We start from the raw sequence: 144,179 nt of genomic DNA, 5'->3' as shown, positions 1-144,179 counted from the left end.
CCCATACTTCTAAGCCTGGGGTCTTGATATTTTCTTTGCCTTTTCCTACATCATGAAAACCTACTCTCAGGGGGCTTATCTGGGAAAAAAAGTGCTAATCACTAAATTTTGATACTTGTGTTTGCTACAGTAAATATTTAATCTGAGTGTTTAATCTGTATGTGGCTCTGTGCCTAGTACTAGGGTATTAGTTTTAGAGATAAATTATAGAACCAATTTTCAAAGATTATGCACTCCAGTGGGAGAAATAATACACACACATAATTGTTTTCATCTCTGTGCAAAAAAATCATTGAATTGAGTGCCAAGCACTACCCTCATGGAGCAGACATTTGAGCCTTACTGCATTCCAATGAGCTTTTTGCTATCCTACAACATGGAGGAAAGAAAAATCACATCCCTTGAGTGATAGGAAATCTGGGAAGCATTTGAAATGGAAAGCTTGTGAAAGATGATAGTCTCAACTGGATAAACAATGCTAATAATGATAACGCATATCTCAAGTCTTGCATAAGCCTCGTCCTGTGCTGAGAAGTCACTCTCCTTTCCCCCCAGGTCTACCTAAAATATGCCAATTCACCAAATACTGGGTCAAATCACATTCCCTCCATGACACTATTCCTAATACTAAGGCATTCCACACAAATCACTCCTGGTGTCCGCCTTCTTATAGCAGGAATGGGGAATTGACCGTAAGAGCCGGGAGCCAAGTTTGTACTCACTTGTGTTTTTTCCTAATTGTTTTATGTGGAAATGTTTCGTCTTCATGACAGCAGAACACATTCCTTGAGGAAAAAGCAATATGTTTTCTCTTTATTTTGTCCCCTAATGATGGTTAATATATGTAGGCAAGGCTCAGAAATAAATGTTCATACAATACACAATGCCATAGCTTATGCTAGGCTCTGCAGGCAGGAGATGAATGGAACACTATTCCCACCCTCAAAAGGCTGCCATTCTTCTGAGAAACATATGTATAAAGAGATGAAGAGTCTTGTTAGAGAATAAAATTTTGCCACCCCACACCACCTGACCCCCAAGTCAAAGAAAGCACCAAAGAATAACAGACTTGCTGAAGTCTGAGGTAAAGGATAGAGATGGTCAGAGGTAAAGACAGATGGGAGGAGACAGCAGGGCACCCTGAGTCCACTGCACGTGGTTTCTTATTTCAAACACAGTCTCTAGTAGCTGTCCTCCAAAGATTATCAGACCCTTTGTGTATTGTGGTCCCAAAGATAACTAAAGCCCAATGAGCCCGAGAAGAGGACCCAGGGGAAAGGAGAACTATCCCCCTAGGGTTTTTGACTGGACTTCAAGCCCATCCTGATCTGGAGCCAACCCAGGACTGACTTCTTCCTCAGAATGTGCTTGCATAGGTGGATCGAAGGACATTGTTTCCAAGCCCATGGCAAGATCAGGAAAGGATGGCCCAGCTTCTGCCTCTGTGTCCCTGCCCTGCTGGGAAGGAGAAGGCATCTCGTTAGCTTCTACTTCCCTATGCGGGAGGATAACATATATCAGTGTCCCCCGACTCCTCGGATACAACTCACCTAAGCTGTCTTCCATCACTGCCAGAGCCTTTTCCCATGAGCAAAAAAGAGAGGCAGAGCCAACCTGGACTTGCTCTGAGATGCTCTGTCATTAAGAATGCCATGATTGTCACCACCACAGATGAGCCAGCTGAAGGATATTACAAATAGGATCAGGGGAAGGTTTGAGCGTCTACAGAGGCTGATGACAAACCAAGAGGCATTAGATATGCCCCTACCCAATCCCCAATTATCGGGATTCCCAAAGAATGGGAAGAATACTTGGTTATGGAATAGTAGAGAGAATTTTTAAATCAAATTTCTTTAAGTGGACTTTAGGTAAAATAAATGAATGCCCCCGATTTAAGTGAGCTATAGGAAATATTTTGCCGTATGTATACACTCACACACCAATACCCCATTCAAGACATGGAAACTTCCCATCACCCCAAAATGTTCTTTCCTGCCCCTTCCCAGTCAATTCCCCTTGCTTTTCAGCCTAGACAATCCCTGATCTGATTCCTATCATGGTTAGTATCCAAATGACTTGGTCCTGTCCTTCAGATGGAAAACCAGTAAGTCTAAATAGCATAATCTATGTCATACTGGGAAAAGCGTAGCAGAAATGTGGAAGTACATAGGCAATTCTTTCTTAAAATGACATTTAAAGATGATGAGGAATTATCCAAGTAAGAATGTGCTGAAGGCTGGGTAGAGGGAACTGCATGTACAATGAAGCAGTGACAAAGGGGGCTTGACCTATCAAAACACTATAAGAAGTTCAGTGTGGTGTCTTATGGGGAAGATGGGATAAACCATGAGAGAATAAAATAGGAGCCTTGAAGGCTTGATAATAAGGCTTTCTCAGATCCCCATTTACTTGTTTTTTTTTTTTAAGATTTTATTTATTTATTCATTCATGAGAGAGAGAGAGAGAGAGAGAGGCAGGCAGAGACACAGGCAGAGGGAGAAGCAGGCTCCATGCAGAGACACAGGCAGAGGGAGAAGCAGGCTCCATGCAGGGAGAACGATGTGGGACTCGATCCTGGGACTCCAGGATCACGCCTTGGGCTAAAGGCGGCGCTAAACCGCTGAGCCACCTGGGCTGCCCACTTGGTGTTGTGTTTATAGTAACTGCCTCTATCACCAGAATGTAAGCCTTAGGTCTGCTAGTTCTTTGCTGATTTTGTTAACTATTGTATCCCCAGGACCTACAACCATGCCTTACTTGCAGCAGGAACTCAATAAATATTTGTTGACTGAATGAAATAATTCATGAATCCCCAGATTTGTCACTATTAAATATATATGCTATAAAGATTAAGAATAAGCTGAATCGAGATGGAAGCCCTGGGAGGTTGGTCAGGCTGCCCACTGACCCTCATGTCCTGATCTATCGAGGTGGGTGGCTCAATCAGTGCAGAGACAGTCACAAAGTCCCCTGTTCTGAGGGTGGCACGCCCAGGCTTCTATATGAGGTATAGAGGAAGGCTTCTGGTCCTAGGTTTCTCATCATATTGAAATGCGCTGATAGAGAAGGAGAAAAGGGGAGAGTATGCAAGTAAAGGAGGAAGTTAGTAAATTTTCCCTGCTCCAGTTCCAAAAGCCATAGAATAAGAGAAAACCCATAGTGGTAAACATTTCCAGCTTTACCCAACTGTGACAATTACAAAGTCATAGAATCTCACCACCACTCAGCAAGATGGTCAAGGCAGTCCTACCCATTTGGCAGGTGAGGAGACTGAGGCTTAGAGAGATGAATCACCTTGCCCAATGTCACACGACCACCCAGATTAAGGAAGAGATGACTTTTAGGACTTCTGATTCAGTAGCCAGCAATTCACAGCTCAAGATTCCCCTTCTTCATGACCTTTCCTCTCTTCCCTCCTAGAACTGTCCATTTCACTCTGTGTCACCTTCCTGTTCATATTTCAACAAGCATTTATAATACTTGTTTATAAGCCTGTCTTCTCAAGGTCAGGGACAGTATTGCTCCTGCTTAGCACAGTATCTGGTCGTCATATATCATGATGGTTAAGGGACACAGGAATCAGAGGAAGCTGGACCTGAATCCCATACACGCTGTTTATTGGCTGTAACGCATTAAGCAGGTTGCTTAACCTCCCTGTGCCTCAATTTCAGCACCTGTTGCATTATGCACATTGAAGTCTAATATATAGGTAGCCTTCAATAATTGCTAGCTGTTATTACTATTAATAATAAATATTCATTTACTATGATCTTCAGGCAAACATGCTAATTCCCCAAAGACACAGCCATTTGGTGATCCTGACTTGCTGGTCCAGAATCCCATCTGGACTCGTGCTGGAATGGAGTTGGAGGAGAAAAGAAATTACTGGGCAATGTGTGCTAACATGTGGGGGGCAGAGATAATTCAGCCTTCTGCAAATGAAAATTAATCATCTTGGCTTTACTCCGCAGGCAGGCAGCAAAAATGCCAGCTTGCCCCCTTCCTAGCCACTGGCAAGATTGCTCAGGAAATGAAGAAAGAAGACAGGATTTGTTGGAGGAGGCGACCCCATGGACCACATTCTCCCCATCAGATAACGGCATTATCAGCTTCCTCTCCTTCCTCTCTCTTGCTGCTGAGCTACCCAGGGTGACAGGCTCCCAGCACAACAGCCTTGTGCTTCCAGCATTGTTACTTCTTGATTAATCTGGCTTCAATATGTTCCAACAATACATACTTTATCTACAAGTGCTAAAAAAAAAAAAAAAGAACCTATCTGTTACAATTGGAAGACAGTCTAAGGCATTAGATGCATATGCTAAAAATGCCACTGCGAGATAAACACACATCATGTATGTCCCCTTAGTTCCTTGGAGAACATTTTCCTGAATGGATGGTAGTCCATTTCCTGAGTCTCCTTCTCAAAATGATTAATAGAATACCGCAGGGCTTCTTCACAGGTAGGCAGAGCTGTTAACTTTTTGTCCGGAGCACTTTGCCATGCACCTTCCCACTGATGCTGCTGTCAATCATGTGACATGAGAGGGGGGGTGTTATCACTGTCTGTTTTCCACAGAAGGAAAAATTAGGACACATAGTTTTTTATCTGGCTTGGCTAAAGTCATAGTTACAGCCAGTGACATGTTTTCCCATCCTCCAGACCCACAATTTTTGCAGCAGTATGGTAGACACCTGTTACTTACCCAACCTCCATTCCTCTTTATTCTCACTAAGAATAACAGCATGCCCTGTTGGCAACCCTCCCTTCTCCATATTTTCCTATAGCTAAGGTGTGACCACATGGGCCTGCACTGACCACATGAGGTGTTTGGGAAACTGCTATAAAGGGCACAGATTCAGGGCATCGCTCCAGCCTTGAAGGCCTTTCTCATCATTTTTGCCTGTAATGTAAATGTAGGAGTCTGGAAGTACAGCAGCCATCTTGGGACCATGAGGTAACAAACGATGGGACAAAATGCTAAGGATGGCAGAGAGGAATGATGAAAAAAGAGTCCAGTATCCTTATGGCATTGGGGAGCCACCACCCCAACACAAGATTGCCCCTGTCTGCCTGCTTCATGTTGCAGCCAGCCATAGTAGTTGCTGACAATGAATCCTAATTGATCTAGAACATATTTCCCTTCTGACTGGAGTGTCCATTATTTCCCTATCAATCAAATCTTCTTTTTAATCTCTGCTCAAGTTTTCCTACATCTGTAAAATCTTCCCTGGACATCCCAGAGTAATTTAGGAGAACCCTTCTGTGGCCTTCCATGGTACCCCTCATACATCTCCTCTTTCACACACATTGTATTGGGTGGCTCTGTGTTTGTACATCTATTCTCCCCCAGTGAACACATTGGGTGCTCAATGACACGTCATATGATTAATTGTTTTACCTGTGTGGTCTTGTCCACATTGCATTTTTGTTACCTTGTTGGAGGTCTCCTGGCTCAGCTTTTAGATATTGATGTTTTCCAGAGCCACAAACTCAGCCCCCTTCTGATTTCTTTCCTTAAATAATCTCATTTAGTCTGAGCCCAGCACGCTACAAGTTGTTGATGCCACCCAGCCCAGCTTTCTGCTGCAGAACTGGGGATCCAGCTGGGGTATAAAGACCTTCTGGCTCATGTTTGTGTGCTCTAGTGATGAGGACCACTGACTCAGAGCCCATTCACCAGGATTCCAGTCCTTGCTCTTTCACTTATCAGATGTGTGACTTTGGGCGGGCTACTTAAACTCTCTGTGCTTCTCTTCCTTTCTCTGAAAATGGGGAGAGTAATCATATCTGTGTATTGTTGTCGTGGGGCTAAAGTCTTCACTATACACATACAGCACTTACAACAGTGCCAGGCTTCTAGTAAGAGCTGGTTGTTGTGACAGTTGTCACTAGACAGGCCCCCCTTGATGCCCCACAAACCCTGCCCCTCAATACATCCATACTCAACCCATCTCTTCCCTCCCAAACGAAGGAGTCTGCTCACATCCCTACATTGCCTATATCACGCCACCATCATCTTTTCAGTTCTCCCCACCCACTCAGCCAGAAACCTAAATTAAACATTGCTGGAAGGTTTAGTCCTTGTCCTGGCAGCTGTTCACTGGGGGAGAATAGATGTACAAACACAGAGCCACCCAATACAATGTGTGTGAAAGAGGAGAGGCCATTTTTTTCACTTTTAGAGCCCCAATACATACCCCAATATCTGAAATAGTTGGCACTTTGTAAATACTTGTAGAATAAATAGCTCTGTATCATAAGTAACACTGATTCAGAGACCACCCAGGCTGGAGTGGATGTTATTATTTCTCATCCTCCCCCTTTTACTTCACATGAAAGTACTCTGAGATTCAGAGAGTAGTGACTTGCCTGAGGTCACACAGTTAGTTAGAGACAAAGGATAAAAAGGTTTCCTGATCCCCAGTCACAAGTCCTTTCTGCTATCCTACCATTTTTACATAGATGATATTTTGGCAAGGATATATTTTGGTAAGGTTTGGGTTCCATTGTATATATCAGAAATCCAAAATAATGAAGACTAAACAAGATAGAATTAATTTTCCTCCCACAGTCTGCCAGTAGCAAGTTCCAGGCTGATATAGGTCCCTAGGTGACAGAGGCCCATGCTCCTTTGGTCCTGTGGTTTCACCATCCCTCAGATGTTATTATCTCAGCCTCCTGGTCACCACACACCTTTGTTCCAGTCAGATGGAAAGAGAAATAGAGAAAGGGGAAATTACATCTTCCCTTTAAAAGTCTGACCATAAATTGCATACAATGCTTCTCCTTACATAGAACTTCCTCATATGGCCACACTTACTGTCAATTCTATGTGTGCCCAGGTGAAATTAATACTGTTTTTATTTGATACTAACAACAAGCCCATTAAAAGGTAATGTTATTTAGTTCTTCCTGTTTCACAGGTCATAAAACTGCAGTCCTGAGACCTAAGCATACCCAGATATTGTGTCAATAGATGTGTGTTTGAACCTGACTGTGCCATTTACTGATTTCTAGATTTGGGGCCAACTGTGTAACTTTTTGAAACTTTAGTTGTCTTACCAGGTGACATTTTTTTTTCTTCATAGGGTACTTGTGAAAGTATTTGACCCTGGTCCCTGTAACAGAGTCATCATTGCTGTTCTTATGGGGCAAGCTCAAGGCCTTACCTGAGAGCAGCAGCCTCCCTTGTCTGGTTCAGCTCCATATTGTGTCCTCACACCTACCACAGTCCCTAATATAGAGTAAACCATGAGTAAATATTTGTTGGAAGAATAAATTAAGTTAATGAGTCAGAACTGGAACCCGATGGCTTAAGCTCCATGCTTCACGCTTGTTTCTATGCCACCAGAATGCTAGTTCTCCCTGTGATTCTTCCCTCTGAAGATAAGCCACAAAATCCACATCGAATCTGTATGGATTCTACCTCAAAACCATGTATCAGTCAGTAGCATCCAGAAGCTGGAACAAATACGAAGGCTCTAACACAAATTCACTCCCTTTCACCTGAGCTCTGCCTGAGGCAAAGAGCCTTTGAGAAATCATATCCTTCGTGTTTCCCAGAGTTGGGTGCCCGACTTACCTCCCGTTATCAGCAAAGGCCACTGCAAGCCCAGGACTGAATCTGGCTGGTTGTCTGCCACAAATCCATTTGCATTTCCTCTTCCAAGCGAGAGGTCACTTCTGTGTTTTCTTTTATAAAGACCCTGCCCCTTCCTTTTCTGAGTCTTCTAATTTGTGCCATTCCTGGGATGGACAGGTATGGTCAATCCTTGTTTCCAAAGTAAATCAGCCAGCAACCAATGACAAAATCAAAATGCTAGTTCTGCAATGGGGATGGGAAGAGGAAGAGCAGGATCCGGCAAAAATAAGAAGTGGCAAGAACACTCATTTAGCCTAAGATGCTCTGCATTGAATTTTTCACTACATGCAGTGTGCCTTCTTCCTACCAACTACTTCTCTCTGTATATATGATGACATTGGCTTGAAGTGGATATCATTTTATTCGTATATCTGAAAGGTTGAAAGAGAAATAAAGATTAAGCTGGTTTGGTTAACTTCAGAAATTATACCCATGACCAAGAATAAACTGAAAAAAATGCTTATGGTGGGAAGAGTTGACACCTCAAAGTGCTGCCCTGGAAGGTAATGATCTTCCCATCACTGGAGACCCAGGCACATTAGTGAAGGAGGTCAAAGAATTCATGTTTCCGTTAGAGACTTCCACTCCAACACAGTTAGAGCCCTTTGCATCTCTAGCCTCTTTTCGTGTCTCTAAATGTGACCACCATGCTAGCAAGGATCTGCCCCTTAGTCTGAAATATTGACTTTTACCTCCATCCCACAGATTGACTTGCCAGGTGCTAAACATAAAATAATAAAATTTGTATGATTAAAGAAATTGGAAAGAATAGAAAGTATGAGTAACAGGAGATGGCCAAAAATGATCTGGTGTATTTGCAAGAGAACCAACTGGATTTTGATCTAAATGTGTAGTATTTAAAATAAATACCTCAATGAAAGGATAAAATAGAACTTATGTGGTTAAAAAAATCAGAAAAAATAGCCTTTTCAAATTATAAGCTAGATCTGAAGAAATAGTGTAGAACGTGGCACAGGCATAAATAAATGCAAGTTATAAAGGAAATGTGAAGAGACAGAGGAGAGACATTTTATTTTATTTTATGTTTTTAATGATTGTATTTTATTGTTTTTTTCTAGTTTTATTGAGATATAATTGATATATAACACTGTGTAAGTTTCAGATGTACAACATAATGATTTGTTATATGGGTATATTGCAAAATGATTACCTCACCAAGTTTAGTTAACATCCATCACTTCACATAGTTGGGGTTTTTTTTGTGATGAAAAATTTTAAGATCTTGCTCTCTTAGCAACTTTCAAATATGCTATTGTTAGTGATACTTCACATGCTATACATGGTATCTCTGGAACATATATTCAGAGGGAATGTAAACTGATGCAGCCACTAGGAAAAATAGTATAGAGATTCCTCAAAAAAATTAACACTAGAGGGGCACCTGGGTGGTTAAGTCAGTTAAACATCTGCCTTCTGCTCAGGTTATGATCTTAGAGTCCTGGGATGGAGCCCTCTATCAAGCCCCATACTCAGTGGGGACTCTGCTTGTCCCTCTCCCTCTTCCCCCACTCCACTCATGTTTTTTTTCTCTCTCTCTCAAATAAGTAAATAAAATCCTTAAAAAATATTAAAACTAGAACTACCCTATGACCCAGCAATCACATTCCTGGGAATGTATCTGAAGAAAATGAAAACAGTATCTGCACCCCCATGTTCACTTCAGTGTTATTCACAATAGGCAAGACATGGGAGCCACCTGAGTGTCCATCAACCCATGGATGGATAAAGAAAATCTCACACACACACACAGAGGAATATTTTTCAACTATAGAAAAGAAGGAAATCTTACCATTTGTAACAGCGTGGATGAGACTTGAGGGCATTAGGCTAAGTGAAATAAGTCAGAAAAAGATAGTGTATGATATCACTTATAGAAGGAATTTTAAAAAAACTCATAGAAACAGAAAATAGACTGGTGATTACCAGAGGTGAGGGGTAAGGAGGAGTAAAGTGGTCAAAAGATACAAATTTCCAGTCATAAGAGACATGTTAAATATGTTACCTGCAATGTTGGAGAAGTATTGGAGAGAATGAGGAGGAAGATAATTGGAGAGTTAAAAAACAAGACAGAACTCAAGAATTTGGCAATAATATTGTACACCCAACAGAAGAGTTGGTTAAATTTAAACTTAAGATTAACTTTATTAAGTATACAGTAAAATTAATTAATTAATAGAATTTATTAAGTACAGAGTAAAATTTCTAGGGCAATTCTTAAATAATATAAATAGAATTTATAACATCCAAAAACTACAGGGGGATATTGTATGAGAGGGAAAACAATGCCCCAATATTTCTGTCACCTGAGCTTCAACGTCCTGCTATGATGTGTGACTCATTGCACCACATGTCTCTTCTTCTCTCTTCCCATTCACTCATTTTAGAACTCTCTTCACATATGAGGTCCTTCTACCTGCAATTAGCAAACACAGGGTCTGTTTTTATCTCATAACGAGAAGACTGCAGGTAGGCAAGCCATGACTGGAGCGATGGCTTCATGGTTCCCTCCAGCTTTCTACCTTACCACATTAACATTGCATGTTTCCACCTTTGGATGGCAAGATTACTGCTGAGATTTCAGACCTCACATCCATGTTTAAGACAGGAAGGATAGAGAAACCATGGCACATGTAACATATATCTTCCTTTGCAGGGAAGATAAAAAAAGTTCCCAGGAATCCCAGCTGAATCCAGTCAATGCCTCTTTGTCATCTGCCAAAACTGGCTTGTACCAACTTGCAAGAGTTGCTTGTCAGATTTTTAGGGACTTTATGTGCCAATTGTTAACCATTGGTGGCTTAGTATCAACCATGGTAGAAACATTTGGATCATGGAGATTGGTAAATGCTACTTATTTTATTAGAGTTGTCATTCTTAATTTTAAGAACTGTATCACAGATCAAGCCTGGCTAGGTGGAGACTAGGAACAGGAATTGTTTGCTGAGTGCTTTGCATTACTTAACAAACAGGCATTCTAATTTGCAAGGAAAAAGACAATGGATTTTTAAGTTATATTTTGTTAGGGCTTGCATAGTTTGGAACTCTTCAGTGCACGTGGTTTAATTTTCCCATTTGCCAAGTCATGGATGAGTGAACTGGTGAGGCACAAGTTTAGGTGAGGAGGTTCGATGTCTATGACTGTAATGAACCTGAGCCTCTGATCATCTTTACACTATTTAAGGAAACCACCATCTTTCTGAAGCCTCTCTGTAAACAGTTCAATATCAGGCCAAAGCTAGGGAAGGGTGTAGGGTCCCTTGAACAGTAGTTTTATCCAAGGATGGTTCTCATCAAACATCTAGATCTTAAGTTCCAAAAGAAACTCAAACAACAATTCTACTTTATGAATGCATAGATCCATGGCCAGGGTTTTTGTTTTTGTTTTTAACTGGCAGAAGAAAAGCCAAACAAATTCCTGATTTGACAAAACTAATCTAAACATTTTTTTATACCTGAGGAGCCTCCAGGTGCAGACTCTCATCTGGTGATGGGTTCTTTGCAAAAGTGAATTAATCTCATTTATGCCAATGAATGCCTAACAGTCTAGGAGATTGAGTAGCAGTGAGTCTTTTGACTTAATGGCTATAGATAAAATCACCTCCAAGAATAACAGACTAATTGAGAGGTAGATAGATAGCCTCAAGAAGGTAGACCAAGACCAAGGGATACCTGACCCACTCATATCATGCTCAATTCCACCTGCATTCCAGATTCTCTGAGATTGCCATGTGTCTGTATATCTAGGTGAAGATATCCTGAAGGTGTTTTTTTTTTTTTTCAGTTGCTTTTTGTCTTCTGTTCTGCTTCTCTATGATCAGAATTCTTCCAGAAAAGCCTCCCCCCACCCCATCTGATTTGCTCTCTGATCTGAGCTGTAGGATAGATTTAGTGGGAGCTCAGTAAATGTTCACCGCATGGCATTTCTCTTCTTGTAGAACAAGATGAAGCCAATGAAAAAGTGAACCACTCTTCTCAGCCAGCGTTCTTCGACTGCAGGTGGTAAGTGGAGAAGCTCGGATATGAACCCAGATTTTCTGAAGCCAACACCAATACTCTTTCTCCTATGTAATTGTACCACCCAATTAATAGTACGTTGTAACAGGAACCAATGTAGTGTACTCATGGAGCCCAACTCTATTCCTGGTTACACACAAAACAAAACAGATATCAGTTGCCAAAGTGACCCCATGACCCCCCCAAAAAAATAGAAAAGAAAAAGTTCAACATTGACTCATTTCTCTTATAGTATAAAAGAAAATCTAATTTAGAACACAATAGTTCTTCCTAAAAATTCCCTCTTTAATTTTTCCACATTCTATAATACTTTTAGGCAACACTGTCTGAAAGAACTCTCTGCGGTGCTGGAAATGTTCTACTCCAGCTGTCCAGGACAGTAGCCACTGCCCACATGAGACTGGTAAGCACCTGAGCTGTGGCTAAGGCAACTGAGGATGCAAATTGTTACTGTTATTTATTTTTACTTAATTTAAGTTTAGATTCTATAGTTGGTGGTGTCTAGTGGCTACTATATGGACGGCATATCTGTAGAGTGTCTCACCCTGAATCCTCCACATGCTCACCCACATCCCTGTCTTATTTTTGCCATATTTACCCTCCCTTCCACCATCGCCCTCTCTGGATGTTTCTTACTTCACCCATTGCTCACAGTGAAGCCCAACAGCAAATATCTCCTTTCCTCAATCTTTCCAGTCCCCAATCTCTCCTTTATTAAGACTTTATCAAGACTTGTTTTGTGGCTGCACATCTGACTACCCTGGAGAATTTTCCATGTGTGCTTGAGAAGAATGTGTATTCTGTTGCTTTGGGATGGAATGTTCTGTATATGTCTGTTAAGTTCATCTGGCCTCAAGTGTCATTTAAGGGAGATGTTTCCTAATTGATTTTCTGTCTGGGTGACCTATCCACTGGTGCATGTGGGGCATTCACATCCCCTGCTATTGTATTGCAGGCCATTTCTTTCTTTATGTCTGTCACTATTTCTTTATGTATTTAGGGACTCGTAGGTTGGGTGTATAGATATTTACAAATGTTATATTCTCATGTTCGATTGATCCCTTTAGGAATCTCTGTTCTCAGATTCCTGATTCTGCACAGTATGTTTGGAGACCTCTGAGCAAATGCAGAACTCCTTTAAGGGGAGGGGCAGGAAGGAAAGTTGAGTAAGAAAATTCTCCCAAATGAGGGGCAGGCGTGAGAAGAAGGAATGAAATTCTGGGGATTCTTAGAAATGAATACATCATACCTTGTCACACTGCAATGCTAATAGATTGTACAGCATCTAGTGATTCAATTTTGCCATATATTCACTTTTTGTTTTCACTGGGAAGGAGGTGGTTTCAAAAAACTCAGTGTGGGGGGTTTCAAAAAACCCAGTGTGCCCCCAGTGTGGGGGTGGTTTAAAAAAAAAACTGTCGTAGAGGAGGTAGTTTCAAAAAACCCAGTTTGGGGGCACCTACATGGCTCAGTTGGTAAAGTATCTGCCTTGGCTCAGGTCATGCCTGGGGTCCTGGCATCAAGCCCCAAGTCCAGCTCCTTGCTTAGTGGAGAGTCTGCTTCTCCCTCTACCTCTCCTGCTCACCCTGCTTGTGCTCTCTCTCAGATACATAAAATCCTAAAGAGTGGGAAGAAAGTGTAAGCAGATTGGAGAGGGTGGACATTGGGACAATCCACAGGCAAGCACCCACTTCCAAAGAAGTAAAGGTGGGGCCTGAGTCCAAAGGCTGCTTCAGGGCCCGAGGAAGCACAAAGGTCAGTGAGAGCTGGTTCTGAGGGCATGCATGATTTAAGTCCAGTTGTGATCAGTTCTTTCTTCTAGGGCTTAGTGCCTTTTGGGGTCCTACACTAACCCCTCATTAACCTAAATGCAGTCCCCTTCCGAGCCTGGGATACCTGCTCTGTGTGGAATGCCTCAGGGGGAGTGAATGTTAGGCAGAAACAATGAGGAGAGATGTCCGTGGTCAACTGGAGGTGACAGCACTGTAAGTGTGAATCCACTGCAAGCAGCTCAGAGTGGGAGCTGCAGAGAAGCCATTGCAGGAGCAAAGTGGAAGAGTGGGTCGTCTCGAATGACGATTCAGTCATTGATACTAGGGCACAGGCTATCTTCCTTTTCTCACGTTCTGTTCACCCTAAACCACCTTCTAAAGCCCTTCGTTTCTGAATATCTTGAGGTAAGGGGAATCTACGCTGTTCTGGGTAACAAAAGGAGAAGAATTTGGAGGTTCTGAGTTTATTTTGGAGGGAGGAGCTGAAAGGCAAAGAAAGGAAACAGAATTTTGCAGGTGGGAGGTTAAGCAAGGTGAGGGCATGGAGAGGGGCAGGAAGAAGCGCCGGAAGGTGTTGAGACAATGTTGAATATGAGATTTCTAGTTAATGGCTCTGTGATGCCAAAGTCTCCAGCAAAATCCACTGTACTACACATGTGCTTTTTTAATTTGATCTTATTTGGAGAAGAAAAGAAAATTACAGACAAAGGGTATGTCCCACCTGCAGGTGAATGCTGGGGAGGAAGGTGCATCAAAGAATACTGCAAAATTCCAGGGACTCAGAGAGCCTTGGGAGATGCAGGAAAAGGTAAGTGACGGGGCGGAAGAAGAGATCCTCTAGGTCTCTCATGTAAGGACATGGCTGTGGGGGAGCACAGCCAGGAGGCAAACCCAGGAACCTGTACTTTCGACAGACCCAGACACAGATGTGGGGTTTTCAGCTTGAGAAAGGGAATGAGCAACCACCAGCATGTGAGTTGTGCTGGTCTGCTTGTGCTGGCCACTCGGAGTTGTCACACACAGATGTTCCGACTGTCACTCTGCTGGGGCTTTGCTGTTTATTATTTTTGTGTCTCTAGGCAGCGACGTTCCTGTCAAATGGTGATGGGGTGTCAGGTCAGATTACTCCCAGTATGATGTGAAGAGACAAGCACTGATGGGAGGTGCCACTTCCTTGGTTCAGATGTGCACACCAGTCACCAGCAATTAATGCTGCTCCACCGGGCTTGCCTTCCTATTGCAATAGGCCTAAGTGTGCTAGAAAGGCATCGAAAAAGCAGTTGCCAGGGCCTGAAATTTACAGGCCACACATCTCTGTGTTAGCTGCAGCCATGACCAAGGAGTAGGGTATAGAAGAGTGGGAGGAAGGGATTTATCTTCCTATGAGGGCCCAGCACCATGTGGGTGGTTCACATGTCACATGCTAGTTCAGCATAATGGGCAAGAGGCTGGTCTTTGGCTTGGGAAGACCTGATTCTGAATTCTGAGTCTGCCATTCATAAGCAATAACTTGCCATTAACAAATTATTTAAACCTGTGAAAACAATTTCCTAATCTGTGAAACTGAAGTGGGTATAGCTACCTTATGGTTTTGTGTAGGACTAAATAAAATCCCTCATTTATTATCCCAACAAATATTTAGGGGAATATATATATATATATTTTTTTCTCCTCCTACCTCCATGAACCCTGTATCCTACTGAAAGAAAATAAGAAATAAAACAAATAACCATATGTCTCTAAAGGACTTAGAATTTCTGCCACATAGTAAACACTTTATAAATAGTGTAATTTAATCGCCTTATTTTGCCAATTTCTCTGTGAGATTTGGCTCTAGAACATGTGGGCAGTGAATAGTGACCACCTGGTTAAGCATCTTGTAACCATTTCAATGACTACGGAAGGTTAGTAACTCTTTAAATAAATGCACCTCTTGGCTGTTTGCTCTCCATATCAATAATCCATCCTTGAGCTCAGGTTCAATCCTTTAGAGGAACAGGCACTGAAAGGAATGCTGAGCTTGGGGTTCAGTGTCCCAGCCCTGCTTCTCAAGAGCCGTGTGCCCTTGCCAAGTCACTTCATCTTTGGAAGTTTCAGATTTCTCATTTGTAAAATGCAGACAGATTTTTACTTACACTAAATGAGAATCAAATTCAACAATGTGTCTGCTTTTACTTTGCAGCTTTGAGTTTGAACCTCTAGGGAGGGTCTGCCAAACTTGAGCCACCTACCCTCACATCCAAACCAAACTTTGATCTTTGTTTTATTTCCATAAGAGCTAAATTGTGTGATGATTCCCTGCCCTGTTTCACTCTCCTTTTATTTCTTATTAAATGCAGTGCAAAACATTATCCAAGTACAGCCTGCACGTCAGCAGCCTTCTGCCTGCAGGTCTCGGTTTTCATACCTGAGTATTATAGAAATCAAATGGCTCTAGAAGATTTACTATGACAAACAGTAGTTCCTGCTCCTGCTCCCAACTTCCTCATTCCTATTCCTCAGACATAATCTTTGTTAACTCTTCTCATTGTGTGGGGGGTTTGTTTTGTTCTGTTTACAATTCACCTTCATGTCCCAAAATAATGTCCCTATATTACAAAATCTTACCCTCCCAGTTTTGGTCACTGTATATTGATTTCCCAGTATTAGAAGATAGGAATCCATCCCATGATGACGTTATGTGATTGTGTGAGCACAGTTACAGCTGAACCACGTAGGATATTCTGATTTCTTTTCCTCTCTTGTTCCTGCCCCCACCCCCTACCCTGGAAGTAACCTTTATTTTTCCTTCAGGTCCAGAGTTTCTCATGTCCCCATCATGCATTCCCCAACTCCATCGCATGTGTAAATCTCCTTTCAGTACACTCAGAAGCCTTGGGTTTTACCAGCTTCTTCTCCCTGGAGATGTTTTTGCTGAAGTCGGCCTCAGCCTGTGCCTGCTATCCCACTGGTCCTCAGAACCAGCCTTTCCTATCCTCCCCAGTCCATGCACCTGTTTCTTAGCTCCCACATCTATTATTTCTGGGCTCATTCCCTTATTTCGATGCTGCCTTGTTCCAGCAGCTCCCTAAGGAAAACTGCAGGGGAAGGAAATTTTGAGAAGTTTGCATATCTGATCATCTATGGTACACTCATACCTAATTGATTCTTTTGCCAGAATATGGAACTGGAGGTTTGCTCAGCATTGTCGAACTCCTTCAGAATTATAAAAGGATTCTTACTTTGTCTTTACCTTCTTATGCTGTTGTTGTGCAATCTGATGCCATCTTGATGCTTGGTCTTTTGATTGCCTTTTTTTTTTTTTCCTCTAGAGGCTTGAAGGATCTTCTTTTTTGTCTCCAGAGTTCTGAGATTCCATGACTTTGGTCAGTGGACCTTTTGGTCTAGGAAGTCACGCTGTGTGATTCTGGAAACCTTCCTTTTAGTAATATATTTATTTTTACAAATTATTTCCCTCTTTATTCTGTATTTTCTCTGCTTAAACTGTTGCTAGTGCCCATTTCTTTTTTATCTCTGTTCTGGCATATTTATTCACATTGATCGTTCATACATGCTACTGAGTCTTTTGTTTCTGTCATATCTTTGGTTTTCCAGAGCTCTTTTTGGTTCTCTGAACGTTCCCTTCTATAGCGCCTTGGTTTTGCTACGTGGACACACTATCTTTCCTTATCTGCCTGAGCAGTTAATTTTCTTCCTTGTCTTCTTTGTAAAGAGTCGCTTTTGAAAAGTCACTGTTTTCATCTTACTCTTTTCCTTGTCTCTTCTTTATTTTTCTCTGCCTTTCCAGGCTTTCTTCAAATGTCTGGTGACATTTCTCTATATATTCATACTGAGAGCTTGGTATCGAAACCTGATGGGAAGCCCTGGGGGGAGCAGGGCCGCAAGGCTTATCCAGTGGAGGGCTATGCCCCTGAAGCAATCTGCTAGGCCACCTGGTTAGGAGACCTTCCCAATTAAATGGAGATCAGACCTGAAAACTCCCCAAGCAGACAAAATCATTTAAACTACATAAACAAAACTAAACCTAGCTTATTTCATGCACAGGAGTGAAACATAACCTACATTATTTCTTGTACATGCCTCTGATAATCATAAATGCAACATTGGTTGTCTTCCTAAAATCGTGCAAGATAATCCCTTTTAACCGCTCCCCTGCTTTCTGGAAGCCCCCATTGTAATAGCCGATCACTGTAAAGGTTGAACAATTTCCTCATTTTCCCTGTGTAAGCCAATCTGTAACGTCACCTCTGAGCTTCATACCAGGTTTGGGTGTGAAGTATCTCTGTTCATGAACCGTTTATTTCCCGTGCAATAAATTATTCATATCAAGTAAAGCTCTTTCAGTTTTTCTTTTGACAGTGTCTTTAAATATTTCCCTTGGGTTGCACAGGTTCCTGAGAAGAATCATGGCATCTCCTGCTGAGGCATAGAATAGCCTGGCTTCCAGTTTATAGGTCCCCAAAGTCAGAATGGGGGGAGAGCTCATGATCTAGATTCCCCCTCAAGCCCCAGGTTTTCTGGCAGCACCTGCCATCTGCTGAGCCTCCCATTGCACCAACCAGCTCTCCTTCACCCAAGTGGAAACAGCAGTCTTCTATCAGACCTGGGGAGGGATGGGTGTTGACTCCTCCTTGCACAGACTCAGTGACCCCTCTGTGGGCAACCTCACACTTGGTCCCATATTTGCTCAGACCCCGTCCATGCTCTGAGCCTTTCTGAGGTGATGCACTTGCTTTCAACACTGTTTCCCTGAAACTTTCTTGTATCTATTGGATTCCCAGCTCCCAATGTGCTGTCCTTTTCTACTTTCTCTGCCTTTGTAGGTTTAAGATTTTAAAAGAGCCCCATTGTCAGTTGAATGCAGTGATGGAGGGAGCAAATGCTGACATGCGTGTTCAGTGGCCCTTCATCCCCCAGATGCCCTGTGAAGGTGGGAATCTTCCCCTGGAGACACACGTCACTCCTTATGGGAAAATACATTCAGAATCATCCTTTGTCTTATTTAAATTCCAAAAGACACACATTTCTTCCTAATGTAACAGACAAGCAGGACACACCAGTGAGCATGCTTGCAAACAAAGAGGCATTAAAGGGGAGGTTGCAAATACTACATGCTTTTCTCTCATGTGGCAAAGGGGATGGCACATCTCTGAGATGGGCAACCAGACCCTGGGGTGCCTTTGCTTACAAATAATTGATAATAGCTCCACTCTGTATATCTTGTCAAAAATCCTGGAACAGTAAAAATTACAACCAGATCAGTAAAAGAGTAATTAGTAAGAGTTTATTGTGTACAAAAGAATAATTCTCAAACTGGGAGTCTTTAAGCCCAAACCCAATATGAAGCTCAGAGATGATCTTACAGAATGGCTTCTACAGGAAAAATGAAGAAATTGTTAACCTTTACAGTGATTGGTTTTTACAATGGGGATTTCCAGAAGACAGGGGAGTGGTTATAAGCGATTATCTTGTACCATTTTAGAAAGATGGCGTCAATTTTGTTTATGATTATCAGAGTTACTTGCAAGATACAACCTAGTTGTTAAGTGTCTCTCATATCCTTGAAATAAGCCAGGTTTAGTTTTGCTCAAGAGGCTTACATGGTTTTCTCTGCTTGAGGGAACTTTAAGCCTCCATGTTACTATAACAGTCTCATATGCTTCCTTGGGAGGGAAAAATATTAGCCACAGCTTTAGGTGGTGGGGATGGGGGTGTCTTAGGCTGCACATAGGGACATTTCTGGAGGGTGTTCAGTTACATTTGATCTAAATTTATAGGTTTGGATTTCAAATGTACAATCCACCAATCATACATCTCTCTCTCTCTCTTGCTCTCTTTTAAGATTTTATTTTTTAGAGAAAGAGAGAGAGAGAGGGAATGAGAATGAGCAGTGAGAAGGGCAGAGGGTGAAGGAAAGAGAGAAGCAGACTCCTCACTGAGCAGGAAGCCCAATGTGGGGCTCGATCCCAGGACCAGAGATCATTATCTGAGCCAAAGGCAGATGCTTAACCAACTGAGCACCCAGTTTCCTCCTCTTTAAAATGGAAATAAAAGCACAGATCTGCGTGGTTGTTACATTAGTTAAATGAGTTACATTCTAAGAATCTCAACAACTGTGCATTGACACTGACTCATAAGTTAACTTCCCAGTCCCCTCCTCTGATGGCACAACAGCCCTGACAGGGATGCTCCTCATGCTCACATATGTCTTGTTTTTGCAATAACACTTTACTTATTAAAATGCTTAAGAAAGAAGTAAGATCAATTGTTAATACAACTGAAGTTAAGATTTATTATTATGGGCAGCCCAGGTGGCTCAGCAGTTTAGTGCCACCTTCGGCCCAGGGTATGATCTTGGAGACCCAGGATCGAGTCCCACGTAGGGCTCCCTGCATGGAGCCTGCTTCTCCCTCTGCCTGTGTCTCTGCCTCTCTCTTTGTGTCTCTCATGAATAAATAAATAAAATCTTTAAAAAAAGATTTTTTATTATTATTATTTTGGTTTGACATTTTTCATGGAAATAATTCTTAAAGGGAACAAATACACATTTCCTTGCCTTCTTAAGCGGAGGTTTGGAACACATTTTCATTCTTCCTGGATGTACTTAGGTTCTTTGTTCAATTGCTGTGCATTTTGTTTGATTTTAAAGTGACTTCCTTTGCAAAATGGAAAAAAAAAGTTTTTATTACAAATGTAATCTAGTCCTAGTGAACAGAAATAAAAATTGCCAGTGAGAAAAAAAAAAAAAATCCCACCAGCACAGAAACAATCAGAGCCTTCACAACACACACATAGATCCCAAGAGGCTGAAAGAAAATGACTAATAGATTGACTACATAGAAATTAAGTTTCTCCATGTCAAAATCCACATAAACAAAATAAAAAGCAAATAACAAACTGACACAATATTTGCACTAACATGACAGATCATATGGTTAAAATCTTAAATCTGTAATTACTCCTTGCGTTTCCATCTTGTGTCTGCAACCAAACTTTGAGCTTCCTGAAAGCAAAGAGGATGTCTGGTTTTACAGTGACTCTACTTCCAGGCTACCTTGCCTCTCTTCAAGTTGAACAAGGTTGAGTTGAATAAGGCTATCTTTGAAGTTTGTTTCTAGTTCTGCCTCACAGCATCTCATGCAACATTGATGTTCAATAAATATTTGTTGAATGAATGAGTGTGTAGAGAATAAAAAGACATTTCTTCCCAATGAAGTTCTGTTGCTGTATATTGGGTTTCTGTAGCCAGTAGAGCTATGTGTCCCTCTTGACCTCTATGCCAAGCCATCAGACATTGAATCTCCGTCCGTCACTGTGTCTCCCCTTCTTCTAGGGTACTATTTCCAATCTCGTGGCCACAGGAAATCAGAACATTTATTATGTACCAGGCGATTCGCTCAGTAATAGGCATACAGAAACAAACACAATCCACGGGTCCTTAAATAACTCTCCATCTTGGGAGGGAGGCCAGAATGTAGCTCAGCCAACCATGATTGACTTTGCTAAGCACTAGGCTGGGGGATCTGCAATGTGAGGACTGAGTCAGAAAACTGGGGATGAATCTGGCCTGTGGGCAAGAGCAGAGCTGCATACCTTCCACCAAACACCTGGATTGAAAGCAGTAGGGTTGGAGGGTCAGGACACAGTGAAAGAATTGTGTATTTGAAGCTGACCAGTTTGACTCACAGCAGTGATCTAAGTAACAGACAAAGGGAAAAGAAACATAACTTAGTGATTGCCTCCAGTATCCCCAGCATGCACTTCGCGTGGGTGATTTAATGATTCTTACAAAGGCTCCTTTGACAGAAGAAGAAACTAGGTGTTAAGCAATGTGATCAATGTCCACATTAGCATAAAAAGAGGGTTCAGGATTCAAACTCAGGTCTGTCTGTCCCCAAAGCCCCTATGTGCCATTGCTTTCAGTAGACCCCGGGAGGCCTGTTCTCAGCTCAGATGTGTCTTGCACGGATATAGATATAAGGACAAGGAAGTTAATTCTGATGTCTTTCATTCCAATAAGTGGGCCCTGGAAGAGGTGGATGGAGTGTCAGGCCCTGGGCTGGTTGCACTGTACACTCTTCACCATGACTGTCTCTGCAGCTCCACATTCAGGAAGACGCTCAGGTGGAGCAGGTTCAACTTGGTATTGGAAGCTCTTTTCCTGTAAGTGCTCAGGGAAGCCTGATATTTAATGACTTCTCTGATCCAAAGGTGCTGTTAATCTATTATCACCCTCAACCTGACACTGGGGCTATTTGTTTGTTTTTCAGAAATGGCCACATTGATTTCTGCCCCATGTTAAACGTTGCCCAGCTGTCCGGGAACACCGAGGTGAGAGAAGACAAGGGCTAATCAGAGGCAGAGCAGAATGTTCCTATGTTCCAGTATTTGAGGAAAGGCAAAAAGTCTGCCCCAGGTATTCCTTGTCTCCTCTGGTCCAACACAGGGCCCATCATTCCACTATGAGTGTCAGAGTATTTTTAGAGCCAAAGGACAACATCCAAACACCCACAGCAGTGGCACACGAATCCAGTGAGACCTGCTGGGCAGGGGGGAAGTGGGTTCCTGAGGTCATCCAGGGAAGTATGGGCATCTTTTTCAGCCCTTCAGCCCTAGTCCCAGGCATCTACAGGTCAATCACTAAATATTTCTATATGTGTGGATGGAGTCTTAGATGTGGCACTTTCAAAGGAATAAAATTATAAGGCAGGTAGGAATTCTTAGAGGGGAGATTCCGCTCTGCCTCTGATAGTTTAAGAAAGGTTTTAGAGGCAAGAAAAGGAGGGGTTCAGAAAGAGAGAGTGCTTAGCAGAGCACAGAGTACATGTAGGGTCCTGCTTTTAGGTTTCCAGACCCAATTCCAACATGGGGGTGTGTCCCCCACCACACAAAACCCAGTAATTCTGAGACACTCAAGTCGATTCTGACACTATCTACCCAGAGAAAGCAGCAGATACTGCAGGGGGAGGGCTCAGTCCTACAAGCATGGCCAACCCCCACTTCATACATCAGTCATACCCCCCCACTGGCACCTGTGCTTCTAACCCGCCCACTATAGATTGGGGGTTCCAACCACCTCCTCCTTGGGTTCTTTTAATCTGCTAGGGTAGCTCACAGAACTCAGGGAAATACTTCCTTAGGTTCACTAGTTTCTTAAAGGACATAGTAAAGGATACAAGTCAATAGCCAGATGAAGAGATGCATAGGGCGAGGCCTGAGGAAATGACCCTGAACTTCCATGCCCTCTCCAGGGCACCCGTGTCCCCTCTCCAGAGAGCCCCTGGGCTTAGTCTTTTTGGGTTTATGGAGGCTTCATTGCATAGTCTTGATTGACTAAATCCTTGGCCATTGGCTGATTCAATCTCCAGCCCTTCTTCCCTCCTCAAAGGTCAGGGGGTAGGACAGAAAGTTCCAATTTCTAATCATAAGGTTGGTCCTCCTGGCAACCAGCTTCTGCCCTTGGATGGGGTCCAAACGTCATCTCATTAACATAAAAAATAGATGCCTCTATCACCCTTATCATAGGAAATTCCAAAGGCTTTAAGATCCCTGAGCCCAGAACTCTGGGCAAAGATCAAATACATTCAAGAACTATATTTTGGTCATCTGAATGACAAAATAAGTATTTCTTATAAATCAATGTATTGCAGGACTGATGAGAGGAGAGCCAAAAAGTTAGATTAGGGCCCCATGGTGGACAGCCCTGAGTGGAGTGAGGCATGATACCTCTGACTCTGCCCAGTCATCTGGTAGCCCCCAAAATTTTGCTCAGGATAACATGTATGACTTGACTCCTCTTGACATCGGTCATCTTCCTTGAACACGGTAATGTTTGTTCATCCATTCACTTAACAAATGTTTACTGAGTATCTACTGTCAGGCACTGGACTAAGATCTGGGGATTCAGAGGGATTGAGACAAATAAGGCTCATTACCTCATAAAGATTATATTCCCAAAAAAAAAAAAAAAAAGATTATATTCCCATTAGATATAACACACATAAGTGAACAACAGCATGATTACAGAGTGTGCTCTATGCTCAGAGGAAAAGAAGCAGAACAATGTGGTGGGTACCGAGCTGTGGGAGAAACTTTAGATATGATAGTCAGGGAAGGCTTCTCTGAGAAGATGACATAAAACTGAGATCTGAAAAACGTGCTGTGGAGCCAATGCAGCAATAGGGAAAGTCTGGCTTGGCTGGACAAGACTCCACATATAAAACTCTAGGTATAAAAGAATAAGATAGGGGTGTCTGGGTGGTTCAGTTAGTTAAGTGTCTCCCTTCAGCTGTCATGATCCCGGGGTCCTGGGATTGAACCTCATGTTGGGGGGGGGGGGAGGGTCCCTGCTCAGTGGGGAGTCTGCTTCTCCTTCTCCCTTTGTCCCTTTCCCCATTCATGCTCTCTCAACAAATAAATAATATCTTAAAAAAATAAAAGAATAAAATAACATCACAAATACCCTGGGTAATCTCAAACATGGATAGAAATAAATTGTAGTATCATAAGAAAGGGGTCTTGGGCACTGGGCAAATTAAAAACAAGACTGATCCAAGCTACAGTGTAAGAACAAAATCCTCTAATATCTAGGTAATGCACAACAGTTGTCAGACTTGAATGAATATGAGAATAATTCAGAGAGTTTGTTGCAAAAGCACATTCTGGGGCTTCACCCCAAGAGATTTAGAGAATTTTTCAACAAACACCTGAGTTGGTTTTGATGCAGACCATCCTTAGAATACATTTGGAAAACCACTGAATTAAAGAGACAAGAAAGAGGCCTGCGTTTGGGCAAAGGAGAAGCATAGGCAGTGCAGGGTGCTGGAGGAGACAGTGAATGTGCAGGTACTAGGTGAGGTAGTGAATCAGAGGGAGGATGGAGGCTATATCATCAGCATACCCAATGCCTTGCCATTACCTGCTTGTATCTGGTTCTTTGTGCCCAGATCAGCAAGCTAACTCATAATGACAGCAATGAATACTAAGGAACTTGATTCTGGAAGCCCAGGAATCCCTGAGGATATCCAGATGAAGATTTGGTATGGGATGGAGGGAAATTATTGCTAATGGGACCCCAGTGATAGCACACCCACATTCTCTTTCACCGAGTCCTCTCCAAGATTCAGGTTAGAAGATAATGCATGGGTTTCCCAAAAGGATAAGGAGTTAAACATAACGCATTTACAACAGGCTTGAAGTCCCACTGGACCAGCTGGGTGTCATTGTTAGCATGGCATGGCCTGCTAAGGAGCTCTTGAAAATAGGGCAAAGCCAGTGGTGAAACAATTGGCTGTGTCATTCCAAACCCATTGAAGCAAATTACATGGAAAGCAAGCAAGAGTCATTATGATTTATATAAATATATGTTGCAGATTTCATTAAGATTAGGTCAGCTTTGCAGTTATCACTTGCTGAGTTGTTTGCTTGGTCCTTAATCTTCATTTGCAAATGCCGATTAGCCTCCTAAAGGGCTCATGGCGGCCAGGAGTAAACCCAACCCTCACCTCATTTTTTTGCTTTCTTCTCTCTGGGACTTCAGCCAAAGGATTGCCTACTTGGGGACCCATCCTGGAAAAGACCTCAAAATAGATCTTCTCAAGTTACCCTAAGGCAGACATAATAGCATAAAACCTTCTCAACTGAGTCCTTGCTAGGGCTCCAGGCAGGGCAGAGGACTAGATTGTCTTCTCTCTGCACTCCTGCCTGTAGCTGGGCCCTCAGCCAGATGGACACTGGGAGGAGGTGAACAGGACAATGGTGAGTCTCCATGTTGGCTGGACAGTCATTCAACAATGCATTGAAATTCAGTCATTAAGCCATAGGTGGCAGGCAGTGAGATAGACATCAGGGACATGAAGACAAAAAATTAAAATACCCTGGAAGAATTTGTTCTTAGAGACTGGAACATAAACATGATCACAGGTTAAAATGAGGCAAAGAAATCATCATAATGCTGCACGTGAGGACGGATTTGGGGTTTTGGCAAGCAGCCTGGAGGTTTTCAGATCTTCTAGAAACATCATCTTTTAGTCCTCCAAATGATGTCTTATGCAGAACACCATGCAGTTTCTAGAATGATCTTCCCAAAATGTCAATCTGACCATGTCACTCCTTGGCTTAAGGCAAGCATCTGCAAACTCTTTCTATAAAGGGCCAGAGAGTATATATTCTAGATTTTGAGGCCAGGCAGTCCCTGTTGAAACTACTGAAATCTGTTCTTGCTTAACTAATGAAGCAAACACAAGTAAATGAAAGGCTATGATTGTGTTCAATAAAACTCCACATAGAAAAACAGGTGGTAGGCCAGATTTGGCCTGTGGATTCCACTTTATCCACCTTTGCCTTATAATCACATAGAAGCTCCCATCTCCTTCGTTTGAGACCCAGATCTTTTCATGATCTGAACCCCAGCACCCAATTGGACCTTCTGTGCCTGCCCCCCACTGCATCCTCTGCCCCAATCAAATGGAAATTTAGTGGGGGAGAAAGCAAGGCTATGGATTGCTAAGTGTTACAATAGAATGCAAGAATCAAGGAAGCAGGAGCCTCTCAGCCAAACCTGGGACGGCAGGAAGGTAGAAAGTCAGGTCATTCTTCCTCAATGAAGTGACATCTGAGGCAAAGACTAAAGCAGGCAGACTAAGTGAGAGTTAACGACTGGGCAGGGACAAAGAAAGTACTAGACAAAGAAAGTACTAGACTTTGCCCAGAGTACAAAGACCTCAGGGCAAAAAAAGGCATGAATTCAGGAATGGAGAGTAGTTCCTTTTCAGGGAAGTTTTTACCATGCTCAAAGTTCATGGCAAGCTTGATCAGTGTCAACATCACTCTCCCTAGGGCTGAATCTGGTAAATGTCCCCTCAATTCCCCAAAGCCCTGGGAAGGGGCAGTACTCTGAATCATGCTAATGGAAGCCATGTAATTTCAACCATCCTGGAGGAGAATAGTCTGAGCTACAACCCAGGTCCTCAGCCAAGTTCTAGCACTGAAGGGTCCATCAGAAAGTGAGGCAGAATGAGGAAAATAGAGGAAAGGTAAAACCTCCAGTTGTGGGCCTCAGGGAAGCAAAACACCAATTCTAGGGGCCACCCCTTGGCACATTGCTGTCCATCATTATTCTATTCTGCCCAGCTTGGGTGCCACTGGTTCTTAAAGTCAGTTCTTAAAGTCAGCTTGACATCATCTCCGATGTGTAGTCAACTGACCCTGCAGACTACACACTTACTTGGTCCAGTTGAAGAACTCCAAGCCCTGAAATATTCTAGAGACTAGCCTTCATTAGGGTCCATTTTACCAGTGACAGCATGGGCTGCCATTCTGGCCTTTGAACTGAAAGAAAAGAAAAGAAAGAAAGAAAAGAAAGAAAAGAAAAGAAAAGAAAAGAAAAGAAAAGAAAAGAAAAGAAAAGAAAAGAAAAAAAGAAAAGAAAAGAAAAGGAGAAAAGAAAACCCACCATAATCAAGGCCTTTACACTAAGATTGCTTTTAGCTTTCTTCTTTAACCTTCAATATTTTCTCCATGGACACCTTACAGAGCCTCTTCCTAAGGCTTTTGGGCTCCAGGGTTAGAGTTCAGCCCTTAATTGAGCTTCCCCATACCAAGAAGAGACAATAAAGGCTGTCTGCCAGGGAGGATTTACATATTCAGCAGTCCAGCTTCTCTTTCCTGCTTCCATTCAAGACAAAGGGCTGCAGAAGCCTTGATCTCCAAGTGGTTTGTGGCCAGGAGGTGGAGGAATAAAACTGCTTTGTTGAGGACCCAAGGGAAGACTGAGCTGTGGCTGCTTGAGTCTTATCAAAAGAAAAATGGTTACAGCACTTAAAAAAAATAAGTAATGTCAGACAAAACTTGTAAGTAAGAATATGGAATTAAATGTGCCAGATATGCTGAGAGTCAGAGAAACTTTATCTCCATTGCATCAACACATCAACTTCAGGGGTGCTGGCAATTACTTCGAGGCACAGACTCATTTTGTTCTTGTGTAGACAATGTTGTCTGGCATCAGGAACAGGAAGCCTCAGTGCACATTACAGTCGACAGGATTCCAAATTGGGAAGAAGGATCTCTGGGGGCTTCTCATGGATGCCGCCAACAGGACCAGTCCAACCGTCCCAACTGGTGGGACTTGCCGAGCAGCAGGGGAAATGGTGAGGCAGAGAGAGCATGTGTCCTCATGTGCCCTTAATAGAGTGGCAGTTCTCAAATTTGAGGCTGAATAGTATGTGGAAGAAAACTAAAACATACTAGTGTGGCATATCCATAAAGACCATAAAGCCAGTTGTGGTTTCCCTAAAATGAATGTTAGTTATTTTAGGGAGTAATTTTTACTCACTTGTATTTGTAAGCACATACTTGCTCACTTACCTAAAACTGTAATAATTCCATTTGGAAGAATGAATGCATGGTATAGTCATGGAGGGCTCTGCCAATTTCAGGGAAAATGTGCAATTCTGGTAAGGGAGAGTAATGTGATGTTCAAATAAGTTGCCCTGTTGGGAGAGGAAGGCAAATCAGACCTACTGTCCCTTTTACTATCGTAGTTCATCATGCCTCCATCAGATGCCAGATACTGGGTTTTGGCAGAACCAAAGCCGCCGCCACTCTGCGTGCCAAAGCTATATCTCCAATAGCTGCTTCATTGCAGATGACCACAAATGAGCATTTAAGTACTGTTTTACCACTGGGTACCACAGGCTCCTAGTTTTATATTCTCTGATGGTAACCAGGGCTTTGCTACCTTCAATCCAGCCAGGTGACAAAACCTGTCTTAGATTTTCATCCTTGGGAGCCTAATGCCTACAGCCATTTCTGGTACCAAATATTGTATCCATCAGGGCTTAGATGTAGATAGCAGGACTCCTTTAAGTTTTTTTGAGATTTAATACGGGGAATTATTGGAGGAGCCAGAGGATATGGCTGTAGAATTGACTACCAGAGAAACTACTTCCTCTATCTTAAGGAGAAGGCACTGCAGAGGCTCTTGTGTGCAGGGTCATATAGATACTGCAAGGTTAACACCAACAACACAATGCCATGTATGTTCCAACTGTCCCTGCTTAACCTACGACTGATTCAAGTCTTGCCAGGTGTGCCTGACTGTGAAACCAAAATCACATCCAAAAATCTTAGCTTCAAGAGTACCTAGGAAATTTTTAGTTTTCTAGTCTGGGCAGCACAAAAAAAAGAATACTTGAAAGGGGTGGCCAGAAGACGTGGAGGGATAAATCTGGAGTATTTACCTCCCCACCACCATAAGCTCCATCCAAGTTCTCAAATCACGAATCAACTAGCTACATGTTTGAGGAGATCTCTCTGCACACAAGACACTTTGGAAGGTACAGCGATGCATGAGGTATATCTAAATGAAGACGTTCCCTGATTTCACAAACTACCTAAATTAGTGCACTAGAATGAAAGTTCTCCTTACAGGACCTTACAGGATGCAGTCTTGCCTCAGATTTTTTTCTGGATTTCTGACTAGGAACGGCCTGTACTTCATGAGCACACACTCATGTGCACTTGAAAGCAAGGCTTACAATTTTAAAGTCATACCTGCCAGAGTACTACCTCATGTTTACTATGTGCCAAGCCCTGTGCATATTCTTTGCATACATTATCTTATTTCAGCTGCACAACAAATTCCACTGGAAAGTAGATGTTATTATCATTTCCATTTTACTATAAGAAATAGAGGCTCAAAGTTAAGTGATTGTCCCAAAGTCACGCATTTTTGAAGGGGCAGGGAAGAGATGGGAACTGAAGGCTTCATGGCTTCAAAGAACGTTCTCTAACTGTAACATTGCATTTAACTTCTTAATTAAGAGAGTGGAGCTTTTCTTCTTGCTTCATAGCCCACCAGGTGTGGATCCCAGTGACTTTTGACACTTTCCAAATAGGGCACCTTCTCTTAGTGCACGAAGATGTCTTCGAGTTGGTCTCTTGCTGAAGAAATTCAAGTGAATATGCTCTAAGATTTGCAGCTGTCCTAGGGAGAAGGAGCAGGAATGATCCCAATCATCGCTTTGTTACTCTGGTATACCTCAAGCTTCCCCAGGTGGCTATCAAGATTTATAAGGTGAGGCATGCTTACTTAAAATTTAGATATGTTACTTCATTAGTATATCTTAGTAATATTCAGCCCCTGTTCTCATATTACGTATAATTTGTTCCCTTTATGCTTGCTTCCTTCCTGATGTAATATAATTTTGAGGTTGAATACATGAGATCAGTTTAGTTTAGATTCCTGGCTCAGCTGCTTATTAGTAGTAGAGACCTTGAGCTAATCCTCTTAAATTTCATTTTTCTTATAAGCAAAATGGGCATAATAGTAGAACCTACCACATAAGGTTATTCACAGAGTTGTTGAACAGATTAAATCTGATGATCCATTTAAATATTGGCATGGGATGCCTGGGTGGCTCAGTCGGGTAAACATTTGCTGTCATCTCAGGTCATGATCTCAGAGTTCTGGGATCCAGCCCCGCACCGAGCTCCCAGGTCAGTGAGGAGTCTGCTTCTCCCTCTCCCTCTGCTCCACCCTCCCACATGTGCTCTCCCCCACTCTCTCTCTCTCTCTCAAATAAATAAATAAAACCTTAAAAAAAAACATTGACATACTCTCTGGTAAATAGTAAACACTGAGTAAATGTGAGATATTATTAATTATTAATAATTTATAAAACTCTGTACTAGGTGCTCTGAAAGTACTCACCTTTGCAAATTCAACAAACATTTACTGAGTGTTGGGGATTAAAGAGGAATCCAATATGAGTCTCAGCCCTCTGGTTGCACTGTGTGGTAGAGGACACAGATCTGTAAACAAATCAATAGAGATAAGCCTATAGCATCCGTCATGGAGCATATCTATCCCAGCTACAGTGCCAGCCACAGAGCAAGTGGACAGTGCTATTGGCTAAGATGTCAGCCGACTTCAGAAAAGGTGGTGCTTCAGAAAATTCTCAAAAGATGGCTTCCAGAGGCATCTGGGTGGCTCAGTCGGTTAAGCATCTAACTCAATTTCAGCTCACGTCACAATTTCAGGATCTTGAGATTAAGCCCCACAACAGGCTCTATGCTCAGCAGGAAATCTGCTTGAAGATTCTCTCTTCCTCTGCCCTGCCCCCCCCCAACTGGCTCATGCTCTCTCTCTAAAATAAATAAATAAATCTTTTGAAAGAAGAAAGAAAGAAAGAAAGAAAGAAAGAAAGAAAGAAAGAAAGAAGAAAGAAAGAAAGAAAGAAAGAAAGAAAGAAAGAAAGAAAGAAAGAAAGAAAGAAAGAAAGAAAGCAGGCTTCCAGAGCATGGGAAGAAAAGGAATTTCAGGCAGAAAGAAAAGCAAGAACAAAAGCAAACTGACATGAAGGGAACCATAGGCAATGGGGCAAATCTCAGACCTGGAGTGGGAGGCAGATGGATTTAGAGTCTGGTGGGAATAGTGTCAGCTAACATCATTGCTGTAAACCTTATAATCCCAGTGCTCCACATGGCCCAATCTCTGTATAGTCACATTCAAAGAAAGAGTCTAGGGGCAGCCCGGGTGGCTCAGCGGTTTAGTGCCACTTTCAGCCCAGGTCCTGGTCCTGGAGATCTGGGATCAAGTCCCACCTTGGGCTCCCTGCATGGAGTCGGCTTTTCCCTCTGCCTGTGTCTCTGCTCCCCCTCCCCCCATGTCTCTCTCTGTCATGAATAAATAAAATCTTAAAAAAAAAGAGTCTAGTTACCAAAAGGCAATCAGTGGTAATCAAATTTCCCCCAGTATTCTTACTTAAAAATGCCAAGGGATAAGAACACCATTGATTCCAAGATTTCCTAATATTACTTTTTAGGTTTGTATGCCTCTTCCCAAAGTCTCACACTCAGTGCCTATGAACCATCTCACCCCTTCCACTGTTCTCCAAGTCTTTACACACACTTCCTTCATTGTCATGCTCCTCCTTCCTCCACCCCAGCCACAACTACCCCCTGGCCATCTGCTTTGTTCACATTTGCTGGCCAGTCCAAGAGAGCAAGCATGGGATTCTCAACCTTGGTGTGCTACAGGATAGCACAGAGAAGGCACTCATAGGCTGCTAGCTCACATGGTTTTGAGGAAAAGGAGGCTACCTCTAGTTCAGGGGCTCATAGAAGGCCTCAGGAAGCAGATGGTCCATGACTTGGGATCATGCTATTTGAGAGGATTTGGACAGATGGAAAAGGAGAAAGAGGCCATTTGTGGGGAGAAGGACAGAGAGTAATAGACCCAACATTAATACACCATTGCTGTGCATCGGGGATGGTTGCATTCCCTTTGTTTCCAACATGGCTGTGGTGCAGATATTCTGAGAAATCTTAATGTTTGGGAGGTAGAAGGGACTTCAGCTATTCTATCATCCTGTCCTCTGGATTTAGAGATGAGATTAAGGCCTAGAGAGAGAAAGAATACACAGATTTTTGCTTAAAATTCCAAAACTTACTCTGAGAATCACTTTTTTGACCAGAGTCACAAGCTAGATTTATCACACCTGGGAAACTCCACTATTGCTAGTCATGGGTGTGAATCTATGGGCACAAAAGCATATGCAGTAGGCAGAAGTGCTCTTTTGTGTGTTCTTTTTAAAAGGGATTGGCTGTCTGGGGTATGTGCTTCAGAATCCACTAAGCCAGGGATGGAACTGGGGGAAGGCAGTGTGGAGAGACAGTTTTTAGGATTGAGGCTGATTCTTACCCTACCTGGACTCTGCCACTCACAATATTTTGGGTCAGGTTACCTGGCCTACTGGCCTCAGTTCCCCAGCTTGTAGAATGGAGTGTGAAATCACACCTTCCTCCCCATGTGGTTGTAAGGATCCATTGAGAGGTTGTGCACAAAGCACTTAGAAGAGGGGCTGGCACTGAGTCCCAGCTCAGTCAATGGTAACTAATATTATTAGTTCTATTGAACAAACACATTTTGCAGGCGCCTTGCAGCAAAGACATTCTAATATGCTCAGTGTCCACTTCAATCTTATTTATTGGGCTTATCTTGTCTTATGAGCCATGGTCAGTATTTACAGGCAAGGGGTTGTGTTGGCAGCATTAATATTGATTGTGGGACCACTTGGCGCCTTTAGTCTGTCCCTTCCTCAAGATAGCCATGCCACAGAGCCCTCGGAGGGGGTAGTGGAAAGAGGGGGGACAGCAGAGCCCTGCCAAGTGCTTCTGGCGTGGATTGCGTGGGCAGCAAGGCTGGCATAGCCCCTGTCCTGGCTGGGCAAGGTAAGCTGGCAGATGTTGGCTCCGACACAGACGTTGCCCAGGAGAGAAGCAGCCACTGGTGTCAAGATTCGCTAATTGCGTTGCCTCCTGGCACAGCATTCTCACACAGCCCTGATATCGCTCTTCCAGTTAGAAAAGGACCCTTCCTGCCTTTCATTTTGTGGCAATTTCTTTCCAAGGGACAAAGCCTGGCTCAGTTGTGAAATTTGGTTTTCAGAAAAGACTCTTCTGCTGTGCCCAGTTTTCCAGCTGGGCTGCTCTCTAGACTAGAAAGAAAATTGACTTGGCCAAGTTCACCTGGCAAGCCTATTCGCTCAGTAGGGCTCTTCCCCCCGCCATCTCCCTTTGGACACCAGTTTCTTCCACTAAAACTTTTCTCTTAAAGGCAAGATACACTGATCATTTAGTTCTTTCCCTGCCAGAGAACTCACAAAAACACACATGCATCCTTTCATCTAGCATGTTTACTATTTTTTCCCCTCCATATTTAAGCATAGCTGCATTTCACAGTGAAAAGGACATCCTTTGCTATTAGAAATCTTGATTATGAATATCTTGCCACACCCTAGTTTTGTGACCTTGGACAAGTGATTTAACTTCCTGGGGCTCAGTCGCCTGGTGTACAAAGGGTGGATTATACAGTTTACCCCTTTGTGTCGCGAAGATTAAAGGAGTTATGTAAATTACTTGACACTGTGCCTGGAGCACTGTAAGTTCTCATTAAATGTCCCTGCTACTATTTCATGTAACTAGTTGCAGAACAAATAAAGTCACATCTCTTTTAATGGTACGATTAATTTGTCAAGCTCCCCATATGCCCAGATTACCAAGAAGCCCAGAATTTCCTACTGGGGCTCTTTCGACTGCCCTGAAATGGTCCAAGAATGTTTAATCAGCACAAAGGAGGCAGCTCTGCTGCAAATGCTTCATCTAGACCTGGAGAATCCAGTCAGCAGGTGGACCCCCATTTCTTGCTCTTGCTTCCTACAGACTCGATGTTAAATCCTGGCCCCGCACATCCAGTGAGCCAGTAGATTGCTGCTGGATGTCAGTGCTGGTCCAGCAGTGGTTTTTCCAGAATGCAGAGGTGGAGGGCAAGGCAGTCTCCTTCCCCAGTGGGATGCAGGTCAGTGGCCAGTATTCTACCATGGGCTATTCTAATGATACAGCCACACTTGAACTGCATGTACTTGTGCTGCTGATCTCTGTGTGGGCTATAACTGGTTAGTTCAGACTTGCTGGTGCCTGAGGGACACTGTGATGGGGGAGTGTACAGACTCAGAAACCAGGTGGTCAATGTGAGTGTGCCCTGTGCACCCTTAGGCAATTTATTTGACCTGTCTGTTCTCCATCCCCATATCTGAAAACTGGGAGTCTTAATAGTTAACTCATAGGGAAGTAGGGAGGATTAAATGATCTGATACACACAAGGCACTGAGAACACTGCTCAGCATATACCAAGTACACCGGACATGTGAGTTACATACATAGATATGAGTCCTAGATCTATCACTATTGACCTATGTGACCATGGGCAACTCATTAGTCTCCAACTTTGACTTCTTCATATATAAAATGCAACAGATGGAAATACAACCATATCTGAGTCAAGAGATCTGGCTTCTAGTCCCAGTCTGCCCTTAATTAGCTCTGGATATTGGCAAGTAATTCTGTTTCATAGTACTTTAGTATCCTCAGCTATAAAACAAGAGAGCAGGATTAAATCATCTCTAAAATCCTATTAGTCTAAAGATAGATATTTCTATTATCTTAGTAGATTGCTATGTATTGCTCAATATCAGTGATCATTTAAATTCATAATGCAGTTTTTATTGTTGATATATAATTATGACTACTTCTTGGGGTTGGATCAATTGGGAAAATAAAATCTCATTTTCTATTTACAACAACCCTATGAGAGAATAATATTGATTAGAACTGCTCATGGGGCTTTCGTGTTTACCATGTGCCCAGTTTCTTCTGAAATATGGGTTCTACTTCACTTCCTCTCCATAGTAGCCCTCTGAGTGAGGGAGTATCCTAATTCCCACTGTTCAGATAAGGAAACCAAGGCTCAGAGGTTTAAGTAACATGCTCAGGGCTGTACAATTGGCAGGTGGTGGAGCTGGGGTTCAAGGATGGGCCTGTCAGACCCATAAGAATATGACTATTCTGCAGACAGTTATTAATGAACCTGCCTCATAGAGAAGACTCTCAGACTCATTCAGCAAATAATGTGCCCAAGTTCACTTATAAGTTAGAGGCACAGCCGAGACCTGAATTCTGGCTTTCTCCCACCTCATCTGGAGTGTGCTACACCCTGCAGCCTCCCAAACACGCTTGCTTGTGGAATCAATGAATACAAATGAGGGCTGATTTGTATTCTTTTGCAGCTAACCAGCAGATTTATACTCTCTGCTGCACACCTCCAAGAAACACATCCTCATGCATATACCATCATGGCTTTAGGGATCTGCTCTCTTTCTCACAGACTCACTCACAGGCCCTGGGAAAGATCACAGCCCTATCTGTGAGCATATCAGAACCAGACTCCAACAAGGGCTACAGTCAACACCAGAGGCACAGCACTAAATGCTATTGCTTTACCTGGTAGAAAAACCAGAGACAGGGGTCTGTAAGTGCAGATGGCACAGTCACTCAAGACAAAACAAACCATCATCAATCCTAGCATTGGTGGAAGTTGTGAGAATTCGAAGGCTGGCATGTTAGCTAACTTAAAAAGCATTGTGCCATGTCAGAAGACACCCATTCTTAAACTCTTGAGTGGTGGAAATTGAGCCAATGGACAGATGACAGAAGGATCCCAAGAGGTTGCACCTGCCTGTCAACAGCCACTCCAACATCCATTCTACTTGTGTCAATAAGGACAACTTTGACTTCAACAAAGGGAAATACTCAAGAAGAATTGAATAATGAGGTTACTGGGAGCTACTGGTGGGAGGGGTTCAGTCATAGAAATATTAGAAGCTCAACAGTAGTATTGATAACCAGATCCTTTCATCTACATTCTGCTGCTTTGTCTGAAGTCTGACCACTTACTGTTATTGTCACAAAGTGGTTGCTGGTGGCAATCAGAACTAAACACTTTCCTCTTCATCTCCATGAAAGAGAGAAGAAAACCTCTTCTCCAGCACAGAATATAATCTTTGCATCTTTCATCTCTATTTGATTGGTTCAAGTTAGGTTATGGCCTACCCCCAGGCCAATAGCAGTCACCAGGGGGTTTATGTACTATTATGTTAGGCTAATCAGAGATTAACCATCGAATTTATGTATGGATAGAGTGGCTTCCTCTGAGTCACTTGGACTTCATGGCCAGTGAGTTGATCCATGAATAAAATCTGGTTCCTGTTGGAAGGGTGGAAGGATTGCAGGGTCGCCAATGTTGTACATTACAATTGCCTTCCCAGATCATGCCATTCCTGGAATCCTTGACTGACACTCCATCAGTCACCATGTTTCATTATCCTGGACCCACAAGTTAATCAGGTTTCAGTCCTGTCTCATCAGTAAGCCTCACGACTTTTGCTTTATTGGTTGGAATAAAAGCTCTTTCTTTCTTCCTCTGTATCATGGTAGTATGTGGCTAGAAGGTCCTAGATGTGCTCTTACTATTTTTTTCCCATCACAAAGTAAAAGTATCCCAGGGAGGATTTCAGGGCGCAGAGATTGCCCACAAAATGGGTCAGAACTCTGAGGACACTATGGATCTCTGACTCAAACTATACCTGGAACTCACCTGAGCACTGAACTTCGCAATTATTGAGTCAATCAATTCTCACTATTTTAAAATCCAACCTCAGTTTTTCTTTCTGCTTTTTGCAACATGAAGAATCCTTACTGACATAGCAGAATCCAGTTCTTTTCATTGAAAATGTTTCCAATCACCAGATCTGCTTCCAAAATAAAGCAGGCCACCTCCTGTTCTCTTCTGTCTTCCGTCACTGGAGGTGTTCATGCAGAGACTGGCCAACCATCTGTCCAAGATGCTATAAAAAAGATTTCTACATTGGTGGGAGGCTGAAAAACCACCTTCTAAGAACCCTTTCAATTCCTTTCCAATTCCAATATGCTAATACCCCTATTAAGCCAAGAAGAAAGTGGAAGGTGTGCTGAAACATATATAGGAGAAAATAAATCAAAGTCACTTGGATGAAAGATGAGAGTCTTTCTCTCTAAAGTAGGACTAGAGACAAAGCATGATTCAATTATTTGTCCTTTGATTAGTTTTATTCAGATATACATTGACCTCCAAATATGTGCTATGCACTAAAAATGTAGAAATAAACAAAAACCAAGAACCCATTTTCACAGTGCTGACTTTCTAGTAGTCATGCTATAGGGGAAAGATGTGGATTTTGGATTCGGGAACACCTGAATGACGGTTATCGCCTTTACTAGACAGAGAACCTTGGGCTGGCTTCCCTGATCTTCAATTTCTTAATTGGTTAAATAGGTGCTATAACATCTACTTTGTACAGTAGCATGATTGTTATATGAGATAATGCATACATGTAAAATACCTAATGAAGGCCAGGAACAAAGCAGGTAATCAACAAATGGTATTTCCTTTCCATAGCTAGAGCACTAATGGCTATGTGTTCAGGGGAGAATTCCAACATTTCATCTTCAGCATGACCTCCAAGAAGCTCAGATATAGCAGAGAATGGAAGGCCATGCAGAGAGAACTCTGGAAGAAGCGATTTTAAATGAACTAGATCACCAAAATTTGAGTGAGAGAATGAGAAGTATCCAAGTTTACTCATTCATTCAACAAAAATGCATTGAGTATTCCCAATGATTTAACAACTATTTTAGGTGCTTGGGACCTGGCACTGACCCAAACAGAAATGTTGCTTCCCTCATGGGGCTTATACTCTACTGGGAGTAGAAATACAAGAAATAAAATATGGGGGAAATTGTCATAATGCTGCAGGGCACTGAATGCCAAATAGATCATGCTAATAACTGGTGCTAAGGCAAAGAGGAAGAATTAAGGGATTCAAGAGTTTGGGTAGCCAGAGAAGCCTTGATGGGGAGGGAATTTGGGGAAGCTGGAGCACAGGAAGGTATCCCTAAGACACTGTGGTACCACAGTGAGAGGGAAATTGTGATGATGATGATGATGATGATGATGATGATGATGATGTGGGAGTGTGGCACCTGTATCTAAGAATTCCGCAAAGAGATTGCAGGCCAGCGGGATGCCAACGAACCAAGGCAGGAAAGTATGGGGAGTAGGATCATTTTATATTTCAACATAAGGCCTCAGCTGAGTTCAAATCCTGGCTTTACTACTTAGTAGGCCACTTCGAGCAATTTGTAACCTAGGTCATGGAGTTGAGCTGAGAGTTAATTGAGAAAAGTCCTATAAAGTGCTCAACAGGTAGCAGGCTTGCAATAAATTACTATTTCTGTTGTTTTTGTTGTTGTTACCATGATATCAAGGCACATTAACCAAGTGTGTTCATTTTCTATGAAGTCTATAACAAATGACAAAAAAATGCAACAACTGAAAACAATGTTCAGATGTTAACTCAAAGTTTTGTGGTTCAGAAATCAGATGCGTTTAACTGGATCTCTGCTTAGGGTATCACACGGCCAAAACCATGATGTCAACTGGGTCGGGCCATTATCTGGAGACACTATGGCAGAATCCACTTCCAAGCTCATCTAGATTAATAGAAGGATTCAGTTCCTCTGGTTGCAGGACTGGGGCTCCCATGTCTCACTGCCAGGGTCACTCTCTGCTCCTGGAGCCTGCCCACATCCCTTCTCCATCTCCAAACCAGCCACATTGCATCAAGTCCTTCTCACACTTCAAGTCCCTCTGGCTTCCTCTTATGCCACCAGCCAGAGAAAGCTCTGCTTTTAAAGAGCTTATGTGATTATGTTAGGCCCACCTGAACAACCTATATCAAAGACAACTGATTAGTAACCGTAATTACATCTGCAAAATGCCTTTTGTCTTATAACCTAACATAGGGTGATATCTCATCGTATTCACAGGGGAGGGAATTGTACATGGGGAGAAATCACTGGAGATGATCTTAGATGTTTTTTGTTTTTTTTTTTAATTTTTATTTATTTATGATAGTCACACAGAGAGAGAGAGAGAGAGGCAGAGACATAGGCAGAGGGAGAAGCAGGCTCCATGCACCGGGAGCCCATCGTGGGATGCGATCCTGACTCTCCAGGATCGCGCCCTGGGCCAAAGGCAGGCGCTAAACCACTGCGCCACCCAGGGATCCCGATCTTAGATATCTGACTACCACACTAAATAAAGATCTCTTGAGCAACTAATGTGTGTGACACAGAATGTGGTGGGGAAAAGAAACAAGCTGGAAGATAGGACAGCTAAGATTGCAGCAGCCATGCTGTAGTCACAATCGATTAGCACTTAGCCTTTCTCAAACATATTTCTGGTCCTGATCCAGTACTTGAGCTGCCTATGATATTCCAAGTCAGTTATATGGGTCCACTGATCAATCTGCTGAGAATGATTTGAGTTCCTATTACCTCACCCTATGTGTACTTATGTTTCCAATGTTAATTTCAGACACAATGAATGTACCTTCCTCAGCCTCATCCAAGTCATAAGGGAAAAAATTAAATAGGGCACAAAGACAGAGGGAGATGGTCATCTAGCCCCTGTTGACTTCCTCCTGGTTCACAGGAACTGTTAAGTGGCATCCTTTGGTTATAGTTAAACAACTTCATTATTATTTTCCTAATTTTATTAGCATCAGAACCTGTGTTTTGTCTTTGCAACTTGGATATCCTTAGGGATCCAATCAATTCCTTGATTAAGCCTAGTTATCCTCTTTCCACTGCAGGTGCCTCATCTCTTTCCCCCCAGACCTGCTCTATTTCCCTGAATATGAGGCATGAGCAGCCTAGGCTGAATATTGGAAAGTTTCAGCATAATTGATGGTGTCTTGGTGGAGCATAATCAAGATTATTGGAGCAGGACAGGAGGTAAGTTCTAAGTTGCCATCTGGGTGATGAGAGGACTAATCATAGAGCATACCACATAGGCTGTGGATTCCACTGGCTTATTTGTAAAGAATGTGAAGAGTACTGTGGTTCTGACATTATAATTGAGGATAAAGCCAAAAAAAAAATAGTGTGTTCTGTCTTTGTTATTGGGAGTCTATTTTGAATCATGGTTGGGTTGCCCAAGCCTGAGAAATTCTGGAGATGTGACACACAGGAATAATAACACATGTCCCACGAATGAATTATTTGAGGATTAATGAGATCATGGATTTTAAGTTCAGACACAATTCCTGGATCATGGAAGATACCAGTAACTTGCTTAGTAGGCCAGGAGACTTGTGCTCATTTAAAAAAGATACATGAAAATTTTTATTCTTTTTAAAATAACTTTTACCCATTTTTAGCTTCCACTACCCTGTTGACTAATATTTGACCTTTCTTTTTTAATGAGGTATTTTCCTGAAAGAAAAGAGAAAAAGGAAAAAATAAAGAGTATGATTTTTTCATCATAACATCAAATTTTTACAGTTGACCCCAAATAGCCTGTCTCTTCCTTGTATATCTTCTTATTCCATGCATATCTAAAGTAGTCCTTTTTGACTAGAATAGATAGGAATAGGTAAGAATAGACAGACAGGAATAGATAGATCAATGAAACAAAATAGATAGTCTATAAATAGATTCCAGTATGTATGAGAATTTAATATATGATAAAGGAGACATCACACATAAGTAAGAAAAAGAAGGATTATTTAGCAAATGTGGCTAGGACCTCTGGGTAGCAATTTAGAGGGGGGAATCAATTTTAGGCTCTTACTTCACATCTTGCAGAGAAATCAATTCCAGATGGGTTAAATAATTAAATATAAAAATATCAAATCTTAGAAAAACCAGAGAAAAAAGAGAGTGAATAAGAATTAAATCCCCAGAGGAGGAAGAACTTTTCAAGCTTAGAGCAATAGAATAAAGCATGAAGATTAACAGATTCAACCACTTACAATTTAATTTTTAAAATCCTGATACACAGACATACAACAGCTAAGACAAGACTTTATATAATAGTTGCAGTGAGTAATAACAAAGTGTTAATTTTTTCTAATAATGGCTCATATCAATCAATATAAAAGAATACCAATACATAGATCAATAAATGGGAAAGATACAGAAAATTCAAATATGAAGAAGCTATATCTGTTAATGTGAGAAAAGATATAAGCTCAATAGCAATTAAGATAATGGAAAATTTTAAAATAAAATATGAATTTTTAAAATAAAAATATTTGATATTGGTATAAAGAAGTTATCACACTTATCCACTGCATGGAGTAGCAGGAATTTGTGTAATGCTTTTATAAAACATTTTCATAATTCATACTAAGACACTTGAAAAGACTTCAGATAATTTTAAGGGGCATTCTCAATTTTCAGAATCTAAACTAAAAATATTTTTAAATATTAGAGTGAGAAGAGACATAGAAGGAGACACATTAGCAAGAGGCTCTCTGTAGCATAATTCAAAATAATCATTATAAGTATAATAATAATAGTTATTATTAGCTCAAAATAATAGTTATTAATAGTTCAAAATAATAATTATAAGTATAATAATCATTATAAGACGAGAAAATGGTGTCAATTATAACATATTCATCTATGCTTTATATGATGTTACTAAGTATATCAGTCAGGGTTCTGGAAGGAAATAGGTGATGAGGTCACATTAGATTGATTTGAGACAGGTTTAGGAAAGAAATTATTTACAAAGTTTTGGGCAGAGTATAGGAAAACTTATGACATGTAGCTAATAAAAGAGCTCCTGCAACCTCTAAGTCTAATGAGGTGTGGGAAAGGAGCAAGGAGAGTTGTGTGGTGAGGTGCACCTTGATAGGACTTATGACTTCTTTAAGTCAAGGGACACAGCCATCCTGAAGCCAGTCTCCATGGAGTGATACAGGAGAATATTTTATTATCATTCCCCTTCTTCTCCCTATCAACCTTAAAAATAAACATAGTTAATTAGTTTACCAAGAAAATGAGTTTATTCAGGAATGGCAGGGGATTTACAACTCAGGACATGCAAACCATAGCCAACCAAAGGCAAGTCTTCAGAACAAGAAGAGGGGCTCACCTTTATAGAGAAGAAGGAGGAAGGTGGGAGGGACCGCTTGAAATGAAAGTCCGTTAGAGAAGAGTGAGAGTTTAGGGAGGTGGCAACTTCTCATTGGCTGAGTTGTGGTGGTTCTCATTGGCTACGTTATTGCTGGGCAAAGAGGAAATCTTTCCTCCTCCTGAGACTTGTAAAGCTTATTTTCTGTTGAGGTATTAAAGGTAAGCTATGACAAATGGAAGATGCATGAGAACACTTCAGGACTTTTGATAAGGTTATTCTTTGTTCATTTTCATATCCTCAATAACTTTCCAAGATCCCCCTTTGGCTAAGACCAGTGAGAAGCTAGAGAGTAAGTGGATTTTTTTATATCATCTACTCACATCAACCGTTCAAGGAACAGAACAGGGGGAAAGGAGACATAAAGAGATCAGGGGAGATACAATGAAAAGACTCAGTACAATGGAGAAAAGCAGTGTTTAAGTTTATCCTTATGGTGTGAACCAAGGGAAAAGAAGAAATAAAAGAAATACACTAAAATAGTACGTTTTGTGTTGAGGTCTTAATGTTTTTAGTAAATTTTCCTTTTCTTCATATTTTCCAAATTTGAGGTTGTTGAACTGGGGCAGGAACTATTCTCTTTAACCTTTGCATCTCCAGCACAGAGCATGGTATTTGGCATATCACAGGCATTTAATAAAATTTAAAATACCACTTGTACTTTTGTCATATGCTTCACAAGTTTTTATCTCCAGCCCAGGAGATGCACAGACCTCATTTCTTATTGTATCATTGCATAGTTGTGTTAACTCACTTTCACTAATATTTAAAATGTTACATAACAGTATCCTTATATTAAGGTATCTGGGAGCAGGGAGGAGGTAAAAAAAAATGTACCATTAACTTAAAATATATCTCATTCCTTGCCTCTGCACTAGCCACCTTCTTCCACTACTTTTTTTACTTCTCTGACATTCTACCAGTATGCTCAGGAAGATGGGGATCTTAAGGAAGCTTTCATTTCCATAGGATCTGAGTCTTGAGAGGTTGGAAGTTTTTCACTGACCAAGTACTAAGGGGCACCTCAGCAAATCCTCCCTAAGCTAAGCATGGCCTTATTTTGTAGCAGAAATATAATTTCCAATGGTCCCATGACAATTGGGGGCAGTCATGCAGTCCAATATGGGGATCCTTCCTCTTCCTATTGATTTGTTCACAGGAAGACCCCAAAAAGGCCAGACCTTAGCTTACAAATCACTGGAACCATGATAGTGGAAATACTACTCCTTGGGTAGTACTACCTACAAAGCCACCAAGCCCTAGATTGCTGGGACAAGAACCAAAAAGTCTTCAAATGAGTTTGTTCCTACATCCACATGAACCAGTGCATTCTGGCTTTGTGGTTTATCTACTGGTTTATAGTATTTCTTACATTCTGTAGGTTAGGACCCCATGCACCTATAGTAGGCTCCCACATGGTGCCATTCTGAGACCTTCATAACCATTCCCTCATTCTGTCAAGCTGGTTGCTTCTGAATAGTGGAGAGATGGTTGGATCAGTGAAGACAATGGATATGATTCCATGACTACACTTTCTTTGCTATAAAGTGAGTTTCTTGGTCAACAGAGATAGTGTTTCAGATAGTGTTTCATAATGTATTTTGAACTAAGAACACTGGTACTAAAAGAGCAATTTGAGCTGGGAAGACTAATCCACACTCAAAATTTGTGCCTATCCCTGTAGAACAAAGAGTTTTCCTATTTGTGAGAGGAGGGGTACAATGATATGTTATTTTAACAGATACCTAACCACTTCCCTCTGGAATGGTGCCATATCTGAAACTTGGAATTGGCCTCCGGTCTTGCCAAGTTAAGCACTCAGCATGGTGCAGCCAGGCCAGGATGAGGGGGAGTGCATGATGCTGAGACCATGCATAGCCTCCATCTCGGCTGTCATGCCCACATGGGCCCACTGAGCAAGCCCTAAGGTGTGTAGGGACTGACATCCACAAGACATTCTTTCTTGTCTACCTGATTGATAAGAGCTTCCTTTGCAATGGATGTCCTCAGATAGGAATCAATGTAGGAGATAAATGACTTCACTCTCTTTACCTATTCTAGGTGCCAGTTTATCTCTTCCTTACAGATCTTTTTGTCCCCAATTTTCTAATCTTGTTCTTTACCCTAAACAGTCAGCCAACCCAATAGCCACTACTTTTGTGTCTGTAGTGTACATCTACAATTCAGATCATTTTTCCTTTCCCCATGAATTGGACAACCAGATGTAGTGCCTAAAGTTCTTCCTATTGGATTAGTCTCCTTCATTTCTTTCTTTTTTTTAAGATTTTATTTATTTATTTGACAGAAAGAGAGAGAGAGAGAGAGAAAGAGCACAAGCAGGTGGAAGAGCAGAGTGACAAGCAAACTCCCTGCTGAGCAGGGAGCCCAATGTGGAACTTGATCCCAAGACCCTGAGATCATGACCCAAGCCAAAGTCAGATGCTTAACTGACTAAGCCACCCAGCAGCCCCTCATTTCTTTCTTTCAGAGACATCTCAGAGTGGGGTAAGTGCAGCAGTCATCCACTTCCAGCATATGCTCTCATACTTTGCAGACCCATCATTAAACCAGGCCCATACTTTTTCTTCCTCCATTAACTGATCACCAGGGAACCTTTCATGAAGCCAGAGGTGTGAGTTGAGGGAGAGGCAGCAAAGCAGTAGATGAGGCTCTAGGGGAGTCTTACCATCTGTAAGTGCAGTTTATTTGTATCTCTTAGACAATTGAGGCCTGGTTCCATATGTCCCATTTATACTTTGTAATGCAATGCTACTGTATGTGCCAATTTTATGCTTCAGTGTATCAAATAACATCAAGGTCATGATGAGCAACTCAGGTCTCATAGTCACTTGGTGTCTCATGGCTAGACATTCAGTTTCTACCAGGGTCCAGTAAATGCTTTTCAAATAGAGAATAATTGTCACAGAATAAGTCCTCATTACAAACACTAGGAGTCAAGCACCTTTTGGGGCTTGCCAGAGGCTTCATATAGTATCGCTGTTTGCTATAGATGTTTTCAATACCATTGGGCCTACAGCATCAAAAAGCTTTGAAATGCTTTACACTACAGACTGAACTTGTTACAGAGCATTATTATGCTCTAAGCCCCATTCAAAGCTGTCATCATTATGAGTTACTCAATAAACAGGTCAGAGGAGCATGACCAAATACGATGTATGTTGTCTGCAACACACAAAAAGGCCCACAAGTGCTGTGCTTCTTTCTTCATGGTGCATGATGAAAGGTACAGCAAGCAGGCTCTAATTGCAGTGGCATAATGCTGATAAGCATAGGGCTATTGGACCCCAGAAACCTCATCAATATGCTAGGTATCTGAAATTTAACAGGATTTATCCCCTATCTTCTAACATGGATATATCTTATTAAGACATTTGGGGTTCCTGTTAACTGTAACCAATTCGCATAATGTCATCAATGTAACAAACTAGGGTGATATTTGGTAGGTTATGAGAATTAGTCACAGTCCCTCTAGATTACAGTGACAAAGACCAAGAAAGCAGACACAGCCCTGGGTCAAAACAGTAAAGATATATTGCTTTATTATACACACAGGATGATTTTGATTTTGCTTACTAATTGGTTGGGACAAAAAAACATTTGCTAGTTGTGGCTACATGTGGCAGGAACTGTGTTGGGTTGATTCAGTAAAGATGGTAGCTACTTCCAGAACTATGGCTGGGAGTAGCAGCACCATTTGGTTAAATTTGTGATAACCAACTGTCATACTCTGTGATCTAAATGCCTTTTGTAGCAGCCAAACAGATGAGTTAAATGGAAATTGTGTAGGAACCATGATTCCTGCAATCTCTCAAATCCCTGCTGGAAGCACTGATTTCTGATTTATGTGTCTTATTCTGGGGATAGTTGTCAGTTCACATTAGTTACAAGGCCTTTCACTTGGTCTTGGCCCTCTCAACTATCATAGCCCTTACTGTGACAATTCTGTAAATATATTCCTACTATATATTCCAGGATTGGGGAGAAATGACAGGTGGGTGTTTGGGCCACTGGATCCATATAAGACATTCTAGATCCAAGATCCCATCTATTACCTAGTCTCTATGAGGCCCTACACTGAAAAGTGAACCATGGCAATATTTCAGGCCTCTGTATGTTAGAATCAGTTAGGAGCCAGTATTTAATGACCATGGAAGACATAGCTACTATCCTTTTTTTCAGTGCATAACACCCTAATAAATGACTGCAGATCCCTTTGGAGAAGTCTTTGAGGAAGATTTACATTTATACAAGTGGAGAAACACAACAGGATCCTTTTTTCAAGGAGGGCCAGTCTCACCCATGGCTGAGAGGTTGTGGATATGTGAATTGGTTTTGGTCTAGGGATTAAGAAAAAGCTGAAAATCCCCACTGCAGATCTCAAGTCATAATCCTACCCAATAGTCTTAGAATTCTCCCTGTATATATAAAGCAGCACCTTAGTAGATTATTTTGTGTGTAGTGATACTGATCAATTAATCACCTCCACAGATACCTGAGAGGTAAAACGTTTTTGTGACCACTCCATCCTTGTGTCTATCCTGTTCGTTACCTGTCTCTAATGGTGAAGAGCTGCCATATAGCTTATGCTGTGTGGAATCCCATTAACTCCACCAAGATCAGGATATCCAGTTCCCAAATCTCCAGCCCACAGGAACTAGCCAACACAAAGTGCTGTAAGGATGCTTCGGCTTCTTTCATTAGTGAATGTGTTAATGGCTTGGAGAAGGGCTTGTCTCCAAGCTCTCCTGTGAGGATATGGTTAGGGGCAAGCTAAAGAGATGGCATGTAGTAGATCCATTCTTACATACCCATTTCCTTGAGCCTTCAGACTCCCTTCTCTGAAACATTATCAAGGAAGTTCCAGTATTTAAACCTCATTAACTTAAACTCTTTGAGTCCAAGCTTCAGTGATCCAACTTAGTAGATCATGAATATCCAGGGTACATGGCTTAACCAACACATTCAATCCCAAATCCTAGAAAGATGGTCCCAAGTTCACAAATTAGGCCCATCAGAACTTAATATTCTCTCCACCTTATACTAATATCCTTATAATTCAGTCCCATGCCTGCTGTTCAGGCCTTGAAATTCTTATGGTGAATAATTTCTTTCTTGTAGGAACAATCTTCTGTTTCTCAATCCTTGCTCTGCTGGGTCCGGTAACAAGCCTAGAGACAAGGCAATGTGCTGATAGTGAGTTCTGGGATAATCAACTTCAGCTTCCAATGCAACTGCCCCTCAGATGGCAGGGTGGCTGATGGTGACTGCCCGGTGGGACTCAAAGGGGGTGCATAGGTAGAATTGTGTCATAAACAACGGAGGCTCAGAGGAATTTGAGAAATTCAGGATTTAAACTTGTAGTCTCAGCCTCATCCATACCCACTGAAATGTCATCATCCCACATCTCAGGGTCACATACTTTTTCCCCACCAGTCTTTTGTCTATGGTGTAGTGTTACACCAAATGTGCAATGATTAGTGCTACAAAGACATGTGGCTTGGTCCTCAGCATAGCTGCCTTATGACCGCTACCAAGGGGCTTCTTCAAACACAGCATGCAAGCTCCTAAGTGTCCACCATGTTCTCAGTTCAATGTTTACAGCTTGCAAATTCTCCTTTCCCCAAAGAATACTTCCTAGGGCCAAGAGGAGAGGCCATGTGAATTCACAATATTTATGACATTTATCACCACAGCAACAAAGTATCATAGGCACTGCATTTGCCCCCACTTACATGTCATCCATGCTACTGCTAATGAAAAATTAAATAATCATGATGCATGTCACCACTTACCATGGATAACCCATATCCTATCTCCCCCTTAGCAAGGAGGTTATCCCTACATTAGTCAAATATGAGCAACTCAATCTCAGAATCCAATATTGAAGGTCTCTGTTCTGGGACTTCATACAATACCATTTATTGTTTTAATCAGGATCCCAACAGGAGATAAATGGCAAGCTATAGCTAGACTAATTTGATACAAGCTTAATAAATGGACTACTTTACAAAGATGAGAGAAGAGTGCAGTACGGCCACATAGTATATTACCCCAGGTGGTGGCAACCCCTAAGTCTGGAGGGTGGATGGAAGGAAAAATTTCCTGGCACCTGGAAGGAGAAAGTCACATGGACAGGAGTTCCTTGACAGGAGCTTTGATCTTCAACTGAAGAATGAAGTCTGCCTGCAGTGAACCTGTAGGAAGGGAGCAAGGAGAAAAATTAACCCAATATTATTCTATTCCCTCCTTCTGAACCCTGCTGGGATTTCCATTAGCCAAATGCCAAGTGGGAATGAGAGGGAAGAGAACACGTTAATGTGTCCATACCCATCAAAATCCCAGAAGACAGAGTAAAGCTAAGGGGAATTGATGTAAAAAGACAAAGCAAAGGTATCTAACAGAGTAGGGGAAAAGCATTGTGTAAGTTTGCTCTAGTAGTATGATTCAGATAAGTAATAGATGCTTGGGATGGAGTGGGAAACTAAAATAAAATAAAAAATGTTTTTTATTAGATTACCGTTAGATTACAGATGGTTTTATTACCTTCATAAATCTATTTTTCAAATTGCAATGGGGTCTAAGCTCTTTAAGAACAGCCACCAAGACGGGCAGCCTGGGTCGCTCAGCGGTTTAGCACCGCCTTCGGCCCAAGGCGATCCTGGAGACCTGGGATCGAGTCCCACGTCGGGCTTCCTGCATGGAGCCTGCTTCTCCCTCTGCCTGTGTCTCTGCCTCTCTCTTTCTCTGTGTCTCTTAAGAATGAATGGATAAATAAAATCTTTTAAAAAAAGAATAGGCACCAAGTCTTTTAATAAAGCTCTTTCCCGGGATCCCTGGGTGGCGCAGCGGTTTGGCGCCTGCCTTTGGCCCAGGGCGTGATCCTGGAGACCCGGGATCGAATCCCACATCGGGCTCCCGGTGCATGGAGCCTGCTTCTGTCTCTGCCTCTCTCTCTCTCTCATTCTGTGACTATCATAAATAAATAAAAAAATTAAAAAATATATTAAAAAATAAAAAATAAATGAAAAAAAATAAAGCTCTTTCCTGGCAGCACCTACTATGATAATTTGGAAATAACAGGTACTTATTTAATTTTAGAAATAACAAAACATACAAAACATGCATTTAGAAACTGCAAAATATCTACTTTTTCAAGGGCATACAGGAAAAAAAAAAACTTACTAAAATTGACAATATGCCGGGCCATGAAGCAAGCCTGACATCGTGTGATTAGCTGCCACTTCTTCCTCCCACGTTTCCTCTATTCTTTCCACTGCTAAGGAGCCTTCTCCCATTCTGATCATCATTGTGGGATACTTTCCCTTTAGTGAGACTTTGAAAAGAAGAAATAGCATATCTTTTTTTTTGTACATTTTTAAAATTATAATTCGATTTGCCAACATATAGTATAACACTCAGTGCGCATCCCCTCAAGTGCCCCCCTCAGTGCCCGGCACAGTCACCCCAACCCCCACCCACCTCCCCTTCCACTACCTCTTGTTCATTTCTCAGAATTAGGAGTCTATCTTTAATGCCAAAGCCTTTGTGCACTAAAAAATAGTTGAAATTATATTTTTTTTCTTATCACTTTCAACAATGAAACCATGATTACTCCCCTATATAATGAAGACAGGAGCAAACATCTCTCTCCATGAATGTTTCTCTGCCAACTTTCTTGTATGGCTTATAGAATTTGCTTATAAAATAGTCCTGGAGTATTATTATTAAATATTTCATTTATTTTTAAACTCTCTTTATATTTACATTTTGTGAATACATTTGAGCTCTCTTTTGTGACTGTATATATATATTAAAGATGTTATTAATTTTTAATTAATATAATTTGTATTAATATATAATATGAATATTAATATAGCAATAATTGATGTTAATTTATATATTAATATATTAATGAATTTATTTATTCATGAGAGACATAGAGAGAGAGGCAGAGACATAGGCAGAGGAAGAAGCAGGCTCCCTGCAGGGAGCCCAATGAGGGACTCTATCCCAGGACCCCAGGTCAGGGCCTGAGCCAAAGGCAGATACTCAAACACTGAGCCACACAGGTGCCCGACTTTTGTGAGTATATTAACTAAAGTCACTAAGAGTCATTTTGATTTGTAAATAGTTTTAATCTCACAGAACCTTGTCAGGAGAGAGGCTGAACCTGATAGTTGATGAAAATCCTGTAGAACCACTGTCTGGTTGATGGGGATGAGAAGAAAGAAAAGCAAAGTTTCTACACATGTCCAGTCAGAATGGTACCCTGCCCTTAAGTATATCTTCTATTTTTTTCCACATCAGGCAACAAAACTACCAACAGTGAGGTGATATGATAAGGGGCATGAGCTTTGGAATCAGACCCTCCTGGATCCAAATCCAGCTGTAATATGACTAGCTATGTGAATCACTTAAACAATATCCTCAAGCTTCAATTTCTCCATCTATAAAATGGTGACATTTTATACCTGCCTCAGAGGGTGCTTGTGAAGATAAAGTAGATAATGCACAGAAAACACTTCTTGCAATGCTTACCACATAATAAATCTTTAATAAATGTTTTTCTTCTCATTAATTGTGGTTGTGCACTAGGTACAACAACCCTCTGCTCATTAGAATAAGAACCTACAGGGGTGCTTGGGTGGCTCAGTCAGTTGAGCATCTGCCTTTGGCTCACATAATAATCTCAGGGTCCTGGGGTCAAGCCCCATGTCCAGCTCCCTGCTCAGCAGGGAGCCTGCTTCTCCTCCTGCCTCTTCCCATGCCTCCTGCTGGTGCTCTCTCTATCTCAGATAAATAAATAAAATCTTTAAAAACAGGAAAAGAACCTACCCAGAAGATCTGAGTAATACAGTGATAATGGAGAGAATGTAAGGCCCAGAAGGGCAGGTGCTTGTCTTTCTGATTTGCTGAAATTTCCTAAGCCTGTAGAATGGTGTCTGGCATATGGTTAGTACTGAGTAACTATCTATGGGGTAAATAAAAAGAACTCCTTTAGGATACAAACTCCTTTAGGATACAAACTCCTAACTCCTTTAGGATTAGATACAACTCTGCTTGAATCCTGGCTCAACCATTTCTTTGCTTGTAACTTTGGGCAAGTCATGTAACTTCTCTATCCCTTAGTTTTTTCAGCTATAAATACGAGAAAAATATAATCATTTCTAATTAGCAGAACTGGTCACACACAATAACACATGTTAAAATCCTTCATAAATTCTATATCAAGATTTGAATGTTCATGTGACTGTTGTTGTGGTCACACAGAAATATCAAAAGTTCTTCAAAAAAAGTGATTATTCTCCTTGCTTTTGGCCCAACTCTCTCATCCTCTGCATGAGCAGTCTGGCACCAAAATGCTGAGAACACTCAGAATCCCATCCTGATCTCCTGCATCCCACCCCATCTAAACTAGTCTGTCAACTCTTGGCTTCGAGACACTATCCTGATCTCCGATTCTGGAATGCTGGATTTGGGGGTTTGAATTAGTGTGCCTGATGTTTTTAATTTATGATGCCCCAGAAAGACTGATTTTGTATGACTCTCTGGTTCTCAGTACCATTGGTTGAGTCAATTAGGAACTTCTCACTCTTATTTCTGGCCTGTGAAACCAGTACCCATTTCTAACCTCCTGAGCCCACCACAACCCATCACTCCCACATCCATGAGTGAGAGTAGATCAAAAGAGTGGGGCCAGTTAGCTCATGTTCCTAAAATGCAGACTTATGTGAAACTAAAAGTTTTCTATTTGGATAAAAAGGATTTGGGGCAAAGGAAGAATATGAGAACCTCTAGGAATTTATTTTAAAGTGAATAATTACTCAATACAGCAGACAACAAAATAGGACACAGACAAGTGGTTGGTAGAATGTGCTGGAAGGAAAAACGCTAACTCTCTGTGCATGTTGTAATGGGCAGAATTAGTGGCTGGCTCCCAAAGGAGAGTCAGGTCATCCCAGAACATTCAACAGAGATGTCTGCACCAATGAAGACATCTGCTCAAAGGCACCACAGTGGGAGTGTGAAAGAAGAGAAGGTTAGAACGAATTAAAATTGAAAGTCCTGAGAAAAATTAGTACATTATTGAATATCTTATTAAATGCTGTTGGAACGCCTACTCCCATAGGCTGCATGCAGGTGTTGCATATCTTGTACTCAGCTCAAGGCACAACCTAACAGTAAAGATCCAGCAGAGCTCATTCTGTCCACAAATGCTATTGTGTCCTCAGTGTGTACCCAGCTCTGTACTAAGTCCGCTAACCATCTTCTGGTAATGATTTCTGTCCTAAAATCAAAACAATATGGAAAATGATAGGAATAAAATGTAGAGATGATCACAAGAGACATGGTACATAGCAAATGTGTGATCAAAACTGCCATAGTACTTAGTGCATTGAATCTTTAACAAATATTTCCTTAGCACCTGTTGTGTGCACTGAAGACACAGAGGTGAAAAAGATACCCAACCACCTTTATGGAGCTGATATTCAAGGGTACTGAGGTAGATAATACACAGGTAATGGTAAGTACAGGATGAGAGAAGGGAGAGTATAGGAGCTCACTAGAGGTAGCCAGGGGAGACATCTGCCAAGGTCTTATTTGAGCAGAAACCTACATGAAGTGACTGAGCCATGTAACAGTCTGAAAGAAGAGTGTCTCTAATAGAGGGAATACAGAAGCACAGACTAAAAGCCAGCTAAGCATGGCGTGTATAACCCACAGTGTGGAGCAAGTATAGCTAGAGCAGAATATGCTAGGGAAGTGAGGTGGATGATGAGTTCAGGGAGGAAGCCAGGGACCTAACTGTAGAGTCTGAATAAGTTATGGTAAGAAACTTGGGGATTAAAAAAAAAGAAAGAAAGAAAGAAAGAAACTTGGGGATTTGGAGAAAAGGACTCAGATGAGCATGTTTGCTTATGACTGGATATTACTTGGCAGTTTCTCTGTGGTCTCCGTATTTGACTAAAGGCCAATAGTTAAAAACAATAGGATCAAAGTGTGTTCACCTTCTAGAAGCTGCCACATTTCCCCTCAGGGGTATTATTAAAAGATAGAAGACCTGATCCTTCAACTCCTACCTCCATTGTCCCAACCAACCCATGGAAGAGAAAATTAACATTTGAAGAAATTGTTGGCCTCATCAAGAGCGCAGTTGCATTTTTCCTGTCCTCAGTGTGAGATAGGACCACTCCTATTCGAAGGACAGTGAGAGGATTTCTAAAGAAAACCCCATTGTAATGCAGGTTTTCTCCCAGGAAGGAAATTGATATCTAACTCTCCAGCTGGAACATTATTTGAGCTGCAGGTATCATATCCTCATCTCAATCTGCCACTAGAACATAGACGGAGGAAAATTCTGGAGGAGACAAGAGACTCCAGAATTTCTATATATGGAGAGTAACCAATTCTCACCAGAAGATTTCCAAAAGGGAAGTGGTGACTTGATTAGTAGTGAAAGATGAGTGGGAGAGTCAGGGAGTGAAAGAGACTCAAAAGATGTGTGTCTGCCATTGCGGATATTCTCACTAACTCATCCCTATGAGAACTGTTAGTTGTCACAGACACCTGTGAGCAACCCCATTTAGTGATGAAAAGGCAGAAAACTTGGACATCTTCTATAAGAGTGGAAACCTTCATGCAGTTTCTTCATATTGAGAAGGAACATATTGTTTCCTGGGTAGGGTGGAAGAGAATAGAACTTGTTTGAAATTTTCCTACAGAACAAGTTGTTAGGCTCTCCCACCCCCCTCATATTTGTGAGGTTTATCAAGTATCCTTTAGGAGTCAACCTTCAGGATGACTGGTGTGCACTATAGGGCTGTCAAAACCACAGAACAAAGAATAACAATCAGAGGACTCACATTACTCGACTTCAAGACTTACTATAAAACTATAGTAATCAAGATAGTGTGGTATTGGGAAAAGAATAGACCAATGAAACAGAATAAAGAATCCAGAAATAGACCCATACAATTAGAGTCAACTGATTTTTGACAAAGGAGCAAAGGCAATACAATGGAGAAAGGGTAGTCTTTTCAACAAATGGTACTGGAACAATTGGACATCCACATTAAAAAAAAAAAAAGATCTAGACACAGACTTTCATAAAAATTCACCAAAACGATTACAGACCTAAATGTAAAATGTGAAACCATAAAATTCTAGAAGGTAACATAAAAGAAAATCCAGGGGATTTGATTTGGTAATGAGTTTCTAGCTACAACACCAAAAGCAAATCCATGAAAGAAAAACTCGACAAGCTGGCCTAATAAAAATTAGAAGCTTCTGAGATATACTGTTAAGAGACTGCAAAGGCAAGACATAGACTAAGAAAAAACATTTACAAAATACATATCTGAGACAGGATTTGTATCAAAAATTACAAAAAACTCAACAATAGAAAACAAGCAACCAGATTAAAAAATGGGCAAAAGATCTGAACAGATATCTCATTAAAGAGATATATAAATGGCAACTGAGCATATGAAAAGATGCTCAATGTCATGAATCATTAGAAAATTGAAAATTAAAACCACAGTGAGATACCTCTGACATACCTATTAGAATGGCTAAAATTCAAAACACTAACAACACCAAACGCTAACAAGGATATAGAACAACAGAAACTCACATTCATTACTAGTGGGAATGCAAAATGGAAGAGCTACTTTGGAAGATAGTTTGGTGGTTTCTTACAAAGTTAAACATAGACAATTCACCAATTGTATTCCTAGGTATTTAGCCAAAGGAGTTGAAAACTTATGTCCACATAGAAACCTGCATACAAACGTTTCTATCAGCTTTATTCGTAATTGTCAAAAACTAGAAACAACCACAATGTTCTTTAGTAGATGAATGGCCATACAAACCACATTCTATCTATACAATGTTATATTATTCAGCAATAAAAAGAAATGAGCTATCAAGTCACAAAACTATAGGAAGGAGCCTTAAGTGCACACTGCTAAATGAAAGAAGCCAATCTAAAAAGGCTATGTACAGTATTATCTCACTTGTATGGCATTCTGAAAAAAGAAAAACTATAGCAACAGGAAAAAGATCACTGGTTGCCAGGGATTTGGGGGAGGAGAGGAGACATGAGTAAGTAGAACATTGGAATGTTTGGGGGCAGCAGAACTATTCTGCAGTGGATGCATGACATTTTACCTCTGTCAAACCCATAGACTAATTCAACACAAAGAGTTAACCTTAATGCAGATTATGGACTTTAGTTAATAACAATATATCCATATTATTTTATTAATTTTAACAAAATTTTCCCACGAATGATAGGGGAGACTGCGTGGAGTGAGGGTATATATAGGAACCCCTAGTATCATATGCTCAGTTTTCCTGCAAACCTAAAGCTCTTGTAGAAAATAAAGTGTATTGATAAAAGTGCATTCCCCCCACCCCCAGAGCCCTGAGCTGTAAGCACAGTGAACAGGCCAGAACAGTGGATGGATTATTGAGATATACAGGACTGTGGTCAGAAATTCATCAGCATGTATGGGGGGATTGCATGGGTCCCAATAAGAAGCTGGCTTCAAAAGTGCATCTGGCTGATTGTGAGAAGTGGATTAGAGATGGGCCAGAGATGATGGGGAGAGATCATGAGGGGTTTCAAGAGAGACATGGTGATTCTCAGGCTAGCATGATGGCAATGGATATAGAGGAGAATGGAAAGAATAAAGATCTTTGGGATCCCTGGGTGGCGCAGTGGTTTGGCGCCTGCCTTTGGCCCAGGGCACGATCCTGGAGACCCGGGATCAAATCCCACGTCAGGCTCCCGGTGCATGGAGGCTGCTTCTCCCTCTGCCTGTGTCTCTGCCTCTCTCTCTCTCTCTCTCTGTGTGTGTGTGTGTGTGTGTGACTATCATAAATAAATAAAAATTAAAAAAAAAAAGATTTTTAGGAGGTGGAATTAATGGGATTAGTGATGGTACAGCAGGAGAGAGGGGGAAGATCTGGGATTGTTTTTGGCCTTTTTGACTGAGCAACTGGATGGGGATCTATGCTGTTAACTGAGATAGGGGAGCCTGGGGATAAGCTGGTTTGAGAGGAAGACCATTAGAGCCCTTGGGATCAGTTGAGACCAATGTGCTTATAAGGCTTCCAGAAAGAGATATTGGATGGGTAGATAGGTAGGTCAGAAGCCCAGCTAAGGAACTGGGCTGAGATACAAATGCCCTGAGGACTTTAACATATGAGCACATCTTGGAAACACAGGCTTCTAGGTCCTAAGCTCATGCTAATGGCAGCTAACCTTTCTGAGCTCTTAGTATATACCAAACATTACGAAGAACGGTCTAGACTAATTGCCTTATTCAATCTTTAATCCAATCCTAAGAGGTAGATGTTATTAGTATCACCACTAAAAAGAATTTTAAGGGATCCCTGGGTGGCGCAGCGGTTTGGCGCCTGCCTTTGGCCCAGGGCGCGATCCTGGAGACCCGGGATCGAATCCCACGTTGGGCTCCCTGCATGGAGCCTGCTTCTCCCTCTGCCTGTGTCTCTGCCTCTCTCTCTCTCTCTGTGTGACTATCATAAATAAATAAATAAATAAATAATAAATAAAAATTTAAAAAAAATAAAAAAAATAAAAAGAATTTAAAAAAACCCAAAAACCTCAAGCTCTAAAAAAACCAAAAGATCCTGCAAGAAAACCCCAAGAAACAAAAAGACTAAAGCTCCAAAAGTTTAAATGACATGTCCTATATCACACTCCTGGTAAGTGGCAAAAACAACTCAAAACCTAGTCCAAGAGCTCCAATCTTCATTCATTCATTCATTCATTCATTCATTCTTAAGATTCTATTTATTTGAGAGAGAGAGTGTGTGTGTGTGCACAAGATGGGGGAGGGGCAGAGAGAGAAGCAGACTCCCTGCTGATTAGGGAGCCAGATGTGGAGCTTCATCCCAGGACCCTAGGATCAGGACCTGAGACAAAGGCAGATGCTTAACTGACTGAGCCACCCAGGTGCCCAGTCTTCATACTTTTAAACCCAATATTTTCAAGTGATGATATTTTGAATATTCAAATATGTCTTTAAGTTTAACTCAACCAGCTTCACTGGGTTCATATACCGTCTAACCTTCCAGAGGTCTCAGCCTCTGTTAAGATCTTCCTCAGGGAGAAGATAAAGGAACTGATACTCCTTTATTACTCCAATCTCTGCATGTTTCTTTAATTTCTGTATTGTGGTACAAACTGGGAAATGGGATCACATAATTTCCAAGTTTCATTAGTCAAATTAATATTTGTACTGCAAGCAACCTGAAATTTTGGCAGCTCCAATTAAAAAAAGTTTAGAGAAATTAGGGACAAAGATTGCTGTTGGAGAAGAAAGTAAACAGACTGCTTCATTTGGAAAAAGAAAAACAACTTTCAATTTACAAAATAATATGTTTTGGACTTTTTTTAAAGGTTTTCCTGGAATGGGATGAAAATCAGCCCAGAGATAATAAGTGAAAATCCAGAGACTCGGAGGCCCTAGACCTATTGGCGAGTCACTTCTCTGCTCTAGAACTCAGTTTCCCCATGTGTCAGGAATTACAAGAGCTATTGCCCTGGTTATGTCAGAGTTGTGACAAGCTGCAGGTGAGGTGATGGATGTGGAGGCTCTATGAAGTGTAAAAAGTGCTAGACAAATACAAAAGTTAATTTGAATAATGATTATGCTTCATATAGAGGCAAGCCACAATTATTCAAGACTGCATATCCCAGCCCAGGAGTGAAGGGGAAATGGATATTAGTGATTGCCAGGATGGAGATCCTCACTTGACAGGTAAGGAAAGTGGGGCAAGACAGGGTAGAGGGCTCACCCAAGGTCAGTGACAGAGCTGAGATTAACATTGACATTTCTCCCTCTGGTCTGTTGATTTCTCTCTTTTTCCTTTAGCAAAGAGACCTCTGGACCATTTTTTGGGTCATTGCTATCTCTCGCCAGAAAAGGATCCAGAACAATCAAAAGAGAATAGTCTGACTGTCAGTTTGGGTCTCAGTAAGATAAATGGCTTTGCCCAGGAAGAAAAATATGCTAACCTGAAGCTTAAAGAGGATTAGTGGTTCCACGTTTCTGAGAGTACAGGCAAAACCACCAAAGCAGCTCCTATTCGCCAGCTGCTCAATACACATCTGGACCTGGGCTACTCACACAGTAACTCTGAAGGGCAATCTTTACTGCCTCTCTGTTGTCTTGTCTCTGAACTTTGCTCCCAATGTTTCCCCTGTCCCAATGATCCCCTGCCTGTTCAAATTGCACTCTTTTGGTAAGGATCCCATGAGATTTCCCCTCTGGCAGGTCTTCCTGGCCACTTAGTCCACACTGGATTCTCTTCCCCCTTTGAGTCCCTCTGGCACTTATTTCTATACCATCCATGTGGCTCCAACAGGGCTCAGCCTTTTGGTGTCTCTTGTTTTTTTCATTTGCTGTGCAAATCTTTAGGAATGTTTATCCTATCTTGTCAGCCACATCAGAAGCTCCTCAAGGGCAATGTCAATGGCTATTTCTCTTGGATCCTCCACAGTGTCTAATGCATGGCCAATGAATCACCAAAAGTTACATTTTGACATGGATTTTTTTTAAATGAATAAAATAAGAACCAGAGGAGGAAGCTACTAAAGGGTAACCTTCAGTTAAATGGAAGGATAACTTCCTGCACTGACAGATTTTATTTTTTAATAATGGAAAGAACACCCTTGAGATGTAAGTGTTTAGCCATCATTGGAGGTGCTTGAACCTAGAATGGCTCAGAAATATTTTAGGTGGAATTCCAGCTTCAGGGAGGTGGTGGAATGAGGAAGTGGTGGAGTGAATCTTCAAGGCCCCTTCTAGCTCAAAGAGTCTATGATCCTGTACCTGAATGCATGAGGGAGCGAATGAATGAATTTGCAGATGTCAATCATTTACACCTAGGCTCTCCCCCAGAGTGATGGAGACATGGTGTTCTGCATAACTTGGTCTTTTATCTGAAAAACACTGAAGTGAAGTAAGTGGAGAGCAGATCTTATTTCCTCTATTTTCCAGATGAGGAAACAGACTTATCGAAGTAAAAAAAATTTGCCTGAAGTCAGAAGTTGGTTGCACACCAGAGCCAGCATTCACGTTCCCATGCCAGTTCAATTTTTGCTTCAAAGGCTCAGACAGCTCACCACAGCCCCCACATCTGCTCTCCTCCTTTGAAACATAGAGGGGAAGCTGGAAGAAATCCTAGAGAAATCTCAGCTTCTCCTTGTTTTGCACCCTCAGCCACAAAGCCATTTGGGTTGTGCCTTGAGTATTTCTCAGCTTGGTCCCCTTCCCTCCATAAATACTGTACCACCTTCACGTTCTTCTATGTGAAGGAAGGCTGTGGAATTGGGTAGGCTGGATTCACTTCCTTTGGCCATGTCACTTAACCCCTCTCACTGGCAAGATGAGAGCCATAATTAGAGCCCATCTCATAAGGCTGCGGTAGGGATGAAATGAACAAATAGTGGGTAGAAAGAGCCTAGAGCAATGCCTGGCACATAATACACATTCAATGCATGTCCAATTGTGCCAATGTATTAGTGGCTGGGGATGCTTTTTCCTGACCTTGGGTAAGTTGTGTAACAACCCGGAGGCTCCATTTCTACATCTGTAAAACAGGGGCAATGCTAATAGTGGCCCCCACCTTCCAAAGACTTTTGTGAGAAATAGACATGTTAATGTGTATGCAGAGCATTTTGAAATTGTTTGGCAAGTAGCAGGTACTCTGAAATTGTCACTGTCATTGCCTTTTCTGGCGAGTGATGACTCTGCACACAGAGCCTCTTCTGTATGCTTCATGGTATGTGTTCTGCCCTTGGGAATTACCTTTACCTTTACAGACAAATCACCCCATGTAGACCTCAACATCTATCATTTCCTGACCACAATTTTTCTTCCATAATAACAGCCCCTTTCGTGCTAGAAATTTCCATACTCTCTGCTCTTTCCTTTACCAGACATGATGGTGTTAATCATGTTTGTACGACACCTCAAGATAATGCATGAACACTCCAAACATGTCAGAACTACTAATGAACAAGTAGAATCTGACCAAAAGTGATTCACCTGGGAGGAAGCAACAGAGTGCTGGTCTCTGTCAGAAATAGAGATGTGGGAGTATGTGGGAAAGCCAGAGGTTAGGGAGCAGATGGCTCCATGTTGTGATGGCCTTGGGGATTTTTTACCAAGGGATACCAGCCACTGCATCTTTGTACCCTATTGTGCAGCTTGGCACCGGCCTCACCGGAAAAGTGCTCACCGAAAGTTGGTCTATTACACACCTAGAGGAAAGCTTCTCCATCTGCAGATCTGGCCAGAAGCTGTAACACAGAAAGAATAAGTTACATGTTACAGATGATGTCCCAAGAGTTGTTCAGTCCCTTTCCATTCTTCAAGGGCCAATTCAAAGGCTAGCCCTTCCACAAAGACTTCTTGATTTACCCCAAACTGAAATACAAATTAATTGAGTTGAATGCAAGACATCACTAAATTAAGTCTCCATACAACTATCATGTCATTCCTGCAGAACTTCAAGAATCCTTGAGGGCAGGGTCCATGTCTGCACTCAGGAAGTATGAGGGCAAACCCTTTACATGAATAAGTAGATGAGAAGTGGCATGATGAGAACCAGAACCCGAGGTCCCGTCTCTTTCTAGGACACCATGCTGCCTCCCACTGAAATGAACTCTCCTGATCACCCCCTTAAAGCCCAGGGCTGGGTGGAACTGCTTCCTGAGGGTGTGTGTCTGAAAAAGCCATCTATGCTAATATGCTCTTTAGCTAATGGGTTACTCCAGACAGGTGATAATGCTTCTGTGACAACCAAAAGTAGAGGAAATTTTGGGGGAGGGAATGGGAAGAAGGGCCCTGACCCCATAATTCAGTGGGCCTTTCCCATGGCTCAGCTTTAACACAGGCAGAATTTAGATGTATGGTAAGTACCTAAGGAGAATGGAGAGGCGTAGCTATAATGGGATAAATTAACGGGTCCCTGCAAGAGAAAATGCCCATCGTAATGACCTTGGCCAGCTCTCAGCTAGGAAGATCCTGAATGCAAATGCACTAAAAATAAGGAAATGGGCCTCCTCCTCTGTGCATTTTACATAAACTTCCAACAGCTACTCTGCCTATGCACCAGTACTTCCATCTTCCACGTTCTTCCTCCTCCTTATCATCTTCCCCTCCACAGATCTCCAAAGACAGGATGAAGTGCAGGTCCTAATTTCAGGCCCTAAACTCTTTCATGGCCCACCCTGAAGCACTCCAGTCCCAAGCTAGTGTCACTTGACCCACACCTGCAGACTGAGTTGTTTTTGTGCCTGCACAGGCCATCACTGACCCACTCCCTAGGAAGGAGAGGTGTGGTTGCAGGAATCTCTAGTTTAATCACAACCTAAGCTGCCTTGTTGCTTTTCTTGCTAACCTGTATCCCAGTCCTGGAAACCAAGTCCCTGCTTGCTTCCTGGGTCCCAAGACCCACCTAGTGCCTGTTACCTGGGGACTGAGCTTTGTCTGGATGAATGTCATGTTCCAGCCCTCCTTCTTCTTCTTCTTCTTCTTCTTCTTCTTCTTCTTCTTCTTCTTCTTCTTCTTCTTCTTCTTCTTCTTCTTCTTCTTCTTCTTCTTCCTCTTCTTCCTCTTCATCTATCTTCTTCTTCTTCTTGTAAGATTTATTTATTCATTGAAGGGGTGTTTTTGGAAGAGGGAGAGAGAGAGAATTTCAAGCAACTCCTAGCTGAGCACAGAGCCCGATGTGGGGCTTGGTCCCATGACCTGTACTGAAGCCAACAATAGGACGCTTAACCAACTGAACCACCCTGGTACCCCTGTTCCAGCTCTTCTAAGACATCCTGATTGTAGACTGCCATTGGACTTAAAGCACTATCTCCACCCCTCCCCTTGCTTGAAACCTATCAGTAGGCGTCCTACTTGTCTTGGACACTAAAATACTACACAAGAAGTTCAAGGTCCTGCAAGAACTGGCCCCTCTCACCACATCTTATACCACATCCTTCAGTGTCCAGCTGCTCTAATCTTCTTTCAGTTACTGTAGAGCATGCCCATCATAGGGCTTTTGTATGTCATCATCCCTCTGATGGAGCCTTACCTTGGAAATACCAACCTGGTAGGGTGGGGAGATGTTTTAAAGTCTAAGAACGTAAGACCAAGAGCTTACAAAAGGTGACTTATTTTATGTACTTTCTGCCCAGTACCAACATGTATCTGGGGTGTGGAGGGTGTAGAAGGAACAGTTTAGGAAATAGGGGCAGAGTAATGGACCCTATTAGACCCCTGAGAAGACACCTGGGATAGGAGATGGAGAGGTCCCTGGGATCTGATTGTCCTACTGAAGTCCTACCATCGACCCACCTCTGTTTGGGGGTGAGGTGATATACAAGGAGTGCCCTCCTTTTGGCTTTTGATATATGGGAGCCTAAGGGTAGTTGATTCCAGACACAGCAAGTGGAGGCGCAAGCTGCCCTCTCTGCCCTGTCTTGCAATTACTTTAGTCAAGCTCTTGGCTTATGGGAGATTTATGAAGCTTTCTTTCTGTCTATCCCATTTTAAAGGTACTATGAAGAGAAGAGAAAGCTTTGAGCTGTAATGGAATGAGATTTGTTTTTTGAGGTTTGTTTGTTTTTTTTTTCTCCCCTTTCTATCTGACCTAATGGAATTTAGAAGGAAGTTATTGCTTGGTAAAGCAGAAGATGAAAAGTATGAGATGTCCTTACTAGAAGGATCCATCAAGCCCCTTGTACAGAAGCCCATAGAAGGAAAGTTGCCTGCCCAGCAACAGCATGTTGGTGGCAGGACCAGATCTAGAATCAGGCTAGATATTCTTTTTTTTAAGATTTTATTTATTTATTCATGAGAGACACAGAGAAAGAGAGAGAGAGAGAGAGAGAGAGAGAGGCAGAGACATAGGCAGAGGGAGGAGCAAGCTCCACGCAGGGAGCCCGACATGGGACTCGATCCCGGGTCTCCAGGATCACACCCTGGGCCGAAGGCAGCTAAACTGCTGAGCCACCCAGACTGCCCCAGGCTAGATATTCTTGATCAGAGAGCCCTTGCTGGCAGTGGGAAGACTCCTAAAAGTGGGAAGTGATACTTTGCATCTATGGGTCCCTGAGCAGGAACAGTTATGATTTTGCTCAGATTTCCGAAGAGATCTATAAACCAACCCAGGTAAAAACCCAGCAGTATCCTAACTTAGCATAAGAGAGTTTATAAAATATAATCAAGACACCAAAGCTTGTCCTTAAGAAACAATCAGAGAAAAACACCAGACAGCCAACGGTTTGGTGTTAAAATGTGTTGCATGTACTATTAACAAGCTTAAAAAGGAAGAAAAGAAGGTGCTGTATGGTCATTAAGAGAAATAATGACTAATACTGATAGAGAGCTTCCCTGTGCCAGGTACCACTTTTTGTCTTTATATTTACTGACTAAGACTAAATTAAACCTCACAGCAATTCTGTGAGGTATATGCCATTATCACCCCTTGTTTTACAGATGAGAAAACAGGAGTGAAGTCATTTGCCTAAGATCAACAGCCAGTAAGAGGATTGAAATCCTCCTATGAAATTGCCACTATCTGGACATACAGGACTTCATGCAGAGCACAAGGCATGGAGGTACACGTATCACCCAGCCCCTGCCTCTGAGGATGCATAGTCTATTGGAGGAGGTGGGAGCACAAGCACTGATCATGTTTACAGGGATACAAGCTATTAGCAACTTCTAAAGATGGGCAGACTAGGGGAGAGGTGGACACAAACAGAAGCCCACTGGGAGGCGTGAGTTTAACTCTGTTATGCAGGACAACCTGGCTGTGTCTGTGGGTTCAGTCTGGGCAGCCAGATGAGCCCTAATTTCAGAAGCAGATCATATCCAGCCAGTGGGTGAGGTGGACCAGGTAGCAAGACCAGCCAATGACCCAACACCTGGGAACTGGCTGCTCTGTTCTCATCCCAGAACACCTGTCTCTACAGGCAGCAAGACTCTCAGACTAGACCAAAGACTGGCAGTTGGGGTCATCATTTTCCAACCAAATGGTCTGGGATTTGGTACAGATGGAGGTTGAGTAATGAAAAGCAATTTTCCGGGCTTAGAATGAAGCAAGAAAGCCAAGTACCAGGGAGGACCCACCCGAGTGACTGTGGACCTTGGCCACATAACCTATGCCCCCCTTGGTTTTCTCACCTGTGAAACCTCCCAGAGGGTTGTTAAATGAAGTGGCGCACTTCTCACAGTGCCTGCACAAAGTAAGCACTCAAAATCTTTTTCGTTTCACTCACTTAACAGCTGTCTGTTGAGTACCTACTCCATACCACGTTCTGGTCCAGACGCTGCAGATCTGCGAGTTTACAACCCGCATGGCTTCTGCCCTTATACAATTCACCATCGATTGCTCTCCTCATTGCAGATTGTTATTAGCAAAAGGTGCAGTGTTACCATCATCTATTATTACGAATCACTAAGGAGAGTGAATCAATCACGTTGCTTTCTCTCCTGTCCCCCTGTTCCCTCCATGCAACCTCCAAGAGTACCCATATCACTCTGTATGTCACTGAATTTTCATATTCACCTGAGGCTAGGACAGGCTTGTTATTCCTATTCATTGTCACTCACTCTTGCGTTCCTAGTGCTATAACCCACTCGGTGTTCGGTCCCGCATCCTGGGATAAGCCCCAGGTTTGTGTGTTGGCTTGAATGGGATCAAGCCTGGACAGGGGCCCAGACTCCTGAGCTCTGTCATTTCTGGTGGGGAGCCAGGGAGGAGAATAGGGAGTACGTGCATGGTTGGGAGAGGGGCTGTTGCCCACAAGAGCAGGTTCACCACTATGCTGCTAGATCTAGACCTGGGCGGGATATGTGGGGGCTCCCGAGGCAGCAGAGGCCCCAGCAGTATATTGCGCCCCAGCCAAGATCTGAGAATGAGACTGCACCCCAACTTCTGCAGATACAAGGAAGGGAAGCAGCTACGGTGCCTCTGCTGGCCTGGTTCCAGGAGCAGGTGTGGGCTGCAGGCTGCTCTGGGGGCACTGGAAGCCACACTGAAGTGCTGGATGGATCCAGGCTTTATGGGGTCTGATGCCTATATGTTTGGGGTCCTCCTTTAAGAAAAGGGATGCAAAATTAGGTTTAAAATGGAATTTCAAATATTTGTTTAAAAAGATGACACATAGAAAAATCACAACAACATCAGAGAGATAAATATTATTATTAATCAACCACTTTTATAATGCTCCATTTGGCTACATAACTCTTCAATGAGCTCTCCATGTGATAACAATTTTGTACTATTATTCCATGGAAAGCACAGGGAGATAATTAAGCTTCGCTCTAGCTCAAAACAATTTATTAATAGTTTATAAAAAGGCTCTTCTAGGTTCACAACTCCATATTGTAATGTCATGTAAATGTTTATGATTGTAGTCAAAATATGGTAAATCTTCTATCACATATGCTTTACATATGAGCTGTTATGGGTGTACTCATGTTTGTGCTATGACTATGAATTTTCTCCCTAAAAAACATGAGAATTATGATAAACAGCATTTTCTACAATTCCTTTCAAACCCCTCAGCCCCTAAACAATTGATATTTGTTCATGCTGCATTATTGAGTATATTTCTTTTTTTAAGATTTTATTTATTGATTTGAGAGAGAGAGAACGAATGGGGGTAGGAGGAGGGGAGGAAGAAGGCTCCCTACTGAGCAGGGAGCCTGATGTGGGGCTCAATCCCAGGACCCTGGGATCATGACCTGAGCTGAAAGCAGACACATAACCAACGGAGCCATCCAGGTGCCCGTTGAGTATATTTCTGACAAAAGAACTTCCCTATGGACCAGATATCGATAGGAAATGAATCAGTCCTCCAACCTACAAATTTACAACTTCTAACAAGGGAAAGAAAAGGCAATGTACTAATTTCTGGCTCAGCACATTTCAAACCTTGTTTTCTCCTACTACCTATGAACCTCCAGTGCTGAGTGCTCCAGTGCATATTCATACTATAATCAGACCTAGACCCTGTCTTGGGGTCATACTGAAAAGTGAATTAACACAGTGGAAAACAATTCCTAACCAGGATGGCCAAGAATACAGTAACTATATATAGAACTGGCCTCAACCACATAAATACAGCTCACTAGTCCCAAACCAAATGTGTCCCCATCTCAGTGTCCCCTTTGTCAGTACCATAGAGGCCTAGGGCCACTTTAGAGAAACGACCACCCAGCATGAGAGGGCAACTGCCTTAACTGATTGTGATTAATACATCCTACCCTTGCAAATTTTACAACACATTGTTTGGGGCTGAAGGTTTGAGTTCCAAGGAGTCCATATTGTGACTCTAACACTTAGTGTGATGTCATTTGAAAGTGGGGAATTTGAGAGGTAAATAGGTCAGAAGGGTAGGGCCCTTATGAATAGGATTCATGCTCTTCTAAGAAAAAGCCAGAAAGCTAATTGGCTCTCTTTCTATCTGGTGAGGATACAACAAGAAATCAACAATCTGTACTATGGAAGAGCCTCACCAGAAGCCAGCCATACTGGCACCTTCATCTTAGATTTCCAGCCTCCAGAACTCTGAGAAATACATTTCTATTGTTTTTAAGCCACTTGGTCTACGGCATTTGTTATGGTAGCCCAAATGAATTAAGGTAGACTTGCTCATGTGAACACACGGATAGAGCTTCCTTCAGAGCCTCTATAGGATCTTGTGCAATGGGGGGTCTTGAATCTTCAGCTTCCTTTATTGCTTTCAAGGTAAACCCACCTCTGATGATGATCCCTCCAGGAGAGGGGCTCTGCCTGGAACAGTCTCCGCCCTTTGTCTGCTGTATCTCTATTTGTGGCAATCTGTCCCCATCTCTGGGAGAAGCTTGAAACCTCCCTGAAAGAAAGACAAGGAAAAGAGTAAGAGGGCAAATCATCCTGTTCAAGGAGGCAGCATTCAAATTTGAAATAGCCGTTTCCATTTCTCTAAGAAATGATGCATTTACAATGGGCTTCTTGGCTGCACCCAAGGACTCTCCCCCCCCCCTTTTAAGTGTGAAGTTGATTAGCCAAGTGTCCAATTGGCCATCAGCCCTGTAATTAAAGCATCACATTAGTCTCACTAGGGATGGTGAAGAGGTCTCTAAGTTGGGAGAACAAATGCAGCAAATTTCAGAAGATCTGTAGAAACATCTGCTATCACATCCTAGGGAATCAGAGTGTCTGCACTTCACAAATTCCATCATTCAAGCTGCATTCTGAGTCTTGAGTACAGAGCCTGGGTTAAGAGGGAAACAGAAGCAAAAATTTGATGGAGATCTCTTTAGCCCAATGGCACCACCCAGTGCCATCCCTAAGTGCTATGTTTTAAAAACTTTTGGCAAAAGCATAAGTTTTCTACTGAGAACAGGAATCTGGAAAGACAGGTGGGATTCCCCCCACCCAAATGTCTGCCCCCACCCTAGATATGAATGAAGGCAAAAGCAGAACTGAGCAAACCTGGGTTAGCTCTTCAGGGACACTCAACCCTCAGTTGACAGTGCTTCAGAAGCATCCTTAGGTGTATGTCTCACCTTTCAAAAATCATATTAAACCTCAAAACAAAAATAAGGAATCCTACAAAGTTCTGATACCTCCTCATGATAGTGACTTAGGTGCATTTGTTGAAATACTTGACATATTAAGTTATTAGAAGAATAAGACTCAGCTCATAAAGTGCTCAAACTCCAAGATCAGGGCACCTGCCAGGATAGAGGTAACTCAGCTCAAAGCCCTATTTTTACAGGGAGAATAGGCCCAGAGAGAAAAAAATGACTTAGCCAAGATCACACAGTAAGCTGGCAGCAGAAGTAGTGTAAATACTGAGGTCTTCAAATTCTTGATCCATGACTTGAACAGCATTTTTTCCCCACCCGTTTTCCCAGAAACTTAGCCAGAGTTCTTTCCAAAGACCCAGCCTCCCACACAGCCTTCTGGAAGAGGCTTCTGGTCTTCTGGCCAGCAAAGAGCCCCTCTGCCTTCTGCTGTAAGCTTCAACACCTCACCCACTTCAAAGACATCTGGTTACATATTTGCTCCCTGAGACTTGGCTCCCAGTTCTGGCAGAATTAGGAAATACACGTTCACCTGCTCAAAGCCCAGATTGCCTATGTGTATCATTAAATTCTCAGCTGGAACTCCAGGCCAATGAACATTAGCCAGAGACAGCTGGGACTTGGGACAACTTGTGGCAAGCTGGTATCCAGGTCAGCTATGCAGGAAGGGGAAGGCTTCTGGACCATGTTGGGAAGCAAGTCAGTGCCCCATTCCCTCTGATGCCACTTGGGCTTAAGAGTCCTTTGAAAGCATCTCTAGCTCAGCAGTCTCTTGACTTGTACATCCAGCCAGGAGGAAATTTGCATTTCTGTAGCTTTTCTCTCCTTCACTCTCAGTGGTCCAGTGGAGGCCATTGGACCCTGCTGTTGGGATCATTTCATGGCCAGATCCTCTCCATCATTCAGACATCATTCAAATGTCATTTCTGGAATAAGGTCTTCGATAGCATCCCGTTATAGTGGCACCACCCCACCCCATCTCATTAGTCTCTATCCTGTTGCCCTGTTTCAGTTTCTTTATGGCACTTCTGGTTCTCCGGAATCTCTTTATTTGATTCATGAAGAGGTCATGTGGCCCTGTTGCTAAGACCTTTCTCTCTGGGGTCAGGCAGTCTGGGTTTGAATCTATACCACTTATTAACTATAAAGCCTCAGGAAAGTTACCTAACTTCAAACTCTATGGCTCAGTTTCCCATCTGTAAAAGGGGAGAATAACCACACCCACCTCACAAGGTTGTTATGAAGATTAAGTGAATTCATCAAAGGTGCTGAGAGTGATACCTGGCACACTGCCAAGAATGGAGTGTCAGATACCATTGCTATCATCTGTAGTTTGTCTCTTTCCACTTTAACATAATTTCCATGCACCTCTGTCTCCCGTGTCCACAAAAGCACTTAGCACATAGTTTGTGTTCAATAGATGTTTGCTGGGGCAGCCCGGGTGGCTCAGTGGTTTAGTACCGCCTTCAGCCCAGGGCCTGATCCTGGAGACCCAGGATCGAGTCCCACGTTGGCTTCCCTGCATAGAGCTTGCTTCTCCCTCTGCCTGTGTCTCTGCCTCTCTTTCTCTCTCTCCCTCTCTCTCTCTCTCTCTCTCTCTCTCTCGGTGTCGCTCATGAATAAATAAATAAAATCTTTAAAAAAAAAAAGATGTTTACCAAATAAATGAATAGCCTTCCTAGTGTCCCTTCTGCCTCCAAGTCCCTTGCTGTTCCCAGTTATAATTAGGTGTCCCTTCCTGTCATTTCCCATGGGGCCCTGTCCAGACTTCAACCATAGACCTAGGGTTCTTTCTTCTATTCTACTTCACAGTTTGTATACACATTATGAACAACTTGAGAGCAGGGGCCCTATGTTACTCTCCTCTGCATTCCCCAGGCTTAGCATGCAGGCTGACACATGGAAGATTCTATGTAGAGGGAGGGAAGGAGGAAGAAGTATTCCACGTGTAGGTCAGATCATACCGCATTCTTCCTCATCAGCAATGACTTCCCATCTCCTACACAGTGAAAGCCCAAAGTCCTAGGAGAGCATTGCTGTCCATCCATGGCTTGGCTTCAACTGTCTTTACTATGTCCACTCTCTGTGTTTTTCTCCCTTTTGGTACATAAAATCTAAGGTCTGCTGTTCCTCTCTCCTCTTTTTAAGAAGTCTCAGTAATTCCCATCTGTGAGCATTCTGTCTTTTTTTACCCCTGCCCCTTGTTTTACCTCTTTTCCTATCTCTTCCCTTAGGGTCAGATTGTTCCTCATATCCCTATTCCAATCCTGTCTTCTTGATGATCTCACCAGACAGTTCATCTTCTCTCTTGTCTCAAGATATTTTTGACTTATATTTTACCATCTGCCTTAGTCTTCCTTGAATTTTCCACACTGTGTGGAAGGTGCCAAAGGCCAAGGACCACTTCTTTTATTCCATATGGTCTGCAGAGCTTCTGGGCTATGCTTTAACACAGGAGTGGTTAACGAATCAATAAGTAACTACACTGTGTTTGTTGATATTTCTTATGACTCCCCATCCCAGCCTGAAGTGGTATTCAGCTAGTTGCTAACATTTTAGTGTTGATTCGACAAGTATTTGGCAAGTACCAATTCTTTGTGCCCCTCTCTTTAAGGAACCAATAATCTCACTAGGGATACCAAACATGAGAAATGTCTATAAGACAAAAGAAGTCACCATGTTGGGAGCATAAATGCTTCAAACACCCACTGTATACAAAGCTCTATCTAAAAGAAGATTTTTTTTAATAAAATAAAATATAAAAGCATCAGTCACTCCCCTTCACTTAACCTATCTCATAAATACGTTTGAGACCAGTCAGAAGCAGCCTTAGAGATCATCCTACCTAACCCTGTCTCCCAATTCATTTTATAGAGGACAAAACTGAAGTCTGGAAAGGAGGTATGGCTTGCCTAGTCTCAAGAACAGAGTTAAAATGAAGGCAGAGTGGCAGCTCAGAATCAATACTCTTCTAACTACCCCCCGATCCCTTCTAAATCAATCTGGAAAATCAGAGAACACATCCCAAATCTTCTTTGAAGTAGGGTGAAATATCAAATTAATCAACAGATACCATACAGCATTATGGGCCAAGGTGCTAAACTACAGAGGAAAGCACTACTGCAGCTTGTGGTTAAAGAGGAGGTAGGACTTTACCTAGGACGTCTCACTTATGGACATGGACATTTAGGGTGTTTCATTTGTGAAAAGCTTTGGGAAAGCTTCTATGGAGGCCTCAGTATGTGAAAAACCAGTCATGATGAAGATGGTCCCCAGGACCCTGAAAAGGCCTACCTAGTACCACACAGTTTGAATAGACTTCATACAAGCCTCCACTTTCATATATAACTAGAAAGGAAACAATACTCTCCTCAACATCACAGAATTAGCTCTTATCTAGACTAAACCCAGGATTCTTAGTCAAAGATAGCATAGAGAAATAAAGAATACATAGCGTTGCATCTGTGTTTAAAAACCCACTCTGTTGATGCCTGCCCGCTTCTCTCAAGAAGAGGTGTGTCCAGGTGCTCTTCTCTTTTTTCTGTGTTCTGTAACTTCTTGACCAATGGGAGATGGTGGAAGTGATGTTGGGCCATTTTTCCAGGCTCATACCTTAAAACTAGCAGTTTCTACTTCCTGCATCTGGGGACAAGCACTCTTTGATGTAGCCATCTTGCTATGAGGAAACCCAAGTCACCTAGGGATGCCACAAATACATGTTCTAACTGAGAGTCCCAGATGAAATCCAGTCAACAGCCAGAAATAGTACCAGACATGTGAGTGAGGGCATCCTTTGAGGTGACTCCATCACCAGTGCCGGCTTGAACCACATGAAAAACTCTGAGCTGTAACCCACTACCTGAGCCAAATCAACTCTATGACTGTGAGACATAAGAATAAAATCATTGTTGGGCACCTGGGTGGTTTAGTCATTGAGCGTTGGCTTTTGGCTCACATTGTGATCTCAGGGTCCTGGGATCCAGTCCCACATCAGGCTTTCTGTGGGAAGCCTGCTTCTCCCTCTGCCTATGTCTCTATCTCTCTCTTTGTCTCTCATGAATAAATGAATAAAATCTTTTTTAAAAAAGAATAAAATCATTGTTATTACTGCAAGCCACTATGTTTGAGGATGATTCATTACCCAACAGCAGACAACTGGAACAGAATATATAAGTCTCAGTAATGGCACTAAGAGGGTCACATCTTACAGAGCCAGGGTAATGTCCTCCTGCATGTTGTAGTACATGCTCTTGGTTAGAAACCAATGCATAGTGTGTGTCCCTACAGCCAGGTTTCACAGATGGAGAGTCAAAGAATAGAAATGGCAGTGGCTTCTCTTATGATCCACAAGTTAAATTTTTGCTTCCCAATCTTGCAACTGTAGACTATGCTGGTCTAAAAGTCTTAGATATCCATGGTATAGCACTGCCACTGTGGACAAAAGATTGGCTCAATTAAACTGGAAGTTAAGACTTGTATTCAGCCACGTGGAAGAGGTTAAGAAGAGGGTTAACACATGGGGTGATTGATCTAGATTATCAGGAGGAAATTTGGTTATTCTTATATGATCTGGGGAAGGAAGGATACATCTGGAGGAAGAGACGCCCTAGGGTGCCTCTTATACTTTCATATCCTATGATTAAAGTCAAATGTAAAACTATGACCCAATATAGGCAAGATGGCCAGTGACCCACACTCTTCAGGAATAAATTTTGGAGTCACCCACCAGGCACAGAACCATAAGGAACTAACCTGCTTGCTGAAGGCAAAGGGAATATGGGATGTATGTGCTAAATGGAAGTTATAAATATCAGCTACCACTACATGACCAGTTGCAGAAACAAGGACCATAATAGTTGTGTTTCCCCCTTATTTGGATGTGAATCTATTTGCATATATATTAGCCAGTTTTTCTTTTGCCTTCTCATTTGCACACCACTTAACATAAAATGTGTGTAACAGTGTTTAATCTTACATCTCAATATTTAAGCTACACGTTATCTAAGGAGAAGTGACTTAGCTGGAAAAAGAATAGATAAAGGTGGCTCAGTGGTTGAGGGTCTGCCTTTGGCTCAGGTCATGATCCCAGGGTCCTGGGATCAAGTGCCACATCAGGTTCCCCTCTGCCTGTGTCTCTGCCTCTCTCTCTATGTCTCTCATGAATAAATAAATAAAATCTTAAAAAAATAAATAAAAATAAAGATGAGTAAAGAACTTTGTGTTCTTTTTTGGAGACAGTGTTCATATATTTTTTATTGTACATAAAAACATGTTAGGTAGAAGCAATACTCTCCTATTATTTTTATTGAGAAGTTAAATATAGCTAAAAGAGATATGTGGGTGCCAAGTTGACCTAGAGTGAAATATTTACTAATCTAGTAATCTGGAACAAAGCTTCCAGAACTCTCTATGCAGTTCCAGGATGCATTAGCCATAAGAGGCATTTGGAAGTGGAAGGGGAAAAACAATGGCAGCTCTTTTTCTTTTTTTTTTAACACCACAAAAGTCAGTATAGAGCCCAGTGCTGTGACTTCTCACAGACATATTGCTGTTCCACTGCCTCATCTTGATGACATGGCTTCAGCAACTCTAGCTCACACTCCATGTCCTCCTTCAGCCACTCCAAATCCTGCACCAATGTGGGCACCTCCATGCCAAAGGGTGTCAGCTTCTGCAGGTCACACATGATGTCACCCTCTCCCACTTCATATCCATATTTCCATCCTAACTGCCTGTCTGCTGACTTCAGGCCCAACACCAGATGTAGAAGCAACAATCTTCCATAAACCCTTTAACTAGTTCCCATAACTGCACAAAGCTGAACCCCATAACAAATAGCTTGTCCATATAATTTGTAGTGTTCTTGCTTTTTTGATCAAGCCCTACTTGAGGGGCCACAGTGATCCCTTTCTCATGGTGCTCCAACCACATTGGCCTTCCTGTCCCTTGAGTATGACAAGCCTATTCCCCGCCAAGGGCATTTTATACTGGTGGTCTCCTGCCTGAAATGTCCTCTCTTAGATATCCCTATGCCTGGCTCCTTCTTGTCAAGCATTCTCAGCTCAAATGTCACCTCTGTTGGGAGGCTTTCCCTGGCCATAGCACCTAAAACAAACTCCAGCCATTCTCAATCACACTACACCATTATTGTTTCCATGGCACTCATCACTCTGAAATTTTATTTTTGTTTATTTGGATACCAGTTCTCTGTCTTTTGAAGCTTTTTGAGGGTAGAGATCTTGCCTGTTTTGTTAACCACAGTATCCCCTTGCCCATTGTAAAGCTGAACAGAGGTCACTGGTATAGAATGAATGATTGACCTTGTCCAAGCTACTTTCCTCTGGGAACTTCAGTACCATGTGCTGTCCATGGCATGACAAGACCTTTCTCATAGAGCTGTCAGGAGGTTTGTTGAGACTGGAGATGAAGAGCACCCTGTACAGCACCTGGCAGGGGATTGGCTCTCAGGGCTTTGGTCACCTTCTTTGCATGCATGCCTTGCTAGGGGCCATCTGAGGCACCTGGGAGCTGAGCTGGAATCACTAGGGTAGAATCAAATCTCTGAGATTCCTGGATTCCAGAAGGATACTTTTATTTTCCTCTTATTTTTTTTCTGTCTTTGTAAGATGCCAGAGTCCCCTTCTGCTAATCGCGTTGGTGTGCTATGTGCCTTCATCTTAAAAACACTTTTACAGCTTCTGTGCCTGGTAACTCTCCATTTTTGGTCTTTTGCTTCCCTATCTACCCATGGAATCAGAGACAATCCCCAGCCTCTGCCTAGTGCGCACTGAATCACACTGACATTGGTATCCAGTTGATTTCCTTGCCTCTGCCTTACAGACACAGATGAGAAGAAGCACTATTCTCATCTAGCCTGGAGGGAAAGCAGGTACTGAAGGCAGGTACTGATGCAGAGGAATGTTCTGGACGAAGATGCAATACTCCTGCCCATCAATAAGATCTAAATGGCAGAATGAGTCCAATTTGTAGATCTTATGTATGGACCTAGAAAAAAAATATAAAAGCTTCCTAAGTAGAACCATGGCTAAAATGAGAGCCAGTCAGTGATACTTTAATTCACTTTCAACTCCTAATTTGGGAAGTAATGAACTTGTCTCCTCCTCCCAAGCTGCATTAGGCATCCAGTGGACTACAAAGTGGAATAAGTGGCTCCATAAGAAATACCCTTCTTCCCTCAGCTCCCAGACTATACACATGGAGCCATTTAATGGAATCTGAGGGATGGAGACAAGGGGCTGATTTGGCCACAGGGTTTCAAGAAGACAGGAGAAAATGCCCTACAGAGATGAGCAAGGTTTCTTTGCATTTGTTTGCATATTTTCTTTGCAAGGGGGAAGGTCCTTTTCTCACTGTTGGAGATTATCCTCCCCTATTCAATTCCTTTCTCTCTTTCTTCCTTCATCTCAATATACTTGTTACTAAGTCATATGTTAGGCATTGGGGCCTAGCTATCCTTGGGAGTCTCACACTTCCACAGAGAGAAAGAGACAAGTCAGCAGTCACTTCCAGTACAGGTTAGTAGGTACTGGGAAGAAGGAAACATGGGGTTCATTGGGAGTCCTGTGAAGAGCCGCCCAATCTGTTTTATGGGGGAGATGGAGTGTCAGGGAGGGCTTGGCTAAGAAGGCCTACTCAGCCAGGGCTTGATGAAGAACAGATGTATGTCAAGAGGACAGAAATGATCCTGGGCACCCCCTGACAGAGCATTCTCATGGACGGGCCAGCTAGACAGGTAATATGTTAATCTGGCCCAGGTTAAAGCTATCAGGGGCTTCCATTGCTCCCTCTCCTAGAAGACCCAGCCCCTTCATGGCAGCTCAGACTTCCTGATCTGGCCCCCATGAAAGGAGCCACAATGCACCCCACATTGTGCCAGCCAACCTTGAGGCTCTGACCTCTCCCACGCTTCTCCCAACTCACACTCTTCCTTCTCTCTGGATCGCTATCCCCTCCAAACCCCTTTGCCTAATGCACTCTTTACATGCTTTTACACTTAGCTCATGGCTCAGGGAAGCTGGCTGAGGGGGGGATTCAAATAGTACTCCCCAAAATTGATATCCATCTCAGAACTTTAGAATGCAGTCTAATGGATGCCTAATATAGCTTGGGAAGAAGTTTAGGAATAGCAGAAATTGCCACCTAATTCAATAGTTTTGCAGATATAATTCCTTAAGATAAGATCATCCTGAATTAGAGTAGCCCTAAATCCAGTAACTGGTGTTTTTTTAAAAGGGGGATGGGGATGCCTGGGTGGCTCGGTTGGTTAAGCATCTGACTTGATTTTGGCTCAGTCATGATCTCAGGGTCATGAGACTGAGTCCCATGTTGGGCTCTGCACTCAGCAGGGAGTCTGCTTGAGGATTCTCTTTCCCTCTACCACTCCCCCCACTCACTTGCACTATTTCAAATAAATAAATAAATAAATAAATAAATAAATAAATAAATAAATCTTTTAAAACATTTAAAAAGAGGACAAGACACAAAGAAATACACAGAGGGACAAAGGCCATGTGACAATAGAGGCAAGGATCTGAGTGATGCCACTCTGAGAAAAGGAACAGCAGAGATTGCTGGCAACTTCCAGAAGCCAGCAACAGGCCCCTCCCCAGAACCTTTGGAGAGAGCAGGCTCTGCTGACACCTTGATTTTGGTCTTCTAGCCTTCAGAATCCTGAGAGAGTACATCTCTGTTGTTTTAAGCTATCTAGTTTGTCACAATTTGTTAGAGTAGCCACAGGAAACGAATACACCTTCCCTCATGCACAGCCTCTCTCTCCAGCTTCTTCAGAAACACCTCACTGCCTCCCGTGCACAAATTGGTACACCTTCCTGGAAATCTAAGCTCCTCTTTGGGATCACTCATCACAGTTTGTAATTATTTATTTGTGTGATATTTTCAGTGATGTTCGTCTCCCCTACTATACTGTAAACACTATTATGCCAGGGAATCTTATTGAAGTCACTTCTGAATCATCAATGTTTATGGTGATGGGGGCAGGGGGCCTCCATGAACGTTGTATTAACTAAATAATTACCAGTAGATTCCACATAAAAGTAAGTAACTGTAACATTCATTTTAAAAGTACCAAAAGAATGGAAGAGAAAAGAGGTACCAGGAGTAGAAGAGAGAGAGAACCAGATGGGGTGGAATCAATAGGGAATGTTGGGATTTGAGTTGTATCTGCAATGGATTCCAACAGAGGAAACCCCTAAAGTCTGCTGCTTCAAACCAGCAGCTCTTCAGACTCTCTTGATTGTGATGCACGGTGAGGCATATATCTTACATCATGGGCCACTACATGGACTCATACATGGGTGCCATACATGAGCATTTTAATGAGGCAATTCTTACTCCCATGATGTGAGATGTCACCCTATATTTCCTATTCTCCTCCACTCTGTGCCATGCTATTTAACTGTCTTCCTTGTCTGTCCCCTTCCTCCTCCTCCCCTTTATCTCCTTCTGCTTCCATTTCTCCTCTTCTCCTTCCTCTGCTGCTGCTCATGGACAAAACCCATTAAATTCACTTCACAATCAACCAACAGGCTGTGCTAGTACATTCCAGACTGTAAGTGCCACTAGGGCAGGGCTCTCAGCTCTTGTTCATAGCTCTTTCTCCAGAACCCAATACATCCTCTGACACATATTTGGCACCTGGTGACACTTTGTTGAATAAGTGAATAAATAAATGTATCGAGAGTTACGTTTTGTAGAATACCCTGACAAGTTCTCCCTTGTCACATCTGAACCTGTAAGACCACTCCTATCTTTTTGGGGACCCTTTTAAAATCTACTATCTTCAAAGCTAAGGAAAGCAGATTGTATTTTATTAGTACAGCCCTCCCATCCATGCCATTAACCACTCAGTTGGCTCTATGAGCTAAAATGCAAATCTACTCGTTTAATTCCTCCATTTAAAACCCTTCTGTCTGTTTCTTTGCCTCTGTAATTCACATTCATCTGACACATAACAACATGTGTGAAGGCAGACACTGTTTACAGGCTCACATTTCCAGCCTTACCTTGCTTTTTTTTTCTTTAATCCTCTTAATTCAGCTACCCCATACAGTTATGATTCCCCTTCATATATATTGCCTCTCCCTAAGCTGTCCCTTCCACTGGGAATTCTTTGAAAGCCCTTTCCCTATCCCACTTGGTCGAAGTAGAAGCTCCTATACATTCTTATAGGTCAACTTCAAAGTGGACGCAGCCCCCTGGCCAATGCCATCAGATGCATATAACTCCTTATAGATAGTGCACAATTTGAACCCAGATATGTCATTTCTTATATCACTTTTTAGTTGTGTTTTGCTACTGTTTTCTCTCTGGTCCCTGAGCTCCTCGAGGACAGAAAAGAATGGAACATTATTAATCTTCATCTTGTATCTCTGGCACTGAGCACCCAGTAAGTGTTGAAGAAAAATAGGAGAATAGGAAGGAAGATGAGGGGAGGGCTCACATAAAGGTCCTCCACTTGCTTATCACTGCCCTGTCCTGTGTCCATTGCTATTAAGTTCTATCCCCTTTATTGCTTACTCCAGCTTCTGAAAAATGAAATGATTATTAGGTTTTTATAACAATTTATCAGTTGGTGTGTTTTCACAGAGTTAGACCTCCAGCAGATGTCTGCTTCATTGAAATTCCTACTGGTACAAGATCTTAATTCTTTGCAGATTTTGAGACCTATATAGAAAAAGCATCATCTGTTATTTTGAGCCTGAAAATCTCTAACCCCTTAACCCTTTTTTCCCATTGAAATGATACTTTAATAATTTGAATTTTTATCAGATGAAGTTTTTCAAGAACATTACATTCTTATTCTCAAAACAGACGCATTGTGTCCTCCCTTTCTTTGGTTTCTAAATACTTGTCCTCTGTATGGAGCTCTTTTTTTCTCCTTTCCTTTCTCTCTTCCCCACCCCGGCACCTCTTCAATTCACTTGCTCCTGCTCATTCTTTGTGTCTTGGTTTGGCCAAATGACCTTTTCCAGAGTCCTGCAAGACCTCATCTGTTCCTTCTCCCTTTTAACTTCACTGAAAATCTGCCTTTTGTCAAGTCATTTATTCAATCACTATTTACTGAAGGTCTGTTTTATGTAATAAGAACAGTAAACAAGGGCAGCCCTGGTGGCTCAGCGGTTTAGCGCCGCCTGCAGCCCAGGGTGTGATCCTGGAGACCCGGGCTTGAGTCCTACATCGGGCTCCCTGCTTGGAGCCTGTTTCTCCCTCTGCCTGTCTTTGCCTCTCTCTCTCTCTCTCTCTCTCTCTCTGTCTCATGAATAAATAAATAAAATCTTAAAAAAAAAAACAGTAAACAAGACCCTTTAGGAAGGTGAAGACGTGGCCAAATTATAAATAAACAATAGCCCACGGTGATATGGTCCAACCTTGGAATGGAGATGGGGGAGGGAGGACTTCCCAGAAATGTGGCAACCAAGGTAAGACACTGATCAGAAAAGAATAGCCTGTCACATAACAGGTCCTGTGAGCACGTTTTGTTCTCTTACAAAATGTGAAAGTTGTGTTCTTGAGAAAACACAACTTTGGTCAGGAAATCATGTTACAATAACAATCGTTTCTTTTAGGAAGGAAAGAATTCAGAGTGGAGAATTTCAGACTCAAAATAACAAAGCTGTTTTTCTTCCAAAAATTCCAGAGTTAAAGGTGTTTTTAATAGCTCAAAGTTGGTCTTGTTTTTGCAAGCTAAAAAGAATAAGTTGGCTTTAAAAAATGTTTCAAAACCAAACTACAATGCAGCTGTGTTTGCCCTGCAATGCACAGGTAGTCTCACTTGTGATCCTTGACCATGATCTGAACAGTTTTACGTGTAACATATACCTAACTAAACTGGGAGGCCAAAGATCACAAGAGTTAAAAAACAACAACAACAACACACACACACAAAAAAAATACCTACAAGAAAACACAAAAAACCAACAACAAGAGAAGTTTAGCAATGATTATATCTTACATGCATTTCTAACTCTCAGTTGTGTTATAACCAATAGAGATCTATGTAAGACAAGTTATGTATTCAATTAATGAATGAATTTATGGCTTTATGCCAGCGCGCACCTTGCAGATGCCTGTTGAATGAGTTCACTATGACAGAACCTTTGCTTCAACTTGAGCGTTTAAACTTCTTCACTGTGGGGTGCCTGGGTGGCTCAATGTTTGAGCATCTGTCATCAGCTCAGGTCATGATCCCGGGGTCCCAGGATGGAGTCCAGCATCGAGCCTCTGCAGGAAGCCTGCCTCTCCCTCTGCCTCTCTCTGTGTCTCTCATGAATAAATAAATACAATCTTTAAAAATAAATAAATAAACTTCTCCACTGCAGGTGTCATTATAATGGATAGAACAAGTCCATGTTTTTAGACTTCTTTTGTTAAAACAAGTTGCATCCCTCTATTTCATATTTGGGCATAAATACCATCCTGAATCCTGTAACTGCTGAAGGCCAAGGTCCCCCTCTGGCCCAGACAAACTTGGACACCCCATTCTTCCTTGCTATGGATCCCACAGCTCACTCTGTCCCTGGGAATCCCCTCCCTCCAAACCCAGTTGATCTCTTTGTTTCTCTCCTAGAATTTGCCATTTATGAATTTTACTATTACTCATTATGGAAAATAGAAGAATCCCTTATGGAGGAATATTACAAGCATCAGAATTTCCCAGGTCTCAGAGCCATGGCTCCCAGTGCCCAATCTTTCTGCCAAGAATCTTTAGAATCCACACTGAGTTTCTGACCTCCCTGTTAGCATCTCAGGACATACCCAGCTCACTTTCTTTTCTCTTCACTGCATGTGGTCCTGGATATGCTGTCAAGATGGGTCCACAAGTATGAACTAGTGTACATTGAAGTGTTTACTCTTAATGAGCTCATTGGAGTTTCTGTGAGCAGACTGGGAGACACAGGTAGCCTCTCACAGATTTACAGTCAGCAGATATTTACTGAGCACAAGCCATGCACCAGGTCAGGCCCTGAACATCCACGAAATCACTCTTGCTTTTCTTTGTTTGATTTCATTCCATGGTCACACAGGACATCAGTAGCATTCCAAATGCTCCCTCACTAGATAACTTTTCCTTTGGTGAATGGAAAACTTAGGAGGGAAGAGCACATTCTCATTCATCCCTAATGCTGCCTTCTACTCTCCACCCTCCTTGCCCTAAGGTAGGGTGTATGACATATCTAATCAGTGAGTTTGGGAGGACCCACTTGGCCTATATGGCAGATCTGCTCACCTGTAAGGATTCTAGTCAGTTCTTAGCCAAGTTTAGCCAAGCCAAACTTCCTCATGATGGAAGGTTGCATTTTTCCAGAGTTCTTTATGACTGATGGCGTAAGTAGAATTCATTTAGGGAAGCCACATGTCTTAATGGGCTCAGACCAACCTAACAAGAAACCACAGTCTGGATGGCTAAAATGTCACAGCTGGTGGAGGCTGCAAGTCTGAGATCAGGCTACCAGCATGGCCAGGCTCTGATGAGAGCTCTCTTCTGGCTCGCTGGTTGGCCACCTTCTCCCATGTCCTCACATGGCAGGGTCTGGGGTTCTCCTTATAAGGGCATTATCTTCATCATGGGCTTATCTAGTTATCTCCCAAAGGCATCATCTCCAAATACCACCACACTGGGGGGTAGGGCTACCACACAGGAATTGGGGGGGGGAGGACACATTTCAGTCCATGGCACCACATGACTAAAAAACCTTAAGCCATATTGTCCACCCAGCTCCAATTAGTAACAAAGGGACTTCTGGATGTTCTTCCTTCTGGCTTAGCTGTTCACATTGGATCAGTTCCTAACTCTGACAGAGAATAGGACTTTATTTATTGAGCTCTCTTAAATGCCAACTGACCTACTCCTTGTGGAAGGAGATGGAGAGAATTCTATAGAGTTGCTACATGCCTCCAGATCAGTGCTTCCCAAATGGGGTGCCATGGATCATCATTATGTTTTGTTTTATAAAATATTAAAAGGGGGACACCTGGGTGGCTCAGGCCTTCAGCTCAGGGTGTGATACCGGGATCCAGGATCGAGTCCCACGTCGGGGTCCTTGTGGGAAGCCTGCTTCTCCCTCTGCCTGTGTCTCTGCCTCTCTCTCTGTGCCTCTCATAAATAAATAAAATCCTTTTAAAAAATTAAGAGGTTTAGTGAGGGGAAAAAAAACATATTCTGTGGTCAAAGAAGTTGTGGGACACTTCTCTCTAATCCCCTTTGAAAGACCACACATGTAATATGAGTTGCCCTTCCCCAAAGAAACTTGAGAGTATAACCTGGGGATTCCCACTCCTCCTTCATCACAAAATCCTTTTTACCTGAACAACAATTAACCTCATGCAGAACTGAAGCTCCTATATTTGGGGATAGCTGTTCTAGATGGTACCCTTCATCCTCCATGGTCTCCTGACACACCTTTTTATCTGGGTCCTTCCTACATCCCTCTCAAATTTCAGTTGAAAGCCTCCTTGATCAGGGGAGAAGTTCACTTTTAACAAGACCCTTTCTTCCCAGTAGCCTCTAGCGGTAGCAAGCTCATTATTCTGGCTTCTCAACACACAGTCTAGAAGGCCATGACTCATTTCTTTGAATTTCTACCAGGTTCACTCCACACACCTTCCTTTCTCCTCTAAATGACCATCCTTCTGTGGGAGGAAGAAGAAATGTCAATACCTGCATCTTGAGGGCCTTCAGTCTTCTTTCCCAGGCATCAAACTATTAATACCCAGGCAAGTTTCAAGCTGCTTAGGGCTGGATCAATTTCACCCACACAGCCTGGAGGAAGTGGGAAGTGATGCTGGGTCTGACACATCTGGGCAGATGGGCAGTCGGCACAGGAGTCAGCTCTCCTCCAGATCAGGCATGTCGGGTCTGCATGCAGACACCCTGTGCAGCTCAGCAGACTTCCAGATCACCCCTGGAGTCACAAGCCTCCTTCAACCTGTTTCCAAGCATGAGCTGCAGCAGCTCTTTTAGAAGACACAGCTTTCCCCAGACCTGCCAGCCTGCCCACCTCAAAGCCTTTCCCTTCCCTTATTCCTCCACACTGCCTTCTTCCTCTGGCCAGCCTCATGACAGTGGTTTTAATCCCTCCTCTGCCTCTCTGAATCCTTTTTTTGTTTTTTTTTTGTTTTTTTTTACTGCTTTGTTGGAATATGTCTCCCACCCATTCAGGAACTGCTTTATCCTCTCTAATAAGAAGGAGCCCAGAGAGAAATCCCTATGGACCTTTCACCTTCTCCCCAGCAGGGCACCCAATTTACTTTTATAGAACCTGTAATTGATGAGAGCCTGCAGGCAGAAAGACAAACATAACTTATTCTCTGCAGGTCACTGGAGCTCTGTCCACACCTCCTGGGCAGCAAGATAAATGACAATCTTTTGTGGCACCTTCTAAAACTCCCACACTCTTAACTGCTAAGCAAATTCTGATTGTTCATCCTCTTTGCCACAGAGACCTTAGCACAGTGGACACATGATTTTGAAACAACCTGACCAACCTCCATCTGCCTCCTACTTACCAGCCCCGTCTCATCTACTAATAACAGTATTTCTTGAACTATTTGGTACTTTATAAGCTGTCACAACTTTTTTTGCATTGATGGAATGCCAATAACGGCTCATGCATTATTAAGTGCAATTGTTTGTCTTCGCTTGGGGTTGTGTTCTGAGTTTTTGTTTGATTCACACAGTTTGAGGGCCATGAGACTCCACAATTGGTTCAAGGTTTCCTTCTTTTTGCCATAGATCTACAGGGAATACGTTGGAATCATGGAAATATTAACTATGCAATACAATTTGAATATTACCATAAAAGTGTGTTGAAATGATAGGAAATACGCATAACAAAGATGATATTAATGTGGTGGTCAATTGGTATGGTTTTTACATACTATAATACATTGTAAAGATAGTTTATCACATAACAATTAAGGCAATTACATAAATATATTTAGCTTCCTGAGTAAAAAGGCAGTCATAGATAGTCTTAACCCTAGAAAAAGCAAATTTTTTATTGGCTTGCTAAGTTGCTGGGGCCAATATTACACAGGAGTGGTTGGTGGTAGGGCACTCTCCTGAAGGAAATTAACAATTACCTTGCCAGTCATCCTGGAGAAGCAGTTAATCTGGGGTCAAGAAATAGACTGGTTTTGGAATAGGGAAGAAAGAGACTCCCTCCTCTCTGAGGCTGGGAGCAGTGGCGATATGTGGGAAGAGTTGGAGTGGTTCAGGTAGCTGAGGTGAGATATCTTAGGATATGCAGAGATAACTAAGCATAAGTGGCACCACTGAACATTCTGATTTTGCAGGAGCTCTCAAATTGGTGGCAGTATCAGTACCAGGGGCATAGTGAAATTCTAGTTCCTAAAATAGCAGCTGTAAGACTTCCTGTTTCAAGGGGAAGATTGGATTTCTTGCTCCAGAGTAGCCATCTGAGCACACAAGGTTGATACTGTGGACATGAGGAAAGCAGTGCCTTGTCACCTGGGCCAGGGAGGAGTCACCAAGGTCTGTTCCATTGAACCAACAGAAAGTAGCTATTTTTCATAAGAACCAACAACAGGAGGGACAGCAAATTGAAACAAGAAAATTGGAATATGGGGGCCAGAAAAATGTACCCTTCCATGTAAGGATTACAATTCCACAAGAAAAGAAAATCCTCAGAAATTATGAAAGAGGGGCACTTTGATGTGAAATCATCTCCAGCAAGTAGGATAGTGGGTGCTCCTTCTATAATATCGTTGTAAAGGAAGCATGAGTCAAGGCTGCTGTTATCAGCAGGTGAGATCAATAACCAAGATTTTACAGTTAGACATCCATAACCAGCCAATCGAATGAGCTGAACCTGGTAAGACAAGAGCAGAAACTCACTGGGTTCTTTCACACCACTTTCCCTTTGAACCCCTCTCTTGACTCATTCCTCCTTGTCTGTGGTGAAATCTCAGGAAGGTCTCTTAGTTTTATAACTATGTTGTTGAACAAGTAGCCTTTGCCCCAGTACTAAAAAAAAATAAAATAAAATAAAGTCCAGTGAAATGTTGAAACTCCAAACTTTAGACAATTTAAAATCTTTCTCTGCCCCCTGTTCATGTCAATCTTAGTCAGGGAAGCAGAGATGTAAAAGGAAAGTATAGTGTATAGTGTCTTTTCTGTGTATTTTCTCTCTTAATGCTACCTTCTCCACCCACCAGCTACCACCTGAGACTCCTGCAGGTGTGAGAAATTCTGATAAGCCCTGTTTCTGTTTCATGTTGGAACCTTACGGATAAGATTGTTGTCCAGAAGTGGCTCTTCCTGTCTCCCAGTGACTTTGTCGGTTCTTCATAAACTCTCTGGGTCACTGGATCTTCTCAGTCACTGTTCCCTTGGTGACTTTCTCCTAGGATCCCTGGTCTTTTCTGGCCCACTCCCCTATTCTACTTCCCTCTCCACACCTGCAGATGGCCTTCTTAGGGAGAGTCTGTCTTGTGATTTGATGCCACATGCCCTTCCTAGAGGTCCACATTTGAATCTCCAGAAATATGCATGCATTCTTGGACCACAAAACCCTAGAAGTCAGACCCTTCCCAGAGCAGCTGTTCTTGCTCTCAGGCCAGCTGGAGAAGTGTCTACCTCAGCTCTCATTTCCTGAATTTTTGAATGTGAGTCAGATGCCAGGCTCTGAACCCCTCAACTCCAGGGAACACATGTCAAGTTCTTGAAATGTCTTTCTGAAGCTTTCCTTGCTTGGCTGGAGTTGTGGGGGAAGCACCCCCGCTCTACTGGTGAAGAGGGGAGCAGGGACTCACAGGTCCCTGGCAGCTCTTACTCTGACCAGTGTTTACTTTTTAATCTCTCCGAAGTCCTTTATCCACCCTCACCTCTCCTATTACTGAAGCTAGAAGGGGTTTGCGGAAGCAGTATAAGCAGTGATGTGTTCACATCCTGGGAAGCACACTTTTCAGCATGTAGGAGCCCCACAGACCATTAGGTTGTTCTTGACCTTTGAGGACTCTGAAAAAATAGGAAGCACCTAATTTAGTATTCTTTTATGTAGATTTTAGAACAAATCATAGTTCCATCATCTATTTGTGAATGTGTGGCTATAAATCGCATTAACATCTCACAGAACTCAATTTGCAAAACCTGGGCTAAGAACTTTCTGATTAATTTGCACAGATAGAATCAGCCCAGCTTCCTTCTGAGAACAACACTTACTCAGAGTCTTAACGCTGAACGATCCAAAACACCTACCATGTTTCACTGCGATCAAACTTTAGGCGCAAAGTTGCCACTGTATTTGGCGTGTCTTCATAGCACAGGAGATTGGATTTGAATCGTTCCGCTCTATTTGGAACCAAAAAGCACAATTACACAACAATTGTTCTGGGCTTCTAAATGATGTCAGAGGGTGAGGAACATGTAAAACACAATTGTCTCATTTAGATAAATTACTTAGGACCCCAACCTCACCATTATAAGGCTGATCAACTTACTCACCAGCTTCATATTCTGAGATGCCATTGTTCTTTCTAACAACTCCATAAGGATTGAAAAAGATGCCTCCTCTGGGCAAATAAATGTGAAAGAAGTGGGACCCTGAGCAAGTGCACCTCTATGCCATGGCCAGGTGTGGTCTGAATTTCAGCCCCAGGTGCCCCCAGAGCCCTGGACAAACTCTGCAATTTCAAGTGATAACCCTAAACCTATTTTAAATAAAGTAAATATTTACACTACCCATGTGATGCATACTCTTTAAAATATTATTTCTAATGTATATTAAAATTAACTCCATTTTCCACATCCCAAAGGCCTGTAGGATATTATATTTCCTGAGCATATTTTAAGGGGTTATGATCATACTGTATAGATGGCATTGTACAGTTCTTTCCTAATATAACATAACGTAAGCTCTTTACACATTCTACAAATCTCTATCAATCTCACTTTAAATGGTTCATCCATAGATATCAATCAGAAACACCATCAAATCTTAGAGAACTCAGAAAACATCCAAAGATAGCTGGAAATAAAAAGCTCCAGGGACGATCTTTCTGAAGAAGATTAAGAGAGAAACATAGAGACAGATGGAAATTTTGAGACCCAGATTTTGGCAGGCCCTTTCCAGGGGTCAGGGTACAAGTCTTGAAGGGACTTCAGAACAGCTCAAGAATCTGGTGCTCACTGGGGTCCAGGGCTCTCTCTACTTGAAGAAAGCTGGATCAAACAGTGCCTCACTGGGCCAACTCACGCCAGCTTCCCAAAGCCAAAGATACAAACTATTTAGCCAAATATGTTGCTTTAAAGTCAAGTGAAAGTCAAGTCTTAAAAATAGTCAAAGGCATTCTGCAAGTCTAACTAGTCCTCTCTGAAATGTTCTGATGGACACTGAGTGAGTAGCATCAGCCTATGTTTGGCAGACAGGAAGTGAAATAACTCACTTATGAGTTTCTAGTCACTGGAGGTCCAGGTTTGATGGCTCTTAGGGGACCAGAGTGGAAGTTCAGAGATAGACTTGGGTAGCTGTTATTTGCAGAAGGTTGTGTTTAAACTTTTCAGCCCTTTCATCAGAGAAGGTCCTCATCCACCATGCTCTCTCCCTCTTTCTCTCCTTTTTCTGTAAGAGGGCAAACTTTGGCCAGCTTCCCTTTTAAGGAAAATTCAGGATTGTACATCCTATACTTGAGCTCTCTAACTCATTGAATGAACTCTGATCAGTCACATAAATCCTTCTGGACTCTGGCAGTGACTTGTTATAGTTGAAGTTTCCTTAGCTTTTTGTCTCTATGAAAAGGATGATCCTGTTAGATTTCAGGTCACAATTCACGCATTTCATTCACTAAGTGTTTGCTGAACATCCTTTGTGAAATACAAAACAAGTTTTATAATAAAAACTATACTAAATAATTCATGAGCATAAACTTAAATTGTGTATATTTTCTGAATAGAAAAAGAAAGAAAAGTTGTTCATGAAAATTGTGGCCCCAAAGTGAAACAGATGGTTCACACAAAAGGATAGAGTTTGGAGAAGAGACTATTTATAAAAGCCTGTGCAGAAAGGGAAACCCACAAGGGACAATGAAGCACCCTGGGGCCAGCAACAGTGAAAATTTTTACCTCCCCTACACCAACGAGGCAAGGGAAGAAGCTCCTATTAGAACTGAAGAGAGCTGTGGTTGTTAGAGATTATGGCCTCCCTGAAACTGTGGTTTTCATTAGAAGAAAGCACCCATTCCCAAACTGTAACCCAGAAGGAACACAAGGAGGTAAATACTCAAAGCCTTTGTCTCCTTCCTCTTCCAGTCTTCTGTAAATGACTCTGACTGAATCCCGCAGGAACCCAACAACCCTTAGAATCCAGTCTCTCAGGGAACAGAAGAGCCATGGAAGTGTAGGGAGTGCAGCTGGGAGAGCAAATGAAGAGCATCCAACACAATCCAACTCAATGCCTTTGTCCATTTGCATTCACTTTTATTGTTTGGATGGAAAATACCTGTCCTTAACAGGTGGGACACACAAAATTTTTCCAGGTATTGTATCATCACCTAATAATGCCAATTCAGTCAGTCATTCCCACCTTAAACCTAAAATATTAACACCAAGAGGGCTCTTTGTATAAGGTAGTGGGGCAGGAGAGGAAGAAGACAAGGGAATAATTAATTCACCCAAAATTTAGCTGTTACAGTCCACACTTCTGTAACTAGTCACAATGCATGGATTGATAACCATAGCTTCCTTCTATCACGTCAAAATTACTATCTACAAAACATCTCTTGATCTTTCTACCTGGTGGAATGATGAAACCGTCACTTTTTTAGATTCTGAGTAATTGATCACCTTTCTTTATTGAACAGGACCAGCTTTCTACTGATCAAGACTATTGGGCAAGGAAGTACTAAGAAGGACCCAGAAAACTTCCTTGGCTCCCAGATTGGTCTTCAATTTAGTCCTTCTGGGTGATAGGGCATAATGGATAGAAGCTTATTGCTTCAAATCCTTTATCATAAAATGAGTGACCAAAATGGTCCCCAGTGACCTCTGCCTCCTGGAGTTCACACCCTTGTGTAAACCCCTCCCCCTAAGTGTGTGAGTGTGGGCTAGACTTTGGAGATTTGATTCTAATCTATGGAATTATATTCCTGACTAATCTCACAAGGCACACTGAGATTATTAAGGATTTGATCTCTTTCCCTGTCTCCCTCCCTCCATTTTTCTCACTTTTGGCATACTTGTTCTGATAAAACATGCTGATGTGCTGTGAGGGACCCTATGGAGATGATCTGAGGGTAGCCTCCAGTCCACAGCCGAGGAACTGAGGAATGAAAGCCCTCAGTCCAACAGCTATTGCACAACTAAATTCTGCTGACAACCATGTGAGTAAACTTAAAAGCAGATCCTTCTCCAGCTGAGCCTTCAGATGAGATATAACCCTGACAGATGCGTTGACTGTAACCTTATGAGAGACCTGAAAGTCTAAGATTCAGTTAATAAATTGCCTGTTGTTTTAAGTCACTAAGGTTCAGGATGATTTTCTACGTAGCAATAGATAAATAATACAACAGATGGTATACTGTGGGCTATCACCAGGATGGATAAGACAGCACACAATATTCTCATTGGTGATCAGGATTCAATCTTTACAGTGACACTTTTTGTGCCTGTTGATTGAGTAGCATAAGGAGTCCAAAATGTCTAGGAAAATTCTCAACTTCAAATTTAACAGAACCATGGCTGTGTTTTCTGGTAGTAGCATTCTTCCCTTGGGCACAAGGACCTCTAAACACTCTAAGGGTAAAGTTGTTGGGAAAGGAAGCAAAAATTCCTTAAGTACACTTTCACCTCTATTCTTTTGTAGAAAGGGAGACTACACAATATACAGGCAGCTGATTTAAGGCACAAACTACACCTAAGAAATTCTCACTTCCTAGAGTATTGTCTTTCAACTGGCACCATAAGTGTTTCAACAAGCATTCCCTCAGTTTATCAAATCATCTTCTCTTCCGTGATGGAAATAAATGGATGTAAGTGTAGTGGTGTTCTTCTTTCATCATAAAATAAATTTCTTTGTCAGAGGCAGAGGCAGTAAGTGTGGGACACCATGGCAATAGATAAAACCTTCATAAGTCAATGACTGGTGGTGCGGACAGAAGCACTGCAAGCCAAGAAGGTTAGTTTATATTTATACTATATCTACCTACCTACCGACACATACACACATACACACACACACACACACACACACACATTCTCTTGTATATAAATTGCTACTTCATCCACAAGAAAAGAAATCTAATGGAATCTATCTGCATTAAGGTAGATGACTTATTCTCCAAAGAAAAGTGCCAAATCAGAAGCTCAGCAATGGTTTCTGTTTCAGAGTGGAAGTAACCAACTAAGCCTACATAAGAGGAAGATGAAGGTTCTCCACTTGGGGTCTTACAAGTTCAAAGTCAAGGTGTTGCCTGGGCTGGGCTCTTCTATGGAAGTTATGGGGAAGAATCCAGTTCTAAACTCATTCAAAGTATTGGCAAGATTCAGTTCTTTGCCATTTGAGGGAAAGATGCTAGAGGATGCTATTGAATCCATGTTCCATTACCCAATCCAGTAGGCAGTTACCGTCGTTCTCTGTCATTTATGTCAATACATCAATCTCAAAACATAAATGAATGTCCCTCATTGACAGATTTCTTCTGATATAATCATATATATTGTAATCTCTCTGATCTATTACTCTTAGAATCAACACCCATAATCTCTAGACTTTTGTTGAAAAAAGTCAGCAAGATACTGCAAATCTAGCAGGTCATATAGATCTGGTGAAGATGACTGCAAACACTTTGCTGTTTGTATTAGTTTGCTGAGTAATAATCCACCCTAAAACTTAAACTACAATAATAGTCTCCCTCCCTTTGGAACAGGTGTTGTACTTCTCTGAATAGGACTCTGTCACCTCAAGCCTGGAGGCAATGAGATTGTGCACGCAGGTCCTGAGAATTCAACAGTTCCTAGGATGAAGGAATTATGGCTAGAAAGTCTTCTCCACAGACAGGGACAACAAGGAACGTTCAAGGAGAGCTCTCAGTTGCAATTCTTTCCAGCCAAAATCCTCATCCCATATCTTAGGGCCTCATTCTGTCCTCTAGTCCCTTGCTTTAGCATAAGATATGTGGCAGCCATAGCCCTTATAATCTGGCCCTGAGTTTGACCACCAGAAGCTATTCATGGACATAAGAGACTCATTCAAAGTGACCATAGGGGCTTTCTAATTTTACCCCCATGCCTTCTCAAGGACATTCAAGTCTTACAATTTGTCCTTTTCTCTGTATACTCTCTCTAGTGCCACCAGATGCAACCTGCCCACATGACATCTCTGAAATCTCTATTGTTGCCATAGTGACTATGTATATCAGTCCTTCAATCTCCCCAAGTCTTGGTCTCCACCAGCACTCTCTCCCATGTTGTCACCAGCAATAATTTGAGTAATTGACACCAACACATGCCACAGATAACCAGTGTCTCATTCTGATAGCAAGGAAATTGTCAGAGGACTCATCAGATATGTGAGCAAACCAATTCCTGAATATTATTTGACGAGTTCTGGCACAATTGCTGTATGAACCAGGGTCCTGGCTAAGACTTTCAGGAAGGAACCATTTACAAATGCGTGCACAGACCTAAGGAGCAACAGTAAGAGAGGGTGAAGCACCTGGGGTCATCCACAGCAGGTAGCTGTAACCCATCTTAGGTCTAGAAGGGACATGGGATGGTGAGAGCCATCCCCTGAGAGAGGCCTGGCCCATTAGAGCTGGCACTTTCAGGACAGGAGCACAGCATTCTTAAACAAAGACCTGGTGGGGAGGAACCCGGGGAACTGGACACCCCAACCTCTCCCTCCTCATCCTGCTCATCTCCTGCCAGCCTCTCCCATTGACCAAAACCACCAGGAAGCCCAGGGCAAAGAATCCAGGCAGATGCTCTTTATAGAAGTCCACTTTCTGGGTGCAAAGCAAGTGTGGGCAGCAGATCTGGAGAGGCACACAGAAAATTCCCAGCACCATGACCCAGCTCCAGACCATATGTTCTCCACACAAAACCTGACCGTCGCTTCACTCTGATTGAGGTCCTGCTTCCTGCTCTCTCCATATGTTCTGAATCTGCCCAGAATACAAACATAACATGATCCCGTGTGGGTCACTGGTTGTTGATGGCAAGACTCTTACTTATATTGTCCTTGCTATATTGTCTCCCCTTTCTTGACTCTGGTGTCCTTTTAAAAAGAATTTCCATTCCCAACTCATTTTGTTTCACTTACCCTCCTGAACTGCCATCCTGATGCTTGTTAGCTATTCTTGAATGTACATATAGCTTTGTAAATATGTAATTTTGTTGTATGAGCATTGGTGTCTTTAACTTGCAGGAATGGCATTGCATGAATAGGGTTCATTACATTCCTTACCTTTTTTTTTTCCTTACCTTTTTCATTCTATATTTATCAGACCCATTTGTGTTGCTATGTATATAACCAGTTGGCCTCTTCTAACTCCTGCTAATTAACATTCTCTAGCTAGCATCCATTCATTACTTGTAGCCATTCCCTCCAGCAATGGATCCTAAGGAGGCGTCTACCTCCCAGACACTGCAAACAACACTACCATGAACACCCTTTCACCTATGTCCTCAGGGACAGGCATGAAAAATACTCAGAGCTGCATATTCAGAATTGGTGTCCCGGGTCAGAAAGACTCTCACTTTTGGATCTCCTGAATGTGAGTTCTAGCTCTCTCTTTAAATGTGGCTCAATTGTTTATGATCCTTCCATTCGATCCAGATTTTCTTATTATGAACTGTTTTAGTACCGGCTTCTTAGTTACGATTGTAGCATGGAAATGAAGGACAGCAATGAAAGAGACCTAAGCTGGCCCAGCTCCTTGTTTTCTAAGTGAGGGAAGTGGAGGCTGGAAATGTGACTTCTAATTCATTGAATTTTCTTTTTCGTTTGACTGCAAGTAACTTCAATGAGTAACCTATTTCTGATGTGCCAAGCACCAGAGAGAAGAGCTATGGGACCCTGGCAGCAATGTGGCAAGGCTGGCATCTCTAAACTCATCTCACAGACATGATAATGGAGGGACAGAGAGACACAGACTGCCTATGACACCAGAGTTGATGAAGACAAAAGTTGTGCTTTCTGACTCCAAGTTGCCCACATTTGCCTGCAACACGCCGCCCTGCAAGCATAAGAAATGGTCGCGGTCCCTCTGTTAAAGGTAAACTGAGACAAACAAAGGGAGATGGTGAGAAATCCAGGTGTGTCTTGTTGCACTTTAGCATGTATCCCCCAAATAAATTGAGTACCTGAGTGAGACCTTTTGACCTCATCCAATAGCTATAATTGGACTGCTGACACCTCTGCCTTTCTAAAAGTATGTTTTTTGAAAGTTAAATTTATTTGGTAATAAGGAAAAGGTTCTCAATATAAAAGATTTAGGAAAGCATTAATCTTTTCTAGGAGAGCATGATCCTAGATCAAATTATCACTCATAATAGCTACTATAAATTGAGCTTTTTACCCTGTCCCAGGCATTGTAAGGCTAAGTACTCACAACTACATTATTCTTCACCCTGTGACTTGCTGGACAAATGAACACAGATCCCCTCTGCTCCTACTGACCCTACAATTCAGATTATGGGCATCAATAGGATATCACCCTGGGTTCTGGGGCCTTTGCCAGTGCTGCCTTCACCTCGGTAGATGAGCTCTCAATAAAACAATTCCATGGTTCTTATTTGCTTCCTGCTCCCTGTGTATAAATTCTTTCCCAGAAGAAAGGAGAGATCACTGTAGAAGAGTGGAACCCTCCCACCCTGAGCCCCTGATACTTGTAACCACCCATACGCATCATTTGTAAGCAAGAGATAAGGTAGCAGGCTGGGAGATGGTAAGTGACACTTCCAAGTGGTGGAAAGGAGTATCCAGCTGTTCTGCGAGTCATTCTAACGTGTTAGTGTTGGCCCATTGGGAAATGCAAGCATTTTGAGGGGAGAGAGGGGAACGGCTTCTATCTAAAAGACAAAATCATAATACCTGGCACCACTGTTGGGAAATGTTGGTGTGGAATTTTGACTGCTAGGTTACAGGTTTGCTTACACTGATACTTGCTTGTACATAGAATTTACCCATGCTGTAGTTCCTTGGAATGCTCTCCTAGTTTTCCTGATTAAACCCTGCTACTCCGAGTCTGCTTTGCATCAACAGTAGGAGAACTTGAGCTCTAATGCCCAGCCACTCAGTCTGCACAGGGCACATTCTTACCCATGAGGGCACAGCAGACCAAGCTCAGGCCCAAGGCCTAGAGCCCTCTCCCATACTCTTTGACACTCCTGGTACACCAATTTCTTTTCAGATCCTCCAGACTCGCCCATTCTTCTCCCTCTCCCTTTATAAGTCAGCAAGCTCTTGCATAGACATCAGCAATTCTTATCAAATCTTAAATGAGATGAGGCTTGTAGATTTTATTTTTTCGAAACACCCACCTGAAGTGGGGAAGCTATCCCCTGCACACCAGCAGTGGGTCCCTGGCTTTACCTGGAGAAGGTCTCACTCCTGCCTTGTCCTTTTTGCAGTTGCCTCTAGGGAAGTGCCTGCCTGGTTTTAAGCTGGAATCACCCTTCTGCATCTCCTCTGCTTTGTGCATCACAGCTCCAGAGACTGCCCAGACCAAGGCACTCCTCCTGCCTCCTGCCAACTGTCCAGCAGTGCCAGACGGTCACCGCGGCTTGCCTTCTTCTGATAAACAGCCCCATCTCCTTCTTGTGTGTCCTTTCATAAGTAAAGTCAAGTCAAAGGGTTTTTGATCTGTGGGATATTTTCCCCTTTACCCTAAGGCCTCCTTGTGGAATGAAGGATTCTGAACTCTAAAGGCACCTCACGAATTTGTACAAGTATTTAGAGTGTGGTTAGGGGCTAAGAGCTTCTTTCATTGTCCCTCAAAAAAGACCAGGTAAGTAATCTCATATTCCTCTCACCCTTTATGTGCTGTGGACTCCAGAGTGACAGGCACAGAATGACCATGAGGTGGGAAGAAGCTCCATGCCCCCCAATGCACACACACAGGAAGGCTCTGGGGTTTGCCTGGGCAGGGGTTTGAGATCCCCATCAGTACTACATTAAAAAACAATAAAACCTTTCATGTCAAAGAAGCCAGTCCAGGCAAAACCGCCCTGCAGAGGGCAGAGATGTGCAGAAATGCCAGGGGTGACACGCAGGAACTGAGTCTGAGCAGGGCAGGTTTCTGAGTCTCCTGCCACAGGATGAGGAGCTGCTCCTGCCAGGGAATTAGTTGCTTCATTAGTTACGGCCAGGCTCAGCCCAGGGAGTTAATTGTGGCCCTGTGCTTTCAGAAAGCAACCTGGGCACCACAAGCTGTAGTCACAGACAAGACATGTTCCTGGTAGCCGGGCCGGTGTCCTCCCTTCTCTCCAGCCAGACAGAGGGGCCTCACATCACTTCAGAGAGAAAGAGAGCTTGATTTGCTTGGGAACTTCCGTCTTGGGTCCTCAAAAAGCAGAGGGTTTATTTTCCCAAAGGAAAATTAACAGAGGACAATTTCCTTGTGTGTGTGTGTGTGTGTGTGTGTGTGTGTGTAGATGACGAAATGATTTAACCAAGGGAAGTATGTGAATGGTATGGAATAATGCCTGGAGAAGGTCACACATTTGCCCTGGAGTCAAGGAAGGCTGCATGTTATTTTGCTTGGAGCTCATCTGGCCTCTCCAGATTGGATAGCTCCAGGCTCCCGAGGCATGGTTGAACTATACAAATCTGATTTCATTTAAAATTGTGTATAGGGATCCCTGGGTGGGTTTAGCATCTGCCTTTGACCCAGAGCGTGATCCTGGAGTCCCAGGATCGAGTCCTGCATCAGGCTCCCTGCATGGAGCCTGCTTCTCCTTCTGCCTGTGTCTCTGCTTCTCTCTCTGTGTGTGTCTCTCATGACTAAATAAATAAAATCTTTAAAAAACTAAAATAAAAAAATAAAATTGTGTACAAATGAATGTATTTATAAAATAATAATTAGTTCTGCAATTCTTGGAAAAGAAATGTGTGTATACATATATGGAAATATATATAAAGAAAAATATATATTTATATAGGCATATGTATTTTATATATATCAAATCCAATATCACATCATACGTGTGTGTGTGTGTGTGTGTGTGTGTGTGTGCATATAGCCCTTCTGGAAGAAGCCCAGGGATAGATGTTATGTAGAGTTTTCAATCCACAATGTCAGTAGCAGAAATGGCAGTTCCTCCTCCCCAAACCATCAGCTTGCATCTGATAAGACCAGCCAGTCACCAATATTATTCTGTAAGGGCCCTTGTCAACTGGCTTATCATAATCCAGTTTTTGGGGTGTGGTACCCTTTTGCGCTTGCTCTACACTGGAGCTAGGGCCCCCAAATGATCTTTTCTAAAGCTGTCTGTAAAATCTTCAAACAAGTGCAAAGTTGAACAGATCTGACTGCCCAGCTGGATGCTTCTATCACATGCCTTCCTTCTCTGGAGCTCATTGGGATCCCCAATAGGGAGCAGACCACAGCACCTGCCCATACCATCCCTCACCTACTTGCACTTTAGAACCAGCCCCCACCTCACCCCTCCACCTGCTAGTCCCATTCTCAGGAGGCTTCAGAGAAGTCAAAAATAGCTTCTCATCAGAAAAATTTCAGGCCCTTGCTTGAACATAAAAACCTTTGAGAATGGCCTTTTCAGCTTCAAAGCCACCGTGGTGGGCAAAGCTTCAAAGATAGGGCAGTGTTCACCTTTGATGGTCTGGGTCTTTAAAGCAGTGGTCTTAACCTTTTTCTAGGTCACAGAACCCTCTGGAAACCTAGTAAAAAGCTATGGAGTTACATGCCATTAAAATCAACAAGTTTAATGGAAAAGTTGCCTGCTGTTGCCATGGGCTTGTAGGCAACACCCTGAACACCACCCACAGACCCCACACACAATAAGGATTCTTACTCTGAAATCATGGCCAAGATGTCTACATGAAGGTATCTTTTCCAAGTCTTGTCTGAAGGACCAGAGTGAGCATCTATCTCTCTGATCTCATTTCTCAGTATTTTTACTTTTCCCAATTTCTCAGAGCTGTACTCCATCCATCCATCCATCCATCCATCCATCCATCCATTCAACCAACTATCCATCCATCCAGTGCTGACATTCAGTAAGTGCATATGATGTGGGTGGTATTTTTTATGGTCAGCATCTACTCTGATTGGTAGGGGCCTATGTCTCAGGCTTATTTTGAACATAACTCCTACATTTGTCATTCAGCTGTCCATCTATGCATCCTTCCATCTAACCATCTATCCACTGCCATTCAGTCATTGCAAAAGAAATTTCTATGTTCCAGAAACCATTCAAGGCAGTAGGAAGACAGTAGAAAACAAGGCAAGATTCCTGCCTTCCTGTCATTTGCAGTTGAATGAAGAGAGGGACAAACAAATAACAGTTACAAGACAATGGGAAAAATATGCTAGAGAAAGAGCAGAACACTTTGAGAGCATGTAGAGGGGAACTTTGTCCAGATTTGGGGCCAGGGGTTAAGGAATGCCTTCTGAAGAAAAATATGTATTGTTGAGAATAAAGGATGAGAGTTACCCTCAATATAGGGCAGGAGGAACAGCAGATGAAAGAATATAAAGCTGTCCAGAGGCCTGAGCTTTATCCTGAAGGCAATAGAGAGTCACTACAGGGTTTTAAGCAGAATAAATAATGATCTGATTTAAGGTTCCTGAAGATCACTCCAGCTCTCCAGAAGAGAAGATGCATTGGAGGAATCAAGACAAGGCACGAAGCCAGAGAAAGGTGTTGCAATGTCCCGAATGGTGGCCTAGATTTTTTTTTTTTTTTTTATTGGTGTTCAATTTACTAACATACAGAATAACACCCAGTGCCCGTCACCCATTCACTCCCACCCCCCGCCCTCCTCCCCTTCTACCACCCCTAGTTCGTTTCCCAGAGTTAGCAGTCTTTATGTTCTGTCTCCCTTTCTGATATTTCCCACACATTTCTTCTCCCTTCCCTTATTTTCCCTTTCACTATTATTTATATTCCCCAAATGAATGAGAACATATAATGTTTGTCCTTCTCCGACTGACTTACTTCACTCAGCATAATACCCTCCAGTTCCATCCACGTTGAAGCAAATGGTGGGTATTTGTCATTTCTAATAGCTGAGTAATATTCCATTGTATACATAAACCACATCTTCTTTATCCATTCATCTTTCGTTGGACACCGAGGCTCCTTCCACAGTTTGGCTATCGTGGGGTGGCCTAGATTTGATAATAGCAGCAGGGTTGGAAGAAAGTGGTGGGGCCTTTGGTGAGACATAGAGGGTAGGTTGGGATGGGTAGGTAAGGTTGGGATGACTTGCTAAATTAGAGGGTTGGCTAGGGGAGAAGGAAAATAAGGATAATGCTTTGGTTTTGAGTTTCAGCCATGAGGTGGCTGCATGTGCTGCTTATAGGAATGATGAGGAAGAGTGCAATTTGGCAGGATTATACAATAAAGGCAGCTTTGGACATGTTGGGTTTTAGTTGCTGGCAAGACACTCAAGCAGAGGTGTCTAGCAGCCAGTTGGGCTTAAGATGCAAGAAAGGTCCACCTGGCAATACAGAATTGTCACTAGAGTATATGTGATCTTTAAAGCCTAAAGTAGAGTGTGCAGAGCAGAGATTTTTCAGAAGGGAAATGTTGTAATCCCCTTCAGGGGACATTTTGGAAATGTATGCAAGTACTTTTAAACTGTCACTGTGATTGGGGACACTGGTCGGCTTTTATTGGGTGGGGCTCAGGCATGTTAAATGTCCTACAAAGCTGGAGACATTCCTACGTAAAGAATCCTTCATCTTGCATGACTCTCTTGCTGTTTATAATGACCTGTGTTTAGACACTAATTCCAAATAAGCAAAAAGCAATTTTTTGCATTGCTTTAATACACATTGATTTTTATATACATTGAATTTAATATACATTGATTTTCTAGGAATGTAACTATAGGGTAAGATAAGGAAAGATTTTTCCATAAAGACTGCTCCCATATTTGTATGTCCAGGCCAGACTTCTCCCCTGAAATTCTGCCTTGACTGTCATCTGCACGATCAACATCTCCACTTGGATGTCTAACAAGTAGAACAAACCAAAATTAAGCAAGACTGGACTGCTGGTCTTTCACCTGACTTAACACCTGCTCCACTCACTCTTACCCATCACCATGGGGAGGGACTTCAAGTTGCTTCTCCCACACCTTCAACTCATCCTTGACGCCTCTTTTTTCTCACTGACATCCAGTTCATCAGGAAATCCTGGTGGCTCTACTGTTGAAATACCTCCAGTAATTGACTATTGCCCATCTCCATCCCATTATCTCTGGCACTTGGTTTATTGCAATTACACTCACCTGGGCTCCCACTCTCATTCTTCCACTTGTATTCACCAGCAATAGAGTGATCCCATTATAACCTAAGTTGGACTACATCCCTCTTCTGCTCCAACCCCTTCAATAGCTTCCCATTTTGCTCAGAGAAAAAGCTAAAGTCTTGACAACAAACTATAAGACCTCTCAGATTCCTCTCCTGGACCCTGCTCTCTTGTCTCATCTCTCTCCCCACCCCCACTCACTCCTTCCAGCCTCAGTGGCCCCCTTGTTGTTTCTTAACATAACCTGCAGAGCATAATCTCATATTTCAGTCTCGACATTGGCTGTTCCTTCTGCCTACAGCACTATTCCCTCAATTATTTAAACAGCTAACTCCCACATCTTCAAGGTTGGGCTTAGATCTCAACTTTTCAGGGATACCTGAGTGGTTCAGCAGTTGAGTGTCTGTCTTCTGCTCAGAGTGTGATCCTAGGGTCCCAGGGTCCAGGGATGGAGGCCCGCATCGGGATCTCTACAGAGAGCCTTCTTCTCCCTCTGCCTGTGTCTCTGCCTCTCTGTGTGTCTCTCATGAATAAATAAATAAAATCTTTTTTAAAAAAAAGATCTCAACTCTACAGTAAGGTCCACACTATCATTTTTAAAATAGCAATTCACTTTTAGCCAGCACCTCTGAGCCCACTTCCCATATTCCCCATAGTCCTCCTCACCTTCTAACATATATATCATATCATTTGCTTCTTAGGTTTACACTGGATACATGTCCATCCTACGACATGTAACTTATTTTTGTTCACTTTTAATTCCCAAGTGTCTTGAATAAAACCTGGAGAATAATAAGTGCTCAATAATAATAATAATAATAATAATAATAATATTTAATAATAATAATAATAATAATAATAAATATGTATTGATCATGTCTCCTGCACATTTCTTAACTGGATTTTTTTTGTTTTTTGGTTATTGAGTTTGATAAGTTATTTATAGATTTTGGATACCAGCTCTTTGCTAGAGGGTAATTATTCTAAGCAAAATAAGTCAGTCAGAGAAAGACAAATACTGTATGATCTCACTCATATATGGAATTTAAGGAACAAAACAGATGAAGATAGGGGAAGGGAAGAAAAATAAAATAAGATGAAAACTGAGAGGGAGGCAAACCATAAGAGATGCTGAATTCTAGGGCACAAACTGAGGGTTGCTGGAGGAGAAGTGGGTGAGGGGATTAGGTAACTGGGTGATGGGCATTAAGGAGGGCACATGAGGTAATGAGCACTGGGTATAATACACCATTGATGAATCACTAAATTCTACCTCTGAAACTAATATAACTCAATCAATCAATCAATCAATCAATAAAGAATGAATGAATGAATGAATGGTGGTAAAAATCAGCTCTTTATCATCATGTATTCCTCTCAAACTACTGATTCTGGTTTAAATTCCACAAGAGCTTTCCTTCTTGATATTCAACATCTAGCATTCAGAACCAAAAAAACAAAAATGAACTCACTGTCTCAGAATAGTAATGACAACAACAAAAGCTTTGTCTTTCAAGATTGTTGTCTCTTCTAGTTCAGATCCACCCAAAACCTTGCCTATGTCATTGGTGTCAGACCATGATTGTGATAAAGTTGGGGAATGAGATTGAGGTACTTCAAGGTGAGTGGAAGATATCACAGTAAATAACCCTCACCTGATATCTCAAATTACTATCTGTATCTTTGAGCCACTCTGGTCTTTGGGACATTCTTTGGTTAAGTTATAATCTTACTTTCTCTGAACTTCATTGCTTATCCTTGGTTCCACTTTCTGGAAACTAAAAGGACAGGACTCCACCTTCTTGCATATGGAGGTCTTAGAGAGATTTGAGGACTGGGCTAAGTCCTCAGCCTTTGCTTCCCCTGTCATTGTCCTAGCATCTGGTCTTCTCATTTAAACATCTCCAGGCCCTTTATCTTCCTCCTATGACATGAGCTTAAGTCATATTAATGTCCTCATAATATCCTCTGCATGGGCTCAAATTTGTCTCTGTCCCTCTGCAGCACAGGCCCCGTGATTGGACACAATTATTTGAGTTGTTATGTAGCAGGTGCATGGTTGAGCAGGAGAAGTCGTACCCGACATTTTAGTTATCTATTTCTGCAGCCACTTCACAAATGTCCAGAAGCTCAAATGTTATCCTAAAGGCAACAGAGGGTGACTGAGGGGTTTTAAGCAAGAGAATAATGAGCAGAATTGAGTTTCACTAAGATCACTCCTGCTCTTCAGAGAAGAGAATGGACTGGAAGATTCAAAACCAAAGGCAGAAAATCAGTTAGTAAGCTGTTACAGTGTTCCAGATGGTGGCTGGCTCATTTGGAACGTCTGGCCCTTAAATTCTTTTAACACATGTTTTGTGAAGCTAGATTACCTCTGTCTTAGGCTTTTGAACTCAGATTTCAGTCTCCTTATTCAGGGTTTGGGTGACAAGGACCCTCATTACCTTTTACTTAAACCTTTAGTCACTCATTTGAGTGAAGACAAAATGGTTCTTCATGCTTCTATAATGTGCTTCTATGTTTTTACTTGGCATCATTTTTCTGTGTATTCAGGTTTTACATTCCCCCACGCCTGCTCAAGAATCTGAGAGTCCTTTGAAGAGACATTCTGGGTTGTTTTCACCTTTTGTCTCCCCACATCACGTAGCAAAGTGCCTTGTATGTAGCAAACAGCGAACCTCCTTGTATTTGTTGAATTAAGCCAGGGTGAATGGGGCTGAATTAAGAGCTGCTGTTAAAATGCAAATATGCTCACCGGGCTCCATAAGACATTAAGGTGCCCAATAAAACTGTGGCACAGGGCAGCCCAGGTGGCTCAGCGGTTTAGCACTGCCTTCAGCCCAGGGCCTGATCCTGGAGACCTGGGATCGAGTCCCACGTCAGGCTACCTGCATGGAGCCTGCTTCTCCCTCTGCCTGTGTCTCTGCCTCTCTCTCTCTCTCTCTCTCTCTCTCTCTCTTTCTCTCTCTCTCTCTGTGTCTCTCATGAATAAATAAATAAAATCTAAAAAAAAAAAACTGTGACACAGATTACTTTATTGGATCGGATAATAACCACCCAGTAGGCAGTGAAGGGTTGTGGCACGGGAAAGTGCAGCTGAGCCTTGAGAGGCTCTTCCAGGGATAGTTGTAGGCATAGAAATGAGACACGAGCCTAGCCCAACTGAAGTGGCAAGCAGTTAAAGGCAGTGTGGGTTGAAGCCAGAATAAACCAAGTTCTAGTTCCAACACCACTACTTACTGGCCTTTGACCTCGGGAAAGTTAATAAAGCCCTCCAGACCTTGGTCTTACACAGTCGATGGCTAAGACTTGCCCAACTCACCTTTCATCTCTGAAAGTTACACACACTGCAATGTAGAACACATGTCCCCAGTATAGGGTGTAGACTTGTGCCTGGCACACAGTAGGCACTCAAAGATCTCAGCTGAATGAAAGGATGAAATTGTGAGACATTAGCTGTGCATGGATGTGAACACCAGCACCACTCTTTTCACCCCACTTGCTCTGGTTACTCATGTCAGTTCCGGAGCCTCACTTTTTGTATCTGTGAAACGGGAAGTACAATATCTTCTTTTCCGTTTATTACAAAGATTAAATGAGAAGACATGTAAAGCACCTTGCAATGAGTACCGATTCTCTCCGTGTCCTGTTGCTAACACACCAAAGGCCATTACCACACATTTCTGGCAAGAAAAGAAATTGCTTGGCCTCCAACTTTACCTGAAATGTTCCCTTCCAAATGAATTTCCAAGTGAGCCACACATGAATGGCTTTCGGTGGACTTCTTCTAGCTGCATGTGAACTTGGACTGAAGTTTTATGCACTCAGGTGCCTTCACTTGCCTTCCCCACAAAAAAAGACACAAAAATGTGCATATGTGCACTCACCCTGCTCTGAACAATAGCAGTAAACAACCCAGAGGCTGCAGAAGCCAAGCATCAGGCCCAGCATGGCTATGAATTTTGAGCAGCCTTCACATAAATGGGCATGTGGCCCCCATCTGAGTGGAGAGTTTACAGCTCACAGGTGCAAGAACAATTTTTCAATTAGGGGTGATATTGTTCTTCATCATGTTTTCCAGGAGCCCTGTGGGAGGAGGGGCTCAGGCCAGGTGGTAAACCCAGCACAACAGTTTCAGTTTAGCAGACTGAGATATGTTTTCCCAAATAAGCTTCTGATCTGATGGCTTTGTGGTGTCAAAGTGTACGGCATGATTGATTCCACTTGAGTGGAAAACCAGGCTCCGTGATAATCTTTTAAAAATTCTTGCTACTGTATGGACTTATTCACAGGCCACTCTCTATCTGATTTTGCTGAATTGTCCTTTTGGTTCAATTGTCAGTCATTGGTTTTCTCTTTCAAAGTCTCTTCTATCTGTCTTGTCCTTTCCAAGCAAGGCTTTGTTCCTCCTGGTTGGAATGATTACACAAGGCAGTGGAGCTTGTGCTGAGAATTTGAAAGCATGGAGGCGAGGCAGATGGGTGGTCCACGTTGGGAGACCCACGTGGGAATATGGAGAGAGGACAATAAAGAAACTGGGATGTGCAGAATTGGAGATTGATCAGGATGCAAAGGGAAATGAGGCTGGAAACAAGTCAGAGTCAAGTTGTTGAGTAACTTGATTGCCTTATAAATGAATTTTTGACTTCATTATGGGACCCCCTGGGGAGCCATGGAGAGTTGTAGGGAAGAGGAATTTTGTCATCTGTCTGGTGTCTGTGTGCAAAGGACAGATTGGAGCAGGGACTAGCAGGGACAAGATTAGTTAGGTTTATTTAGGTTTCTTACTGGGTGGAGAACAGAGGGAATGTAACTCAACACAATGTGTTTTGAGCCCAACTGTATTAACAGGCACTGTGCTAAAGCTGCAGAAAGCCGAGATATGAACAGTATCACAGTCTACTCTCAAGATGTGCAATGCAAGATGGACTCATATCCGGCAAGCACTCATGCATATTTGCACTGTCAGGAATGCTTTTGACTGCACGTAACATCATAGTGGCTGAGTGATAACATGGAATTCCCTCCTGGGACAGGAAGTCTGGAGGTCGCCACTACTCTGTGTCCCGTAAGTAGCCATGCTGTCATCTTCTCTCATTTTCCCCTTCTGTTTCCACCATGAGTCACACTCCTCAGCGTAGCTACTACACAGTTGGGAGGAAGGGTGTGTGGCTTGAAGCCAGGTGGGAACCTACCATTGACGATTTTGTTGTTGTTTCCCCAGACTTGCAACCTTTGCAGTGACCTTAATTCATATCTATAAAACTGGCCAGCAATTCCCAGGAGGAAAATACTTAGTTCTCTTGGCATTCCCCATGCCCAAATGCTCCAGCACCCTTACTCTTTCCATATTGGAAATTGCTTCCCAAAGATTTCAAGTGCAAAGACTCTTCTAAAATCTAAAAAAAAAAAATAATAATAATAATGTGTAGCCAACCTCCTCCCTCATGGTAAAAGTCATATATTTAATGCTCATTAACCGAGAAGCCGTATTATGGCTAAAATCTGTGATGAATTTAGAGGTTGCTTTTTTAAAAATTTCTGCTTTATTACCCAAAATAGAATTTTGTCTGTGCAGAGGTAACTACACATTTCATGAAAAGATGAACATGTGAACCTGTGAGACATCCTATCTATCTACTCTACAGATAAGTCTAAAACATTCATGGATTTGAGGACCCATGGCCCCATGACTTCTGGGAGGTGTCTAATTTCTGATTTAAAATATTTGGGGTTCACAACAAATCTGTGGAGACTTTTTAAATGAGGAAAACAAACACCTGGTTTCAAAACATATATTCAAACATAATAAAAGTAGATCTGCCAAGGCAGGGACTTCAGCATCAAACTGTATTTACACCTATTCCCATGCCAACATGCCTTGGGAATTCTTTCTTTTTTTTCTTCTACTCCCTGCCTCTTAGCAGAAGTGAAGCTAACCTCTGTTGTTCTACTTCTGACCCCTTCCATGCCCACATGCTCTACTCGGCACAAGGTTCTGGCCTGGAGTGTACAGGGTGATTTGTCATTTTACAAAACAAATATGGTTTGGGCAAGAAGAGAGCCAAGTGATAAATAATCCCAAACCAGAAAGCTACTGTGGAAGTTTTGGAGCAAGAGAGAAAAACAAAAACAAACTCCAACAAAACATAAAAGCTCAGGATGATTTATTTCATAATTTAAAAATCAAAATCGCCTTCGGGCAGTAGGACTTGTTTGCCCAGTTTTACCCTAGAGTGAGTCATAATAGCTAAGTTATATACCCTTGGAAAAACCAGGGCTTTTCTAGTGGGAGCACTGAGATGTCATTAAGCCTGGAACTGTGTGCGGCAGTGCCAGAATCAAATGTCCTTTGAAATCGAGACCAGCAGAGAGAAAGCCTCAAGGCTGGTGCTACGTTCCTTCTGACCAAGTCTAGTCCCCATAGTCTCATCTAGGAGGTGGCAGAGAAAGAACTGGGGGGGAGCAGAAAATCACTTTGGCCTTAGGGGCAGGGCTCTAGACAGATGTGGGGGAGATTTATAAATTCAGAGCTGGGTGGGTAGCAGGCTGTTAATGACATGGGACAGATTGAATTCTGTCTAAAATTGGGACATAGTCTGGATACAGCCACCAATAAGTCCAGACCTGAATCAGCTATCTCCTGCCCCAATAGTGCAGTGTAACAAACAGTCCCCAAACCTCAGAGGCCTACGACAAGCACTGGTTTTCTAGCACAAGTTTATGAGCCAGGTTGAGCTGGCCTTACTGTTGTGTCTGTGATCAGTGGGTGGGCCCCCCCAGGGCATGGCTCATCTAGAACATTTTTGTTTACAGGTCTGGTAGTTGGCTGGTTATCAGCTGAAGCAATGAGGGTGTAGGGAGAAAAAAGTTTCTCCTGGCCCTCTTAGGGGCCCTACCTGGGTCTGAAAATTAAACTGGCAAAGATTAGCAGGAGAAAAGCATATAAATTTATCTAATCATGCTTTATGTGACACAGGAGACCTCATAAGGAAATGAAGACCCAAAGAAACAGCTAAACCTGAGTGTGTTTATGCTGGGTTTGATGAAGAGTGGACAGTCATAGAGAAATAGGAGAGAACAAAGATGAGTATAGGAAAGTGTAGGAAACTGAAGGAAACAATAGTAAGGCCTGATTGTTTGGATACTTCTATCCCTTTGCCTCCAGATGGAAAGATTCTCCTTTCCAGCAGGTACGGGAAGAGTACCTCTCATATGAGGATTCTATGAACTGCAGCTGCAGGGGGAGAAGGACAGAAACAAGGTCAAGGTGACCTTTCTGCTTCTGCCATTTTTCTCAAACTCCCTCAGCTTAAGATATTATATATGCCAAGGTGCCATATTTTGGGGTACCAAGTCCTGAACCATATAAGACAGAACTGGCCCACACGTCCACCATCATCCCACAGGCTAGCCTGGGGTTGCTCGTGCAGTGGTAGCAGTTTCAAGAAAGAACAGAAGCAGAAAAGACCAAGCCACAAGGCCAGCTCAGATTCTTGGGATGGGAAAAAGAGATTCTAAATCCTGACGGAGGAGAAATCCAATGGCAATGGGCACAGATACAAAGGCAGGTGGAGAACGGGGATGTGTGTCTTCCACTCCCCCATAAGAAAAGCCCACCTGACAATGTTGCAGAGGAGAGTTTATGAAGCCACAGGGATTAGGGTGAAGATTTATTTGTTAGAAGACAGATTTCATCTCAGCACATGCAAGAGGAAAGAGTCCAAACTATCCCATAGTAAAACAAGCTGCCATAAGAACTAATATTTTTACATCATGATAATTACTAACATGAATTAAATAAATGCTTCTTATGTGCACCAAACAATGTTCTGAGTGGCTCACAGGAATAATCGTCACAATAACACCACAAGCAGAATGCCATGGCCTCTCATGCATGTGTGTTCTGCAGAAAGAGGTCTGCCTGGCTGAGGGACCACAGTGCCTGACAAGGCTCGAGCCCAGGTGTGGAGCTGTGTTCACTTGGAGGAATGAGAACCTTTTTCTCATTCATGTCCAAGTGATGCATGAACTGGCAGTAGCCCTGCCTGCTTAGGAAGTTGGCATTGTTCTGGCTCTCATTTTGGAGCTAAACAAAATGAGGCCTTAGGGAGTTTAGGTAAGTTGTCCAAGAATACATAGGTTTTGAGCAAAGCAAAGATTTGAACTCACTCTAATTCCACAGCCATAGAACTATCCTGCCTCACAAGGTCCTTGCAGCAACCAGCTAGGAAGAGAATGGGATTTGCATTTTATAGATGAGCCATTCGAAAGCACAAATGAAGGAACTTGCTGGAAAATTAAGGGGCTCAGGTACTAGATGGATCAGTACAGGGGCTTATTCCCATATCCATCTAATTCCAAAGGCTATTGGCTTTTAGCCATAACTTGTCTTCTCTCCATTAATAGTCTAAGAAGTTCTCTATTACTAAGGGCATTCAAGAAGAGACTGGGATGCTAGGAGAGATTAATTCATCCACTAGGGAATTATAATTTAATGTCCTTTTACCTTTGAAATCCTGTAAGATTGGCAGAGAAGATTCACTTGGCTGCTCCATTCAGGACCTGGTCAATCCCAGTGTTCTAAAGTAAGATCAAGACAAGGAGCTCCCTTGGATGAAAACAAGTATCCAAAGCAAGACAGGCATGGAGATCTGGTGAGGACATTTATTATCTTTCATTATATACCTAATCCAGACTAGGGGACTCTGGGAAGACTCAGGGCCAGTGGTTTCACCTGGATCCTATTAACTGCCCATTATCTACAATGGATGCTGGCAGACACTCTTCCTTCTGGAAGTCATCCCCAGACGTGCCAAACTGTTCTGATGTCATGACTGTGTCATACAGAGAACAATCTATGGTAAAACGTCTGGCTCTGTGTGTCAGACTCACCATTGTGGCTCTGGAAGACTCACGAGGAGCAGAGGGAGTCTGAAGCTGGACCACCAGAAGTCAGGATATCCAGAGGCCCCCCATAAACATTCCTCTTTCCCACCTCTATCACTCTCTGGTCTAATTCCAATCCTTCTAGACTCAGCCTAGCAGCCTCAGGTTCCTTTGGATTGGGTACCTAAGTCGTCCCACCTATACCAGCTTATAGTGTTTCTTCGATGCTCCAGATTTTTAAGTGGCCCTGCACCACCCCCACCGCAACAAACCCTCCTTGCCCCCAAGCTCTGTCCCAGTGCAGTATAAAGGTTGACACTATAAAAGTATAAAAGGTTTATACTTTTTTAAAGCATAACCCAAGCTTAGTGGACCAATTCCCCTAGGACTTACTGTTTATCCCACAGTGACATTGAGTTTGAGATCTGGTTGCATAACTGCTTCTTTGCATGACCTTGGGCTAGTTGCATGAAACTCTGTAAGCCTCCATTTCCTCCTCTGTACATGAGGAAACACTATCTTCCAGGATTGCATTAAGAATTCAGTGGGACAAAGTCTATAAAATGCTTAATACAGTGCTGGCAATTGGTAAGTGCTTGTTAATTCATATCTCCAGTCCAAGCCTCCCTCAAAATCTGCTCCCACGCTAATGAGATTCTAGGCTTAGGTGAATAACCATCCACTCAGCTTCTCTGCTTTGATGCCTAATGGGCACTTCCAAAGCTACACAGCTTTCCCAACCTCAGTAGATGGTAACACCAACCTTCTAGAGCTCAAGCCAGCATCATCATCCCCCCTTTTTTAGCATATCCCACTCCCAATCTCACTGGTTCTGCATTCAGAGCATACTCAGGACCTGACCATCTCTCACTACCTCTATGACCCCAAAGAGCCAGTTACTTCCATCTCTCACCTAACTGAAGTGAGCTTCCTCACCTATCTCACTGCCTCCACTTTTGATGGAATCTGAGGATAATCAATCCTCTCCAGCTGTAAGTAAGACCACATCCTCCCTCTGCTCAAAACCCTCCATAGCTTCCCATTTCACTCAGAGTCAAAGCCGAAGTCCTGGCAATGGCCTACAAGGCCCTACATACTGTGCTCCCCCACTTTTCTTTTTGACCTCATCTCCTACTCTCCCCCTTGCTCTTTTCTCTGCACCCATAGGGACCCCACTGCTGTACCTCAAAACCTACCAGGCACACTCCACATAAGAGCCTTTGCATGGCCTGTGCCATCACTTCCAAGTGTGTTCCTAAGATATCCGCGTGCTCATTCTCTCCTTCATGTTTTCCATCATGGGCTGCTTCCTAAAAGATAGCCACCTTACCACCTTTTGCAGATGCAAACCTCCCTCTTATCAGTACTTTCCAGCTTTTTAACCATGTTTCCCCACCACCATCCCATTTTATTAAGCATGTATCATATTCTAACATATTACATAGCTTACTCATTTGTTGTATTTTTTACTACTTCTCCTCTCTAGCTAGGATGTAGACTCCAACAGGGCAGGGTTTTTTTTTTTTTATCTAACAGTCACTGATAGACTCCAAGTGCTTGTCATGGTGCCTTGTGAAAAGTAAGTAACACAGATATTTGTTGGAGGAATGAATAGACTAATCGTAGCTGTTAGTGTTATCATGTTTTGAGCCCCGTAAAACCAGGAGCCATGTCTGTATTCCCAACACTTACCACAGGGCCTGGCACTGCTGGGATGCTCAGCATAGATCTGCTAAAAGTACGAAACCAAGAAACTTCTCCTTCCTTGAGATGGAGATGCCCAACACTACGCTCATATTGGCTTCCCTAAAAGGACAACCCCTCATGTCACGTCCAGAGAGCAAGATTGCCAATGACATGTAATTTAAAACCTGAGATGCCTGTATATAAAGTCCTACTCAGGTAAATGGGATCAAATAGCAGGACATTTCCACTCTACCAAGTGGATATTCTGGATTCAATATGGTCTCACATTCTCTCCCAGGCTTCTCACGTGACTCCCCTGGGTGGGGTAAGGGGGAGATAAATTTGGCAGTATCCATCCAAAGGTTGGTGGTCTTACTTCAGCCAGGTAATCCCAAGCCTCATCAGAGTCTTGCTTTAATATCTGATCAGTGAGAAGCCATTGCCTCCCTAATATCTATTGTGAGCCTCCTACATGTCTCCCAGACCTGGAAGACCTGACAATCTTCTTGTGACACTCTCAACCCTGCAGAGTGTGCATTCCACCTGGGGCTATAGGAGTCTTCAGATCACCATATCACAGTTAATCGTGCATATGAAGTAGTGGGAAGAATTCCAGCTTCTACTGGAATCTCCAGTGTGCTAATTATTCATGGTGTGACCTCAAGTAAGTGGTTTAATCTCAGTGGGACTCAGTTTCCTCGTCCATAAAATGGACATAATTAAATTTACGATTTGTTTTTTGTGTGGGGATTATAGAGGAAATAAATGTTCTTTCCCTCTTAGACCCTAAATTCTCTATGACAGAGAAACTTTTTTTAAATCGTTTTATTCATTCATTTATTGAGCACCTACATTTATTGAGATCCATACAAGATCTCCAAAAGACAAATATTAAGTCACTATCCCTGTCTTGGAGGGGGTTCTTGTTCTATAACAAACCACTATAACTTAAAGTGCTGTGTTAAAATGAGATTACGAACAAATGCCGTAAGAACACAGGGCAGAGAGTAATGATACCTAGAAGGATCAGGGAAGCCATGAAACAGAATATGATGTGTGAACAGAGTTTTGAAATATCAGTTTGCCAGGCAGACAAGAGGGTTAGGAGGAAGGGTGTTTGAGGCAGAGGGAACAGCATAAGAAATGGCACCTGTTATTCACCAATGTAATTGTGACTCCTCAGCCTCCAGTATAAAAGTTCAACACATGGAGATTCCAGGTAAATACATGTTAGATGAACAGCTCTTTATTAAGAACACCGTACAGCCATTATGGTCTGTTTGGGTCATCCAAGGGGCCAGTCCAACATTTTGGGAGTGCAGGGGGATCAGCACTCAACAGTCCTGCCACTGCTTGCTTGATTTGTGAAATAACTATGAGCCTTGGGAGGGCAGGAAGTGGATACCAAGAAACTGTAGACATGAGGGTGAGCCTCTGCCTTCCTCTCGAGTTAGCCATACTGGGATGATGATCTGATATTTTTATCCACACACTTGGCTTCTAATCTCCTCCAGTTTAACCCTACCTTTACTGATGACCAAAGGCAAATACTGGAAAGAAGTATGAACCAGTTTTCAAGGAATAGAGATAGGAAATGACATCTCTTGAGCATGCAGATATCACTAAAAGCATTAACATAAGTGCTTATGGCCCCACTTCTTAGAGAAGAAGCTGAGGTGGGAGACTTTATGTTTTGTGCTAGTAAATGGCAGAGCTGGGATTATAAATTGGGGTGTGAAAATAGTCAGCCTATTTTCCTTGCTGCTAAGGATTGAATGGATGTGTGCCCCCAAATTCATATGTTGAGGTCCTGATTCCAGTGTGAGAGTATTAGGAAATGGGGTCTGTGGGAGGAAATTCAGTTTAGATGAGGTAATGAGGATGGGTCCCCCATGATGGGATTGGTACCTTTGTAAGAAGAGGAAGAGAGACCTGAGCTTGCTCTCTCTCTGCCATGTGAGAGAACATAGCAAAAGATGCCTGTTTGCAAGCTAGGAAGAGGGTTCACATCAAGAGCCAAATCATCCAGCACCCTGATCTTGGACTTCCAGCCTCTTGAGCCATGAGAAATGAGTCAGACAGCCCATCTTATTTTGTTATGGCGGCCTGACCAGACCGAGACACTTGTCCTCAAGAGACATACGTGCCTGGCAGCCCTAAGCAAAAGCACCTGTCTTACCCTGTTCCACCAGCAAGCTCCTCAGGAAATGATGGGATGACTGGGTCTTCTCTGTCTGTCTCTTGTGCCTCCTTTAACATTTGTCAGTTTTGGTTCCTGGGCCACTGAGTTTTCTAGAGTCCCAAATAGTCCTGAGGAAGGTGACTAGTTGTAAGATGTCTGAGCACACCATAAGTGCAGGAATTGCTCTCTGCTGTGGGGAGCTGACCAGGGATGAGGGTCCTTGGGGCAGGTCTGGATGGTAGTATACACAGAAGTCACCAGGGGTACCTAACCAGAAAGAATAAGACAGCCAGCAGCAATGCTGAAAACCTTGGAAGGCATAGCCATGGAAAACAGACCCTCCTGGCTATGTGTATGTGACAGAGACAGAGACAGACAAGAGACAGACATGGGGGATGGGCAAAAGCACATGATCATGGGGTGAACTTGAAGAGGGAGTGTACAAATAAAGCAATGTTCACTGGAGAAACATCCAAGAATTCCTTCTTCGGCAGACATTTCAAATACCCTCAGACACCACGTCCATTCATTCCACTAAGGCCCTCTAACAAGTCTTTAATTTTGATAAACTGAACTATTTGTTTCACCAAGTACCAGAAATTCAAACCTGTGTTAGAGACCTAAAGGCTTTATATGGAATATGACATAGGCTTTTCTACCCAACCACTCCAAACAATATTAATCTGGGTAATGTAGTTCTCAAGGTCAATTAAATTGTCCACTCTAATATTAAAAAATGACATTTTTTGTACACATAAACTAAATACTAGATTGAAGATAAATGATGTGGTGTGTGGATGACAAGCTAAAGCTTATTACTCTTTAGAGGCTCTCTGTCAAAACTGTGTCTATCTCTTCATCATTTTCCTGGAAGGAAGCATAAGATGACAGAATCAGGCGGTGACGATCTTGATTGGACGGTATGGGGAACTAACTGTCATTGTATGGAATTGTACAGAGGTGTTTGTTAGGTCCTGCACTTGTGTCTAAAAAAACCAGCGTAGGCTGTCCCAAGATGGGCCGCTTTGGCATGAAGATTATTTTGAGTTAAAAAGCAATCAAAACCCAGCAGATTCAGGAAAAGCTCTTTACCTCCCCCTCAACTGCCTGAAAAGAATTTGGATAGAAGACTTGCTCCAGAAAGAGAGCTATCATATCACCACAGATAACTACATTTTACTGTGAACTAGGTATGGCGGACAGGGAGAAACCTAACAAGACCTGTTTGATCAAAGTCCTTTAGATCTCATTCTTTCCAAGTGATCTAGCAAACATTTACTCGTTTTCATCTTCCTGTACATTGCATCCCTTCCCTCTGTAGTCCCAGACCCCTACCCCCTTCTCTTTACTACAGAATTACATATATACTTCATTTTACCTGTCTTTGGAATTTACTTATCTGCACGGATTCTCTATGTGTACACATCACTAAATTTGATTTTCTCTTGTTGATCTGTCTCATGTCTATTTGATTCTTTGTCCAGCTAGAGGGCCTTTGAAGAGGACAGGAATTCTTGCCTCCCTGACTCCAGCTGGCACTCGTCCTCACAGAACAGTGAGGACAATATGGTAGCAGCCCACAGAAGGCTCAGAGTAAATCAGCCATGCTAAGCACCTACCGAAGCCACACCTATTACCTCCAAGCATCCTTGAACACAGAAAAAGCTGGATAAATGTTTGTTGAGCTTAATATGAGATGAATAAATACAAGCATAGAAATGAAAATAAGAATAGCTATCCTGCTATTCTCCAAGTTGGGCAAAACACATATGCAAGGTTGGGATTTGTCCTGAGTCACCATACTTTGAGGACTATACACATCCTGAAATACGGTTGGGGATTTGGTGCCTGGATCTCAAAACAATGTCATAAGAAGAAAATTGAAGAAATGGAGAACATTTAGCCCAGAAGACCACTTCTGGGGCAGGATCATTGTCCTCAGAAAATAGAAGGCTCTGGATGTAGGAAAGAGAATCTCAATGACTTTATATGGTCTTAAGGAGAATGGAACCCTGCATGTGAGTTACTGAGTTACATTTACCTTAGAATTACCTCAGAATTTAAATTTTATCAATTTTATAATGGTAGAACTTTAGGGATGACTTAATAGGAAGTAAGCCAACTACAACTAAATGTCTCCAAGAAATGTTCTATCAGGTGATAGATTCAAAGTTAGCCTGGATTACCTTTAAAGGCAAAAAAAAAAAAAAAAAAAAAAAACCACACAAAAAACCTTTGATTCTATGAAAGAGGCAGGTGGGTATCACTATATTAGTTGGAATAAGAGGTAGGCTGCCATAAAAAAAGAGACTCAAACTTTCAATCACTTAAAGAGCAAAAAAATTGGGTGCCTGTGTGGCTCAGTTGGTGAAGCATCTGCCTTTGGCTCAGGTCATGGTTTCAGGGTCCTGGGACTGAATCCAATGTTCAGCTCCCTGCTCATTGAGGAGTCTGCTTCTCCCTCTGCCTCTCTCCCCACTTATGCTCTCACTTTCTCCGTCTCTCTCAAATAAATAAAATCTTTTTAAAATTTTTTTTAAAATAAAAAAGCAAAGAAATTTGTGACTCTCTGCATAACAGTGTAGGGGGCAGACTGTCACCCTCTGCTTAAAATCAGCATGGGAACCAGACTGGGGTGGGATTGGAGTGTAGCTCTGCCTTCAGCATGAGGCTCCCAACACTATCCCAATAATCACCATAGCCAATCAATGGGGAGGAAATAGGTAAAGTCCAGGACTGAGGCTTCTTATTATCCAGGGGATACAGAAATCACACACATTACTTCCACTCCTATTCCATTGGTATGCCTGGTCACATGACTCTATCTCACTGCTAGGGATGCTAAGAAGTGTAGCCTGAACTGAGCAACCAGGAACTGCAAGGGAAAATCAAATGGGAAGCCAACAGCAGAGTCAGCCCCGATCATAATCCATCAATTTAATTATTTGTCATTATCTGCCAACTAACCTGTTTATCAACAATATGCTTATATCAATAATACATATTAACACATTAACATTAATATTAATACATTAATACAGTTAAAAACACAGCTTTGGAGCCAATCTGCCTGGTTTGATACCCAGCCCGACCATTTAATAACTGATGGCAGGCCAGTTAATGTCTGTATGCCTCAATTTCTCTATCTGTTACATGCAGATAACACAGTTAATAAATAAGGCTTTCATGGGGTTTAAATGAAACAATACAACTAAATTCCTTATAACAGTGCCTGGCACCTAGTAAAAGCTCAGTAAGTATTAGTACTTATTACCATGTAAATCTGGGAAGGAAGAAGTACATTTTTCGGAGTATGCTCTGGACACAGTAGCCACTGACCTACGTGAGCAGAATGTAAAGTGTTTTCAGGGTAGGTAACTGAAAGGGATGGTTTGGCCTTTTCACCTTCAGAAATAGATCCACTCATATCCTCTGGTCCCCACTTATTTACCAAATCCGAGAGAAATGATTGCTTTATAACATTTCTTTGTGGTCCACTTTCCCACATGTTTGGAAAAGGAAAGCAGCCTAGAAAAACTGCAAGGTGCCATGCCTGGCTGTTCTAGAATGTAATTAGATTCTAAGCAAATAAACATACCCCACTTGCTGAATGAGTTCCAATCAGTCTTCAGAAGAAGGGTAAAAAAACACCATCACAAGAACAAACACCGAGCCACAAATAAATAAATAAAAATGTCACCCCTGTCTTGGCGCCAGCTTGCATTAGCAAACGGGTAATCAGAGTTTTCAAATGGAAACATACTTTTGCCATCTCATTTGGGTTTTTATGATGAATTTTGCACGATGCCCGAGGCTGCCTTATAGGAGACCTGGGAAGGCCTGCTCTGATTAATGGGGCTGATGATCCCCTCGGAGAGGCTAAGGTTGCTTGAAAATTCAGCCCATTAATTAGCAAGAGCCTTGGCTGCCTGGGGTGGTCCAGGCCCTCTGGGGAGCCAAGGAGTTGGCTGTGCAGGAAGGTTTTTACAGGAAGCTGTGGGACCTTTGGTAGGGGGTGCGGGGAGGGGTGGAACTGGCAGTGAGGGAGTTTGATCTATTGTTTTAAGTACCTCCCTGTGCTCAGCACCTTCAGTGGAATTGCATTTAATCTTCACAATGAACCTGGGAAGGAAGTGGTTTGACTCCTATTTTATGGACAAGGACACCGAGGTCGGGATACTAGTCACATAGCTAGTAAGGGGGTAGAACAGATTCACCCTTGCTTTCCTCCTTAACCTGAGGGTCACTGTTCATAATTCTGATGTAAAATCAGGGTCAGGTCCTAGAGAAGCAGGTGACAATGGATGAAGGCTATCACCTGAAGTGCTGAGAGCCTGCCCCAGGTAGCACTCTTGCAATGTGTGGGACAGGGCATGACACAGGGGCTCTGAGACAGGAGGCGGCAAGGTCACCTAGCAAGTAAAGGCCAAGGGCAAGACTGTAACCAAACTTTAAGAGATTTCAAAGCATGAGGTCAACAGCCTGTGAGGCGGGTGGGACAGAGCCAGGAGGAAGATGGAGTGTTTAGAATGGAGGAGGAATCATGGAGGTAGATGGGTGGGTATCCAACACAATCACAGGCCGAAGTGAATTTCCTTATACATTATGACATGCACCTTCCCCATTTTGGCTATGAGCACTCACACCTTCCATTCCCATATCCCAATCCTCCACCTGCTGCATTTCTCCTGCACTTCCTGGCCTCCGTGCTTTTGCCCCCACAAATGCTTCCTTCTGGAATGTCTATCCATTCAACCCCATCCATCCTTCAAGGCCAGCCCAAGGTCTACCATCTGCTGGCAACCCTTTGTATCATCTACCCATTCATTTAACAAGCATCAATTTAGCATTGTACTGTATGCCTGGTGACCTTTGAGGTGCTGGGGAGTCAGCAGTGCAAAGAATAAATCCCTGCCTCGACAGGACTTCGCTTCTAGTTGGAGGAGACAGAAAATAAGGAAATATGCAAATGAACATCCATAACATGTCAAATGGTAACACATGCTGTAAGGAAGAATAAGCAGTGTATGGTGATGGAGTGATATGTGTCAGGTTTAATCCGATTGGTAGTGAAATGAAATAGAGAGGCCAGGCAAAAGTTGGTTGAGGCAAGCTTTTAATGGGACAGGCTCTCAGGAGAGGTTCCACGGCCCCACAGGGGAGGGAGAGAGCGGAGAAGTCGCAGGCGGGGAAGTCGCCCCCAAAGGGAGCACATGGGAGCTTTTTAGGGGGGGGAGGGGTAAGGGCTTGTGTCTGTATGGGGAGATAACTGCTTATGCCCTTGTATGGGGTTTGGGTAAGGTGCAGTTCGGGTTTCCTGCATAGGCCCTGTCTCCCCTGATGACTGTCCTTGGGCGGTCTGCTGGTGGTGGGAAAGTTCCAAGGCAAGGGTAACAAGATGGACAGTCCGCCACCATTTTGTTGGTGCCTCCCAATCGCCCTTGATCCCACCGGCCCAACAATATGGAGGGAAGGGCAGCACCTCTGCAAGACGAGTGGTGAAGGGAGGCTCTCTCATGAGAGGGCTGAGACTAGAGTGGAAGAGGCCTGAATAAAATGAAGGAGGGACCCACACAGACCCGGAGGAAGCAGATCCCGCCAGGCACAGTCAGAATACAGCAAGGAGGCAGGTCACCTGGAACAAGGTGAGGGGAAGGTAGAATGGTAGAAGATGGTGGCTGATGGACAAAAGGGAGCCGGGGCCTTGCTGCCCTGCTTGGAACTGACTACTGTCTGCTTTCCACCTACTCCACACAAGCTCCGGGACATTTAATTCTACCTCCCCTGTTTTGACCAACTCTGAACATCCTTCACAAGTCTGTGACCCACTGGGACTGAGGACCTTTTCTCTCTCTATCATGGCCTAGTGCCTGCACAGAATGGCTCCCATGTCCCTCCCTCACAGCGATCGATCACGGAACAGGAAGATGCAGCTGCAAGGAAGGTATTTGGGTAGGATGATGGGCCTTGGCAGTAATAGGGTGTAGAGGCAGTCATCATGGCACCCTGTGGTCCAGTCCATCATATCTTTAGGGGTTCAACAACCTAGTCTAACAAGTCTAGTTCTGGGCATGCTCAGAGTCAGGTGGCATGTCGCATCTGTGATCTTCGAAGGGGTCATCAGAAGGGCTCCAGCAACAGGATCAGGACCCCAAGGGACTGCTAAAAGGTAGAGGTGAATCAAGGAGTCAGGAGGCCGGAGTCAGGATGGAGTTTTGAGCACGGCTGAGAAGTGATGTGTTCAACAGGAAACTGAGGTAGGAAGCATGTCCTCAAGTCTGGGCTAGAAGACTCAATGCCCCACAGATGCCCAGGCTCACTCTTCTTGTACCTGCGGCCCTAGACTTGTAGTTGTTACAGGGCAGAGCCAACCTTCCTTCTGGCTGGAATCTGGGTCTGGAAGGAACCACCAACAGACACACAGCAGGTGCATTGATTTCCGGCCTTTTTAGATACCAAGAGGTTGAGCTGCAACCTCGGATGTATGAAATTGTTCAGATAATGCTAACTTCCGGCTCTCCAACACACATCTCATGCACATGGTCCCTTGGTTGCCTTCTCTATCAGTTCCTTGGAGACATGACAGTCTGGGAGATGATGGCAGGGAGTAAGAACTTAATGTGCAATAGGTCCCTCCTTAGAGCCAATTCTGAGTCCAAAAAGCAATTTGTAGCTGCAAATGCATTAACAACTCCTAGGCTCACCCTTGTTTTTCATCCTTTCTCCAGTGATCAATCAAAAAGCTTTTAATTAGCTCCCTTGGCTTTCCTGTTTTTCTCCAGGCTGGCTGTTGAGTCTCTGGTGAAGCCCCAAGAGTCACTAAATGTGAAAGTGGACTCTTCTAGCAAACAGTAGACTCTCCTCTCTATCTATGCCAGCAGCAAGCAATCCAGAACCATATGGAGTAGCTTGGTGCCCCAGACACTGGGCAGAAGGTGGGCAGAGCTCAGAAAAACCAAAATCGGAGGTTTTCCAGAACCCTCTGGTCTTAAAAACTTCACTTTACATATGAAAAAGCTGAGATCCAGGAAGGAGGAGAGAGAGAGAGAGACAGAGACAGAGGGAGAGGGAAGTAGAGAGGATCTGTTTGCAGCATTCAGCTTGATTGAAAAAATGGCCTACATACCTATTGATTTCTGGATTTTATTTTAAGCTGTATTATTATTTTAGCACTTTTGGTTACTTTATATGAAACATGAGCATTCTAGAGCACTGCTGTGGAGACAGCCCCTTACAGTTCGAAATGGGCAAGAGCCTGGAATAAGAGTTGAGAAATGAATGTTCCTCTAGTGCTCCTCCCCTTTCTGGAGATACCTGCCCAGTTCCTGGCTCATGGACACCCAGATCCCCATTTGGGCATCTCATGAAACAGAGGGAAAGTACAATTACTGCTGCATTACACGGCATGGTTGGAGAAGCCTCACAGAGAAGATGGAATTTGGACTGAGTCATGAATGGCAAGGATAAAGCAGACATGGAAGACCTGAGAGCAAAGGGCTCTAAGCAAAGTCCTGAGATAGAAGCATATCTGACATTAAAAAAGAGAAAGAGGGCTCCCAGTCTCTCTGACCTCAATTTTTTGCAAGATCCTCCAAACTGGCTCTGCCTGCTTCTGTCCTTCATTTCTAGACTGTATTTTAACCCAATAGCTAGACAAAAAAAAAAAAAAAATTATGTAAATTAGATCATTTTACTTATTTCTCCTAACCTCCTGGCCCCTTGACCTGGAATAAAAAAGAAAGTCACCCAATCTAAGTGTTACCCATTTAACCCAATACCCATCACTGCTTTGTTATTTCTATTTTATTGCCTTCATAAGTGCTGATCACTTGTTCATGTGTTATTGATTTTTCTCTCCCCACCCCCTAAAATGTAAGCTTTGTCCAAATAGGGACCTAGTCTACCTTGTTTAGCATGGCATCCCCATTGCCTAAAAAGTAGTAGAGTAAGCAACACATAAATATTTGTTGAATGAATCAATCAAAGAATGGGCACCAAATGTGCTGTAAATTAAAGTTAGAAGAGGCAGAGGCCAGAATATGTGGAGTCTTGCAAAGCACACTAGGAAGTTAAACTGTTCCACATTTGACGGGAAACTGTTGGGGAAGTAAAGGGGGGGGGTCATTTTGTTATATTTATACAACACTTTGTAAAGATCACTTTGCTGGGTGAAGAGCATATTGTATGGAGGAAAAAGACGAGGCAGTGGATGACAGGTGGTTAGTGCAATGGCCCAGAAGACAGAAGACCATGACTTGCACTGAGTGCAGCTATGGAAATGGAGAAATATGGGTAAATTCTGGATAAATTTTGGAAGCAGAGCTTTCGGGACTTAACTCTGGAATGAAGAGGATGACAGAAAGTGAGTAATCAAGTAAACAACCCCAACATCTGTATCTCCGGGACAGAATATCTCTCTATTCATTCAAAATCTACTCCTGAATATTATATGAGAAATCCAAAAGTAAAATCTTTATCTCCTTTATACTGCAAGGACGTCACCTCTTCTTTATTTATATCTTCTGATGAGGACCCTGATTGGTCCTTTTAGACCACATACCCAGGCCTTGAGCCACGAAGAGTTCGGCGGACTGTGATTGGTCAGGCCTGGATCACGCCGGTGGAAGAAGGCTGTGATTGGCTAGCTCCCCAGAACCGTGGGGAACTGAGAAAGGCAATTTGACCAGAAGATGGGCAAAAGGAAGCCATCTCACAAGAGAAAGGAAATGGAATGCGTGGCAGACAGAAACAACAGACAGCTACTACTAATGGTACAACACTGCCCCCAAGATGAAATACAAGCCCGTTGGCATGACATACAAGGGCCTTTACCATCTGGCCCTATTTCCCTCCCCTGACTCATCTCTTAGGACTCTAACTGTGCTCTGATGGTGCGGAACAACCTGCAGTTCTTGGAGAAGGCCCCGCTTTCTGTTTCACCTCTAAACCTCTACTGGAAATACCCCCTGCCTGTTTCTTTGCCCAAACCGTGTTTTATTCTGCTTTGATGTCATCTTTTAAGAGAAAACCCTTCCTGATACTCAGACTGTCATGAATTCTATGCTTCCATCTTTCACGGCCAGCAGCCTGTGTGCACAGGGGTTTAGCCCTGTGTGTGCACTCAGCTGGGAGCTCCTTAAGAAAACAGCTGTGCCTTTCATCTTGATGTCCATCTACATTTTAAATGCCTTTGTGTTTGCTTCCTTAGTGAATAGGAAGGAAGAGAGAGGCAAGGATTGAGGAAAGGAGAGATGGAGGGAAGGAGGGGTCTAAGCAATGAATGAGAGAGCATTTCTTAATATAACCGAAGAATACAGACCCTGGGGAAGGTCAATGGTTTACTGTCAAGTTCTCATACAAAATTTGTAGACAGGAGAGATGCACAAAACACCTGTGCATACCCTAAGGCAGATATGTGGAGGTATCCAGTTAATACATTTTTTTCTGGAAACTCCCAGGTGTGGAGTAATCATCATGGTCATGTACTGCTGGTGGAAGTTTGCATTCGGACGAGCCTTTTGGGGAGCAATTTGGCAGCATCTTGTAAAGTTGGAGATACATATACACTAATGACTGAAGTCCTAGCTGTAGAGGATCTCTCACACACTCAGGGATACGTACAAGACTGTTAACTGCAACATTATTTGTAAATGTGAAAGATTCAAATCAGCCTAAATCTCCATTTACAGGAGAACAGGTAAACAGACCCTGCTATGTTCATTTATTGGAGTAGAATACGGAGGCAAAAGAAATGAACTAGTGCTATCTATATCAAAATGGATGAATCCCAAGGGCATATGGGAAAAACAAGTTGTAGAAATATATGTAAAGTATGATATAAGCCAAGTTTAAAAATGTGCAAAACACATCAACATCTTGCTTATGGATAGATATTTTGTTCAAGTATAAAAATGTGCATGGAAATGTTAAACTATGCTCAGAAGAGTGATTATAACTGGTGAGGAAAGGATGTAAGTGAAATGGGGGTGGGGGATGCAGACAGTGATTATAGGGGAAATTTAACTGCATCTGTAACTGCATTGTTTCTTTTTAAAGTCTGAAGCACACATGAAAAATCTTTGATAAATCTGGGTGGTAGACACAAGGGGCTTTTCAATATTATCCCTTACAACACAGCAATTACTAGCCACATGTGGCTAATTCGTTTCAGGTTTAAATTCATTAAAATTTGATGAAATTTAAAACTCAGTCTCTCAGTACACTAACCACATTTCATGTGCTCAATGACATATGTGACTAGTGACTACTGTACTGGAAGGCTAGTGACTGCCATACGCAGTGAAGCAGATTATAGAACATTTCCATCATTGTAGAAAGTGCTATTGGACAACCCTAATCTACACTCTTGTATAATTGAATATTTCATAGTTAAAATTTTGAGATTAATTCGACTAAAGCATCCTCTGCTGTCAGCTATCATAATAACAGGATCACAGTAATTAGTTATATAAAATCTGTTCTATGCCATATTGAGTTTCTCAACCAATGAAGGTAGTCTTTGTTCGGAGAGTCCCTGACCCCGTAATAACCACCATAAATTAAGAAACTGAGCCCTCAGTCAGTAAACACACAATAAAAGTCAATGAAAGCGTATGAGCTAACTAGCTGAGAAATTTCTTAAATCTAAATAGGTGTAGTATATTAAAGAACTCTCACTCCCTGATATCATCAGATTGGAGCTAGGATCTCAAACCAGACCTGGATTTGAGATTCAGTAGTTCTATAAATTCTCTCTTAAGGCAAAAGGGAGGAATATTAATGAAGAATAAATGTTTGAGCAATCACACCACACACACACACGAGCATTTCAGAAGAGAAATACTAAAGAAGAAGAATCAGAATTACATGTGTCTGCTTGGTTAAATACACTATCATCCCCATCTTACAAAAGAAGAAAACAAAGCTTCAATAAAGAAGTTAAGTAATCTTCCAAGGACTGCAGTCCAGCAATAATGATAATAATGACCATTTACCTAGTGCTTTCTAAGTGCAAGACACTCTACGAGGTACTTTTCAATAGCTATCTCATTTGGCTCCCATAATCACAACTCACAATTTGCAGTCAAGATTTGAACTCAGGTCTTTGTAATTTCAAGTTTCATGCTCTTTCCATATCATACTGACTCTTTAGTAGTAACCATTCTTGAATAACACAGCCTCTAGTTTTAAAGATTTCTTTCTGTTATGTAACAAGACCACTGTAATATGATATGATCAGTGATGTGGTAGAAGAAAGTATGAAATGTTATGGGAGCTTTAGGAGTGGCCCATAACCTAATAGGATACAAGAAAGGAGGGGCATATGAGTTGAGTTTTGGGGAAGAGTGGAGTTGAAATAAGGAGAGAAGATATTGGGAAAGTCTATGTTCGCAGATAACATTCAATTTTATAAATTGAAAACCCTAAAGAGTCCACTTATACACCCACACATGCACAAAAAAACCTGTTTGAACTGGCAAATGAATTTGGTAAGTTTACAGAATACAAAATTGACTTACAAAAATCAGTTGTGTTCTATGTTAACAACAAACTACCTGAAAAGGAAATTGAGAAAACAATCTTATTTACAATAGATTAAAAAAGAATAAGATACTTAGAAATAAACTTAACAAAGTAAATAAAATACTTGTACAGTGAAAACAACATAACATTGATGAAAAAAATTAAAGACAAGTATATGAAAAGATATCCCATCTTCATGGGTTGCAACAAGTAATATTGTTAAGATGTCCACATTAACCAAAGCAATCTGCAGATTTGATGCAATCCCTATAAAAATCTCAATGACATTCTTTACAGAAATAGAAAAAAAAAACCCTAAAATTTATATGGAATCACAAAAGAACCCCAGTAACCAAAACAATTCTGAGAAAGAAAAATATGCTGGTGGCATCATACTTTGTGATTTCAAAATATATTACAGAGCTTCAGTAATTAGAACAGTATGATTTTGGCATAAAAATTGACATACAGACCAACGGAATAGAATAGAGACCCTAGAAATAAACTCACACATACACAGTCAACTGACCTTCAACTAAAGTGTCAGGAATATACATACAGTGGGAGAGAATAGTTGCTTCAAAAAGTGGTGTTGGGAAATCTGGAGATCTACAAGTGAGAGAATGAAATTGGATCCTATCTTACATCATACCCAAAAATCAACTCAAAATGGGTTAAACATTTAAATATAAATATAAGACTTGACCTGAAACTTTAAAACTCCTAGGAGAAAACATACAGGGAAAGTCTCATTGCATTGGTCTAGGCAATAATTTCTTGGTTATGACTCCAAAAGCACAAGCCACAAAAGTAAAAATAAGCAAGTAGGACTATATCATACATACCCTGGATTTTGATACCACCAAAAATCTGCTCTACCTATAATCCTATCCTCTTATCCTTCTAGATCCCACTCCCTCATTGAGGTCCCTACTTCCTTCAACACCTGATTTTGTCCTCAATCTATTAGAAGAGTCTTCTGTTATCACTACATTCCCTACCTGCCCTAGAATCAATGATTTGGTTACTCTTGTGATATTACCCTCAATCTCATTTCTGCCTTTTGATCTCTAATACCTGCCTGACAAGATCCTATCTCTGCATTAATCCATCAAGGGACCCTTGTTCTACAGGATATAAGAGCATAATCATTTTATTGAAGATGAGAAGTGCAGGACCTCAGCTGTACTCTATCTCCTAATGTAAGCCACCAAGCTCCTCCCAACTCCATTCCAGCATATGATCCCCTTCCTAGTTCATTTCTTACCTCACAGAAGAAATATAGCCAAGGATAAGAAGTGCCATCAAATCCTCTGCTCTAACTATGATCTCATTTTCATCTAATGCCATCTGAAATTCATTTAACTTTTTTAACAGTAGAAGAAATATTCCTCTTCTCCCTAAGACTATCCATTGAAAAAAAAAATTCCTCTCTGTTCCAAAAACCTCATTCTTTGACATTGGCCTTAACAATGGCTTTTTGAGGGGTGCCTGGGTGGCTTAGTTGGGCATCTGATTCTGATTTCAGCTCAAGTCATAAGATAGAGCCCCATGTCTGCCTCATGTAGGCCTCCATGATCAACAGAAGATCTGCTTGAAATTTTCTCTCTTCCTTTGCCCCCCCAACAAGCTCTCGCTCTCTCTTTCAAATAAATAAATAAATCTTTTTAAAAATGACTTTTTGAATTTCACACTAAAAGCAAAGGCAAAAAATAAATAAATAAATAAATAAATAAATAAATAAATAAATAAAAGCAAAGGCAACAAAAAAAAATAAACAAATGGGCTATATCACATTAAAAATTTTCTGCACAGGAAGGAAATAATCAACAAAATGAAAAGATAGCCTGGGGAATGGGAGAAAATATTTGCAAACCATATACCTATAATATGTGGCTATTAATCCAAAATATAAAGAGCGCCTACAAGTCAATAGCAAAAATATCCAAATAACCTGATTTAAAAATGTATAAAGGACCCGAGTAGACATTTTTCCAAGAAGATATACAAATGGCCAACAGATAACATGAAAAGTTGTCCAACATCACTAATCATCAAAGAAATGTGAATCAAAACCATAATGAGATATCACTTCATATTTTTGGGGATATCTACTATCAGAAAGATAAGAGATAACAAATTCTGGTGAGGATATGGAGAAATTGGAGCCCTCAGGCACTGCTGATAAGATTGCAAATTAAAACAGCTGTTATGGATAACAGTATGGAGTTTCCTCAAAAAACTAAACTAACCTACCATATCATCCAGTAATTCCATTTCTGGGTATATGTCAAAAGAAATGAAATTGTTATCTCAAAGAAATATCTGTACTCCCATGTTCATTGCAGCATGTTCACAACAACCAAGAAATAGAAACATCCTAAGTGTCTATCTACGAATGAATGGATGAAGAAGATACATATATATATATATATATATATATATATATGACATATAATGCAAAATCATTTGGCCTTAAAAAAAGGAAGGAAATCCTGCTACTTTGAACAACATGGAAGTAGAGGACATTATGCTCAGTGAAATAAGCCAGACAAAGCCAAATACAAATACTATATGGGATCTCTTACAAGTGGAATCTTAAAAACAAAACCAACTTCAAGTCATAGAAACAGGTAGTAGATTGGTGGTTGCCAGGAGCTGTGGGTGGTGGAAATGAGATGTACTGGTCAAACAGTACAAACTTTCAGCTATAATATGATAAATTCTCAGGATCTAGTGTACAATATGGGAAACAATAATGTTGTATTATATAGTTGAAATTTGCTTAAAGAGTAGATCTTAAGCATTGAAAGAAAGAAAGAAAGAAAGAAAGAAAGAAAGAAAGAAAGAAAGAAAGAAACTATGTGAGGTGATGAATTATTAATTAACTTGATTATTAGAATCATTTCCTAATGCATACACATATCAAATTATCATGTACACTTCAAATATATTACAATTTTGTCAACTATACTATAATAAACCTGGGGAAAAGATTAATTTACAAGTCTACTATTAATATAAACACATTAATACAAATAAATATAACTTTTCCCCAAAAATAAACCATGGCAAGTGAAAATTAAATTCAAAACATTTTAAAGGGACGCCTGGGTGGCTCAGTGATTGAGCAAGTATCTGCCTTCAGGTCTTCAGTCTCCTGCATGCAGCCTGCTTCTCCTCCCTTTGCCTATGTCCCTGCCTCTTTCTGTGTCTCTCATGAATAAATAAATAATATCTTTTAATTAAAAAAGTTTTTTAAAGACGGTATCAAGGAAGCATGCCAGCCTCAGGATATAACATGTGGAAAAGCTCCAACAAAGGGGACTCGACCATTATAGAGATGACATGTTGGAGGCACATCAAATGGCCCATTGTAGCTAAAGTGTAGGTCTGGAGAGTGATAGCAAGAAAGGAGCCTGGACAAGGAGGAGGTGCCAGGAAATGGCATTGTTGGTCATGCTTAATAATTTGGGTGCAAGGTGAGTCACTAAAGATACATAAGAAATTGCCTAGATTTATTTGCGTTTTAGGAATATCCCTCTGGCTACTGTGTGGATGATTATTTGGAGGGAAATTGGTTAGACTGTTATAATAATCCAGCCAAGGAGTAATGAGAGCCTTAACTAGGTAGAGATAGAACAAATTTTAAAGACAATCTGGAGAGAGAATTCACAGGACACAGTGACTAATTGCATGTGGAGACAGAAGGAGAAGATGAGGTTAAGAATGATTGCTGGCTGTGCTTTGTGCTTGGCTGACAGTTAAATGGGTGTTATCACTGAAATGAGGAGCATGAGAAAACAGAGCCAGTTTGGAGAGAAAGACATGAGTTAATTTTTTGACATGTTGTATTTTAGATGCTCATAAAATTCACAGGCTGGTGGGCATTATTAATGAACAGTTGATTTTATAGGTCTGAAGCTCATGAGAGTTCTGTGTGAAAAGTACAGAGATTAGTGAGTCATCAGTATGGAGCTGCAGCATTATCTACAACAGCTAAGATATGGAAACAGCCTAAGTGTCCATCCACAGATGAATGGATAAAGAAGATGTGGTATGTTATTCAACCTTAAAGGAGAAAATCCTGCCACATGTGACAACAGTGATGAAGCAAGAGGACATGATGCTGAGTGAAATATGCCAGACATAGGACAAATACTGCATGATCTGCTTACATGAGATATCTAAAATAGTCAACCGCACAGACACAGAGAACAGGATGATGGTTGCCAGGAACCAGGGAGAGGGGGAATGGAGGATTGCTTTCAACAGGTATAAAGCTTCAGGTATATAAGATGAGTAAGTTCTAGAAATATCTGTACAACATTACACCTGTAGTTAACAATACTGGATTTTGCGCTTAAAAGTTTGTTAAGGGGGTAGATCTCATGTTAAGTTTTTTTTTTTTTTTTGAACCACAGTAATAGTTTTTTAAAAACCTAGTGTATGTCAAGAGAATGAAAACTTAGGTTCACATAGTATATAGTTCTTTGTTCATATTTCTCAAAACTAGAAATAACACAAATATCTTTTAACCAGTCAGTGGATAAGCAAAATCAGTATATTGACACAGTGGATGCTACTCAGCAATAAAGTAGATGCCACAACATGGGTGAATCTTCTGTACGTACTATATGATTCCATCTATATGATATCCTCAGAAAGGCAAAATCACAAGGACAGAAGGCAGCTGTCCTTGTGATTGTCAGGAGGTTGTCAGGTTGTCAGGAGCTGAGGAAGGGGAAATGTTGACTATAAAGAGGCACAGAGAAATATTCTGAGGAAATGGAACTGTCTCGCATCCTGTTTGTGGTGGAAGCAACAATTCTTTGGCAAAATGCATAGAACTGTACTCCAGAAAAGGTAAATTCTCTGTATGTAAATTACACCTCAATAAAAAAATAAAAAAAAATTGGGGGGAAAAATCCAGAATGTGGCCATAAGAGTGTGTGGTTAAAGTTTAGTGAAGGTCAAGGTCACTGGAATTGAATAGACCAAGGATAGTGAGGTGGGGGAGTTGGAGATTGGAGTCACCAGGATAAAAATCTAGTCGTGGAAGTTGGAGCCAGGGGCCAAAATGGGAGCTGAATTGCTTCCTTTCCATACTCATTTAGGTACCCAAGATTAAGAATATTCCAGGTTGATCATATCAGAAACATAATATATATATATATATATGTGTGTGTGTGTGTGTGTGTATAAAATCAAATAGATGATTCTTAATCTAGGGGTATATGTATGTATATAGATGTGTGTGTGTATATATGTAATTATTAATTCTTATATAGATCCTTATATCTATAAGAATGTACACATATTCTTAGCATGATTCTTAATCCAGGGATATGTGTATGCTTGTGTGTTTGTGTGTATACTTATATATACTTATATATATATGTGTATATATATATATATACACACATATATATATATGAGAATATGTATATATTCTTAGTTTGACTCTTAACCTAGGGACACCTAATTGAGGTCCCAGATTCTCAAGCCTTCACCTCACAGAAGAAGCAGCAACACACCCATATGTGAGAGTGAACACATTTCCTAAAGTGACCAGTCACAGCTGTAAATTGTAGCCTGGGTGTCTGCATGAAAAGACTGGCTCGCTTACAGTCTGGCACAGCAACCCCCAGGCATGGGGGGACAAGCTGCTTCTGAGTCACTGCACTTTGGAGGAGCCCCTAATCCACATGTACAGGCCGTCATGTTACTTCTATCTCAATAGGAATAGTAGCAGCCCCAGGGTTACCCTGTGCTCTTGTCCAGAATACTCTTAGTATCTTTTTACATAACAGTATTGGGCAGACAAGGTTCATATTCTAAGTAGAGTGAACAGAAGAATACAAACTTGTCTACAGTTTTCGCTCTGGTGATTGAAATCCATCGCCATACCTATTAATAACCCACCTATGTGGTTGGCCTTATAGGGATGGGACCTTGGATCCTGAGCTCAAATCCTGTTCTTCCATAATTACACACCTGCACTGCAGATAAGGCCAAGCAAGTGGTCACTGGGACTTTGACCCCAAAACCTTATGTGGAAGCCCTGTCCCAGTGAGCTAAGCCAGCCTACAGGAAACCCCAAGGCTATATGCCCAAGACTAGGCCCAGAGTAAATCAAGTTGTCTCCTTTCCCTTTTCCCTATGGATGCACCATACATTTCTACACTCTGTCTTTGTTCTCCAGTGGATAGGAGACATAAGCCAAAGAAAAGCATTCCAGGGGAAGAAAGGGTGAGGGGGCTGGCCTCGGTGGTGTGCTGGAGCTGACTCCTATTGACTCAAGGGAGCCAGAGTTTACATCTCTTCCCAGCATCCCCTTCAACGACTTTAACTGGTAGCTTGAAATTGGCCACAGAGGGAGTATTTACACCACAGAAATTGGCAAACACTATAAGAACGTTTTGTTCTATTATATTTTGCTTTCCAGAGAGCTGTAGTTAAACATTTACCAGACAACACTGGCTCATCTGGATATCTAAAGTAGCTGTCCTGGTCATCCTGGACTTCATAGAATGAAAAAGTATTCAAAGGAACAATCTCTAGTCCATCACACTGTACTTGCTTTGTGAGAAAAGAGAGAAAAAGAGAATTAAAAGAGATGGGGTGGGGGGAGAACATCCCCATGCTGAGATCAAAGCTATAATCACTTTATCACATGACCTTCTTTCTGCACTTCCTCCCACCAAGTTGATCTTGAACTTGTGTCATCTGGGCCAGGTTTTCTTTTCTTCAGGGATTGTATAGGGAGAAGAGAAACACGTCAGAGACTTCAGATCTCTCAACAGGACCACAACCTAGCATTGGTACACATCTCTTAAATGTTTGCTAGCTTTCCATAACATCTCATTATGTCCTGTGGACAGACAAAGTGGGTATTAAACTTGTCAATTATAGACAGACACGCTGCACATTGAAAATCTTGGACGCTCAGTGATAGAGCCGGGATGGAAACCAGCATCCCTCATAATCATCTCCAAAATGAAATGGACACATCTCTCCCTGCATGCAAGCAGCAGTCTAGTTTCACCTAAGAAACACCAGAATTGGGTCACAGGGAATTTACCTGTGATGCAGAGTGAGTGGCGCAGGAGTTAATGATCTGGCAGGTAGGACATGGTGCCAGGGTAGTTGAACGGTTAGCACCATGGTCGTGGGGTAATTGCCAGATTGATGGTAGAGACTTTTGTTTCGGGTCCAGGCAGCAATTAAAGACCCTGGCACAGCGCTCATTAACCAGACATCCAGGTGGCTACAGGACCATCCACACGTCGTAATCTGCTGCAGACGCTCGCCAGCTCCCTGAATTGGCCAGCACTGGCTCTGCCAACAGCCCCCCAGAGACGAATGAGGGTACTCCCTTCTCTGCTCAAAGCCGAACAGTTTTGTCCAACACGTGACATTCTGCAGTTGGGAGCCACAGGAATTTTTTTTCCCTAACAAAGATCTAAAAGTCTAATTTAAGAAGACAATGGCATGATTGGCTACAAGTTTCCCTGCCAGGTGAAGGAGCGGCCTGGGGAAGTGAGGAGTTGCTTTGTCGGTGAGCTTTTTTTTTTTCCAATTTCCTTGTCAGCAGTATTTCTACCTCCCTGTTTTCAAACGTCGCTTTGTTCTATCTTTTGAAGACTCCAACCTATGCCTGTTTGTATGGTAAATTCCCGGGAGAAAATCAAGTCTTATCTGTCAGTTCAGGATGCTTTCCACTTATTTTTAAGGAAGAAAAGTCAACAACTCAAAAATTGTTAAAAGGGAGGGAGAACAACAAAATGGCAGGTAGCTGCTTTAATTTTCTTTCAAAGGCTTCCTGGCTGGGCTGCCCGGAGGAGGCCAGTTTCAGGGCTGACATTCAGGATTATCTGCGGGCAGCTGTACAGTACATTGCCCTGTTTCTCAGACCTTAGTCATCTGTTCACTACCAGTAAGACCAACCATTTACTTGTCATTTTTTTCTTTACATTGATGCATGTAATTTTACTCAGGGAAATGTGTTTTAAAAGGAAACCCTGAGTCAAGGGCAAGAAGAACTCTCTTTTATACCTCCAAGGGATTTATAGCAATTGAATTTGGGAAAGGAGCAGAAGAGGGCCGTGGCAAGGTGAATGCCCAGGAAATGCAGCTTGGGAGTGCAGCAGGCAGAGGAATATATGGGTGTGAATGGCTTTTCACTACCATGCACAACTGCCCCCAGTCCCACCTGCCTCAAAGAGAGATTGCCTAAGTCATAATTTCAAGAGCTGGACAATAGAAGCCCATTGTCCCCATGCAAAATATACATATACATACAAGTGTGTGCATCCCTTCTCCTAAGTGCCTTTTCTCCCTCTGCCCACTACAACCCCAAACTCTGGGCTCTACGCTGACTCATGCTCCCAAGGGAAGTAGCAAATTCTTATGAACAATAATATAGCCTACCACAGAACTAAAGTTAAAAATGAATGGATTCTTTATGGGATGCCTGGGTGGCTCAGTGGTTGAGCGTCTGCCTTTGGCCCAGGGCATGATCCTGGAGTCCCAGGATCAAGTGCCACATCAGGCTTCCTGCATGGAGCCTGCCTCTCCCTTGGCCTGTGTCTCTGCCTCTGTGTGTGTGTGTGTGTGTGTGTGTGTGTGTGTGTGTGTCTCATGAGTAAATAAATAAAATCTTTAAAAAACAAAATGGATTCTTTATTACTCAGAAACATGGATTACATGGCTATTCCCTTCTAACACCATGCAAGATATCCACATATTACTACTTTGTGCCCGATAACTTGTAGACTATGTGAACATTGAGAAAAGGGAAATTAATGCTACAGAAATTAACACTGTAATTTCAGAGAAATTACAGAGAATTTTAAGCAGAATGCATTTGCTCTGCTCTAACTTTAGAAGGATGGATTAAATTTTGATGGGACATCATGGTTGAATGGGGGAGGTTCTGTTTGGGGGAACAGCGTGAATGAAGCTAGGAAGAGCAAAAATGTCCAGGAGCAGCATACTGGGTATGACTGCATGTTGAATAACAAGTGTAGTGGGCAGTGGAAATAGTCAAATTATGAGACAATGTTGAAAAATTAGGTTGGGAATAAATAAGCTTTGTGCTCCATACGATGGAGAACCATCAAGTAGTTTCTACAAAGAAAGAATAACAATCATATTTATGATTCAGAGTTAACTCTAGTAACTGTATGCACAACTAGAGGGAAAAATCATTTTAGGGGCTATGACTATAGCTTACATAGCATGAAGGCCATGTCCGTTCATTTATCAGCCACCCAACAAATGTTTGTTGAGTTCCTTCTCTGAGTAGAGAATGGTGGACAATAAGAACTTACAGTCTACTGGAGAAAAGACCTTGATCAAACAGTCATGCAAATAAATGCAAGGTGGCATTTCCAATGGCTGTAAGTGCCCATTTGGAAGCTACATTTGGAAGATTTGACTTGGTCTTGGAACTTTTCCACAAGGAAATGACAGTTGATCCAAGGCCTAAAAAATTAATACAATTAGCCTGGGATAAAACAGGAGATTTTTCCCTGTAGAAAGAATATGCAAAAGTCCTCTGATGGTAGAAACATGACATTTAGAAAGAAATGAGAAAAATGTAGCACTGGGAAATAATAGTTGGTGGACATTTAGAGCCAAAAAAAGTCAAATGATATAGGGTCCCTTAGCCTATGTTAAATTATTTTTGCCTTTATTCCAAGAGCAAATGGAAGAAAGACACTGAAGGATTCTAAACAAAAAGGTGACATGATGGGGTTTGTGATAGATGATAGATAGATGATAGATGATAGATAGATAGATAGATAGATAGATAGATAGATAGATAGATGATAGATGATAGATAGATGCAAGAGAGACAACATTCAGTGTGAAGAATCCCACCATGAGGCTATTGTCATGCAACAAATGAGAGATGATCACAGCCTGGACAGGGTAGTGATGGAGGAAACCAACAGAAGTGGATAGATTCAAGGATATTTACAAATGAAATCAACAGGATTGATGACAGATTGAATATGGAGAGAGTAGGAGAGGGAAGCGTCAACAATGGGGTCTGACTTATACAACTGCATACTTGTTATGTTCTCTGAGACAAGGAATGACGGAAGGTGTGCATGCACAGATGATGGTGTGTGTGTGTGCGTGTGTTAAGTTCAAGCTACTTCTTTTCAGATCAAGAGCTGTTAAGTCAACAATATGTAGGAGGGTCTGGAGTTCAGTGAAAATAGTAAGGAAGGAGGGCATCAGGGTAGCAAGGCACCATATAAACCATTTTGGGACCAATAAGGTTCAGGTCTCCCAAGATAGATATCCCAAAGATAGCCACTGTATCCTGATTATATTGGAATGTTTTTATTTGCAAGTAACCAAATGGCTTAATTCAAACTGACTAAAATAATAAGGATGGTATTCTCTCATGTATTTGGCGGAATTAAGGTAGGGTGGACATGTGTGTTGTTCATCCAAAGACTCTATAATGTCAACATTTCTGTATCTGTGCATTGCCATTCTTGGTATTGTGTCCATGCTCAGAAGATGAAGGCTGCTATAGGTTCCAGTGTTGCCTCTAAACTTGACAATGCCCAGAGGAAGAAAACATGCCAATTCCTTTTGTGTTTCTCCCCTCAAGTCTCATAAGTTGGGATTTGCTCACATGCCAAGACCTGAGTCAATCACTGGCAAGAGGATGGGATGACAATGATTGGCTTTGACTAATAATATATGATAATATGTATGTTGGAGAGTCATCTACTGTGTCTTTTAAAACTGTGATAGATTAGATAGATGATGGGTAAATAGATAGATATGCATAATAATAATAGGCAATCATTGAAAGGTATGTCACATATTATAGTAAATTATTTACATACATAGCTTCATCTAATCCCCATCACAGTCTAAAAATACAAGCTGTATTTTTTAATTCCCATTTTACTGATGCAGAAACTGAGACTTGGAGAAGTTGAATAATTTGCTCAAGATTTAAACCACCAGAAGGTCGTTCAAATTTCATTACGTGTTTACTTCTCAAACTTATCAACTATGCAACACTGCCTTCCCTGACCTCTAAAAGAAATTTTAATATCGAGATTTTTTTAAATGCTATTTTGTAAACACACATATACATATGCACGGAAGACATGTATGTATACAACAATCTTTTTGCAAAGATTCTCATTCTGAGTTATCTCCTCTAGTTTTGTCATATGCATTTACATGTATGTGTTTACTTTGTAATTACAGTTTAGATTTTTAGCCTCTTTTCCCTCTTAACACTGTGTTGTACACATTTTTATTGTTTCTCTATTCTTTAGAATCACTTTTTAATAACTATATTTCAGGGAGCGACTATGCAATGATAATGTAAGCAATTATTCTCACACTGTCGCAGGGTATTTCCAATTTTATGTAGTACAGATTGCACTGTCTGTGCGAGTTTAGGCATGTCAGACAGTTTTCCCTCTTTCATTTGGGTTATTTCCTTATTTTCCATACAGACAAGGAAAAATGCTGGGCCAACAGGTATGAAGCATCTTATAGTTCTGGAAATGTCCCAACAAATTGCCCTGCAAAAATGTTGTACTCATTTGCACAGCCACACACAGTCTGTAAGTGTAGCATTAACATAACTATCTAGCCAGTGTGGGTTGTATGGACGACGACTATTTTTCATTACATAATAGAGATAAAATGGAACCTCTGTATTTTCTTCTGACAACCGAGGTTGAACATTTTCCTGTATATTTAATTCCTATCTGTTTTTCCTCCTATGAGGAAACTCCCTCCTTCTACCTCTCCTCCCTGTCTCTCATGTGATTAAGGATTTCTAAGAAGTGGGGGCTGGGGAGGTAGGGTTCCATAGAAGGGAGTGCCCCTGTGAGACAGAAAGTTCTCTCGAAGCATGGTCTTTTTAAGGACCCAGGAACCCATTCTGAGCACATGGGCAGCAAAGCCAGAGATGTGAGGGCCCTTAATGGGGCTCTTAGGGGAGATGCTGTTACTGAGATTTATTTGGCTCCTACCAGGCTGTAAATTCATTTCGTAGTTCAGTTTCACCATATGCCATAAATAACCAGAGCTGTGTAAACAAATGTCACCCAGGCATGGGAACCAGCCAAAATTAAACTTAAAAAAATGCTAATAGCCTGGTGCAATTACTTGTTTTTTGTGCATGTCATGCACCAAGGTCACGCTTGACCCTCCCAAACCTGCACACACACACACACACACACACATACACATGCACACACACATGCATGTACACACACGCACACATGCACACATACACACTAACACATGAGCAAACACACACACACACACACCATTGCCTGGGAAGAAAATGGCCTTGTAGGACCATTCTAACCACATGCAAGGGAATGAAGAAAGATGTTGACAGATATATAATTGCTAGAAAAAACTAACGTTTTTCCTTAAGCAATTCTTCAGCTCTAACAGAGCATTTCCGGGGAGGTATGTGAAAAAATAAGTAGAGTCACAGAAAGAGGGGCTTGCCGCCAGCTTTCCTGTCACCGCCATCATCTTAGGTGAGGAAGCATGTGGCTTTAATCAGGTGTCTCAGTGGGAAGTGAAGATTAATAGGAACACACAACCAAAATCAAGAGGCACCAATCAGGGGCACAGTGTAGTGACCCAGGTTTGCAATCAAGGGCTTCAAAAGCAGCCTCAGCCCCACTCAATTCCAAGTGATTCTTAATGATTCAGGGACCTAGAAGTTTCCATACAAGTTTTGGAAATAAAAACTATGCCACTGGACCATGCAAGATGAATGCAATCAGGAATTTTAGGTGATTATGTCTGTACCATGCATCCCTCCCATGTGCCTGACAATGAAGATGAACCCTCAGAGCAATCCTGGCTGTTTCCCAAAGGCGTGGCAGGTCCTGATCTCAGGTCAGCTTAACTCCAAAACCCTGGTCTTTTCCTCCCTTGTGCTGATGATGCTGTGGTCACCATGTTAGTATCATGATTTGGGAGATTTCCCCCATGCACTGTCTCATGATATTTTTACTCAACAAACATTTGAGAGTTGTTCTGGACTGAATATTTGTGTTCTCCCAAAGTTCCTGTGTTAAAATCCCAATCCCCAACATGATACTATTAGATAGAACGTAGGGCCTTGGGGAGGTGATAAGGTCATGAGGGTGAAGACCTCATGAATGAGATCAGTGGCCTTATAAAGGAGACCCCAGAGAGATCTGTCTCCCCATCCACCAGGTGAACACACTGCGAGAAGATGGCCATCTATGAACCAGGAAGCAGGCCTCACCAGAGACCAAATCTGCCAGCACCTCATATCTGTATTTCTAGCCTCCAAAAGTATAAAAATTAAATGTCTTTGTTTAGAAGCCACCCCATTTACGGTATTCTGTTAGCAGCCTAGAATGGACTAATACAAGGACCTACTCTATGTTGGGCACTGTGCTTATAAATAACACACAAACCATACCCTCGATATGCTTCAGATCTGGTGTAGGGAAGAGAAGAATTTTTTAAATTAAACTGTAGTATGAAACACACAACAATGGGGATAATCAAAGGTGCTAAGTGGACACTTAGGAGGAGCTTGACTTGCCCTTAAGAAACTGAGGCTCAGGGGGAGGAGCAAGATGGAGGAAGAGTAGGGTCTCCAAATCACCTGTCTCCACCAAATTACCTAGAAAACCTTCAAATTATCCTGAAAATCTATCAATTCGGCCTGAGATTTAAAGAGAGACCACCTGGAATGCTACAGTGAGAAGAGTTCACGCTTCTATCAAGGTAGGAAGACGGGGAAAAAGAAATAAAGAAACAAAAGGCCTCCAAGGGGGAGGGGCCCGCGAGGAGCCGGGCTGAGGCCGGGGCGAGTGTCCCCAGGACAGGAGAGCCCCGTCCCGGAGACGCAGGAGCTGCACCGACCTTCCCGGGCGGAAAGGGGCTCGCAGGGAGGTGGAGCAGGACCCAGGAGGGAGGGGATGCCCTCGGGCTCCCCGGGACAGTAACAGAAACCTGCGCCCCGGGAGAGTGCGCCGAGCTCCCTAAGGGCTGCAGCGCGCACGGCGGGACCCGGAGCAGCTCGGAGGGGCTCGGGGGCGGCTCCGCGGAGGGGGCTGCGCGGCCCCGGGAACAGCTCGGAGGGGCTCGGGGGGAGGAAGAGGCTCCGCGGAGGGGGCTGCGCGGTTCCAGGAGCAGCTCGGGGGGGCTCGGGCGGCAGCTCCGCGGAGGGGGTTGCGCGGCCCGGGAGCGCGAATCCACCAGCGCAGACCCCGGAGCACAGGGCGCCGGGACACAGCCCAGGATCCCGCCTCCCCCGGGACAGGCAGAGGCCGGGAGGGCCCAGGACAGCGAGGACGCTCCTGCCCCAGCTGAGCAGATCAGCGGCCCCGGCCCGGAGCCTCCAGGCCCTGCAGACGGAGAGCTCCGGAGTTCCTGCCGGAGCTGAATCCAGGTTTCCAGAGCTGGCCCCGCCACTGGGGCTGTTCCTCCTGCGGCCTCACGGGGTAAACACCCCCCACTGAGCCCTGCACCAGGCTGGGGCACAGCAGCTCCCCCAACTGCTAACACCTGAAAATCAGCACAACAGGCCCCTCCCCCAGAACACCAGCTAGACTGACAACTTCCAGGAGAAGCCAAGGGACTTAAAGTACACAGAATCAGAAGATGAGAAAAAAAAAAGATTCTTTTTTTGTTTTGTTTTGTTTTTTTGTTTTGTTTTGCTTTTTGATTTGTTTCCTTCCCCCACCCCCTTTTTTTCTCCTTTCTTTTTCTTTCTCTTTTTCTTCTTTTCTTTTCTTTTTTTCGTTTTTTTCCCCTTTTTTTTCTCTTTCTCTTTTCTTTCCTTCTTTCTCTCCTCTCTTTTTCTCTTTTTCCCAATACAACTTGCTTTTGGCCACTCTGCACTGAGCAAAATGACTAGAAGGAAAACCTCACCTCAAAAGAAAGAATCAGAAACAGTCCTCTCTCCCACAGAGTTACAAAATCTGGATTACAATTCAATGTCAGAAAGCCAATTCAGAAGCACTATTATACAGCTACTGGTGGCTCTAGAAAAAAGTATAAAGGACTCAAGAGACTTCATGACTGCAGAATTTAGAGCTAATCAGGCAGAAATTAAAAATCAATTGAATGAGATGCAATCCAAACTAGAAGTCCTAACGACGAGGGTGAACGAGGTGGAAGAACGAGTGAGTGACCTAGAAGACAAGTTGATAGCAAAGAGGGAAACTGAGGAAAAAAGAGACAAACAATTAAAAGACCATGAAGATAGATTAAGGGAAATAAACGACAGCCTGAGGAAGAAAAACCTACGTTTAATTGGGGTTCCCGAGGGCGCCGAAAGGGACAGAGGGCCAGAATATGTATTTGAACAAATTCTAGCTGAAAACTTTCCTAATCTGGGAAGGGAAACAGGCATTCAGATCCAGGAAATAGAGAGATCCCCCCCTAAAATCAATAAAAACCGTTCAACACCTCGACATTTAATAGTGAAGCTTGCAAATTCCAAAGATAAAGAGAAGATCCTTAAAGCAGCAAGAGACAAGAAATCCCTGACTTTTATGGGGAGGAGTATTAGGGTAACAGCAGACCTCTCCACAGAGACCTGGCAGGCCAGAAAGGGCTGGCAGGATATATTCAGGGTCCTAAATGAGAAGAACATGCAACCAAGGATACTTTATCCAGCAAGGCTCTCATTCAAAATGGAAGGAGAGATAAAGAGCTTCCAAGACAGGCAGCAACTAAAAGAATATGTGACCTCCAAACCAGCTCTGCAAGAAATTTTAAGGGGGGCTCTTAAAATTCCCCTTTAAGAAGAAGTTCAGTGGAACAGTCCACAAAAACAAGGACTGAATAGATATCATGATGACACTAAACTCATATCTCTCAATAGTAACTCTGAATGTGAACGGGCTTAATGACCCCATCAAAAGGCGCAGGGTTTCAGACTGGATAAAAAAGCAGGACCCATCTATTTGCTGTCTACAAGAGACTCATTTTAGACAGAAGGACACCTACAGCCTGAAAATAAAAGGTTGGAGAACCATTTACCATTCGAATGGTCCTCAAAAGAAAGCAGGGGTAGCCATCCTTATATCAGATAAACTAAAATTTACCCCAAAGACTGTAGTGAGAGATGAAGAGGGACACTATATCATACTTAAAGGATCTATTCAACAAGAGGACTTAACAATCCTCAATATATATGCCCCGAATGTGGGAGCTGCCAAATATATCAATCAATTATTAACCAAAGTGAAGAAATACTTAGATAATAATACACTTATACTTGGTGACTTCAATCTAGCTCTTTCTATACTCAATAGGTCTTCTAAGCACAACATCTCCAAAGAAACGAGAGCTTTAAATGATACACTGGACCAGATGGATTTCACAGATATCTACAGAACTTTACATCCAAACTCAACTGAATACACATTCTTCTCAAGCGCACATGGAACTTTCTCCAGAATAGACCACATATTGGGTCACAAATCGGGTCTGAACCGATACCAAAAGATTGCGATTGTCCCCTGCATATTCTCGGACCATAATGCCTTGAAATTAGAACTAAATCACAACAAGAAGTTTGGAAGGACCTCAAACACGTGGAGGTTAAGGACCATCCTGCTAAAAGATAAAAGGGTCAACCAGGAAATTAAGGAAGAATTAAAAAGATTCATGGAAACTAATGAGAATGAAGATACAACCGTTCAAAATCTTTGGGATGCAGCAAAAGCAGTCCTAAGGGGGAAATACATCGCAATACAAGCATCCATTCAAAAACTGGAAAGAACTCAAATACAAAAGCTAACCTTACACATAAAGGAGCTAGAGAAAAAACAGCAAATAGATCCTACACCCAAGAGAAGAAGGGAGTTAATAAAGATTCGAGCAGAACTCAACGAAATCGAGACCAGAAGAACTGTGGAACAGATCAACAGAACCAGGAGTTGGTTCTTTGAAAGAATTAATAAGATAGATAAACCATTAGCCAGCCTTATTAAAAAGAAGAGAGAGAAGACTCAAATTAATAAAATCATGAATGAGAAAGGAGAGATCACTACCAACACCAAGGAAATACAAACGATTTTAAAAACATATTATGAACAGCTATACGCCAATAAATTAGGCAATCTAGAAGAAATGGACGCATTCCTGGAAAGCCACAAACTACCAAAACTGGAACAGGAAGAAATAGAAAACCTGAACAGGCCAATAACCAGGGAGGAAATTGAAGCAGTCATCAAAAACCTCCCAAGACACAAGAGTCCAGGGCCAGATGGCTTCCCAGGGGAATTTTATCAAACGTTTAAAGAAGAAACCATACCTATTCTCCTAAAGCTGTTTGGAAAGATAGCAAGAGATGGAGTACTTCCAAATTCATTCTATGAGGCCAGCATCACCTTAAGAGAACGAGTGACAAAGACCCCACCAAAAAGGAGAATTACAGACCAATATCCCTGATGAACATGGACGCAAAAATTCTCAACAAGATACTGGCCAATAGGATCCAACAGTACATTAAGAAAATTATTCACCATGACCAAGTAGGATTTATCCCTGGGACACAAGGCTGGTTCAACACCCGTAAAACAATCAATGTGATTCATCATATCAGCAAGAGAAAAAGCAAGAACCATATGATCCTCTCATTGGATGCAGAGAAAGCATTTGACAAAATACAGCATCCATTCCTGATCAAAACTCTTCAGAGTGTAGGGATAGAGGGAACATTCCTAGACATCTTAAAAGCCATCTATGAAAAGCCCACAGCAAATATCATTCTCAATGGGGAAGCACTGGGAGCCTTTCCCCTAAGATCAGGAACAAGACAGGGATGTCCACTCTCACCACTGCTGTTCAACATAGTACTGGAAGTCCTAGCCTCAGCAATCAGACAACAAAAAGACATTAAAGGAATTCAAATTGGCAAAGAAGAAGTCAAACTCTCCCTCTTCGCCGATGACATGATACTCTACATAGAAAACCCAATAGTCTCCACCCCAAGATTGCTAGAACTCATACAGCAATTCGGTAGCGTGGCAGGATACAAAATCAATGCCCAGAAGTCAGTGGCATTTCTATACACTAGCAATGAGACTGAAGAAAGAGAAATTAAGGAGTCAATCCCATTTACAATTGCACCCAAAAGCATAAGATACCTAGGAATAAACCTAACCAAAGATGTAAAGGATCTATACCCTCAAAACTATAGAACACTTCTGAAAGAAATTGAGGAAGACACAAAGAGATGGAAAAATATTCCATGCTCATGGATTGGCAGAATTAATATTGTGAAAATGTCAATGTTACCCAGGGCAATATACACGTTTAATGCAATCCCTATCAAAATACCATGGACTTTCTTCAGAGAGTTAGAACAAATTATTTTAAGATTTGTGTGGAATCAGAAAAGACCCCGAATAGCCAGGGGAATCTTAAAAAAGAAAACCATATCTGGGGGCATCACAATGCCAGATTTCAGGTTGTACTACAAAGCTGTGGTCATCAAGACAGTGTGGTACTGGCACAAAAACAGACACATAGATCAGTGGAACAGAATAGAGAACCCAGAAGTGGACCCTGAACTTTATGGTCAACTAATATTCGATAAAGGAGGAAAGACTATCCATTGGAAGAAAGACAGTCTCTTCAATAAATGGTGCTGGGAAAATTGGACATCCACATGCAGAAGAATGAAACTAGACCACTCTCTTTCACCATACACAAAGATAAACTCAAAATGGATGAAAGATCTAAATGTGAGACAAGATTCCATCAGAATCCTAGAGAAGAACACAGGCAACACCCTTTTTGAACTCAGCCATAGTAACTTCTTGCAAGATACATCCACGAAGGCAAAAGAAACAAAAGCAAAAATGAACTATTGGGACTTCATCAAGATAAGAAGCTTTTGCACAGCAAAAGATACAGTCAACAAAACTCAAAGACAACCTACAGAATGGGAGAAGATATTTGCAAATGACATATCAGATAAAGGGCTAGTTTCCAAGATCTATAAAGAACTTATTAAACTCAACACCAAAGAAACAAACAATCCAATCATGAAATGGGCAAAAGACATGAACAGAAATCTCACAGAGGAAGACATAGACATGGCCAACATGCATATGAGAAAATGCTCTGCATCACTTGCCATCAGGGAAATACAAATCAAAACCACAATGAGATACCACCTCACACCAGTGAGAATGGGGAAAATTAACAAGGCAGGAAACAACAAATGTTGGAGAGGATGCGGAGAAAAGGGAACCCTCATACACTGTTGGTGGGAATGTGAACTGGTGCAGCCACTCTGGAAAACTGTGTGGAGGTTCCTCAAACAGTTAAAAATATACCTGCCCTACGACCCAGCAATTGCACTGTTGGGGATTTACCCCAAAGATACAAATGCAATTAAATGCCGGGACACCTGCACCCCGATGTTTATAGCAGCAATGGCCACGATAGCCAAACTTTGGAAGGAGCCTCGGTGTCCAACGAAAGATGAATGGATAAAGAAGATGTGGTTTATGTATACAATGGAATATTACTCAGCTATTAGAAATGACAAATACCCACCATTTGCTTCAACGTGGATGGAACTGGAGGGTATTATGCTGAGTGAAGTAAGTCAGTCGGAGAAGGACAAACATTATATGTTCTCATTCATTTGGGGAATAAAAATAATGTGAAAGGGAATATAAGGGAAGGGAGAAGAAATGTGTGGGAAATATCAGAAAGGGAGACAGAACGTAAAGACTGCTAACTCTGGGAAACGAACTAGGGGTGGTAGAAGGGGAGGAGGGCGGGGGGTGGGAGTGAATGGGTGACGGGCACTGGGGGTTATTCTGTATGTTAGTAAATTGAACACCAATAAAAAATAAATTAAAAAAAATAAAAATAAATAAAAATAAAAATAAATTAAAAAAATAAAAAAAATAAAAAGAAACTGAGGCTCAGAGAATTTTCCTCACATAGCTAGGAAGCAGCAGAGCTGGCACCAGCATCACACTGGGTGTCAGTTTTCCCAGCTGTAAAGTGGGAATGATGCTAACATAGGCTTCTTGTAAGGTCTCAGGGAATGCATGAAAGTATTTTATGAAATGTAAAGAACAATAAGGGTTTGTGATCCTCTTACTGTTATTTCCAGGCTATGACAGACCAGCCCAGGTATTTGGAGGGGAAGAGTAGAAAGAGGGTTATAGAGATCAAAACATGGGTGCAATATGGTCAATCTATCTGATTTAACTTCCATGTTCATTCATATAACCAATTAAGATATATCAAAGGCCTACAATGTACATAGCACCTAAAAGGCTCTAGGGATATAGCAGTGAATGAAGCAGTGAAACCACCAATTCCACATCCCTTAGACAGCAAATAATCTTCACACATGCCACAAAGGCAGAGTCTGGGAAACATGAAGGCTTATGGAAGGGAGGTGGCCTTGCTCCGGAAGGACAAGGAATACTTCCCTGAGGAGGTATGATCACATTGAGAGCCAGAAGTTGGATAAGAGTTCCAGGTAGAAGGAAGAGCATATGATGGAGGCCCTGAGACAGGAAGAAGCTTCGCTGCAAAGGCCAAAGTAGCTGGAGTCAAGGAGCAAGGTCAAGAGTGAAGGAAGCTAAGATCTTATAAACACAAGGGTGGGTGGGGGAATGGGTAGCTGGTAAAGGGCTTAACACAAAGGTGCACTGTTGAATGATTTACCTTCTTAAAAGCTCACCGTGGCTCTCTATCCTGGGATCAGATGGAAAGGATGCAAGATTGGATGTGGAGAGACCAGTGAGGAGGTGATCACTCTGGCCCAGGAAAGAAAGGATGGAGCATGGACTATGGAGTTGACAGTGGAGATGGAGCTCCTTCAGGAACACATGCTAGAGGAA

The 144,179-nt window shown here is 42.2% G+C and overlaps 1 long non-coding RNA gene across 8 annotated transcripts; it reads right to left on the bottom strand.

Annotated features, from left to right (window-relative positions):
• Nucleotides 1–29,117: 29,117 nt before the first annotated feature.
• Nucleotides 29,118–100,882, bottom strand: LOC144323813 (uncharacterized). 8 transcript variants are annotated; one of them, XR_013389146.1, is made up of 12 exons: nt 100,661–100,882; nt 99,672–99,787; nt 99,385–99,528; nt 85,767–85,859; nt 85,394–85,526; nt 67,037–67,191; nt 66,694–66,810; nt 60,168–60,228; nt 49,074–49,224; nt 48,001–48,085; nt 30,162–30,262; nt 29,118–29,435 (listed from the first exon to the last, which is right to left on the bottom strand). It is a non-coding gene; the product is annotated as an uncharacterized LOC144323813 (long non-coding RNA). The 8 variants fall into 8 exon arrangements; XR_013389150.1 differs by having other exon boundaries at nt 100,739–100,879; XR_013389147.1 differs by lacking the exon at nt 67,037–67,191.
• Nucleotides 100,883–144,179: the final 43,297 nt, after the last annotated feature.

This window comes from Canis aureus, chromosome 11 (genome assembly GCF_053574225.1).
Source record: "Canis aureus isolate CA01 chromosome 11, VMU_Caureus_v.1.0, whole genome shotgun sequence".
Taxonomy (NCBI): domain Eukaryota; kingdom Metazoa; phylum Chordata; class Mammalia; order Carnivora; family Canidae; genus Canis; species Canis aureus.
The sequence above is the reverse complement of the archived record's forward strand: the minus strand, read 5'-3'. Positions and strand labels throughout refer to the sequence as shown.